We start from the raw sequence: 108,586 nt of genomic DNA, 5'->3' as shown, positions 1-108,586 counted from the left end.
CCTCCTTCTGGGCTTCTCTATACTTCTTCATCAGCACAAAAATCACATCTGTGCTATTGTTTCTTGGCATGAACCCATACTGCTGCTCACTTCAATAACTCCTTCCCATATTTTCATTGTGTGGCTGATCAACTTTATACCTCTGTAATTACTACAGTTCTGCACATCACAAATTATGATGCATCGCTTCCATTTATGATGACCAAACAGCGGCAGAATAATAACATCAACAACAACAACAACAACAACGACAACAAATCCCCAAAGGTTACGCACTGCAGCTTTAAGCTAAAACTGTAAAAGAGCATTTGATTACACTTGGTTTATGGTAATGATGTACATGAACTCACTGTGATAAATACATCCCATCAGTGCAGTCTTTAGTAGTGTAGCAGGACAGTTTCTTATTCACAAGCTCCAGCATGAACCCAAGGTGAGAAAATGAGACTACTTGGAACTGGCCCGTGACCTTTTCAGTCACAATGATGACCTTTTCAAGCTCAGCCATGCACAGTGAATAATGTAAGACAGCTTGTTACCCTGCTCCCTAGTGTGGTAGAGGAAGGTATTAAAGGTAGCGCTGAGGTCCTCACAGATTCTCTCCTGCAATGTAAAAATCATGACTGGATATGGGGTGAACATGCATCCCCATGGCAGTGATACTGCAGCTGAACTCACTGTTGCTCACTTGCGTGGAAACACAGCAGCATCATCTACAAACAGAGAGACGGAGCACAGAATCAGAAAATATCAAAAAGAATGAGCTGAAAAATGGAGCAGTCTTCAAAGCTTTAATGCCATTTTATTGAAATAAAAGCAGATACATACTGTCTGTAAAGTGTTTACATTACTCAACTCTTTTGGCAGGATGTGTTGTGTGCTTGCTGTGGAGCTGCTGCTATATTTTCGTGGAGTTTATTTAATATGCTCTGTATACAACTCGACAAATGGACTTCTAAATGTGAAGCCAAGCACCAAATATTTCACATTAATGGATTCAGGGAACTGAAATGCTAGAGTGTTTCACTTTGAAATATACAGCACATGTTTGTGACGTGTGACAGATATAGACAATGAAACTGTGGTTAAAGATGATTTCCATTGTCTGTTTTTGCTGTGAAACTAAGGCAGCTCATGGGAAAAAAAATAGGTTATGAGGTCTAATCCCAACTAGAGTAATGTGGCCCCCTAGCAGGATATGCATCGGCCTGTAAGTAGCGTTACAGCGCCACATACAGGCCTGGCATATGTACTAGGGTTTAGAGTCGTTTTGTGTGGCTGAAGACATTTCTTGAAACAAACACAGTGTTTACAGAAAACTTTATTAGAACATAAAAGAAAAAGATCATATAGGGAAAGCTCCCTTTTCAAAGTCAAGAAAGAATCCTTGAATGGATCAGCAACATCAACAGTTCACGCACATCATAGCTTCAGCGTCCACTTAAATCTTATACCAAACTGGTGTTTCAAGAACAGCAGGTTGTCAGTCAGTCAGTCAGTCAATAACACAGCGACACTTGCTGGCCTGTCCCATTTATGCATTCTCACTGTGCTAGGAAGGAGTCTTGCCATGTCCTTGAAGGACCCCACTCAGAGGGATCCTCTCTACTCAGGAGGGATTCTTGGATTCCATGACCCATCAGTCTGTCCATCCATCCATCCATCCATCTTCTCCAGCTTTATCTGCAGTTTATTGTCTTGACTGGTTACTGGAGTGTTGACCTGGAGGTCTTGCACTAAAGTGAGGACTTGCCCAAATTAGCCCTGAGGTAGTGCCCACTTTACCACTGTGGCATTCCTGCTGTAATTCCCTCGTCCTGCCAACAGAGTCAACCCAGAGACCCGTGCAGGGAAAAGCAAACACACATTCTCAAACATAGTGTACAGTATATCAATTATGACTCTGTAATCCTCTGCAGTCTTCCTGTGTTAAAGGTGTGACAAAGCGTGATAGGACGTGGTTTTATTGTGGCAGTGTGTGAGTTTGTCCCAGTCAGCGATGACAGCCATAATTCTTTCCCCAAACACTGCTCCTGCCATCCTGCCAAGAATAAAACACAATTATCACTCCGACTGCCTCCACTGTGGCAGTTAAACTCACCGCTGCCCTCTGGGATTTTTGTCTAACAGCTTCTTACAGGTGAGACAGATTGCAGGAGATAACATTCCAGTTATCCAAGGGATTAAGGAGAGGGGAATGTCATTTTGCCTTCACCTTGTAGCCTCAAGGACAGTTTGCTATAGTGTTCAGCATCTTTCAGGAGGATCTGTTCCCTGATCTGCATTTTCTCTCTCCACCTTGCAAGCAGGTCAATTGCATGTCTTTACGCTTTTATTGGTTCAGTCATAGCTTGAGGACAGAGATATTATTAACTATATTCTTATGAGCACTTCTTAACCTACTTCAAATCACCATGGTTTAATTTACGATTACATTAAGCTAAAACTAGAGTGTTCTAGTTTAAAGATATTGTCGGTTTCAACTATGTCAGCATGCTTGAAGTGTCGCCTGTTATAGACATAGTCGTGGTTTCCTGATAATGTCATTTTCCAGATTCTGTTATAAAAAACTACTGATAATGGGTGCAATTAAGTATTTTTTTTATGACCCTTATAACCTCCTTCTCTTGTTTGTGATGTTGTCCTCATTATACCTTATTATGCATATATACTGTATGTATAATACAACTTATTATGATGATATAATACCAAAAAAATTAATGTTGGGAAAATATTTCTAAACAGCCAAAAGCTTGTAAGTTTAGAGCACTAATAATGATGATTCCTCATCACAGCAGTGTGTGTTTCTTAATTGTTGTTATAGCTTACATGTAACTGACCCTTGTTTCCCACAATGACACTTGTGAAATAGTTTAACATATGGTGCCTTCACGTGCTGTCGGATAATTATTATTTATTTTTTAATTACACCTAATAATGCAGAATATTGATTTATATAATACCACCTGACTTAAATGATGTTCGCGCTTGAATCTTATTGTGTTATTACTCCTGTGCGGCTGATTCGGAACATGCAGGGACCACAAACCGTGTAGGGAGTGATTGTGACTGAGTTTGACGGGAGCTCGTGAAAGCAACAGCTGTGACGCACATAGTAGGGCGGGGCTTCTGCGCCTGCACTGTTTATAGTTCAGACTGGATTCATTTCAGAAGTTTGCCTTTGATCTGCGCATGGGTTGCCGTGGTTGAAGATACTATTTAGCATTGTTAGCTGCATTTTCTGTGGAAATACACATTTTCTAACCCACGACCAGTGACAAACATGTTTGCTGTGTGTGTTGCCATGAGCCGAAATGTTTCGGCTGCCAGGAATTCTGTCATGACTATGGTGGTAAGTACAAAATCATTCTTTTTATTAACAAAGTTTTACGCTGGTTAGTTTGTGTGTCAGCATAAAGGAGTGTGTAAATACTGAGACAAATGTTTGTATCCTTGTCATTTCCAATCAATTCTAACATATTTTTTTTCTAACCTATTCATTTACTATAAACGAGCTGAGTTTCTCCTTATGTAAGACTCACACTGCAAGTCTGGCAGTTTTAAAGTTGTTTTAAACACATGGTCATTTACTTAACACATTCATTATCTAACATATGTTGATCAAATTTCATTGTACAGTGAATGAGCAATGGCAGTAAACATGTACTATATACAAAGTTCAGGTTGAAGCTCAGGTTATTGTGTGTAAATTGTGTGTCTTTCAGTGTTTCGTAAAGTCAGTTAGGTAATCTCAGACTGCATAGTGATGTAACTGTCATCACAGTTTACCCAAGTCACCACTAGGGGGAGACTCCACACTATACTGTGGACAAAGGAGTCCACAGTACAATACTACATAACTGACCATTATTACATGGCAGCCTAAAAACAAAACACACAGATTATTATTGTCATAGTATGTCTCTAAGAAATCTAATAGTACTTTAAATATTTAGTTTGGTTTAATTCATGATATGGATCATTATTTGAGAGTTTTGACATCATGCTCCTCATTGTGTCTTATTCTTGTTGCCTGTAGAAGTTGAGGTAATAGCAAAGGCGTTTCATCGTCATCCTAATTAATGTGACTATGATCTACAGTGCAACCACTTTATAAAAGTAGCACTGTTTCTATCACACATCTGATGGCACAGTTTATAGGAGTTAGTTGACTTGCCATGGAGACTGAAGGAGCAGGGGATTGAACCCCTGACAGTTGGAAGACAACCTGCTCTACACACTGAACCACAGCTGTCAGTTTGATGTGTGTGTCTGGGTAAATGCAATAATTAAATGCTACAACTGTATGTTATATATATATGACCTTCGTCATTTTTCATATTTATTATCTGTGATTAGGTAGGGCGGTGTGTTCAGACAGCAGCTGCTCCAATTACTGAGCCCAGAATCAAGAAGTTCCAGATTTACCGCTGGGACCCCGACACTCCTGGAGACAAACCACGAATGCAGTCTTATGATATTGATCTAAACACGTAAGTATTTAAGTAATTATGTTGACAAGGCTGGTTATTACAACATTGCTGAGCTGTTTTTATGGTAATGGGGTACATGTCATAACCTACTGGCATCTTTCTTGTAAAATAGCTGCGGTCCAATGGTTCTGGATGCACTCATAAAGATCAAGAACGAGATTGACCCCACACTCACATTCAGACGCTCCTGTCGTGAGGGTAAGAAACAAAAATCACCTGGATTCGTCTTGCATTTGACTACTACCAATACTGTTCTGATTAAAACAAATCAAATCTAAACAAGTAAGTGAAGTATGAAAACTTGAATCTTTCTGTCTTTTTCTTCAGGTATTTGTGGCTCATGTGCGATGAACATCAATGGAGGAAACACACTGGCGTGCCTTAACAAAATTGATACAAATACAAGCAAAACAAGCAAAATTTACCCGCTCCCTCACATGTATGTGGTCAAAGATCTGGTGCCCGTAAGTACCTACAATTATAGAAAATGACCATATGGCCATATCACGATAGCATCATGGTTACATGCATGAATATAAAACATGTATAATAAATCATATTGTCTGATTGTCATGTTTGATTTTCTGCAGGATATGAGTAACTTCTATGCACAATACAAATCCATTGAGCCTTATCTGAAAAAGAAGGATGAAGCTCAGGAAGGGAAGGAGCAGTATTTTCAGTCAGTGGAGGATCGTCAAAAACTGGTAAATGCAGCAGGAGCTGAAACAAATGATTGGTTTCTTGCTATGTTGCTGGTTGCCATGACTTGGTCCTGGCAGCTAACAGATAAACAGGTTTTATAATTACATTTGTGGAGCCATAAAAAAACCATAGAGACCGTGAGAATAAGCTGTTTTCCTTGACTCAAAAGGACGGCCTGTACGAGTGTATCCTGTGTGCATGCTGCAGCACCAGCTGCCCCAGCTACTGGTGGAATGGAGACAAATACCTGGGACCTGCTGTTCTAATGCAGGTGAGTTAAGACGATTTGAGGACATGTCTTGCCTAGTTAGTGACGCACTCCTAATTAGGTAAATAGAGACTATGAAGAAGAAGTAGGTGACCATGGCACCTGCTTGAGATTATGTGAGCAGGTCCCCCTGTACTGAGATGAGATGTTCATTTCAGTAATAAAAAATAAAAATGCCTTAATGCTTAAGAAATATTGTTTGAGTTGGCCTCACTCATCTCAGAAGAACAAATGCAAATGTAACTTCAGTCTGAGTTGTAGAGTCATCATGTCAACATCATGTGGTGGATTTTAACTGACCGTAGTGTCTGCTGTAACTTCTAAGCAACAAAGTGAATCAAGATATTTATCTTTTTTGCGAGTGTGCTTCAAAATGTTCCAGATGGAATAAATAAAAAACTGTATGTTCCTACAGGCGTATCGATGGATGATTGATTCCCGTGATGAGTTCACTGAAGAACGTCTGTCTAAACTTCAGGACCCCTTCTCTCTGTACCGCTGCCACACTATTATGAACTGCACCAAGACTTGCCCCAAGGTACTATAAATAAAACACACCTCCACAAACACATGTCTTTCTATAGTTGTGAGGACACGCATACATAATTTATTCCCTACCCTTTTACGCTAACCATTACCATCTCAGCTAAGAGCCTAACCTCACCCCTAACTAACCTAATCCTAAACCCTTTAGGCTGAATAAAATGTCCTCACAAGTTTTAAACCAAAATGTGTCCTCACAACCATAGATAGAGATGCTTCAAACACACACAGAGTCTTACAGAGTTAATAGAAGTTTAGATTCTTATTGTCTGCTCAAAACACTTCTCCACAGGGACTTAACCCAGGAAAAGCAATTGCAGAGATCAAGAAAATGATGGCGACCTACAAAGAGAGGAAAGCAGCAGCTTCATGAACGTCAATAAATCCATGATCCTCAAAGAAGGAAGAGATCAGCACCTGATGTGTTTTGCATGAGTGTTTGGATGTGTGCGAGTGTGATTATGTAAGAAGAAAAAAGAAGCAGGAAAGTCTGCTTGGAAACTGAAGTAACAAACTCTCAAGCAAATCATTTTGACCAACAGAACATGTTGGACCACATCTCTGTATATGTGTGCATAGGATCTGTCATAATTATTCATTCATACTGTAAATATTGTTTTTTTTTGTTGTTGATTAAAGGTGTACGGTGCTCATTGTGAAAGGCAGTCATGTGGTTTTGGATGAGTAAATACAAAACACCTCCTTTTGTAGAATGCCTCTGCAACCAACCTTACAGTAAACAACACTGAAGGATCTAATGAGGTTCCAGTGAATTACCACTTCATCTGAAAACTGTAGTGTGTCATTTTTGATTGTAACAATGTATTTGTTGCATTTAAAGCATGTTCAAATTAGTTCACACAAAGCTGTTAAGGCCAGTCAGCTCCACATAACTATCTTCTCCTTACTTCTGCCTGTCACTGTATACACCCTAACAGCTTTTTTTCGCAGCAGACATTTTGACAAATTCCAGCAGGAAAAGCACAAGTGTTACTGATAACATTAAGCATGGCTCTGTCCAGGCCAAATCAAATCAGGACAGTATCACAGAGAATCAGCAAGTGCCTGAAACTAGGGAGACAAAAAGAACTGAACTGAAATTAGTATTTACACCTGTATTTTTCCTACTGTAAAACTATCACCTCAAAAAAAGGCAAAAAAGCTTTCAATTTAGCTAACAGTTAATGGTATAATTACAATTACTAACTACTTAACAGAAATCAGGTAAAATAACTGTAAAAAATAATTAAATAAATTCTTTATCAGAGAATAATTCAATAATGTAAATATACAGAGATCAGCTGAGCTGTAAAGAAAAACCAGTAAATACCACAGCTGTCAAAGATCTCAGCGCTCATCCCGCTCATATGCATGGATGTGACAGTTTTGGACTATGCGGCTTTCCGTAGACGAGTGTATTTGTAGCTGAAGCAGCTAACTGTCTCACTGAAACTCAACTCTGAGCTTCTTCGTTCAGACCAAAATGCTGTGAAGTAAGACGATGTGGAGGCTGCCGTCGTAACGAGACAATGGACAGACAGGGTAAGAGTGTTTAAATGCTGTGGTTTGCTCCAGAGAACTGAGATAAAGCCGCACAGTTGTGTTTTTGCTAACATTTAGATAAGAACAGTTGTTATCTGCTCTGTGCTGCTGACTGTGGAAAACAACATGTACCAGTTCCTCTTGTGTTCTAAACTTAACATTATCCACTGTGTCCTTATCAAAAGCGTGTTTATTTAACAGCTTAGCACAAAGTATAACAACAGCAGCACATATTATAACAAGTCAAGTCAACATTCTGAAATGAAGTTTAAGAAAATAATAGAACAAGCAATAGAGAAAATAAATATAACGTAAAGAAAGTAATCCTGTCTTATTGTCCATAATTGCACTTTTATCTGGACGAACTGAATGTTTTATTTTTGTGTATAAGGATGAAATGTTATATTGTCCTTGTATGAGGATGAATTTGATGTTTTATTGTCTGAATAAGTGATGTGGACTACAGATGGAAATTAGCTAAATTAGCTAGAATCTGGTGCCAGGATATTTGCTCTGCAGAGCCTAATGTTTTGTACACTGTCCCTGATAATGAAATAGTAGCTTTGTTTGAAACAAACAAAAAAGGCTGGTATTACAAGTGTAACAATGTGGTATTAAGTAGAATATGATTTAATAGAACAAGACACCAAAGAGTTGGCATTGTCTGTAGTTAAAGCTGAGGTTATGCTGTGTGTAAAATGTTTGTTCTCGTTTCCTTTTTTTAAGCTAAGCAGATGTGTTGCAGTCTGATTTAAGATGAAACTGAAAACTGGGGTTTTCTTTGGGTTGATCAGTTCATTGTTGGACAGAGCCAGAAACATAAATGTTAGTGTTAGGACAAAAAGTAATCTGTAAAATTACTGATTTATGCCTGGGACAAAGGTAACTTAGACAGTGATGGTTTCTCTAGGTGTAGTTAGGTGAGATATGAGAAGGAATTGATTACTTGAAACCAGCTGGAATGTATTACTTGAAACACTGGCAGCTATAGGTCACCTATTGTCTCACATGTTCATGAGTCTGCCACAGTAAACTTATGGTGAATAATGTTTATAAACCAAAAAACAATCAACAACAAAAACAATAGGGTGTGACTGATAATCTAGGAGAATGATGTGCATTTCAGTGATGTTGGAATCATTTGAAAAAAAGACAGATTTGTCAGATTTTTTTACAGAAACATGGAGCTCTAATGTTAATGTTAGACACTTTTGATTTATGGTGGAAATCCTTAGTTGCTGTCCTTATATAGTGTTTATGAGTGGTAACAACCAGCGTTTTACTGTAAATAAATACTCATGGTTGAGACACCATAAAGCATGTGAATGCTCACCATAGTTGGATGAGTGACATTCCACAGGAATTTTTAACAACTGACAAGCACATGAATTCAGCATTACTCATTCACAGTTCTCCACATGATTCAATTACAATTGTCACGTGCATAATCACAAGCAATGACACAGAGCATTTGTTACTTGTGCAGTGTGCAATGAACTACACTACAGCATGAGTACAGATCAGTTATGATCTTTTGGGTGGGGGGTCTATATTAAAAGGTATTAAATTACATATTAATACATGTTTTTATGTGTATATTAATACACATATACCACAACCTTAAATTACCTTAAATAAATGAATGTTTACCAACAACAGCATGAGGTTGTTACAGAACGACATTTAAATGTGTACATTAAGTACATAGATTCAGTAGGGAGCACAAAATGAAGGCACTGAAAGAGGGTTTTGTAATTTCGTGGTTTCGTGTGTTTTCTCTGACTCCACGTCGGTTCTTGGCCACGATTGGCTGTGGACGTTTGTGCTCCACAGTCGCTTAAGACGCCGGTGAGATGACTTGAGTTGAGATGGGTGGGTGTGAGGCGTTCACGGCTCAGGTACACGGGAGATAAATGCTGCCTGTTGCTGCTGCTGTAAACACGCAGGTGAGCTCGCAGCACTGAAACCTATTTCCTCTTTTATACATAATCTTGTCCGGAACATAGTCCGTCGTCGAGTTGACGGTAAGATCACAGTTTCTTCCTCAAAGTGTTTCGATTTCACCGAAGTTTTCTGTTGATGCGAGTTTCGTATTTTCCCATATTTTTTTTTGGAAGCGGAAGTGAGTAGTTTCCGGTTAGACACGTTAATAAGTGTTTTCTACTCCCTAAGATTATTTTGTACATGCATAAATGGCCATTTGCCGTGGTGATATGCATACAAATCTTTAAAGGCGAGTTTACTGCCTGTCTCCTGTAACTATAAAGATAATGTTTGTACAGGAGTTCACTTTTAACAGGTGGGTTTACTGACCTCACGTCAGTTTATGGCAATTCTTGAAGCATCTCACATTCTTCATCCTGTTTGTCTTCATATGGAACTGGAATTGGGGCCGGACGTTATCATGAGGGGGAAAAAAGTTTCAAATTACGCATTGTTAATGTAGCCCATGATAGTAAGACAACACAGTGGCAACAATCTCAACATCAGATGATCAAATGTCAAAATAAATAAAAGAATAAAACAAGAAGGCTAGTGAAAGATAATTAAACCAGTTAATTATGGTTTTTAATTGTATTTGCCACTCAACAACATTATGTCTACATATTGTTATATTAACACCGAGGTAAAATTATATTGTAATATTTTAAAGTAAATTGGTCAGTATCGGTCCGATACTGGTCAAAACCACTGGATCGGATATTGGACAGATAAAATGTGAATTAAAATCAGCAAAAGCATTTTAGCGGAGTCATGTTTAATCTGTTTCTTCTTTTTTGGGAGAACAACATTTGTTACACAATTGGAGAATTATGTCTTTGAAATGACTCAACAAAAATGTGTTAACAGCTTCATAGTTCATAAATAGTACAAAATTACTAAAACACACTAATATCTGTATCAGTAGATACTGTAGTTTGTGATATTGATATCGGACACGAAAAAGTAGTATCGTCCCATCCCTAATAAATAGTGTCATTCAATTGGAATTCTTTTTTTTGTCTCTGTATCTGCTTGTAAAACAGTCTGTGTAGAAATTGAACAGAAAATTATATAGAAGTCACCTAAAACAATTATGTCTATTGAAAAACATGTAAGAGGGATATACACTTATAGGTGAATAGGCTACTAGACTAAATGTAGTGACGTAGTGTCAGAACACACAAGGATGCTGCTGTGTGCCAACGTGGATGAAATTAAAAGAGTCAGAGCAAATATTGACATTTTTGTCAACATTGACAGTATATGTGTGCTGTGCTGCTGCCTGGGTCACACATATAATTGTATCTGAGGAACTGTTGTGTTAATGGATCCTCAACCTGCAGGTAGCACGGTGGTGCCACCAAGTGGGCTCCCATCACCCTGTCCTCAAGACCGTGTACCGAGTCCTGACTCGCAAATGGTAAGCAAATAATTTTTTACTATGGCATTGGAGAATTGGACAAACACAAGAAAAGCTAAACTATATGTAATAAAGCAGACATATTTGGGAGGAATACAGTTATTCCAAAAAATACACTTTTGGCCTTCTTCAGACTGCCACTGATTTTGGATGATCTAATTTGATGATCTCATAGCAAGTACGCCACTGTCACTATCTGGCTTTTTATCATGTGATGTCGTGCTGATTCTGACTCTTTTGCCTCGCCAGGATGTTCAAGGCTATAAGTGGGTGCGCTGGCGGGTGTGGTTGTGTCATCTGGCGACTGTGCTGTCCTTGGGTCTCCTCCTGATTGTGTTTCACTGGCGGCCACGGCTCGGTGTCCGTGCCCGCTGCTCCTCCTGTCCTCTGGCTGTGGCACATATTCTGCTAGTAAAAGTGAGGAAAACACAATAGATCCTGCTCAGATTTACAACCTGCGGAGCAACAGTCATGAATACTAAAACTATTTTGTTTCGTGTCAACAGTTGCACCTGAAATACGAGTAATGTTATCACACATTGTTTTGTTCTTCAGGAGAAATACGAGACAGTAGTCCAGTTCATAACAAATGAAGCTAGAGGCCTGGTCACACATTATTAGATTGAAAAGTCATATCCATTTTAAAACTTGTACTAAATTCTTTCTCTGTCCAATCTATGCATTAATTTACTGTTAAATGGCTGTTGAATATCATCTTAATTTTATGTTAATTGCGAGTTGACACTTCTATGTTTCAATCATGTTGGAAGTTTGTCTTCAAAATATTCTCTGATCATTCGGTAATTTAGTAAAAATATCTGTCACTGTATAACAGCTCAGCTCAAACGACATAATCTCACAATCTTGTAGTTGCATTCAACCTAAGGCAAAGTTAGAAAAGATATGTACTATATTCAAAAATGTCACTTAAAGTCACTACTTATTCAAGCCTCGTAACCACACATTTTCATGCTAAGTCAGTAATATACTTCAACCCCATTCGACCACAGCATTAAAATTCAATTCCATTTTATTTGTTTAGCACTGAATCACAACATCTATCTCACTGTACATAGACAACATCATTGAGAGCAGAGAAACCCATCGATTCACACAATGAGCAAGCACTAGGTGATCTTGTTTCACATGACCAATATTTATTATCCAGGCTGTCAATGTTCATTCAGTTGTCCTATTTGCAAATTGGCCATCCCCAAAGCTGATGAACCCATGTCCTTTATATGCTGTGCTTTAATGCTTTGCTTTAAATCTGTTTGCTCTCTCATGAAATATGATCACCCCACTTAAATGTTAGTCGAAGGAGACAGGAACCATGGCTGCGGCTTTAATTTGTCACATCAGTGTTTACACTGCATCAGCTGCTTCCTGTTTGGTCATTTTGTATTGTATCCTCCCCTTAAGGACATTTGTGGGCAGCATCATGTGGTGGAGGTCCTCACAGAGGAGATGGAGGATGACAGGTTAGCCCCATGTCTCTCTGTCCTTCGTTATGCATACATCATATCAGAGAATTGTTTAAAACTGTTGCTTACTCTAAAATCTTCCTTCCAGTTTAGAGTTGTTGGGAGATGTGGACGTGGCTGAGTGGAGAGATACAGTTCAGCTGTACAAGGAGGAGGTGATGTACAAGGGCGAATTTGGAAATTTGCAGAATAAGCTGCTGTGTGATCTTTTGTAGACTGACATTGAACTATGCTGTATTTCAGAAAACGCTGCTGCGCTACTACATTTTTGAAGGGCTCCGCTACATCTGGTTGGACAAGAAGGGAGCTTTCTGTCGTATTAGGTATTCAAACCAGAAACACGGGATTTCATTGACTATGGCTTGAACAGAGATTGCCTTGAAGCTCTACTAATTTGTCCCCACAGTCAATGGTCAAATATGTCTATTATTTTGTTGCTTCAGCTGTATAATTAAAGATGACTGTTTTTCAGTCATAACAGTGTTGAGTGTGTCCATCTCTGTCTACAGTGTCCTCAGTGAGGACTGGACCAGCAACGATCTGTATGGCTTCCAAAAGGGTCTGAGTCACCAGGAGCAGTGCCTCAGGTAATAAGCACCCACTAATGGAGAAATAAGCTTTTTAATCTCATTGCAAACTGCTGAGCAATGTCATGACTTGAATTCCTTCAGGAGACGCATTTATGGACCCAACATTATTGACGTGCCTGTGAAGCCTTATTTAAAGCTCCTGTTTGAGGAGGTGAGATGGATGGAAATCATTGTTTTACTGTATACAGACTTATTGTCTGTATACTGTGCTGCTTTTTGTTCAAATTAATGTCTCTGCTTTCTATCCATTTCTTCTTCTAGGTCCTCAACCCATTTTATGTGTTCCAACTCTTCAGTATCACCCTGTGGCTTATTGATGAATATTATTTCTACGCCATATGTATTTTAATTGTATCCGTTCTCTCTATCAGCATCTCTCTTTATGAGACCCGCAAGGTGAGCATACGTTGAGATGCTTATTCGTGTACAAGTGTGTGCATGTTGATGTTACTGATTTGACTGTATTTGAAACTTATTTTATTTTACACCACAGCAAAGCGTCATTCTTCACAACATGGCCCAGTTAGTCACGACTGTTACAGTACACAGAAGCTCTGGAGGTGAGTGTTAGCAAATTTCCCTTCTTCCTATGTGACATTTTGTAGCTCTGTATGAATTCTCAGTGTGGTTTTTATTATTATTTTATCTGATATTACATTCAGGGTACATTTGGGTGTGGTCAGACCTTTTATTTTACTAGTAAGTCGCATTGAGAAAAAAGTGAGACCGAGACCTACTTAACTCTGTCCTCATGTAATATGATCACTCAGGATGCACGTTAATAACAGGTTTGAATTGAGTCAATGACAGTGAGTAAATAAGTGCATCGCCTGACCAATTCTTCAGTTCCCAGGAATAAAAATCTCAATTATTTGATCAGAGTTGAGCTTCTATACCTAGTTTCCTTTTATTCTTAACTGTAAATAAAAAGATTATTTGAACCTAATTTTGTATGTTTTTTTTTCATAAACGCTTCTCTAAAACGTTTACCCAACTTGTGTCCAATAAAGTGACAGCTTTTTCTGTGCATTTTGTGCATTAAAACTGTAGTGCATTTGACTGGATAAACACTTCTTGACCCCGTCCGCCCTTGCGCTGGTGTATACATACAAACGCTCCCTCAGTCAGGTCTGATAGTTTTGCTTAACAGAGCCTATTCTCAGATGGACATGACATACAAATACTGTTGTATTATTGTTCACAAAGACCAAACACAGGCAGAATAATAACAACAACAACAACAGCAGCAGCAGCAAAAAAAATCACCAAACATTATGCACTGCAGCTTTAAACCCAGATCTCTGTACAAGGACATGAATTGTGAGTTGTGTGTCCCTCAGCGGAGGAGTATGTGAACTCGGCAGAGCTGGTCCCTGGCGACTGCATTATCATCCCTCTGGAAGGTCTGCTGCTGCCATGTGATGCCGCCCTGCTGTCAGGGGAGTGTCTGGTCAATGAGGGCATGCTCACAGGTGATCACCAAACCATAACACCTCTAGGTGGGATGTAACTGTTGATGAAATGCTTTGACCTCAAGGACCCTGAAATATTTCAGAAATCACAGGGTAACTGTTGGGGAGAAACTACAAATTATTTTAGTTTAAAGGTGACATAGACCGGAAGCTCCAATTAACGCTGCGTTTGTGTGTGTATCTGCGTCATTACCTCGTTTATGAAACCCTAAAGTTTCAGAACAAACAGTTCAGCCACTGCTGAGAAAATAGTGTTGTATTGTTTTCCTGGGCTCTGCGAAGCGGATCGACACTTCCTTAATTTGATGTCGTCATCAGAAATCCTCACCACCGTAGCGCCTCCCGGTGCGGGCACTAGTCCGGGCACATCCGGTTGCGTACATTCAACCGCAGAAGAAGAAGAAGAACTAGTCTCGTTGTAGCTGCTGAGATGCAGAGCATCCACCGTGCCAGAGGGGGAGCTGTGTATCTGAGAGCTGGCCTATCTATTACGTCACTTCCAGGTACCTGGCCAATCACAGGACAGTAGGAAAGCTCTCGTTGGCTGGCCAATCACAGCAACTGTTTGGTCTGAAACAGCGCGGCTGACGAGAGCGTCAGTGAGGAGATATTTTGATCGGCTCGTTTGCAGCGATTAGGAGGATTTTAATCATGAAAACAAGTTAATATATGTAAGTAGACCTCCATAACTAACATATATGTGTGATACAAGCATTCTATGTCGCCTTTAAGTGTTGCTAAGGTTTTCATTTAATGTGATCGTTAACAGCGAAATAAATATATGTATATGTTAATAACCTGTTGTATGATCCTGGGTCTATGTCCAGGGGAAAGCGTCCCAGTGCTGAAAACCCCACTGCCGGGTGGTGAGGAAAAGTATAATTCAGAGACTGAGCGCAGACACACGCTCTTCTGTGGAACCCAGCTCATTCAGGCCAAAGGTGGAGGGCCAGGAGGTGGAGGTGCTGTTGCTGTGGTGACAAGCACTGGTGAGTAGAGAAACTGATCTGATTATATAACATTTTTATTGCCTGGTCAGACCTGGTATAACCATCCATCCTGAGTGATCCAATCATGTCCACAAGTACCAGTCTGAATGTGTCCTTAGATCAGATCATAGAAATCACATTCAGCGATGGTTTGAGGACACAGGTGGCCACATTCTTTTATGCTTTCTTCACATTAGAAGACGTGCTCCTCATCTGACGTTGTCTGACCAGCGGTAGTTTATCATTTTCAGTCACTGTTACATTAATTATTACATTATTAATTAACACTGATCATAGTGTATTGATTTCTTTTTCTAATGGTTACAACTTCACATCACAGCATTTCTCTCTTTCTGTCACTCACATGCTCACAAGCTCACTGACAGAGGACACTCCTGTACTGTCAAACCTGTTAAAAACATAATTTTGTTCTCACAAACAGACATGACGTCATTGTGTATTTGAAGAAAGGACGGAGAAGCCTAGCTCTGATCATATGTGGTCACAGGAGACGCAGTTTAGTGCCAGGTCTGAACGGGGCTTTAGTGAGTTGTGAGGTAACGTTTGGGGAAAGTTGCATTAGTTCCATTAGTCAAATCAGTCACCTGGCTTTTTGTCATCATCAGGTTTTTTCACAGCCAAGGGAAACCTGGTCAGCTCCATTATGTATCCTCAGCCAATCAACTTCCGCTTCTACCAAGACACAATCAAATTCCTGCTCATCTTAGGATTTGTTGGTAAGAACTTCAGCAACAACATGTGGATGACAGAGCTTATGTTGGCTTTAATGAAATCCACCAGTGAAATCTCACTCCACAGCTTAATATGAACATTAACAATTTATTTTCCACTATCGTCTTCCTTTCTTTCAGCTTTTATTGGCATGATTTACAACTTTGTGATCCTCTTCAGAGCCAATGTAAATATGTGAATACAAAATACAAAGACGGTAAATTATTAAATTTTTATTGGACAAAACCAAAGTAGTGATATCACTGTCTTGTGACTGGATGTGTGTCTAGGTAACGTGGCTTCAGTTAGTGATCCGGAGCCTAGATGTTGTGACCATTGCAGTGCCTGCTGCGCTGCCTGCTGCTATCACCACTGGCACCATCTACGCTCAGCAGAGACTGAAAAAAGTGGGCGTCTTCTGCATCAGTCCCCCGCGCATCAATGTCTGTGGCAAGGTCTCACTTTTCTGCTTCGACAAGGTGAGGATTCATCCATTAACTGAAGTTTACAGTTTATGTGGAGAACAGTCGTGGCTACTTCAACATGCTGGAATCACCGTTCATTAGAGTTACTGTTGATTTTACTAGACAGGAACTCTCACGGAGGAGGGTCTGGATGTGTGGGGAGTGATGGAGGGGGGACCCACTGGTTTCTCAGAACTGGTCCCAGAGCCCAGATCTTTGGCCCCGGGGCCAATGCTCTCGGGCCTGGCCTGCTGTCACACTGTGACGCTACTGCGAGGGCAGCCCATCGGAGACCCACTGGAGCTCAAGATGTTTGAGTCCACTGGTTGGGTATGGGAGCATCAACATTATTTTACTTGCTTTACTTGCTTGGAAATATTCAGTAACACACATAAAGTTAGTGACCTCTGTCATATCGTGAAATAACGAGCACATGTTCACTCTCATCTCAGGAGTAACTGAGGTTGCCTAATGCTTGACTCTCAGTTCACAGTGTATGTAATTTTTTTTATATATATATATATATATGTGTGTGTGTGTGTGTGTGTGTGTGTGTGTGTGTGTGTGTGTGTGTGTGTATATATATATATGTATATGTATGTGTATGTATGTATATGTGTATATATATATATATATATATATATATATATATATATATATATATATATGCCAAAGTAATGTTTTAATGCAATCTCACATACATAAGTGATGTAATAACAAACTCACATGTTGGTCATGATCATCTGTCAGTGTGAACAGATATTGCCAATATTGTTACCAGGTTTTTCATTGTAACGTTAATTTAAATAAGTATTTTTTATATCATTTCATTTCCAGACCCACCATGAGCCAGAGGGAGATGGGGAGGTGCTGGATGCAGAGTTTGGAGGCCACAAAGTTTTGGCTGTTATGAGACCTCCTGCTCAAGACACTGTGAGTGTTTCTTGCATCATGCCCATGTAGACTGATCACATCAGGTTATTTTGCTATTTGATCAAAAAATGTCTTGGTCCGAGGACACTCCACCACAACGGTCAGTCAAGCGCAGAGAACGATGCTGCTTTGTTTGGCATGTGTTGGGGGACAATTATACACCTCGTATAAGTGTATATTTGCTTTAAAATGAAAGTTGTTTAGCTTTCATAGCTCAGAATGAGACATTTATATGTACTTAAGCAAAGGGCCTTGCTGTGAGATAGCCACCCTGTACTGCCATGTTTGTACAGCAGCCCAAATGGGTGTGTGGAACCTCATCACACGAACACACCTTCCTAAACCTGATGCAAAAACAAAGAAGGTGGAAACTGCAGAGAGTTAAAAGGATGTTAAAGAAGGCAAAGGCCACTGTAGTTCTCTGATTCTTACACACTGGATCTTTCAAAAACTGTTTTGTGCCCTTAGCTGTTATGGAAAAACAGAGTTTTCAGTTGCACACACTTACGCCTCTCTCTCATCTGTCAGTCCACAAGTGAGGCAGTGGCAATTGTTCGGAGGTTTCCCTTCTCCTCGGCCCTGCAGAGGATGAGTGTGGTCTCAGTGGCTCCTGGGGATGAACCAGCCCTTGCTTTCATCAAAGGATCTCCTGAGATGGTGGCTAGTCTTTGCCAAGAAGAAACAGGTCAGAAAATAAGGCTAAAATTACGAGTTGTTATGTTTAAATGAGCTATTAATTTATGGCTCAGTTTACGCACAATGGATGTTTACATTATTTCATTTATTCATTTTGTCTACAGTGCCGGCACAGTTCTCCAGCAAACTGCGCACCTTCTCCAGCGAAGGCCTTCGGGTTCTTGCACTTGCCTATAAACCTTTGAATGAAAACACTGACTTGAGGACCATTAAACGGTGAGAACCCAGTCTCTTACGTTCTCGTTTGTAACCAAAGTGGACTCCTTTTACTATTGAGAGAGTTTATGTAAGCCAAATGAAAATGATATCTCCGTGTGCTAATGCTGTCGTGTGTCTGTCCACAGAGAGGAAGTCGAGAAAGACATGCGGTTCATGGGTTTTCTAATGATGAAGAACTTGGTGAAGCCAGAGAGTGCAAGTGTTATTAACATGCTAAAACTGGCAAACCTGCGCAGTGTCATGGTCACAGGTGCGAGAAATTATTATTAAAATGCAATTACACCTTTTTTTCTTTAGTAGTCATGTTTGACTTTGCATTTACTTTGCATTCTGCATGCAGGTGACAACATCTTGACAGCAATAAATGTGGCAAGAACCTGCGGGATGGTGGGAATAAATGAGAACGTAATATTTGTCAATGCCACCCCCCACACCACCCGGTCCATGCCAACACTAAAGTTCAAGATGCAAGATGAAGTGGCAACAGCTGCTGAAGGCTCCACAGAGATCATCACTGCGGTTAGTTCTGCTCAGACAGCACACTGCAGTGCACTTCATCAAGCGGCATACAGCTGTTGTTGTATGAGGACTGTATAAGGCCCTGAGCTGGAGTCATGGTCCTCTCCTAAGTGGCCATGCTCTGGGTCCAGAGAGACTACAATGGTGTGATGTAAGGGTTGAGTTAGTTAAGATCAAAGATCCAGTGTGTTACAGTTAGTGACACCTTATACTGTGTAAGCTTCTGCTTCAGAATTGAAACGCACACTTTGTACCAACATGGCCACGCCCTTGCCAAAAGTACATATAAAAGGCTTATTTTAAGTCTAGAAAAAAACAGTTAAGTAAAGTGATTCCACAGTTGCAAACATACTTATGGGTAGTACATAAAATGTCAATACATCCTGTCTCACACTGGACCTTTTAAGGTAAAGAAATGGTAAAAGTTCCAATTATTATTATTATTTGGAACAATCATAATTATTTCAGTAGCATACATCCATGGCCTACATCTTCACACATTCTGGGTGAATTTTGGTGGCGATAAGTGATATTTTGTCCCTCTCTTCTCTTCTATCTTCTCAGGGCCACTTCCAGGGTGCTTGTGGTTATCACTTGGCTATTAATGGCAAATCCTTTGCTGCTCTTTGTGACCACTTTCCCGAGTATTTGCCAAAGGTAATGCAAACTCAGTGTACTATGAAACTCATGCAAGTATTGACCAGTACAATGATTAAACTACAGTATTTATTTTGGTTTAAACAAAGGCATTGGACTTATGTATTGATACAATGTGATTTAAGGTTTTGATGCGAGCCACAGTATTCGCACGCATGACCCCTGATCAGAAAACCCAGCTGGTGAAGGAGCTGCAGAAACTGAAGTTAGTACATACTGTGCATAATGAAGAATAATGTGAATATGCAGAGAACTTAAACACAATAAAACAGAATTTAGTATTATACACACAGGTTAGTGCTCCGGCTGCTTGACTTTAAATAGGACTAACCAGGTTTGCTCCTCCTCGATCGCTGCAGCTACCGTGTGGGCATGTGTGGGGATGGTGCCAATGACTGTGGGGCTCTGAGAGCTGCTGACGCTGGGGTCTCTTTGTCTGAAGCCGAGGCTTCAATCGCTTCACCTTTCACCTCCAAAACGGAAAACATCAGCTGTGTGCCGCTACTCATCAGGTGAGGAGGTTAAAAGAATGTGCTGTTAAAATGTAAACATCATCCTTGGAAACCAACAAAGCAGTGCAACGTGTTTTCCCTTCTTGGGTCTACAGAGAGGGCCGATGTTCTCTGGTCACCTCCTTCAGTCTGTTCAGGTTCATGGCCCTGTACAGCCTCATTCAGTTCTGCTCCGTCCTCATCCTCAACACGGTGAGTAGCAGTGGACGTCATCACACCCTCACTGTCAGAGCAGCCGTGTCTCTCCAGTTTAGTCAGCTTTCAGGATTTAGATGCCCGGTGTCCGTCCATCCATCCATCCATCCATCTTCTACCCCTTTATCCTCCACATGAAGTTCACCGGGAGCTGGAGCCAATTTCAGCTTGCATTGGGTGACACCCTGGATATTTTATCTTAAAATAAACCTTTGCAAAGGAGGGTTTCAGTGCCATCTGTTTGTCTGAACCCATTAAATTAGGAAGAGTTCGTTTATTTTAATTGTAACTCCTCCACTCACTCCTCCCTGTGTCCTTCACATACCAAAAAGTCATACAATGGTGGTCTCTATAAAGCCCTTGTCTGAAGAACTCATAAATTATACTAAATCTAAGGCTATGAAAAAATCTTAGGATTATAAAAACCTGTGTACACATAGGATATTCAATTTCTGCCAATCTTCTTCTTTCAGCCTCCTCCTTTACGGTTGTCTCAGCAGATTATCTGCCTCCTCCTTGTCCTGTGCCTCCTGTGCTACACTAACTGTCATCATGTTCTCCCTCAAAACATCCATGAACCTTCTCTGTGGTCGTCCTCTTTTCCTCCTGATCGGCAGCTTCACCTTCAACATCCTTTGTCTAATATAATCACTATCTCTCCTCTGCACGTGACCAAACCATCTCAGCCTTGACTCTCTTACTTTATCTAATTGTCCCTCAAATATGCTCATTTATGCCACATAACCTTCCTAAATGTTACTGAATGTTACTAAATGTTCATTGGAGCTCTTAAGGGCCCACATTTTGCTCAATAGTCCACAATAGTCAGTTTTCTTTGCTCTTCACAGAGTTTACTTTTTTTGAGCAACATCTGGTTGAGGTAAATCTATTAACATCAGCAGTTGAAAGGACATTGAAATGACAGGTTCTCCAGCTCTGTTCTCTATTATTCAAAACAACTTTATTCAACATAACTAACCTGTTAAATAAATGTTTTGTGTGTTTGGTGCAGCTTCTTTTCTTGTTTCTGCGGCTCAAATGTCTCACCGCGTAATGTGTCCCCTTGATGCGTTTGTCTAGATAAAGACAAGCTTGGGTGACCTGCAGTTCCTGTTCTTTGACATTTTCCTGGTGACTCTCCTGGCTGTCGTGATGGGAAAGGGAGGCCCCAGCGAGCAGCTGCATCCCCGCAGACCTGCAGCCAGCCTTCTGGCTCTGCCTGTCCTGGGCAGCCTCTTGATCCACACATGCCTGATCATCCTGGGCCAGCTGGCTGCACTCTTCATCACCACCTCACAGGACTGGTCAGTAGCAAAAACAAAGCATTTTTATTCCCCATTAAAATGTCAGAAAGAACTGTGTTATATTTGTGTTTTTTTAGTCACCAAAGAACATCATCATCGCAAATGTAATGCCTTGCATTATTTCAGGTACAGTCCACTTAATTCGACAGTTTTTGGAGTAGCCAATCTGCCCAACGCAGAGGACACCAGTGTGTTTGCCTTGTCTGGTTTCCAGTACATCTTCATGACTGTGGTGGTGACAAAGGGCTACCCTCACAAGAAACCTCTCTACTACAACAGTGAGTCATCAGTGATGTGCACAAAGGAGGTTCAGAAACATGATGATAAACTGGAGTATTTGTTATGGATTCAGGACTCCCCCCCCCCCCCCCCCCCTTGTATTTTCAGTGACTTTCCTCTGTCTGCTCATCCTCGTCTTTTCCCTGATGACGTGGCTGGTGTTGTATCCTGGGCCTATCGCATGTCGAATACTTAAGTTGTACAACATCTCTGATATGAACTACAAAATGTTGCTCGTCGCCGTGGCTGCTCTCAACTTCCTCGTTTGTTTTGTTGTCGAGGTGAGTGTGAATATGGAACTTAAATAGTCTGTTTGAAGACAAACCACAATCACAATCAATTTGCATGAAACAAATCCGGCTGAGAGTGAATTCTCCACAACGCTTTAACAATAAAGTTATACCATGGCTACTGGGGTGCTATTTAATATATGGAAGTGTGTGGAAAAATGTGCTTATGGCTGATTTCACACAGAATGCATTGGCAGTGTGTGACAACAGCAGCACTGATCTTTTGTTCACACCGTGCTTTTTAAATGTTTACATTTTTACATTTTTGCCTTTTGAAAATCATAAAACGTACTTTAAAATACTCTAAATACTCCTGTACTAACCAAATGCCAGGACTTGTTTGTGACATGCTACAGATAGACCAGTGTGAATCGGTCTCAGCGTGGGTAAATACTGACCCGACGAGTTAATGCCCTCAGCTGCTTGTTCATGCACACTCGCTGGCCACTTCATTAGGTACCCAGGACCTGCTGTGGTCTTTGACGCGCTGTGCGTTCAAAAATGGTTTTCTGAGTCCGTGGGTCATGACGCGGTATTAATCGAGTTCCTGTTGACGTTCTGTCATTTTCAACCAGTCTGACCTCGGGTCAAGACTTGTTACAAATAAGGGGGGTTTATTGTCCAAGCACCAGTGAGGTGTATTCCTCCCTAATAACAGTGCTTCTGTGTTGTTTTATTTTCATCCAGGTGCTGATAGACCTGGGAATACTGAACTGTTTCCGGTTGCTGCGCGGAAGACGTCAGTCCAAGAAAGAGTATAAACGCCTGCACGCCTCTCTGGCCGTCTCTCCATCATGGCCGCCCCTTGGTCAAACACTGCTCCCTTCAGATCACACAGTCATCCATTTGTCCTAGCAGAGACTCTCTCCTCCCTTTTCTACTGGACAACTATCCGTCAACAGAGCCAGTCAATACTGCGGATGTCTGAGCTGCATCCACAACTTGACCAATAATGCATAGTCATGTTTACCCGCTTTTATTAAATCTATTTTTATTTAAACTACTGTGTGTGCATCGTAAATTAATAAAGCTATAGTGTGAGTATAAGCACTCTCTTGGAGTAGCCAAATTAAGGGTCATGTTGCATAAATACCATATGTATTTACCCATGTTGCTTTGTGGTATCTGACCATGAGATCTTAACTTGATATCATTTAATACAGTTTGAAATTTCTTCCTCATTCCCAGGATAGTCTACATCAGATGTGTCAAACTGGTGGCCTGCAGGCCACATATGGCCCATCACTTAATATCATGTCATGAATATCATGAAAACGTGGCTCGTCTTCCTTCAAACACAGCATGTGTGGCCAAAGCAAGGCTGCCGGCGAGGTGAGAGAATATAAACAGAAAAATAAATATATTTGCTTGCAATGTTTTTATAATAGTATGACAAAGTGTTGAAGCCAAAAAAATGTTTTAAATCTTTGGAAAATAAAAGTAAAATCTCAAATTATCTACTGCAACCTGTGTCAAGACACGCAGAACATTTTGTGCAGTTACATTTTGATTGGGGCTTCACAAATAAAGAAATACTCAATATGTTTGTTACATCAGCACCATGTTATCTTTAGCATTAGGACTTTGAAAAGATTGTGCAAGAAACTGAGTCCGTTTGGAAGAAAGAATCACAGACTTGGAAAAAACATTTGTGGAGATGGAAAGGGCTGCAAGTCGACTGCAGACTTTATTCTCATAACATGACTCTATTCTCGTAATATTACGACTTTTATTTAGTAAAATGACTTCTGTAGAACCTGATAATGTAATAAATCCCTGATAATGTAATAACCCCGATAATGTAATAAAAATTTGCACTTGAGTCCATTGAAAATGTAATAAAACCTGATAATGTAATAACTTCCCGATAATGTAATAAAGTGCATTTCCCAATAATGTAATACACTTTTTACCAATAATGTAATAAAGTATTACATTAACGGGAGGTTATTACATTATCAGGTTAGCCTTCATTTCGCAGGTCCTGATAATGTTATAATTCCCCAATATTGTAATAATTTAACAGCAGACCACCCGTTACTTGGGTTCAAGTGGTGATACTGTGTAAGCAACGCAAGCTTGAGAGCTCTAGTGCCACCAACAGGACAAAGTTGGACATGCATGTATGTACATTAACTTTTGACTTGTTCATCCGTTTTTCACAAACAATGTATCACAGGAACCCTTGGGCCAAGCCGAGTTCAACGCATCCTTAATGTTTTTTTCGGCCATATTGGATTTTCTGCCATCTTTGATTTGATCCATAACCATTTAAAGGCTTGTCTTGTCACACATTTTGTGTAATCTTCTCAAAACATCGTTCAGATGATCTTCAGACCATGCCACACGAATGCATTCAACATCTTGAAATTCAAAGGCACTTGGCCGTGGCAGCCAATCAAACATGACGTTCAGGTCACCAAACAGGAAGTAAGCCAATTTCTCTGCAAAACTTTAACATATTTAACCAAACTTGGTACATAGATTCATGACATCATCCTGGGGATACCACAAAAAATGGTGACCTTTGACCTCTGGGGGCGCTGTGTTTAAACTGTTTACTTAAAGGAGACATATTATACCCTATTTCCCAGGTTAAAATAGTTCCCTGGTGTCCTAATGAACATGTCTGTGACATGCTTTGGTCAAAATACCATAAGGATGAAGCACCATAGCAGTTCAATAACCCTGCTAAACCTGCCCCTTTCAGAATGCTCTTTTTGTGCATGGTCCCTTTACATGCAAATGAGACACAGGCAAACACACGCCCACTTCTTCCAGGGGGTTTCTGATTTGTCCTTGTTACTGCACTCACTCACTCAGCTCCTGTTCCCTCTGCTCCATTCCTCTCTCCCTCCCTCCACTAGTTTTCTGACAATATCAACATGGCAGCATGCGCGGAAAACAGCGAGAGTGCCACTGTTCTTGCAAGCCAAACAGTGCTGAACTGTAAATCAGTTAAAAACACTTAGGGACAGCACCGCTGATCACCACCGCTGATCGCCAGTGGTGAGCGGCGAGCTGCATAAACTGCCGCTGTATGTGACTGTATCAGACTGAGTCTGTGCTCCGGTCATGGAGGACGTACTGAACAAATATTTTTAATTAGGACGTGTCAGAATGGTCAGTTATGAGCTCTATGTGACCTTTTCTTAACAATGTGTGTGTTTGTACGTCAGTGAAATACGGTCGCTGACTAAATACAGCGACCGCTGGCCGCAGTCTGATGTGAAGTGGTGCGAACACACAAACACACGTTTGCTGACTTTATCCGGCACATCAGCTTCATATATAAAATCCTCTGAGGCTGGAAGTTTGTGTAAAACACTTTGCTCTACTGTGCAGCCACCAACAGCACACTTGTTCCTCCGCATAGACATAATACCGCTCTTCCTCCCTCGCCTGCACTCTCGCATTTTATAGGGACAAGGTGGAGCTCTCGAAGTAAACTTACTGGTGGGGTGGTAACATTTGCGGTGAAATGCACATGCTGCCGTCATAAGTGCGGGGAATTCAACATCGCATGTTTTATCGCCTATACTTACACTAAGGGGGACCACGAAAAAAGGACTGAGTATTCTTTTTCCACACTTTGGCGACTGGTAGGGCCTCCAGAGTCCCAAATATAAGTATTGAAATGGTTAAAAAGTTAATTTTGCATAATATGTCCCCTTTAATTTCAACACACAACAGTACACACACAACACACAAGTAACTTATATCCAGAAAAGCAACCTCATTTTAAAGCCATCATTTTAGAACTTAGAACTCTATGGTTGATGTCTTCATCATGACTATTTTTAACATGGAATTGAGCTTTCTTTGGCACCCAGGCTCTCCAAGCACAAGCATTTGAACTGGATTGAACATGCTAACATCAGTTTCATAATTAATAAGTAATAGATCGACTGTGATATAATCACACTCACTGTGATTATAATGCTCTTACAGAGGTCAAAGGTCACCAAGTTATTCGTGCATCATCAGGATGGGGGTCATAAGACTATGGGCCAAGTTTGGTTTGGATAAATAAAAACCTTGCAGAGCTTTGAGCTAACTTCCTGTTTAACATCCCCCAGAGGTCAAAGGTCACCAAATGATGATGTCATGAATCTATGTACCAAGTGTGGTTAAAATATGTTAAAGGGTTGCAGAAAAAAACGGATGAACAAGTCAAAAGTTAATGTACATACATGCATGTCCAACTATGTCCTGTTGGTGGCACTAGAGCTCTCGAGCTTGCGTTGCTTACACAGTATCATCACTTGAACCCAAGTAACGGGTGGTCTGCTGTTAAATTATTACAATATTGGGGAATTATTACATTATCAGGACCTGCGAAATGAAGGCTAACCTGATAATGTAATAACCTCCTGTTAATGTAATACTTTATTACATTATTGGTAAAAAGTGTATTACATTATTGGGAAATGCACTTTATTACATTATCGGGAAGTTATTACATTATCAGGTTTTATTACATTTTCAATGGACTCAAGTGCAAATTTTTATTACATTATCGGGGTTATTACATTATCAGGGATTTATTACATTATCAGGTTCTACAACTTCTCATAAGGACTTTTAGTATGACATTATTCTCAAGAGATTCTCAGTTTGGCCCTAATAGTCCTTCGTATATATTCAGTTGTAATAATATTATTAAATGTATTACACTCAACATTGGAGTACATATATAAGCTTGTTTGGTGATTTAATTACAGTTGTCGGATTTACTTTGCATGTTTTCATTGTGACGTAACGTTCAATATCCAAACAAGCACTTTTACTTTGACATTGTGTGAAATACGAATGTCTTTGTGAAATCATGATGCAATATTGTGTTCTAATTTAAGCTCATATTGACCATTTTTTCTCTAGACCAGCTCCCTCTGGACCAGACACTCATTGGCTGAAATAAATGTAAGGACAACATTTTGGCAAATCATTTTTATTAAATCAGTATTTACAGGCAGTTTGTGTTCTCCCTCAGAGCTCAGCAAAACCCAATCTGTCTCATGCTAGATTTCCTGAACTAAAATCTCTTTACCAGTATAGTAAACTCTCCCACTTTAAGTAAACTGATAAAAATCAGCAACCGCAAAATGAACGATGTGACACAGGAGGCACAAGCTGAATTTATCTATTAATATAACTCTTCTAATGATGCGCCACTGAATATGGCTTCATTTGACATCTCTACTCCATTTAAACAAATAAATGTAAAAAAAAACATCTGTGGGACACAATGGGACAGCCAAGTTGCTACCTCTGTAGTTCACATCCAGCTGTGTCGACACACTCCATGTCAGGACCATCAGCCACTCAACACGTGACTGGTGTTACAGTTTCATACTGTGACCATGTGACATTTAAGACAAAAAACACCTCATTCATCAAAGGACATGACCATGGTTTCCATTAGAATTCATTGTACACTCTGCATACATGTAGCACTGCATCTTAACAAAGTGTCAACCCCAAACTTAAATATGGACATTTGCTTTTTAAGCTGGAAAAATACAATCTTAGTTCATTTCATTCATTCAGTCTGGTTTGCTTGCACCTGAGTTGCTGTACTGAACGTCAGTGAAGGACATGATCAGATGGGCACACCGCTGACGAGGCGGAGATGCGACAGAGCGACTTATGGAGCACAACAGTAAACTCATTCTCCCATTTCAGCCTTCAACACCTTTGAATGACATCTGATTTAACCAATATGTTTCCAGGTTGATTTAAAAATGGGCTTTCGGTGCATTATGATTAAAATACTGCTCTGATGTTGTTGCTGCCATGTCACACAAACAGGCAGAAAAGCTACTTAAAAATGGAACATCAATCCACAATCTCCTTGTCTTTTTTTTTTTTTACATTGAAGTAGTAAGAATGAAGTGACAGTAATAAACCGTAAACATAAATTTTGTTAGGTATATAATTTGACCCTTACCCTCCATTTCTTTTTAAAACAAACAACATTTTACATATTAGGGGTGCGCTGCTACTAGCTCAGTTGCTGAGCAATAATAATGACTATAATAATAATAATAATAATAATAATAATAATATTCTGATACTGCAGATGATATGTGGATTAAAAATCTTTAACATCAAATACTGTTGGGACCATCAGGTTTTTGGTGGTGTGGAGTTTTACTGTACAATGTTGATATCAGAGCATCCCTAAGAAATAAAACAAAACAAAAGAGCAAGCTATCAGCTGAAAAAATAAAAACATGAAAGATGTGATGTGTGGTATTATTGCTAGGACGAAGCTGCTGCACAAGTACCAGCTCATCTCATTTTGCTAAGGCCCATCACTTCTATCTCTCTGCCGTCCTTTACAAATGTCTTAACTTCTGCCTGTCGGAGGCGCTGGGTACTGCAGGAGGAGAGAGACGGGGGGGTGAGGGATGTGTCTTAAAGGGATCATCACAGTGAGTCCAGAAGATGTCCATAATCACAGTGTCAAACAGACTTGGACTAGGGAGAGAAAAGAGCACATTTGACTTCCTCCTGGAGTTCCTCGCTCCGTCAGTTCCACACAACTGCTGATGGGAGGAGCTGAGCAGCAGGTTTCACTGCCCTTCTTGAGAAAATGGAACTGAGGAACGTTTAAAAATACAGTGCTGTCTCTCCTCTCTCCTCGATGGCTGGGTGGCCCCGACGCCTACTTATCTGTGCTGTCGGAAGCCATGGGTGCCATCTGGACCGGCTGGCTGCCGGACAGTATGATTGGTTGATCGGGTGTCCTCTGACGGCAGTGTCGAGTTATTGCGCCCCGGCCTGTCACAATGAGAGGAAACAGAAATAAATTGGAGACAGCAGCCTTTTTTTCTTGTTCTAGATGCCAGAAAAGGACCTGCTCACGAGGACTGTTGTTCTATTTCAGCAGCTTTCTTCAGTCCCACACAAGCTTCCTCATATGAATCTGTGTCGTTTGAGCACCTCTTTAATGGCCTGATTTTGTTTGTTAGCAAGTGCTGCCATTATCTGTATTAATTACGGATTATATAATGTTTTTTGTACTTTTCCCCCCACTTGAAACACACAGTATGTAAATTCTAAAGATCTCGTTTTGGGTTTCCCTGTGCATCTGCACTGAACAGGCAGAGCACAGCAAATTGTCATTGTGATCCATCAGTGACAAACAAACAAAATAAAATGAAAATGTAAAAGACAACACACAAGCAGTACTGAATATGTCCTTCCTCACTCTGATGTTTTCAGATATTCAAAAAGACATAACTAGTGTATGACTAGTATTACTAGAGGGATCTTAAAACATTTCAGCTGAATATTACTTTAATAAAAAGGTAGTTCTTAACATATAAAATACCTTACAGAACCCGCTCAGTCGGCATATTAAGCTGAGCATAAAACTGACCAGTCAGTTTTTGTGTGTGTGTAATATTACTTGTCAGGGCTGGGCTTATCCTGAGGCGTCTCCTCTGGGCAGGCACTGCCCAGTATTCTCTTCCTGGCCTCAGCGTACTCTGCCTCACGCTGAGCCAGAGACTTGACCTGTGGTGTTGGCCTGTTCTGATTGGAGGGTGATCCCAGTGACCCGTTACTCGTAGGTCGCTTCAAAATGCGTATCTGAGGTGGAGGCGCTGCTGGCAGAGAGTCGTCCTGTATCACCATGGTTGTCTTTAGTGGAGATTGTGAAGAACTATTGCTGGATTCCCTGAACGAAAGAAATAAAGAAAACAAAACACAGCTGAATGATTTGGGGAAAATAACAAATTATAATCTTTAATTTTCTAGCTTCAGTTCAATATTTATTGTTTAACATGATGCAAAATTACAACTTCACATACCCTCACAATATTTACTGCTCTGTATTCTAATTCAAGGAGGGGAACTTCCATGGTATGAATTGCTTCTAACATGTATGAATCTTTTTTATTTAATAAAAAAAAAAACGCAGATTGTAGTCTTTGTTATTTGCTAATTGTGGGTTTCAAATTGCAATTTTAAAATAATGAATTACCCAGGCCTTGATAGTCCAAAAAATAAGTGAAAAGGCAAAGAGAAGGAGGCCAATACATACAAGATGGATAAGCAGCGCCAAGAATAGCATTGATGACACATACATGGCCAAAAGAACTTATGACATCAGGAAAAATGTGACACTTCCTGAATTATTAACATATGATTTCGTCTTGAATGCAAGTTCCTTTATACAAGGAATGAGTAAATTCAACAACATGAATCCGATCAACTGCAGAGTGAACTGGAGAGACTATTAAAATTTACAAATCAACAAGAAAAAAAACCCTGTAATTTTACCAGCAATGTGAAGAACTTATTTGTTTTGTGTTTGTGGAAAAAGCCTTACTTTTCTTTCTGGCTGATCCTTAGCTTCTCTTCTAACCGTTTTTCCATTTCCTGTTGAAAGTGGGGAAAAAACAGGTATGTCTTCATGTAAACAAACAACTTTGGTCACGGTGATGATGAATGGGAAGAAAAGTGTTGCAGGTATTAAGCAAGTAGGAGAGTGGATGGAAAAGCAGGATTCGGTTACAAGCTATTTATAAATTTGCAGGACAGCTGCCAAGTCATAGCAGACAGTGCTCAGCAAACCAACATTAGCTGGCAGATGTTGATACCAACAACTAAGGCTGCACCATTTCAAGAAAACATGTGATGTGCAAGAACAGTGTTGAATTTGGAAATCACAATGTGGGTGATAACTTGGAAAAGGGAAACACGTGAACTCTATTCCAATAGTAACGTTTTACTTAAAAAAAAAAAAATAAATGCATACAAATCGGAAAACAAGTTCACTTTTAAATCACTGTCAACATAATTTAAATCCAACTACAATGTCTCTGCAAATGTCCAACCAATTTTCTAATACTCTAATCACCAATTTTTCAGTTTCTGAGTATGTTACAGCATGAGAGGGATTTAAGTTAAGTGTGCAAGGCTGGCACATTGAGAGAAAATGATCACGTAACATAAAAAGAAACAAACAATAGCAATCACCCGCTCAACTTCAGTAACGAGTTATTGATCACTAATGGCCTGTCTCTCCTATCTACAATTTTAGATGGATAGATAGTACTTTATTGATCCCAGACTAGAGAATTGGTAAGTTATAGCAGCAATAGACATCCGGCTTAGAACATACTGTGCTCAAGGGTAGACAAGAATAAAAGGATAGAATAGAAATATGTCCAAAATTATAAATATAAAAAGATATGTATACAGTATAAATTCTGAATATAAATAAATGAAAATATAAACTGGATGCTGGTAAAAGGATATCTGAATGTATATAGAGTAGTACAAAAACAGTAGTAGAGACTGGTATGTAAACATGGTTAAAGTGCAGAGTGACCAGTTCTATATCAGAGTTGAGTTATTGTACAGTGTGATGGCTTGAGGCAGGAAAGACAATAATACTAATAGATTATAATAAAACACATGTAAGATGTCATCACTTAGCAACATTGATCAAGTTTCTGCAAACAAAAATCATAATTTGTAACAACGGACCGATTTATAAATAATTGGGGCACAATATCTGTATAGACAGATATTGGTTTATCGGCAAACACACCAGGATGTGCTGATATGACTAAGGACTACAACAGTAGCCTAAATCGGCTGCTACCTCCTGGACTTCAATCCCTGCCCTCTCTACAACAATTTTTTTTTTTACATTTATTCATTTTGCTCAATGAAGAAAGGTTATATCTACATCTGCTGCACATGAGTAGGCAAAATATTATGTTAGTTTCATTACAGAAGAGACTGAATGACCTCATGACTTGATGCAGTTGGGTGCAGAGTACTACACACAGTATTTATTAGTTATCGGCCCAATCACTCCGATATATCGGCAAAAAGTCCAATATCTTACATCCCTATAAATAATAACCTGTCAACAAGGTTAGCCTAGCATTAAAAGCAATATCCATAGTAAGATATTGAGAGTACATGTGGCTACTGGTTGAATGAGTGGTGACATCACGGCCAATGTATTTGTAGCATCATGTTCTTAACGTCATCAGCTACAGAGATCGTGACGATATTTGACTCAAATGTTATCATACCACGACTCGAACACATGGTCGAAAATAATGTCCAAATACTTGCCCGCGTAACCGAACAGGAAACAACCAATTAAGTCAAGCATGCATGTATTCAACAAACTAACCATTTGCCGATAATGTCACATAGACAGAAAATATCTCACAGTTACTCATCTTCACTTAACGAGAGCATTGTTTTAAGCGATTCGCGGAGCCGCCAGTCGTCGTCCATAGAAATGTCTAGTAAGAAACAAGTGCTTAAGTTAAAATTATAGTTATTACAGTCACACGTGGTCACAGTCAACCGACTGGGATGAGAGCAGAATGAGAAAGACACGGTCGCCTTGTGTGAGTAGGTGAGAAATTTCGTGTTTAATCGACACATTTTCCACGTTAGCCGTGTAATCGACTAGCCGTGGCGTTAGCTAACGTCAACCTTAGCATTTCGATTAGCTACAACAGTGAGCTCACTTTCAGTTCATGTCGTGTTTGTTTGTGAGCTAATGTGGGGTGAAATTAACGCACATTCGTGTGCTGTGTCTTTTTAAAAAAAAAAAAAACAACAACAAATACATCGTTTGGTTTGTTTCCTCAGTTCACATCAAACCAGTTTCGTTCACTAGCCACATAATGTTAGCCTGCCAAGTTTCTTACAGCTAGCGTTAGCATTAGCCACATTGTTGGCCCATGGGAGTAGTAAGGCGGAAAACCTTACGGGAACTTTTAAACCGACTATGTGGACATTAAAAAACACGCAAGCGGATTAAAAAACATAGAAGTGAGTGTAAAGTCGCGCCTGAAATGTTTACCCCACTGTCAGCAGCTTCCTCCCAACTTTCGGCGACCTCCTCATCCATGTTTCATTTTTGCTCAGACACGCTGTGGCGGAGGAAGAGAAGGAGGTGTCAGTCCTGGGCTGCTCCTACTCCAGACTCCTCTCTGCTGTCTGCGGTCCATGACGTCACACTGACGGATTCCCCCCATGGATGTATTATAAGAACTGAAGAGCGCACCGCCCCCTCTGCCTTGAAGACAATTTTGTCATGGTGGTCACTCGTGGAACTGCAACAAAAAATGCTCATGCGGCCCAAAAAGCTATTTTACACTAGTAAAAGAGACGCCTGTTAAATTATCCATAGGACATCTCAAGACAACATTTATGTTGTATTAGTTTTTTAGAGTATTTGTAAAACCTTCCTAAAGGCCATAAAACCCCCCCAGAACAATCCTATGTCCCAGAGTGACGTCACGGCTGTGTATGAGCACACCAAAGCGCGGTCATGTGGCGTCTCGGGAACGGCGCTACTGTCAGAGAACCGTATGATGTGAAAATTATGAAAAAATGTGAATAAATGAAGGCAATGAGGAGTTTTCTTTTAACATTTTTTTAAAATATTAAGTTATTAGTTATTTATTCGTCGCTCATTAGTAAAATGATGGGGAGCCTCCACATCTTCAGCCGCCGACCAAAAACACATTTCTTTCGACTCTAAAGACTTTATAGTTTCTAGCTCTTGTTTGTACCCAAATGTTTAAATGCACTTATTGTAAGTCGCTTTGGATAAAAACGTCTGCTAATAATTCATTCATTCATTAGTTATAAAAACTACTTTTAACACGTTGTTATTGTTCCTAATAATATGAGTCTGCAGGTTTTCTGGCCTTACTTATTATTATGATAACCATAACTTGTAATTATAACGATAAGTTAGCTTGTTAACCACCTATACAAAACAGTTGGAAATTTAAACCAAAATACAAAGCATAGCAATGACACCAAAAATCCTATTCATTGTTAATCATCATAAAAGTACTTAATGTTGTCATTATTTTCTAAATACTGTTCCTTAAAGTGTAGCTCTGGTGTTTCTGGGGCAATATGGGCTGAGATTTCAAAGAAATAAAACACAAGGTGCTCCCTGTAGTTGGAGACAAAGTAGTGGTTAATATTTAACAATCCAATGGCCCACTAAACTAAGTTTTATGATGAATACTGGGAACCTGAGAATAACTCTCCTTCAAGGTTGTTGTCAGAATCTCAGTATTGCTTCATAGAGCAGCGATTAGTGCGTTCACCAAAATCACAGACCAAGAGTTGCAGATATTAGAACCAGTCACTCATTAACTTTTAATAGGCTTAAAAATCAGCCAGCTGTGCACACGCTCTGGCGGCCCTGTAGGCCAAAAACATGCAGGCTTTATCCAAACCTAAGCAAACTAAGGCTGTCTCAGTTTGCTGCGACATTCATCCATCATCATCATCGTCATCAGTGGATCAGCAGGCTTTTCTGAGAGCAGGCATCATTACAAAGGCACATTGAAAATAAAGAATTTTATTCTTTATTGATATAATATGGGAATGCAGATCAGTCTACTAATTAAACATACAATAGTCAGAGCTGCTAACCCTAACCTATTATCCACTAAGGTAAAAGAAAATGCCCAGAATGATCTTCAAGCCAATGACAGCAGCATTTTTGATGGAAGTCAAGTTTAACGCTCCAGTCTCGGACTCTGTAAACTCCCACAGACTGGGTCAGGGCCCACAGATGGGTCACAGGTGATATTTTTGAATCTTTTCCAGTCTATTACTTCAGCTTTTTTAAATAGCACATGCATAAAATAACATGGTGATCCATCAATCAAACATACAGTATTACAGTACAGTCTTTCTTCAACACGTCTGATTTACCTACTCAAAATATTATTAGGTTTTTGGAAATTGCAGGGGGGAAAAAAGTCAGAAAAAGGTATAACTGTTCATCAAATACAAATTTGCTCTTGTTGTGATTCACACAGTATATTTAATTGGGTCAGAGTTTGTCATCTTTGGGAAACACCGCTGTGAACCACATATTAACTATCTGTTGATAGTTGCAACCTTGCATTTTAATTCCACAAATTACAAAAAATAAACATTTCCATTACTTTCAGATTTACTTACACAGTTGAACGTATTTTTTGAATGACATTGTCCTCCAACATAAAACTGCCTCATTGATAGCATGGTCTGTTCTAACGTGTGGTCAACCCAGAATGGCTGCACACTTCTGTTCCCTGGTTTGGCTCCTCCATCACTTCAGCACCTGTGAACATAGTATCCTGTCACGTATCCAATGATGTAGATGGAAACCAGTGCAGCCAGCGCACCTGCTGTCTTCACTGCTACTCCAGTGCTGCCAACACACACTCTGTTGTAGAGTCTGTGAATGTAATGAGTAGTTAAACTTTAGTTTGTCCATAAATTCTTCTCAACTTGTACTGTAATATAAAATCACTTTCATCCTGACATGTCCCAGTATCTGGGTTTATCTAACACACACCTGTTCATTTTACAACTGTGCCCCATATTATCTGTCTATAATAGCTTCATGTTCAGTTTTTTGGATTTTTTTGTGTCAGGCGTCACAATGTCTCACCTCATCGTGGCAGGCTGCGATGCCTCTACGTCCATGTTAATGTTCTCCTCATTCCAGCGATCGTACTGCACTCCGCTTGTGTTGCTGGAGTCCATGAGAGAAGTCCTTCCTCAGCGATTTATCTGTTCTCTCACTGCTTCACTGCTCAGCCTGGACTCACACACTCAGAGCTCTGACACTGTGACAACAAAGTTGTTAGTGTTCAACAAAGTGTCCACAACTCAGGTGATTATGAAATATTTATTTATGAGACTCTGTGACACAATCAATATTGAATATGGTGTCAAAATAGAAGTAGAGGTCACTTGCTGCTTATCTTTTTGTTGTACATATAGACAGTCATTAAAACGTGCGACTGAAAAGGACAAGAAGAATTCAGATGAAATGAGATTAATGTGTACTCACCTAATGTCTGAAACAGTCAACACTCTGTCCATAAAGCTCTGGGTTTCAACATATTTAAAGGCACGACTGACACTGAGAGAACCATTCCTCCTGCTTTGTATGAGACCTTGGGCATAGTTCATGTGTTCACTTAAGGGCTTCCTGTCATAAAGTCATTGGTTGTATTTCAACGGTTGTCTTTCACCTCCGTATATGACTCAGACTTGGTGATAAAAAGCAATTTAAAGTCTGAGTGCTGAGCGTACACTCCGGTTTCATCACATCCTGCGCAGAAAGTGGAATGTAATGTGAAAACAATGCTCAGTTTTATACACATTTCATCCATCTGACATAGAAAGGGTGATTTGCTCAAATGTAAATAAAATGGAACAATGTTGTTTGCATCCTAATTAAGAGAAATGGCTAGCGCAAGTGGAATTAAAAGCAAATGAGTAGGTATTGTGCAAAGACAAAGGTACAATAGATTTAACTGAAAATATTTTAATTTGGCAGAAATAGAAGATGAAATACTTTTACTTATTGTTTTATTATTATTTTATTGTATGAATTGCTTCATAGTGTATTTCAGGAGCCGGATCAGCTCTACCAAGTTTTTTGCAATAGCCCATGATGGACAAAGAAAATGTCTTTTGAGTTTTGATACTAATTGAAGGCTATATACATTATTTATCACACTTGGAATGGAAAGAAATTCAGCTGCAATATGCAACTTCACCGGTAATTTTGACTAATTTCTTAACTTTAAGTTATGCTGTGGTGTTTCTGGGGCAGTGTGAGCTGAGATTTCAAGGAAATTAAGCACAATTAGCCTCCTGTAGTTGGTGCAGTATCAGTGAAGATACTCAGTTCTTCAAAGAAATGGTCTGAAACAAAAATGTTCAACAATTAAACTGCAACCAAACTAAGTTATATGATGAATATTGGGAACCTGAGAGTAACTGTACCTCCACAGAGGCTCCAATGCTATTGTAACACAGTCCAACAATCTCAGCCTCTCACTCATCCTTTAAACTGTAAATATTCTTTTTACACCAGTGCTGGATGAAGAGCCTTCCAACTGCGGACAGAAACGTGTTCCTCCTGTAGAGTGCAGCGTTGCTCCTCTCACTGTACAGCCTGACGGAAATTATTATTAGAAGAAGAAGATTGGTGTCACCGCGTAAACACTTCCGGTGTGCCAAAATACCGCTCCGCGTATTTCAGGTTTGTTTAAGCGTTTCTCGTGTGCTGTGAATAACCTCATGTTTTACTCTAACTAAGCTTTCAATGTGAGTAACAAATACGTTTATGAATTGTATATTTCATATTACAGACAGTGATACTAATATCTAGTTTTAAAGCCATGTTGTTAGCCGCGGAAGTTATTTGGCGACCATACGTGTGTTAGCTAGCTACCTCTGGGTAGCTAATGTGCTAGCATCACGCTGTACTTACGACACTTTGCTTGCCTCGTTACATTCAAACCTTTTATTTTTGTATGTCTTGTTTATATTACTTATGTATTGTGTATTTCAGATTATCTATCTGTATACTTTATGTCTCATTTGTGGTTATGAAACTTGGACCACAGATATTTACTGTTTAATAAATTACATTATTAATATGCATGTTGTTCTTGGAAACATTTGTTTTTGCTGCAGACTCACTTTAGCATTTTAATGTTTTATTTTTGCTTTACACAATATTTTTATTTAAAATACAGCACTGCAATGCAGTCACAAAATGCGAGGATAGAGAAAGACATGTGTCATTTAATAATTCTGTTATTTTAGTCATTTGTTATTGTTAAACTGTTTCACTTTACTTAAACTTTTATCAGACCAAGAAAAAATCCTATTTTTGAATGTTGTCATTGGCATTAACCACAGAAAAAAACCCTGGTTGATCTGTCATCTACATGGACTATGTCATTGTGATTGAGATAAAATTGAGCTGAGACATTAGATAATAGACACTCTTTGTGTGTGTGTCTGTGTGTGTGTGTGGACCAGGCAGCGCAGAGTGGAAGCCGATGGGGGACGAAAAGGAGACCTGGAAAGTAAAAACTCTTGACGAAATCCTGCTTGAGAAGAAACGCAGACGAGAATTAGAAGAGCGATCAGATCCCAAGCGCCAGAAAGATGTAAAGTATTTCAAACTTAAATGTAGGATGCATCTTTATATTAAGACATACTCAAGACATATTTTGGTGTTTTGTTTTAGGCTGCAAATATCTTTTTACTTGTCAAGTGCCCTGGCAATTTGTGATGATTTCCCCAATCATCTTACAAGGCCATGTTAATGAATTCTCTCATTTTTGCTCTCTTTGTCTTGCACAGTTCACGCAGGGCCTTGTTCCACAGGCGGATGATCGGGAATCCAAACGAGACACTCCGGAGGAAGGAGAACTACGAGATCAAAAAATGGAAATAACAATTCGTAATTCCCCATACACACGGGAAGACTCAACAGAGGACAGGTACTTTTATTTTTTGGTGTATGCAACTATGTTTCTGTTGTCTTAACTTAAAAGTGTGTTTCACAATAGTTTAAAAATATATTTAACCCAGTGCCACTGGTTGTTAAGAGTGTTTTCTTTACATTTACACAGAGGTGAGGAGGATGAATCACTAGCAATCAAGCCTCCACAGCAGATGGCCAGGAAAGACAAATCTCACCACAGAAAGGAAGAGAAGAGAAAAGATAAAAGACGTCATCGCAGTCACTCTGGTGAAGGAGGTATGAAAGAAAAGTCTAATAAATCCAAATATGTGTTTCACAGCGGAATAAAACAAGCATGTAATACAGAAGTTTCTGCAAGTGTCGCTGTTCTTATGGTCTGTACTTTTACAGCAGTGAAAAATGTGCGACCCAAAGACAAAGAAAAAGAGCGAGAGAGTGAGCGCAGGAAACGTCAGTGGGAAGAAGACAAAGCCCGGCGAGACTGGGAAAGGCAGAAACGGAGGGAAGAGGCCAGAGCTCATTCACGAAGAGAGAGGTGAGCGTTTTCAACGAAGATGCAACTAAAAATACAACAAACCTTGACAAAACTGGAAATGAAGCTGTCTGAGCAGACCTCATGTTAATTCTCTTGTTTTTTTTTCTTTTTTTAAATAGTGTGTTTGTGGTTACCCCCCACAGAGAACGTCTGGAGCAGGCAGAGCGCCAGCGTGAGCGAGATCGAAAGCTGCGTGAACAGCAAAAAGAGCAACGTGAGCTCAAGGATCGGGAGAGGAGGGTCGAAGAGCGACGCAAAGAAAGGGGTGCTCGGCGAGAAGGTCAGTGGACACTTGCTGGCTATGGGTATATTTCTTTGTCAATGTTTGTTCTGAACATTAATGTCAAGGCTGCAGTATCAAACCACTTTTTAAAACAAACATGTACAGAAGCCTAGTTTTCACCATACTGTACACAAACACAGAGCTGGGTTAGCTACTTTCGTGCTCTCTCTCTTTCTATGAGCAGTGCCTGGAGCCTCACAGCAGGTCTGCTCTTCTTTTATACTTATAATGGCAGAGTTTTTCTGCTTGGTTTGAGCTTTTCTGCTTGATGAAGCTTGCTGTGGGTTTTTATATTGTTGGAGCATTTGAGATGGAGTTATGTTAACTATGGCTCTGGTGCCCCTTCAGACACGCCTAAAAATCCTGAACAGAAGATTGGAGATCAACTGTTTTCAGTCCATCCATCTGTCTTCTACCACTTTATCCTCCCCATGAGGGTTGCAGGGGGCGCTGTGCCAATCTCAGCTGACAGAGGGTGATGGGTGGGGTACATACTGAACAGTTCACTGTTTTCAGTCCTCACTCCATAATTCTTAACTCCACAGTTGTAATGTTTGCTTTTGGCTCGAAGTTTGGCTAAACACATCCAGAGCATCCAGGGTTGTTGTCCAATCACCAAACATAAGGGATGTGATAGGGAAGTGAAACATGAATATTAAGAGACCTTCCATTCCACAGTTCCATCTCACCACCGGATGCTACCAGACGAGTATGGTGGTAAGACGAAACAAAGTCACCACAGTCGCAGTCCTACTCGTGATCCCAGAGACCGATCTGAACACGGTGAACAGAGGAAAAGTGCAAGTGAGTTTAACATTTCTGTTTTTTTTTTTTACTGTATTTCAGTATCCTGTCATTGTTTAATGGTATGACTCCCTAAGAGATAATGCACATTTCAACATAGCTCACACTATATTTTGTCTACAGCTTTAAAGGAGGAGAAACCCGACCTCAAAGACCTGCTTGCGGATCTCCAGGACATCAGTGACAATGAAAGGAAGACCAGCACAGCAGAATCCTCCATGGGTAATAAGATAATCTAACCTACATTTTCAGCAACCTGCTGACAGCACTAACAACAAGCAACTAGCATTGCACACCTGTTGCATACTAGTACTAGATGTATAATTACTGTAGTGTTAATGGATTAACACCTTTGCATTGACTCTCATCTACCAAAACCAATAACAAGCAATCAATGTCAGTTTTGTCTTGTCTAAATTTTTTATTTAAAATTTCTATTCTTGTCTAGCATCAGGGTCAGGCTCTGAAGATGATGATGATGATGAAGATGAAGAGGAGTCCAGCAGCCAGAGTGAAGGTGGACAGGAGGAAGGAGAAGAGGGGGAAGAGGAGGAGGAGGAGGAGGAGGAGTCTGTCTCTGTCTCAGGCTCAGGAAGGTCTGAGCAAAGTGCAGGTAAAACTGTTTAAAACTACAAAACTATGTCACTGTGACAGGTTCAGCTTTACAGTAGAGCTGCAACTAGCGATTATTTTCATAATCGATTAATCTGTCGATTATTTTCTCCATTAATTGTTTGGTCCACAAAATCAGAAGTCAGAAAACCTTAAAAAATGTTGATTGGTGTTTGTCAAACCTGGAAATGATGATGTTCTCAAATGTCTTGTTTTGTCCACAAACCATTGTTTAACATTTAATGATTTCTTTGTTATCCAGAGCAAAGAAATGAAGAAAATATTCACATTTAAGAAGCTTAAACTATTGGAAATCTTGTTTTAATCATAATCATAATCATAATTATCAAAATAGTTGTCGATTAATTTAGTAATCGATTAATAATTGATTAATCAATTAATTGTTTCAGCTCTACTTTAGTGTCACAGGTTTAACACACTGGTTTCTTCCTTTTCAGAGGATGTAAGTGAAGATGAGCATTCAGATGAAGACTTTGAAGACGAGAGGGAAAATGGAAATCACATTCCAGCAGGTGGGTGTACCACTGATTAGAGAAGTAATCTTTCTGAGACTGAAACCAAAATTCTGTATCATGATCAGAGACTGTATATAAAACTGGACACAGTCTTCCAGTTTGAGAAGACTAGTGAAGCCCCTGAAGTTGGACAGAAGGAGCAGTTACCCACTAGGGGGCGACTCTTCTGGTTGCAAAAAGTAGTCTGTTTGACTGGAAGTCTATGAGAAAATTAGCCTACATCTGTGGCTTTAACGCTAGCACAAGATTTTGTAAATTATGTTCCTATTAAGAGGAGAATAGATTATACAAAACAATGAATAATGATATACTAACTTAGTTGTAGAAGTAGCCTGTTGATTTCTCATTACTGCTCCTGTAATTAATGTTTTTCTGTTTAAATTTATCACTGTAACACATGTAACACACATGCATATTGAAATTATTATTCTATTTGTATTTAGGCTGGGTTCTGTAAGTTCTACGTATTTCACTTAACTCTCACTTGTACAAGTGGATGTGTCTAGGCCAAAAAGTGATTGAAGGACCATGCCTGCGGTGAGGGCTGGACTTGTTGACTTAGCTCAAAATGGATAATTAATTAAATCAGTGTGATTTTATTTTTGGGGGCACATATTCAGAAATCACAACTGGCTTCATAGGGCTTAACAAAGTGGAACATTGCCAGTCTTTAAACAGTGTAAGGGGGAAACCTCAGGGTGAGTCACAAGTAAAGATCCCTCTCCTATGACGCATGTAACAGTAAACATTAGTGTATAAACATAGATATTCAGAGTTTCCATATATAATATTCAGAGATATTTTACAAACTGCATCATATCCATTTAAATGCCACTAAACAATCCATGTTAAGTTGTTGAGGCTCTGATGAGTTACATTTACCAGTGCCAAACTAACTTCCACCTTTTGCCCCTGCAGTGCCAGAGTCCCGCTTTGACCATGATTCAGAAGAGGATGGGGAAGATATGGAGGAAGAGGATGAGGATGAAGCAGGAGAAGCTGACCCCACTCCTCAGTCTCAGGCCCACACACCCTCCCCGACTCCTGAAGAGAACTACATCCCTGACTCCCCACCTATTTCACCTGTGGAGCTGAAGAAGGAGTTGCCCAAATATCTGCCAGCTTTACAGGTCAGTCCCATTTTTAAATTTGTATGAGAATTAAAAATCTTAAAAATGAAGTGAAGTAAAAGATTTTATGCTTATTAACTAATTAATGTGGTAGTTTGTGTTACATTCGTAGAACATACATATATACACAAGTCCTCCAGTTGCAAAACAAACTTAAACTAGCAACTGAGACCATTAACTCCTTAGGAAAATGTTTACAGACTCCTTTACCCATAAAGTTGTTTTGGCAACCAGGGGAGTCGCCCCCTGGTGGCTCCTTGCAAGTTCCATAATACTTTAATGGCTTCACTTTCCAAACTAGAAGACATCCATTTTTATATACAATCTGTGGTTCCATTGTTGATGCATTTCAGGGTTGTCGCAGTGTTGAAGAATTCCAGTGTCTGAACCGAATAGAAGAGGGAACGTATGGTGTTGTGTACAGAGCCAAAGACAAAAAGACTGGTAAGACATTAAACAAATAGATTTGGTTGATCAGAGTGATTACAGGTGTTTGGCTGATGAAACAATAAATGTGGTTGCATGTTTGCAGATGAGATTGTGGCATTGAAAAGGCTAAAGATGGAGAAGGAGAAGGAGGGCTTTCCCATCACCTCTTTAAGAGAAATCAATACGATTCTGAAAGCTCAACACCCAAACATCGTCACAGTAAGGGTGAGGAAACCTATTGATTACTAAGGTGTTCATCTGTGTTTTTCCAGCAAACATTCTCATCTCTTCTCTTCTTCCTTCTCTATATTAGGAAATTGTTGTTGGCAGCAATATGGACAAGATCTACATTGTGATGAACTATGTAGAACATGACCTGAAAAGCCTGATGGAAACCATGAAGCAGCCCTTCCTGCCAGGTGATTGATGTTGGACATCAGAGAAATGGACATTTGGACATCTTTTGATTTTATCTCTATTAAAGCCTGACGCTTCTCTTCCAGGTGAAGTAAAGACTCTGATGATTCAGCTGCTTCGTGGAGTCAGACATCTCCACGATAACTGGATCCTGCACCGGGATCTGAAGACGTCTAATCTGCTGCTGAGCCACAAGGGCATCCTCAAGGTATGCTAGGACTGTTTAGTTTGATTTTGTTTATTGTTACATCAGCAACAGCTTCTCGTCCTGGAAGAATCAAATTCTAGAATTTACTAGAAGTACTGTAAGTAGTTAACAGAGTAAAGTAGGTTCACTGCTTCTTTTTTTTTTCCAGTTCACTCGAGAGATGTAACCTTGAAAATATATATTGAAAAAAGGGGGGAGAAAAAAAGGATTTTCTTTCTTTAGTTTAGTGTAATAAACAAACTCAATGACTTTCATTTAATTCGTCTTTGGACGATGCACAAATTTCCCACAAGCTAGCAACACCACAGCACACTTGCACAAACAGTACATGATTACTAAAAGTCAATTAGACCGTGAACATCTGGCAGAATGTATGACAGACTCGGTCACTATGTAAATAAACTAGGTTTTGCACGTTTGCCACTGTATGTTTTTTTGGAAGATGATGACAGTAGCAAACACAAATCACACAAGAACAACTTTTAAAATTAGAGATGACATTACTGTGTGGTGCTGCAGCGGGGCTGTGTGAAAGTCTTAGTCCACCATTCGATCTGTTGTTTCACGATGATCTAATGACTATATTTTCAATCTCTTTATTAAAATACAGCCATACAATTCAGGAAATGTGTGTACAGTATTAAAGTAGAATTATTTCAGGAAAAACCTCTTCTTTAGGGTAAAGTGGCAAGTATTTATTGTGACCTGCCTTTTACACTTGAAGAATAGCAGGGCCTTGGCTCTCAAACCTGGAGTGGAACCCTAATTAACCTGTGTTTGTCCAACTATTTCATTGCCAAAATGGCAGCTGTTTAAAGGTCTATTACACTAAAGCCATTTTTCCACCTCTGATCCCAGCTCGCCTTGACACGGCACGGTTTAGGTTGGTACCTACTTGGTACGTGGGTGAAGTCATCACTGCACGGCTGCGTGAAACTGCCGTGACTTTGTTTTACACGCGACACACAAACGTGTAACGAGTAAAGCAGTTGTTTTCAGTGTACTGAATCATTAAAATTGGTTAATTGAAAATATTTGTTCAGTACTTCTTCCATGGCCGGAGCACAGACTCTGGCTAACACAGTCACTGGACTGAAATACAGTGGCAGGGTTTGCAATGCCAGTTGCGATCAGCAGTGCTGTTGCTAAATATCCTGTCTGTTAAATATTGAGATTTTAGGCATTTCAGTGGTAATAGTTGGAGATAAACCCACGTTTTTTTGGGTTGTTGTCTTATTAACTGATCTACAGTTCGGCATTGTTCAGCTTGATTCTTGAGTCTGGCGACGTCATGCATAGTGAAAAAAGTACCTGGTACCAGGTACTATGCTAGTGGAAACGCAACTTAAGCGTGCTGTGGTGAGGCGAGGCAAGCCGGTGAAAACACGCCATAAGTTCATTGTAGACATACTTGAGCATTACATATACATGTTGTACGAGTTTAACTCATTGCAAGCTTGTTGATATATATGACCAACTTTCAGGCACATCATTCCATTCAAAATGCCAAAGATAACAATATATGACTGACATAAAATGATACATTTGTGTCAGCCAGGCAAACAACAAAGTTAGTGGTGGCCCAAGACTTTATACACAGTACTATATATGAATATGGTCATTTGGTTTCCTATGAAAGATCAGAGCTTTACAAAATATACAATTGTTACCTTTGTGTAACCTACAGTATTGATATTTTTTCCTTTTGTTGTTTTAAAGGTTGTGTTTTTTTCTTTTGTGTTGCAGATTGGAGACTTTGGTTTGGCGCGGGAGTATGGTTCCCCACTGAAGCCCTACACTCCCATAGTGGTGACCCTGTGGTATCGCTCACCTGAGCTGCTGCTTGGGGCCAAGGTGAGAAGTCAACTTCACACTACCTTCCCACATCGCACAAGTGGATGAAATGCACCTAGTTGAATCTGTTACATAGAATGGATTAAACTAAGTGATATGCTTTAATAGATGTTGTTACATCATATTGTTTGACCTAAAGATATAAAATATTGTAAAACACAGTTTGAGTTTCATTTATATAACCAACCAGTAGCCTGTCACAAGACAAACTTAACTGAAGACCCTTGCCAGGAAGTATGACTACTTTGTTTCTGCGGACTGCCACTGTGTTTGTTCTTCTCTCCACAGGAGTACTCCACAGCTGTGGACATGTGGTCAGTTGGCTGCATATTTGGCGAGCTCCTAACCCAGAAACCACTTTTCCCTGGAAAGTCTGAAATTGACCAAATTAATAAGATTTTCAAGGTAAATGTTGTGCTTTTCCCTCATGCAATATAAAGTAAATTTTCAACATAAAGGATAAAGCTTTTTAGTTGACTGCATGTAATTGTTGTTTGTCAGCCTGCAGTTCTGCAGTATGCTGCAGTGTGGTGCTATTGTTCAATGTCAGCTCAGCTGATGAAGCTGTAGAGGCTGACTGAGAGGCTGTATTTATCTGAAAATAATCTGCATAAAGCATGCCAGCTATGTCTGGACTGATGTATCTTCGTCCTCCCATCCTCCTCCTCCTCCAGTCCCCACAGAGATAGTTAAAAGTACTAGAATACACTGGTCTATTGCCTTGTCTGTGGTCGATTAATATCTCAGATTCTCCTGTCCTTGCACTCATGTCCAACATTTGTCTGTGTCAACTTTAGGATCTGGGGTCACCCAGTGAGAAGATCTGGCCTGGCTACAACGAACTGCCAGCTTTGAAGAAGATGACTTTCACAGAATATCCATACAACAACCTGCGAAAGCGCTTTGGAGCGCTGCTCTCAGACCAGGGCTTTGACCTCATGAACAAGTAGGATTTCTAAAGGCTGTCTTTATTCCATGCAAAACTTTTCATGTCACATACTGCATTTTTGCGAGGAGACTCATCTAGGTGCTGCCACATTAAAAGGGCCAGTGTATATGAATTAAGCCTTGCCCACACTAAAATTACTAAAATTAGATTTTTTAACCAGGGTGAACCTGCTAAACAAAGGCAATTCACACCTTTGATCTGCTCTGTGGCTTTTTTCACTGTTCAGCAGGCAAAGAAGAAATTGGTTTGGTCACCTGGGTCTTGCATTTACACTAATGCCAATCAGAAATAAAGCCAATAAAATCCCACCTGCATTGCCCAGTCATTTGATGTAGAAGTGAGTGCCAATTCAACACATTGCCAATGGTCAAAAACCCATTTAAACTCCTCAGTTCATCTCGCCCTTTCCCAAGCGAGTCAGGGAACTACGGTGGCATTTACACACCTTAAAAACAGCATTGATATTTTTCATTTGTGACTTCTCTTGTACACATTCACTTCAAAACCTGAAACAGAAGCTCTGTTCAGTTTGTTATAGAAACATGGCAGCCTGTGTAAAGCAAGAATGTTTAAAGTAATAAAGCCAATAAACCGTCTTATATGCTACACACTGGACCTTTAAAGCTATCTATTTTAATAGAAGATAATAGGAAGGTTCATTTGAAGTCTCCCTCCTGTTTATGAAAGATCTCTAAGTGTTGAAAAGGTCCCATTTTGCCTGGTTTTCATGTATTTTGTTGTATCAACCTCAAATATCAGTACTTGTTTGGATCAATACAGTGCTGCTCTGTCAGAATCCGTTCCTCCTTTCAGAGCTTCATATTTAGTCAGTCCATTTCTGGGAAGCTGACTTAAAACATGACAAAGGCAGTGGACTGGTAATTCATCAGCATACCTCAGCAGCAGTCATGTTCCATCCTCCTGTTCTGTTTTCTCCCACACATGCATGCACACTCACCATGGTGATGCTCCACTCTACAAGAAAATGTTTTCGAAAAACACACCGTAAACACGGAAAATAATCTTCTATCACAGGCGGTGATAGGTTCATAATTCTTTCTTGCACATTCCCCAGATCAGCATTGTTTAGTTACTTCAAAGAGCAGAGATGCATTTTCTCCACTCTCCTCTCTCAAATCCTCAGCCACCCACAGAGACTTTTGCCTACACCTACAAATGAAAAAACCACACCACTGGCTCTCCTCACAGCTGCAGAGGATGGTAACAACATGTCCACTGTGTTACCAGAGGATCACAGTTCAGTGGAAGTTTGGCATCTTGCCACTGCTGCTGAAACCTTCCAGCTGCCAGGAGACTCACAAAGTATTTACTCAGGGGCAGATTCAGACTGCAGGAGGTCAACACCTTAGACTCACTGTATAAAGCTTCTGACAGAGCAGTATGCTCTGCAACAATTTCATTATGTCCTCATAATGACAATAAAAACTTCTTGAATCTTGTATGGTACAGGTTTGGAGATTTACATGCTCTGGCCACAGGACACCTTATAAATTGGCACCTGGTGAGGTCTTCTGCTGCTGTTGTGGGTTTAGTGATGGTCGTTCTGCATAGCTTGGTTATAATGAGTGATTATTTGAGTTACTGTAGCATTTGTATAAAAAAGTCTGAGCATTCTCCTCTGACCTGGCACCAAAAAGACATTTTTATTCACAGAACTGGATATTTTCTCTTTTTTGGACCATTCTCTGTGAACTCTAGAAAAGGCTGTAAATGAAAATCAATGCAAGTACATTTTCTGACTAGGAAGCTGTGAATCTACAACTTCAGGCTACAATACTAATTAACTAAAAAATATTTAGTTTATTTTACATGCATTTATTACGATGTGTACGTTTTCTCTGGAGGATGAGGAGGGAAATTGTCAGTAAATCAGTAAGTTGAAGACGTCGTAATGCTGCAGGTCTGGAATAATGTCCACTCGGTTTCCTTACTCGTGCAAAGCACCCAGGGGTATTGTAAGGATCTGATATATTTTGAATGTTCTGTGATATGTTGCTGAATCTCTGGATTTAAAGTGTGCAGTGATCTCTTCAAGCTTGAAAACAGCACTGGTGCCGTTATTTTTTCAGAAGCTTGACCAAACTGTTCAAAATTCAAAGTTGTATTTGTTACCCATGAGGGGAAAATTGAAGCACAGCAAGAGGCAACCAAAAATAAATAAAAATAGACAAGATGTCATGAGTCGCGTGACTTGCTTGACTATAAACTTGCTTGAGTTTTTGTGAGGTCTACTGGTACCCAAACATGTAAATGAGGGCAAGTTGAGACAAGAAATCGATTGAATTTATCTGGCCATGTACACGCAGGCAGTAATGCTTTGCACGGACACAGAAGGCGTACCTAATATAGTGGCCAGTCAGTGTAGGTTTGTAGGTAGATATAACAGCTGTTAAGGAATATCGCACCTGTCTGTGTCCAGTAGTGTTTGAATGTTGAGGCGCAAACTCACAGGCACAGGAAGCACATGCACATTCTTTGACTTTGAAAGCAAACAGTCATTTAGACACAAGTGGAGGATTATCTCCTTCAAATGCCTGCGTTGGTCCCCACTGGCACAGGAAGACGAGCCCTCCCACAATGAACAAACATTATGAGCCGCCTGTGTTTCTTGAATGAAATGTCTCTTAAGTGTGTTAGCATTTTCACATGAACTCTGCCACTGTTTTCCAGATTCCTTACTTACTGCCCCAGTAAGAGGATTGTGTCCGATGAGGCACTAAAGCACGAGTACTTCAGAGAGACGCCACTGCCCATCGACACGTCGGTGTTCCCCACCTGGCCGGCCAAGAGTGAGCAGCAGAGGGTGAAGAGAGGCACCAGTCCTCGTCCACCCGAGGGAGGCCTGGGCTATAGTCACCTGGTAAGAACATTAGGCTCCACTTTCTCCATTACATACAGCTACCAGGCTTTCAGCAAGCTGTCTGTGTTAAATAGATTACTGACCTACAGGCTTCTGCTTTGTGTCCGTGTATTTCCTCCTTGTGTTTTCCATGATGAGCACCTTTTAGATCTTAATGTTTTCAACAGTGGTCTAACCCCCCCAAAGTTTTTTTTTTTTTCTGCTGATGCTGATATTTTTTCAGTGAAAGCTTCAGGTGATATTTTAGGTTACCAAGAAATTAGACAATTTCATGCCACAGTGTTCATTCTTTATGTCCCTTTTTATTGTTGTCATGGTCGAGAGGCTTGTTCAACCGATTATGTGACGTCATCACTCCAGGCCAAGATTGGACAAATAAATAAATAAATAAATAAATAAATATATATTAAATAAACATGTTCATGTGTATGTGAAGTGTACATTCAAGTCTCCTTAGGGTCTGTTAAGGGTTTTCCAAGAATAACAATGTAGTATTTAGTATTTATCACCTGTACAATAAATATTTAAGCGATGACACTGGAGTCAAAAATGTGATAAAACTGAATATTGACTGCAGGTTAATTTTTTTTTTAACCCACTGTCTCTCCAGGGTGATGATGACCTAAAAGACACAGGCTTTCACCTGACAACCAGCAACCAGGGAGCATCTGCGGTTGGTCCAGGATTCAGCCTCAAATTCTGAGCATGAAACTGCAGGACAATTGGCTGTTGAACTGAGACAGAGGGAGCAAAGAGTTCTGGAACTTTTAAGTCGATGGAGTCACATCGACTGCAAACCAGATAAATATCTGAACTACTGCAACTGTTACCAAACAGTCAGGACTGTTTCACAGCAAGACTGGTGGCTCAAACATTGAATACTCAGATGTTTTATTCCCCCCTCAGATCTTTTGCTTGTGCTCTGTGCTTTTAGGTCATTTATTTTCAAAATTATGTTTTTTTTAGCTCTTGAAGAGGAGACAATAAATCTGTAGTTGTAGTTGTTATGTTTGACATGTTTTATTTCACCCTATATTTTTTTAGAGAGAAGACCAGATTTTATAAATGGACGGTATTTCCCTGCTACTGTATAATGATGCAGCATTGGCTGTGTTTTCCATCCTGCATATTGTTAGGGCTTAACTGGGGGCTGGTAGTTCTCTTGACAGGGGGATGGATGATGTTTTAGTTAGAAATAAAGTTTGAAACTTTGTTTTGTCTGCCATTTTCCCTGTATTTATAAACTCTACAAGCTATGTAAACACAACCACACACTGCCCCGGGAGAGAAAGAAAAAATCAAGGGAAGTTGAGAGAAAAAAAAAAATCTAGCCTTGAACCCAATTGGGTAGTCGCTGTCCAAAAGTGATGTCATTCTTTGCTCTGCACACTTTGTCTCAGTACTTTGTTCTTTCAGAGAAAGAGGCCCAGACATTGCTCTGCTGTCTTTGTTTTTAAATGGCTCTGCAGTTTCTCTATTAACCCAATAAATTCTTTGATTTTTCAGCTGAAGAAAAATAAACCAGTACAGTGTCGTCGCCTGCAAGACCTGCTGGCTGCTTTTAGTGGAATACGTGCATGAAAGTACCCCCCTCTCGGGACTTCTAGGGCCACTGTTGAATAGAAATGTTCACTAATCAGTTTTATTTTTCCCCTGACCCCACCGGAGCCCTTCTGCAGATTATTACACCTGATGTGTTGAATAAGCTTGGAAGGAGAGCTGCTGGTGGAGCTGACTGCTCAGTCTCTGGAGACAAACTGCTGGCTTCACTGTGAGGCTAGTAAAGTACGCTAGACGTCTGAGGTGTTCCATATGTGGTTTAAGTTCCAAATTGTTTCAAAGGCTGTAGACAACATTGCTTATTCTGGCTTTATTAGCTTAGTTTGGTCAGTGCGTAAATTTTTCAAACGGTATGCATCTAAGCAAGGGCTTCTGTAACTTTTTCTGACCTCAACAGAAACACATTAGGGACATGGGTAATTTCGCGTGACATTTCTTTCCATGGGACCTATTTGAAGAATTGAACTGAAAGCTCTCCAACTGTGCTAATACACTTTTAGTTCAAATATAGCACTGCCCAACTGCTGAATCGTCATCACTTTTTTTTTGCAGGGACACCCAAAATATGTCCCGGGTGGTTTTGGGCCCCCATTACTGCCTCAGCAGCAGAAGCTTTGAAGATGTCCAGGCCTGATGATTGCAGAGTGGACATAATTCCAAAATAGCTGACGAGGGATGCATGGATTTTTCATCACCAAATGAAGTACAAACTGCAATTACTGTGATTACTGCCACTTGCCTGTCAGGTAGTATTTTCACAAAAGTACTTCTTGTCACGGAACATTTATTATTTGCACACATGAAAATGCAGTTACTCAATGACACCCATGACAGACGTGTGCATGTAAGATACAGGAGAGACATTAAAAACAATACAGAAATATGTGCCCTAGTGAATGAGGTCTCCTGGTGACCACGTGTGTGAGAATACGTCCTGTTCAGTGTGCAGAGGAGTGGCGTGGCCTTCAGAAGCGCACACGTACCCTCCAAGAGTAGGTCGTGAGCACTTTATCCTTTTTCTTCACAATACAGGTGTACGTGCCTTCATTGATGGCGTTGGCCACTATGGTAATGTGGTCGTCTTTGAGTGAGATGTAGTTCGGGTGAGAGAATTCCAGCAGCTCCCCGTCTTTGTACCAGCTGGAATGGGAGTCAGGACGTTAGACGGTGCAGAGTGAAGTCATGCTGCAAGAGCAGTGCAGTTAGTGAGTACAAATAACTAAATGTGGCAGGATACTTACTATACTTTGCCTTTCTTTGACGCTATTTTCTTCCCACAGCGAAAAGTGAGCGTCTTTCCTTCGATGACCAGCTTGTGTTTGGTACGTGGAGGAGCGGGTGTGGGAGCCACAGTGGGAAAAGGGAATTCTGTAGATTAACAGGAAATATTCCACATTCAGAAGCACCAACATCACAGCTTTGATGATCTTCTGTACATACTGTCATCCTCTTAGGACCAGGTCATACGCTACGCAGAGGTACACTAAAGTGACGTACATTTGCCCACAGTGATTCACATGGACTCTCTACGGCAGTGAATGTGAGCATGCTCCCTGTAGCACAACACTCTCCAGTCCAGTTGGTGGCACGCTCTTGTTTAGGTCACAAGAGGCACCTAAACAAGACTGTAACCATGGAAAATTGCGGAGGTCCGTCAGTACCAAAACACGTACATTTCAACACTCCAAAAGAATACAAGGAAATACCAAAGAGGGGGAGTTCCAGGTAAGAAATTGCTGCCAGTGTCATGGAATATGAAACCAAGTATGGATGTGTTGAATGCTAGACTGAGTAATTTAGTATGAATGGAACCGCAAGCATGTAAACGCATGTGGATATGTGAAACCGCTCTCTGTGGAGATGTGATGCGGACAGAATAACTCGGCCATTAGTCCTATGTTATCGACATATTTTGTCACACTCCCAAAATAAATAGTGATCATACAAGCCTCTGATGCAAACCTCATCAGGTCAGTCAACCTCTGACCTGCTGGTGCCATGACTGCCTTATCAATACGATGAGTCCCATCTGGTTTCTGCCAAACACAACAGTCTGCATAGTGATCAACTCAAATTCTGCTTAAAACCAGTCACTCTCGTTAATGCCACAAAAATCCAAATTGACCTTGTGTGTCTCTAACCCTCAAGCCACAGTCTGAAATTCCAGCGGGTTTGGACTAACTCAGGAATTTTCCACAGCCGTACAACATCTCCCAATCAACAATGAGGAACAGATTACTGTGAGCCAGGAATCGTATCCTCTTGCTTCTCTCCATGCTGTCCCTTGTTGCTGACAAAAATCTCAGAAGGCCACAACAGTCTGTGAGCTAAGGTGGTTAAGAGGAGCCACTTCCTGTTTTGCAACAGAAGGCTTGGCACCAGCACATCCCACAATAAGCCTAAAGAGGCTTAAGCTGCTGATGCATTATCAATATATGGTGCAGATGAATGCATCAACAGGTAACTGTTATTCTGCAGAACTATATGCATTCCTCTTCAAATGAGATTCTTGAAAACCCCCATCACTGCTCTGCATGGCTGGACCTGTTGGCTCCCGTTGCCCCATTGGCAAACAGTTCACAGCAGCTCCTTGTGCTGCTCAATTGAGAGAAAACTCTGCTTTTTTTTCCCCTGGACTGCTGCTGTTTTCTGCTGCTCTGTCTTACCGTAACAGAAATCACAGCTGGAGGGGCAGTGCTTCTGCATCAGCCTGCGCTTGTTGTCGCAATAGCCTTTCCGAGCCCAAGCTGGACAGATAAATAACCGGTCCAAACATCCTGGAAGAAAGGAGGAGGAAACAACAGCTTTCAGTCAGCAGCAGAAGAATTTGGATCCTTGATCTACTTTAAGTTCCAATGAAAATGACTCACCATAATACACACTAATGGTGACTCATGAGGAGTTTAGCTACTATTCATTAATGCCACGTTGTCTTTTAGTGTCACTTGTCAAAGACTAGTCTTCCCCGTTTTTTTCTGAACAAAAATGCACTGCAGGTTTTGTATCTCTGGGTCTTTATTACTGGATCGACATGGATATCCCAGTGTTGGAATCGGACTACATAACATTTTTGACTTGCAAGATGGACACTGTGTCAGATTGATCACTTGATTTACTTCATTTAATTCTTCCCCTGACTTGGCTGAGACATGGAAGACTACATGACGGTCCAATCATAACTTCCAATCTTTCAAAACTTCAAAACAACTTTTATGACCTAAGAAATGGAGTCCAAGGCGTCGTGAATTGTATTCAAGACGTTTCAGTGCTTCACCTTGACCATGAATTGCATAATATCTTCCATTTACTACGTCTAGATTATTGTCTTGCGTGATTGGCTACGTCAGTACAAGATGTTTTTAGTGTCAAAACTAAAAAGTGAAACTTGAAATGTCATCGGGGCAGCCCATAGCTCATCTTGCATGTTACAGTGTCGTGACGTGAAATGCGTTTTAACCGTTAGAAAAAGTACCTCATATGGCAATCAGTGTGGCAGTTGCTGCAAATAAATTAGTACATCAGAGCCGATTAATAAAAAGAAATAGCCGCGGATCAGAAGGATCATGATCTGATATGTCCTGAGGATGGATTGCTTTCATACATGTTTAGGAATGTGACCACATGAATCCTCAGACTGCCTCCAAATGTGGATTCTGTGGTTGCATCTGAAGACACATTCAGGACTGATTGGACGTGATGTAGACGCGATCAGATCACAAAGAACAGATGTCAATGTGTGTGAACATACCATAAAGACGCTGTATACCCCACACGTCGTCCTGTGTGATTAGCTTGCGCCCCGTCAAAGTTGAATTGAGGTGCATTATAGCTTTCGAGTTCAAGGAGTGCATGAGTCCCAGGACGTGGCCAATTTCGTGAGTCGCCACGTGGACGAGATCCGTGAGCCAAACCCCTGTAACGAAGACACCGTGATTATTTTCGATTTTTTGCGACTTCAAAAACCTTCTTAAATATTATTGGTCTCAACAAACATGATTGAGACACATGCCTTTCTTCCAACTGAAGCGCATGTTTCCAAGAATCCAGTATTCATGGTCGTCAAAGTGGATCTCGCCTGTTGGCGGGAAGAATGCATGAGCCAGTTCTCCGGTGATGCCGTCGAAACAATGGTGCAAATAGGACTGCAGACAGTCTGTGTGGTTGACGGGGTAGAATCCTGCCAAAACAGAGAGAGAGAGACGCTTACTTCAGAGCTGAGGAGGGAAACCCTGACTCCATTATTTCTGCTCTGTGTAGACTACAGTGGGGAGGAGGGGTTGATGGATTACAAAAGACAGAGTTTTTTTTTTTCCTCCAGCCTTCAACGTGCAGGATGACAAACATTCCTCTTACTGTCACTCAGGATTTATGATGCAGGACCATGGCGTTTGCACCCAAAGGGACAGATAAAGCATGATTTAGACGGCATCGCCATTAGCTGACATGTATGGAGGTTGTTGAGCGTTTCATTTTTTTTCATTTAGAAATATGAATCACCCTGAATATAAGCTTGGTAATATAGTTGCAATGGTGTGATTTAATGATTTTGGAGCCGCACACAGAGAAAACCAGTAACGACAAAGCAGAAGTCTGGAACTCGGAGCCAAGGAACATCTGTTGAGGACTGATATAGCTTCATGCAGCGTACCCACCAATCTTAATGTCTGCTTCTTGGTCAGCTGGCACTTCTCTGAAGCTGAACGGCGAGACGTCGCTCCACATGCCAAAAGCCTTGGCGATGCCTCGGCGCGTGTCGCTGGCATTTATCAGGTTCGTTGGGAAGGAGAGCAACCTGCTCAGAAACAACAGCATTGTGTAGTTAATACAGGGCCCAACACACACATTGTTAATAGGTCTCTAAACACATCTCTCCGCAGCAGAGGGATCTGCCAAAACACAATGGCTACTGTTCAGACGGATCAGAATTCCCACAAGCCTTGGAAGTACAGCTCATTTCTGTGACTTTCTTATGCTGTATATCAGCTAATAGTTGTACTCATGTTGATTCTTTCACTAAAGATCAAGTATGAATTTCTTAGTATCAGGTGCTATCAATACCACAACTTTATCAAGTCAGGACTCATTATCCACGTTTTTGTCGACTGTCCTGTCAGTTGACGGGACATTCTAGCACGAACCGAAAACAGTTTGAACCTCTGTAGGTTTGTCTAATTATCTTCTGAAGGACTCAGATTTATGGGATTATCATTAAATAGCTCCAAAGAGAATAAAATATCACTGGGACTACTCCAAATAGTTTGTCCAAATGTTTTATAACCAAGCAATTGCAGGGCATTCCAGTGTATGCGTCCTAATCTACAACAAATGCAAGCAGATGTGTTCTTCTTCCGTTCTTCTGCCTCTCTTTTCTACAACAAAGCTTCTGCTGCATTAACTAGAAGAGGAATTTTTCAAATCAATTACTTGTATGTTAGTTTAAGCTTATCCCATTTCAGCTGCTCCGGGGTCAGGGTGTAACGCTTGTTCCTGGACAGGTGAAGCACTTGTGACCGGGCCTCTTTGCGGATCCCGATGAGCAACACAGTGGTGTAAGCTTCTTCCTTGGACAAAGAAAAACCTTTAATTAATCACCTCACAGTGAGAAGCGTAGTTAAAATAAAAAAATGGAATCTTGAGACATCTGTAACTGGTACTGCGCTCTAATTGAAAGAGGATGCAGTCATTAAGCTTTTGAAGGAATTCAATGAGGGACGTTAAATGCTTTGCTTATTACAAGTCTTTGACTTTTGTGGCTGCAGGCAATAAACCACATTTGTTATCCTGACAGTTTAGACTCTGCTCAACAGTTGTAATTTCTGCATTTTGCGTGTGAAAGGTGTGTTAGATTGTTATGCAGGGATATTCCATCTCATCACAGGAAAGTGATGAGCAGTAAAAGTGCTTTTTAAACTTTGAAGCTAGGTCGTATGAGACGACTCTTTGGGGATGGGCATCGTCTCCAAATAATCAAACCCGGATTTTCTTCCTTTGAAAGACTGTTGATGGGAGCTCTACATTTTACTGCTTTCATAAATATTCTGCAACTGAAGTCAAGTTGTGGTTTGTCTTGGCTGCAATGCTCCGTAATAGAACTTGCACCAGTTGATAAAATCTGTAACTTTTTATGAAGATGGGTTTAAGTGATAAATCCACTTTCCAGTGCTTGAAGTCAGGCTTCGTTCCTGACCCGAGGAGGATGTTCTGTGCAAAAGAACATGAAGACCTTCAATCTATTGATGAATTTATTGCAGATTGAAAGCCTGAAATATGGTGATAATTATTCACTATTTTATCCCTAACCCTCTGCCCTTACGTAAGTATGACTGATGCACATAAACAGTTAAGGTCTCAGACTAAGTCTTTGAATTGTCTGTCAAAGTTGGAAAATTTCTAAGAGGCTTCAGGCTGCATCAGACCACACAGAAACATCTGAAATGTCAAGCTTTTACGAACAAAACTATTACTTTTATTTAATAGTACATTGCAATGAAAATCACTGTGATGGCCCATTTCAAACCTACATTGAAAAAAGGTTACATTCATTCACACAAAAGTAATTGAGTTGCCTCCATACATCTTGATTAATTTGGATGTTACCAATTTAACAATTTTCAACCATTTTGCTTTTTTTTTTTTTTTTTTTTAACTTGCTCAATACTTTTCTGAAAACACAGGGGGAAAGCTGTAGGTTTTCAGAGTAAATATATTAACTCCCTCCCCTTTGTATTCTACACCATATCCAGTGAGGACAAGCAGTACTTCCTTCATTTCCTTACCAAAATAGTGAAACAGACGCAGGCAGTCTGGCAGACTGTCTGACACTGCTGCTGGACCGGAACAATGTCTGGCCAAAATTATTTTTCTATACTGCATTTTAATGTTGAGGTAACTAATTGATGCAGCAGTTGTTTTCAACACACTGGAGCCTTGTGTTCAGTGACCCTTGAGGTGTTTATTAATATTCACTGCAAATCTAATCTCAAACACTGGTAGAAAAAACTATAAACCATAGGCACTGAAGGCCCAAAAACCTCTGAGCGAGTGCTGACTCTGGGGAGTAAGGATTTATTCTCAAATACGAGGAAGGAGACTCGTCAAAAAGGCTGTATTTGGACACATCATTATTCAGCCATTATACAAAAAACTTTTGTAAATAAGTTATGTAATCCTCCACATCAGGCTGCAAGTGACTGACATTAATAGGAGTGTGTGGTGGTTGGCAATAATAAGTTGCTGAGTTGCAATTCAGTGAAGGTATTACAGTTCAGGGATCTATTGCTTTCTAGGCAAATGACATGAATTCATCCAACATATAAATAAGACCAAACACTGATTGAATGTAATGAACATTTAAGGGAACAGAGAGGAGTGAAGTTGCATGGACAGTAGACGTCCCTTTTAAAGGTGTTTAAAAGCTGCGAGGACTTCCACTGAATCAAGTGAAATGACATTATGAATGAATGAAATAGACCATTGTTTGTCATGACATCGTCTTTACACCTCCCGAAGACCATTCTTAGTCTTCACTTAATGTCATTTTACTGGCACAACCTGTTCAGAAAATGTATTTAATTGTCTTTATCTAGGCTTCTTAACTAAATATTTGCATGTTGCTATAATTGTGATTTTATAATTGTAATTTGTATTATGCGTTATGAGTTGATTTTGAAACTATAGGACTAAGAATTATAGAATTATATCATTATATCTGGTAATGATGTTGAAGTTTATGGCAAAAAGGAATCTTGCATTAGAGCTTAAAACGAATACAATAGTAGTAGAGGACAATGGACAAGACTAATCAATTTAAACATTTTTTTATTACAGTGTTAAATACGTGTATAATGTCAATAGTGTTAATGCCGAATTTCAAAGTAAACCTTTAATGATAAAAAAACATTAACCCTGAATCACTCCTCTGATGCAACTTCACAGAAAATGATATTAAATGTTAAACAGTAGACATTTTGACTGTAGTTTGGTGTGGGTTTTTTTTTTGCCCCTGAATTGTTGCACAACTTAACGTTTTTAAACCAGACGCCTATCACAGTGTGAGTGACAGATATTTAACTTGTGATGAAGTGATGAAGTGGTCACAGCATACCTCTAACCTCCAGGAGGGAAACGCTGTGGTTTGTTGCATCCCGGCGAACAGCAGAGTGAGCAGCGCGGCAGCCAGCAGAGGAGCGAAGCCCCACTCTCCTCTCCGTAAACTTGTGGGAGTCTGACAGTTCACCATGGCTGCGATATCACACCTCCAGCAAAAAATATATAATTATGATAGAAAAAAAAATCCCTTCGCGAAGATTAACACAGATTAATGATGAGTGCCTGCGAGTGCTATTTCCTTTCCATTGCACATCTGCAGTTATATTAGCCCTTTGTTTACCTATAGTGGTGGCGTGTGCAGCGGCAGCAGCAGCAGCAGCGCAGTCCAGCCTGCGGACCGGGTAGTGAGAGTTGTGCAGACTGCATCAACTCGGCTCGACTTGGCTCGCCTTGGCTCGGCTCCGTGCGCCTGCCAGTGGCTGGTTTCACATTACTGCCGCTGGGGCAGGGGGTCAGCGTCGAGACAATCTAATGAAAACCAAACGTCCCTGTCCATCAAACAGCTGGAGTTTAAGCAGAATCAGATGCTTGATTAAGAACACGACGTTTAGAGGTTTATGTGTGGAGGGAATTAAAGGGATAGTTCAGAGTGTGGCTGCATAGATAGTATTTAAAAAATGGACGTAGGCGTTTGGCTTTAAAGTGAAGCTCAGGAAGTAGGACGAAAGTAGGAGCTTCCCACAAGGGGGCGACTCTGCTCGCTGCATATTATTTTTCGTTTGGAAGTCTAGCGTAAAATGAGGCCACTTGTAAGATCAGGAAACATTTTCTTGAGGATTCAATCATTAGTTTAGATTTTGAAAAAAGTTTTGTTCTCATTTAGAGGAAATAAGATGATAAAGCACGGCACATGTAGGTGTCTGGTTGCAGTTGACATTCCAAATTTCTGGTTGCAAAGACTGACATGGTGCTGATCAAATCACTAAGCTTCAGAATGGGAGTTTGTTTTGAAACTGGAAGCTTACGTCCATGTTTATACGAAGTCTATTAGCTGACTGTTGACATACAGTATAATAGGCGATTCTGCAGAGAAAAGAGCTTGGGACTGAAGACATGGCTGCCAGCAGGGACGGTGGTTAAAAAAAGGCTAGTGTGTAAGAATTTATGACACCTAAGATTGCAGATTGTAATAAACAAAGGCCTCCTCTGTTCATCTAGTGACAGACCACCTCCCTGAACTTCTTTTTTCCATGTTTGGGAACTTCAAACAACATTTAACGGATCATTACCATGATCCCTGACACCTTAACCAGCAGTAAAGATTTAACCAAGTCATCTTTCTTTGAGGATTTGCTTGTTTTTGTTGTCATTATGTCATTTTCATCGTTAAAAAGCAGGTATGTGAGACTCTTGGCCTGTGATATATTTAATATTCTACAATATTATGAATGAAATACGCTTTATTTGTTTGAAATTTGTGTTGCAATTGACTTTTAAGGCCCCCTTGGTGTGGTTCATCCACTTCATGTGAGCAGTTAGGTCGCCGGCATCCCGCCTATAGAGGGCGCCCATTTGCCACACAACATGATGACCTGAGCATAGGTCATTAATATGATTTCACCCTCAAGAGAATGCTGCCCTATGCAGTTGCCCTTGTGGCTCATTTCACGTTCACCCCTCGATCTCCCAAGGGAACTGGGAACAATGGTGGCTTTTGCATGAAAAGCAAAAGACGGCGGCCTCCATAAAGCAATGTCCTTGGCTAAAAGGCTTATTGTATATTGTATGCATGCTAGTATTTTCAATGTCGACTAATAAAACCTCCTAACATACACATTAGACCTTTAACAAAAGGCTCAAAATCTAAACCATATCTTAAAGAATATGTTCACCAACAGCGTTGTGTAATTTTATATGTATGAAAAGTGCTATATATAGTACTATTTGGTGGGCCACTATTTGAGTAATGTGTCAATTCCTCATACAACCACACTTCAAAAAACAAGAACTATACCTTTAAGTGGTGAAGTTTTATCCTTGTCACACTGTGACATTCACAGTTTGAGGTGGCAGAAAACAAACTATGTTTTTGGAATGAGGGAGAATTTTATAATTTATCAACCACGGCCTCAACTTCACACGACCCAAGACTCTTTACAAAATCCAGTGTTTTCCTTTACTTGGATGTTGCCACAAAATATTCCAGGTTTTCAACTAAATGTGCATGTAGCTTTAATTTCTTTTTTTTCTTCCTTCATAAATTTTTTTAAAGCACTTTTCTTGTTTAGTTCTATGAAACGTCAAAATATTTAAACAATGTCTGTCCTGTCTGTGATTTGTATTTGTTTTGTCCAGAAAGGACATTTTGACATAAACATTGCAGATTAATTTACAGATTACTTGCACGGACATGGAAAAGTTGAGTTTGTTTGAACTACCTTTTTTTTTTTTAGAAATAGAAATGACACTGGGGCCCATGTGTAGGTGATGGGTTAACCTTGTTTATGTCCTTACAGGCACATTATTATGTTTTTTTAGTTTTTCCCTTTACTCTAGTGTGTTAGATCATTTTCTTTCCAGAGGTGGGGGCAAACCTCTATTTTCCCATGATGCTCTGCAGCTCCTCTCCTCTCTCAATGCTTAGTAAAACCTACTGCTCTACATTTAGTCCTGAGATTTAATTCATTTTGCTTTAAATTAAATCTGTATAGCACAACATGAAATGACCCCATTTTCCCACAATATGAAAGAGTAATGTGTTTGAAAATATACATTAGCCATAACATGAACAGCAGGTTATTTCAATGTTGTGGCTGATAATGTTGTAGTACATGCTACCTGTCTCAAGACCAAATTGAAGTTCGAGACCACAAATTATTATTGTGATTTCATGGATAACTTTTATCTTCATCTAGTATGTTGAATGTTTTGATAACAGCTGATACTGCTCCCTGTTCTGTTATACACAAAGTAAAGTTAGGTTCATGGAGATGAGGAGAAGCTGTGTGTTCATATGGGTGGAATGAAAATGTCACCAAATTGCCTATTGTAAAGTTAAAGTTAATTTGCTCAAAAACATTGTAAAGTTGTTCTGCGGTAAACAGACCAACTTTCTGCTCCCTCACTTTGGTCACTCTGTGACAGCAGAGTGGAGATACCTTACAGATATTTCAACAGGTAAAATGGGCTGAGTGTGCTATAATGTATAAAAAATATTACCCCCAAATGAAACTAAGTGATTTCAAAGCAAAAATATCTCCTCAGCTCCAAGCTAGGAGCCAAAGTCAGTTTTTGGCAACTGGAATACTACATTATTGTGTCCATTAACCCTTTACAGGTATTTGAATGTGTAAAAGGGGCTGAGTGAGCTATAATGTTTAAAATATGTCTGTTCCTCAGTGAAGCTTAGTGATTTTGAAGCACTCGAGTTCCCTCAGCTTCAAGGTAGGAGCCCAAATCACATTTGCAAACTGCATGTTATTGTGTGCATTTGCCCTTTACAAGTATTTCAATATGGGAATTGGCTGAGTGTTCTATAATGTGTGGAATATGTCATACGCCAATAAAAACATCTGAAAATAGTTGTAATTACAGTAGTTCCAAGCATAGACAAGTATATCAGACATACCAAGCAAATACGGATATTTACCAAAATATACCTTTTTTGGCACGACACCGGAACCATATGCAGGGGACGCTGTTCCTTCGACCGCTGTGTACTGTTGCACTTCGAGCGGAGGAAATAGAGGAAATGGCGTCCGACAGGTACAGTAGAGAGCAGCAGTATAAACAGTGAGCAGTCAGACAAGTGTCCTCCAAGTTGTGACGTTTACTGTTAACGCTCCGTCCACTCACCGTGCCGGGCGCTGCAGACACACAAATATGTTTATAAGCGGAGAAAAGCCCTGGTTGATTTGGATCCTGACGACATAGGTGGTAAGAGCTGCTGCTTTTGACCCAGTGTGGAGAACATTAGCTCGGGTGCTAGCCAGTTAGCTTTAATCCCATAATCTTAGTCGCCAATCTGTGGTCGTTTGCTCCTTTGATATAAATGGGTCTATGTTTTGCCTCTCCAATTATCCGGTTTTACCCCAGGAGTAGTTTCCTTAGCGTTTGAGAGACGCTTGTATTTAGGAAATGTCAACGTGTTAATACGTTAAACAAGTAGCTGCTGTCCAACTGTGAAACCACTCAGTTCACTTTGAGACTGAAGTGTCAAAATCGCTTTTGTCTCTTTAATGTTCAGGTTACTGATCCCGGGAAGCACCAGCTTCTGGCTCTGGCCTGTCGGGGGACTATTTATTGAAAGATTCTCACTTTTCACAACTGTCTTGCAATTAACTCTCAGATTGAATAGGAAGTGTGCTTTCAGTTTTAGGTACATTGGGAAAGTGCATCAGAAAATCACGTCTTAATAGGGCTAACACGCATTGTAACGTCAGTAAGAGATCATTGTAAGTTAAATTTTCCTCAAATTTCCCCATAACTGCCGACTAGGAAGCTAACTTAAGCGTCATGAGTGGAGGGATATTTTATTTTTTAAATGTTGGTGCTTACACATGTCAAGGCTGTTGTGATATACGTTTGATATATTGGAACTGTTACCCATGGTATATCTTGCTTTGTCACTCATTGTAATTTTCCTGATTTGTTTTTATTCCTACAGCAACATCAAACTTTGATATTTGGGAAGATTTTAGGTACTCAAGAGACATTGCTGAGGAAATGGCCAATGAGCAGAAGCAAAGCATGGCCGAAGCATTTGCTCTGTCTGGATCAAATGGTCACAATGGCCAGCAATGGCAGACTAGTGTGAATCACTTAAATCACCCTCAAGGCGCCGACCACAGGTCGAGGATGTCCCGCGTTGCCTCAGATGTCAGGCATAAGGGTGCAGCATATGTGCTGGCACTAAGACCGTGGAGTTTCAGTGCCTCGCTTACGCCAGTGGCCCTCGGCAGCGCCTTGGCGTATAAACTGGAAGGCTCTGTGGACTTGGTTATCCTGATGGTGTGTGCGGTGGCTGTCCTTGTTGTCCATGGGGCAGGCAACCTTGTTAACACCTACTATGACTTCTCCAAAGGGATTGACCACAAGAAAAGCGATGACAGGACTCTTGTGGATGAAATACTAGCACCGCAGGATGTTGTTAAGTTTGGAGCATTGCTATACTCTTTAGGATGTCTGTGTGCGACTCTGCTCTACTTCTTGTCTACACTTCGACTCGAACACCTTGCCCTTATTTACTTTGGGGGCCTCTCAAGCTCTTTTTTATACACTGGAGGTGAGTATATTATTAACTGTAATCTCTTGGATTGTTGCCTCATTGTTTGGAAACCACCTCAGTCACTAAAAAGCACTCACATTGTCTCACACACAGACCAGGGCATCTTGTGTAACATTACATTTAGTGGCTAAAGGTGCCTGCAAAAGGTGTGAAAAATAAGGAGCTCCCTTAGAACGGTACACAACATCATCATGAATAACTGTTTGGCCATGTTTTATTACCAAAGGGCAAAAAACAAACTGATTTAAAAGTGGACAGATCATTGGCTAATTTCACAGGCTCACTAAAGCCTGCACAGGTAAAACTGAAACTGTCTGCCTGACTTGATATTAAATAATCAATCGACCTTCCACTCTATCAACATCATGAAGTAGTGCATGTTTGGAAGTGGTTAAAGTGTGCGATCATCACTGCCTATGACTGGAGGGGTGTACACAACTTCCACCACAGTCAGAATTGTATTTGTTACAACAGAAATGCAGCTGGTTTTGATGATGGGTTGCTACAGAGTTTCAGTAAACTCATAAAAGGTCTTTATAGTTATTTACTACGCAAAGTGTGGAAAAAGGAGGGAAAAAATTACCCCAATGATGTCATTATAATCAGGGTTACATTCTTGGGGCATTATGAGATGCATAGAGTCCATTTCTTTTTTTTAATTAAAAAAAGATTATCTCAGTATCTGCAGTATTGATTTAACTGTTTTTTTTTTAAATTGTAATGTCTAGAGTTGTTCAAGTGCCTGCATTTTAAGAGAATCTAACACTAAATTCCTGAAGTATTTCTTTAAATATTACCACAACAGGTGGTCAAACCTATCAGAAGAACTGTAACATAGAACCTGTGAGTGTTTGAGTAAACACCACAGTTGACCTGGATTTGCATGTTTGTAGCCTGAGGGATGAAAGAAACAGATGAAGTAGCCGTTTACTTTGGACTTTGATGACAAGATGTTGACATCCACTCATCCAAAGCTTAAACACGTGACTTATGTTTACTCTCTTCACCTAGGTATTGGCCTCAAGTATGTGGCGTTGGGAGACGTGGTGATCCTCATCACCTTTGGTCCTCTGGCTGTCATGTTTGCCCACGCGGTACAGGTTGGCTACCTATCAGTGCTGCCACTCGTGTACGCCGTCCCACTTGCCCTCAACACAGAAGCCATCCTCCACAGCAACAACACCAGAGACATGGACTCTGACAAGCAGGCCGGCATCGTCACCCTGGCCATCCTCATAGGTCCCACACTCTCCTATATCCTATACAACCTCCTGCTCTTCATCCCTTACGTGCTTTTTTGCATCCTTGCCACCCGTTACACCATCAGCATGGCGCTGCCTCTGCTCACACTGCCCATGGCCTTCACTTTGGAGAGGCACTTCCGCAGCCGATGCTACGCCAAGATCCCTCAGAAGACAGCCAAGCTCAACCTCCTCATGGGACTTTTCTACGTGTTCGGGATCATTCTGGCGCCTCCTAGCAGCTTGCCGCTTCTCTGATTCATTACCTCTAATAATTAAAACGTTGTTGTTTTAACACAGAATTGATGACGTACCTCCCTGTATATTTACAAAGTTATGTGAGAAGACATTCACTGGCTTTAATTTATTGTTTTATATGTTGAACAGATATTTAGTTTAGGTCCTCCTCAGTGAGAACATAATCAATTTAAAAAACATTTTTTTGTTTTAAGCCTGCTTTAATGTGTTTGTAAAAGTGAGAAATTTATTTTGTAGAGGTGGGCAACATTTTCATTTTTTACAGACCATAGACCTACAGCTGCCATGACACAATGATACAACCAATAAACATGTTCTTTTCACCACTGTACTCACAGTATGGAACAAATAGTAATTTTTTTGTTTAATGTATTTTTTCTTCTGAGGAGCTAAGTAATATTTTATCAGATTGTAATAAAACTCACTGCTGCAGATGTCCTATGTCTCTATTTTAATCATTATTTAATCTATATTTATGATAGTCTAATCAGAGACATGTAGAGTCTTACTAGTTTAAAGGCCCGTTGTATAAAATGTTGGTGAAATTATTTTCATATGGCAGAAATTGAAGCCAAAATGGTTATACTTGTAAGTAACTCAGGAGCTGGGTCAGCTCTACAAAAGCCACCATTTTGGACCACCACGTTTTTATAGTAGCCCACAAAGGACCTACTAAACATCATTTGAGTTATGACACTGACTGAAGGAAGGTGAGGTGTGGGATATTCAGCTGCAACATGCAACTTCACTAATAAATGTTGCTAAATATTACACACTGTACCTTTAAAGCTTTGCATTAAGCTGACTCAGTCTATCAGCTCCTCAAGTGGTGTGTTTGGGATGATACTGAGTGATATGTTTTACATCACGTGGAGGTAGACATCAGCAAACTTCAGGAATTATTCCCAGTTCTCTGCATAATTAACCTAAAGTCCTGAAATATAAGTGAAGTAGTGAGTTACGGAAACACAGAAGTCGCACACTGGAGCTTTAATGCCAGTTATGCACAGTCTGAATTATGTTTTCATTAAAAATGAACAATATATGTAGTGTAACATAATATGACAGCACTTTTATCACCAAATAAATCAAATTCTGCTGGACCACATAAATGAGAACAGAACTGTTTGAACTGCATGGTGTTCTTAAAGTGAAGGCCCTTGTTTCAGTCAACAAGCTGCCATGTGCAGGTGTTGATCCTGTATCAGAGAGGAGGCACTGGCTTGTGACACAGTAAATAAATAAAAATCCCCACAGGCTCAGTTGTTTTCATTGAGTATTTGCTTTGTATTGTTAGTTAAAATTTGCAATAAGAAGGAACTAACATGTGTAGCGGTGTGTTTGTCAACAGGAGGCGGTATTAGTAGAATGTTAGGCCTCCACAGCTTTTATAAACTTTATGTAATTCACCTTAAAAAATACAGTATGTTACTCATTCCATGAAGAAAATCCCTGAGATAAGAAGGCAGAAAGCAAACATAGTTTACAGTATCTTGTTTAGTTTTTATGTTGCTATGTGCATGCAGGTTCATGACAATAAAAACCAGCTCTTTCACATGAGTGACAGTGTTTGACTGTAATTATACTGAAGTTGTATTTCCCTCAGGTCTCATAATAAGCTGACTTCCCTCTACACCTGAATATGGTTTCCACACATAGCCTTAACACACCTGTGACACATGACTTGACTTTATAACAGTTAAAAAAAGGTAAACATTTACAAGAAAATAAAAGGAACTTGAATATGTGTAGTGGTATATTTGTCAGCAGGGGGCAGTGTTTGAGAAATGTTAGACCTGCACTACTGTTAACAGTATTGTGTAATAATGTAATGCACGTTTTGAAAATACAGCACATACACAGTGTGACACAACAATTATTTCGCTAAGGCTGGATTTCCTTACAGTAGCGCACCATTCAAATGACCATATAATTTGTTGTATGATTTTATTGTGTCCCTCTAACAAAATGTACTGAAATAAGATGGCAAGAGGCACAGAGTGTGATGCAATATAACACAGTAGTGACAGTGTATGATTGCATTTATACTTTAATAGAATTTCAGTGAGATGTTTATCCCGAAGCCTCGTTTGTTGGTTGTGTGCAATATTGTGGTTTCCACCCATTGCCTTAAAGACATGGGCGACACATGACCTGGTAAATGAAAATGTCTCTCCTACTTCATGTATTTGATTAGTGCTGACACTGGTTGTTTTCAAGTATGTCTTGTACCTTGAAACTAAACCTTTATTTAATTTATTTATTTTGAACAATATACAAATCAACAGCAATAGCAGTAATTGCAAACAATAATAATTGATCGTCACAGAATAAAGGTGTAAAAAATTATCAAATATGAAAATAAAACAATATAATACAGAAGATAAAAAAGATCAAAGAGTTTTTTTATTTGCTATTAGGAATTTGTATGCAGGCCCTTAGGGTCAATGGTAACAAAGAGTGACAAGGAACACTTAAATATAATAGGACAAAGAAAGCTGTACAATACAAACATTATCATGAAATAAAATAGAACACTAACTGAACACAATGTTCCTTTCATATACGAATATTGCAGTTCTAATGCACTTTGTTCCTGTCTGATAGTGTGAATAGGAGGACTGAGGTAAACAGTCTCTGTATGACATATATACAGCACACCTATAACCCTTAACATGAAATTAAACCTATTTGTTTTTAACAATATACAAAATAACAGCACATATGAAATAAAATAATTGATCATCGTCGGATAAAAATTAATATATAATGAAAGTATGAAAAAACAATGGTTAAAATTAAATGAGTAAAATAAATAGGTATAAAGAAAAAGACTGACCCTGTACATCCAATGTGCTTTTCCACAGCAGCCATTTAATTAATGATGGTTGTGTTGCATTTATTTTCTTCAGTTTCACTGGAGTTTCCCTTCATTGTCACAATACCCTAGCGTACATTATTGGGACACAATCATTGTTAATAAGAGTAGTAGCATCTGTGCTTTTCCTACTAAAACATGTTAAAATGGCTGCTGGGCAAAGGACACATTCTCTACTAGTTTAATACATTATTATGTTGTTGTTTATTAGGTTTATTTACTTAATTACAGCATTTATTACAACAAGAAACCCGAACCAGATTGAGTTCAGAAAGTGTAGTGGTTATTCCGAGGGACACGTGAAGGCAGCGTCGGCTGTGACGTGATGCATGGGCGTGTTGTGATGGCTGTCTGCTGCAGAGCCGCTCGGTGTTTTAAATACTTACTGCTCCTAAAACAAGTAATGTCAGTGCCGGTGGTGGACGACGACACGGGATTTCAGTTGACCACAAAGTAAACAACCGTGACAAAGGCCCGGTGAGTAGCTACAGCGGCACAGAAGCTGTGTTTTATGCCATTAAAGGGTGGACAGACGTGAGTTAGCTAGCTAGCGTGAATGTAACGTAAGACAGGGCTACTTGTCCGCACAGTCCCACACACAGACCCACACACACAGTCCTACACACAGACCCACACACAGACCCACTATCAGCTCGCTGAATATGGTTCACACGTTTGTGCTAGAGCCATGATTTACATGTGAAGCAGCCACAGAGTAGAGGTGTATGGTTGGTGGTGACAGGAAGCAGTTGATAGCAATGAGGTTTACGTAGGTCAGCTGTCACTGGGCGTAATAAGACATACAGTATACGTTCATTAAACCCATGAAATGAGCCTCAGTGTCAGTCACCTGTGTGTCCTTTTCATACCGTGTATGCAGCTGCCGGGAACACAAGTGACTACAGGGCTACGTTTTCAACGGGGTAAAATTCACATGACACCATCAAACCATTTAAGTACCATTGTGTTGGATTTAGTGGCATCTAGACGTGAGGTTGCATATTGCAACCATTGACATTCATTAGTTGTTAATTGATGTAATGATTAGGGCTTCAACAATGAATCGTTTAATCAGTGATGATGCCGATCATGGGATGTTTTGCTCCCCTATGACAGTATTTTCTACATTTAGGTTAATCAAGAAAATAATAGACTGAATGACTGGAGCAACATTTGTCCACAGTTTTTTTTCCTGAGCTCACCTTTGACCTGACATGTGTTCAGATCATGTTGATGATGTTGACGACATTCAACCCTTCACACCTGTCATCCCCGCAGCTCTGTGGTTGTGGTAGTGGTGAAGCAGAGCCCAGCTGTGGGTGGACACAGTCAGGGTTACTCTCAGCCACTCTTACTTGGGGAGCAAAGTTTCAGTCATTTGCTGTTTCTTGTTGTCTTGTCCTGTTGTCCCATTTGGGCATGTCTAACATCACTGTAATCAGGCTTCAAATGCTTTCTGGCTTACATCACAGAAATGACTTGTGGTTCTGAGGAACAGCCGGTCAGCTGATTTAATCCGAGGAGAAATGGGGGAAATATTATGTGGAAATTCCCAAGGTAAGATGTTTAAACATTCGGTGGGATTTTTTGGACATGGGTTCATATATCATACAAATGCAAAAGAGGCATGTGGCTGTGAATCATCTTTTTAATAGCACTAGTTTAATGGGGGCTGTTTTTGTTTGTATTTTGAATAAACTTTGAATAGCCCTCTTCCTGTAAATTCTCAGTCCCAAGCTACAGCATTCCCATATTTCAATAGTTACCCCAGTCTGATGACTGCCATGTTCACACAGTGTTTTTGTGTGTATGTTTTTAGAGGAGGAGCTGTGTGAATGAAAACTTCTTTTTATATAATCTAGACCAACTAGTCTATTACATGGACAGTAGCAGCTTTATTTGCAAGATAGGAGAGTGGTGTGATAAACGTCATTATAAGCCTGTGTCTCAGCCGCTTCCTAAACCCTTGTCTTTTCATTCACTATTCATTCACTGGCAGTGGCAATTGTACATTAATGCATGTGTGCCAACATCAACAGAATGCTATAGATATTGTTAATATCTCCCACAATGAAGAGCGTTGTTCCAGGCTAGAAAAAGCATTGTAAACTGTAACTACTGCTTACCAAACCAGTGTTTGTATCTAAACTTATACTTAAACATATCTCAGCTTCATCATGTGCTGAGTGTTGACGTAGTGTGATAAGGCCAGGTTGCAAGTGATCATAACATCACTTATTATAATATAGGTCACATATAGGCAGGCCACAGTCCGGGTCCGGACCCAGACTCTGTCCTGTCCAGACCCAGAGCCGCAACCGACATTGAGTTTTAATCAGGTTTGGCGGAGACTACATTTTACACAATACACCAGACTTCTTCACAGAGAAGTCTGGTGTATTTAGCAACAGCACTGCTGCAGAAAGCCTCGATAAATCTTAGAAATCATAAATCTTATAGCTTATAAATCACACCCACCAATTTGCAGCGATAGCTTCCATTTCTATTCTATCCTATGCTTCATTGTATTCAAATATTAGGTTTTATGTTGTTGTTGATGATGCATGCTAAATTGTTTCAATGCAATCATGATCTCGTCATAGTAAGATGCTGTCAATCGTGATCTGCAAAGTATCAGAACTGAATGGGATTAGAACATTATGGCCAGTAAACAGGACATAGCTTATGTTGTTGTGTGAACAGATTTAGGTCCCCACCCATAACATAAGGTATACTGGAAAAGAAACACATGCATACATGCACGCAAACTCTGCCTCTACCATAGTGTGTGAGCCTGGAAAACACTCTGGGTTGGTATTGCCAGCTCACCAGCAGCAGCAGTGGCACAAACCAGTTTGCAACAGAAAATAAGTGAAAACTATCAGTTACCCATTCATCATATTCTCCTCCAACCCCACCTCTTTTTTTTTGTTGATTTCTCACCCCCCAAAAACCCCCCAAAAATCACCCAACTACATCCAGATCCTCCCCCTGACACACATGTGCCCCTCCCCCCTCCCCTATGTCCTCTGCTTGTCTTCTCAGTGGCAGTAGGCATGTTGTCCCCGCGGGCAATGAAGGAGACGGCTGTACATCCTTCCATAGCGCTTGATGCACATGTTTTCATATACACCGCCTCATCAAAAAAGGGTCAGCTTCACGCCTAGTACTGGAATATAGCATCAGAGGTGTCCTATGCACAACAAAGCCCATTGGCCTGTTTTTAATGCGAGAGCAAGAGAACGTCGACCTGAATGCAGAGCTCGTTGAGCAGCCACTCTTCCTGGCCATCCTCCTCCCTCTCCTCTCCTCTCCTCTCCTTTCCTCTCTCCTCCTCCTACACGCTGATAATCCTTGCTGACACAACACACAAAGGACTAAATGCTGGCTGCATCTTCCAGCAGCGGGGCTCTATCCTCTTCCTCCTCCAGCTTTGATCCTCTACAGCTACGCTATACGCATGTACGGCAGGACATTGCATGCAGCTGTATATCACATCTCAGGAATACCGGCCTGACCGCCCTCCTCCCCCTCCTCTGCCCCCTGCATCCCCTCCTCCTGCTCAGCCGGCTCGTTAAGACAGTGTATGAGAACACGGCTCGAGCCCCGAGGAGGGTTTTTTGTTGTTTTACTGGGAGCCGGTGTTGCCACACTGGTAGTGAATTTCTTTCTCATCTTCTGATGCATTTGTGTAGCAAGAGGTACAGGAGCCGCTTCCGTTCTTTTTCTATTTTTGTCGGTGTCTTTATTCACCCTGCTGCACATCACTATACCAACAGGTAAACCAGATAAATAGGATATGCTTTATTTATCAAGTCATTCATGTCAGTCTTGTCCGTTTGGGTATTCACTTCATTTTTCTGGAAGACCATGAAAAACATGTTGATGCTGTTGATGGCAGAAAATGTATTCTTCATTATAGCTTTTTAATATTTGAAATATTTGAAAATAAGATGGCGTTTTGAAAATACTCATCAGCAATGCAATGTTCTAATTCCTTTAATGAAACATGGCTGCTTCTGACATGTGAAGTGAACCAGTATGCTGATCTCACTGTTTACTATCACAGAAACGTGTTGACCATGTGCAAAGACATCAGGCATGAACCTTTATGTGTCCATGCCAAATGTTATTACCATCTGTACTAAAGGCAGCTGAACTTGTAATGTCATACTTGTCCTACTTGTGATCTGCCAGTAATCTGCCACTGCAAGTGATTTGGGGTTTCAGTAGGTTGATTTTTGATTGCAGAGAGTGCAGTTACAGCACAGTCATACAGCATATAGTATGGCCACAGTGCAGTGAGAATCAATATCAAATAGATCTTAATCACATAGTGTACTTGTAGGATTCGTTTAAGAAGGATAATTGTGTTGCTGATAAAAGTGTATTTAGTTTCATTTCCCAAGACCTCTCTGACCTGAATGAATTACTCTATCAGGTTTAGCCTAAAGGATGAAAGCTTTTAATGTTTGCCTCAAATGAAGTGCGAACCTAATGTGCAAGTACCAACATTATGCTTCTTTATTGACATTTGACATGCTGTTTGACTTGAGGTCAGTTTGCAGTTTGCACTTAAAGTTGTGTGAATCAGGCTCAGCTGGAGAAAAACACCTAAGATAACACTTGATAATCTTTGTCTCCCCTCACAACTGATTATGTGACACAACAATGCCTCATGTTTATACAAAGTGAAGTATTTACCGAAAACACAGTCCTCTTGTGTAGACTCACAACATTTCTTTTGTGTGTGATTTCTTTACCTTACTCAGCCAACCTTCTTCCATGTATGAAGTGTTTTTCAGATAATGTAGTTCCGCCTGTTGTCCTTGAATAACAAAAAAAGATTAACCAGGCAAAGCAGAAAAGAGTTGCATGTTCCAAATCAAAGAGCAAAGTTCAAGTCAATCCCAATACTAAGAATCTGCCAAAAAAGGGTTCATTCCCCTCTTAGCAGGATGAGTGCTCCATAGGATTTCAGATGTCCCTGTGGGTAGACCTGGGATAACAGCAGCCCAAGGCTGGTGGTGACACAACAAACTGGGAATCATATAGCAGCCAACATGTTCAAAAGTAGGCTGAAGATCATGGAGAGTGAGTACAATAATTCTCAATAATATATAGGTTGATAAATTCTGCATGGTGTCAAATGTAGAGTTAGTGTATGTTTTGTAGTACATTTTTTTTTATAGGTTTTAGGGATAAACGTTTGTTGTCAGGAGCAGTTCTGCTGCTATCAAGAAGTTTTATTTCTGAGTATTATGTTGTGGCTTTCATGTGTTCTAAGGACGGCGTTGGAAAAGAGAAAAAAATACTTGATTTGAAAATGGCAATGTAGCTCACAATCTGTTTGTTTTAATAGCGGAGTGCTTGATTAAATGTGATCATGATGAATTATTTTCCACACTCAAGGGTTGCTTTTCACAGTTGTATTTTCTTATAAAATTATATTTGGATTGGGATTTGAGAAAGGCTAGCTTGGCGAGCGGAGGAAATCATTGTAAATGTGTTATTTACTCAGAGTCCATATTGATTTTCACCAAAGTCCTCTGGTCACCAGATGGGTCTGACATGAACCAGTTACAGCAGGCTGATAGGAGGCTGGTGAGGCTAAAGTCATAGAGCCTGTGTTTAGATTACACTTAGCATTTACTGTAGGCCTCATGGACACAGCACACAAAAGAACCCCAAATACAGGGACACAGTCATTTCTTATTAGATATTGGAGCGAGGATATAAGCCAGTCAGACCACATGTCACAGGACACACAGCCTTAGAAAGCCCCAGGCAGTAGCACATGTTTGCTGGCACTAGTTCTGCTTGTAATAATAATACTACTGACTCATTTTCCATTTAGAAACTGCTTGGTGACAATTATGAAAGTGCTGAAATGGATCTGCCTGTTGAACAGTCGATGTATGTGTCCTCCCACCAAAGTGAAATCACGTTGTTCCTTCGTCATGTTCCATGAGTCTTATGTAACACTGGCTTACAGGTTCATGTGTTCCATTTTTACATTGATTCTTAAACATTTTGTGTGATCACTTCAAGCCAACCAGTGTGGCTGGTATCTCGAATCAATTGGTCCTGGTTCTATTTGATATTGATTAATTTAGAGATATTTCATTGGTTTGCAATATTTATGCAGATGATACAGAAAAGTATATATATGTTAAAAGACTGGTTTAAGTATTTTATAAATTGATATTGGATCTTTCAAATGAACTGGCAAATCAATTTGTTTTTTAACCTAGACCTACTTTGTCAGTGCAGTCACTTATACCTCATTCCCACTGGTAATAAAAAACCCCTGTTAAATCCTAATATTAAACGGGATTTTTGTCAGTGCAAATATGTTTAATCGGCATTCACGCCCAGGTCAAATCAGCCTGGGTGAATGCACTCATTTCTTCTTCATTTGCTCCATTTTGCCAGTGAGCTGCCATTTCTAGTGTAACATTACAATACGCACTAATGTTTGTAGCAAAAATGTTTTTTTAAGTTTTGGACAACAGGAACATTTATTTCATCAGTCACAACATTTTCTCTTATATTGTTTTTTCATTGTTTCTGGCACAGCTGTGACATTACACTTCACACACAGGTGATGCAGGGGTGACAGAATACACGTCACAAGGCAGAACAACCTGAGGCAATGGTTTCACCTGGGTGTTCCCGCTAATTTTATTGAAAAATAAAAATGCAGATCCACTGTCTCACTGGTCAGAGATTGTGATCACATTAGACATGTTGGTTTCCAAGTTGTGCTGCTCTGGTCACATATAGTGGAGGAATTGTGCACATACTGTATGTGCTTTACAGCCCAGCACAGGTGTGTGGTACATCCCTACTGGAAAGATGATTAAATCCTAAGTAGCCACTTGCTGAGACTACAGATTTGCAGTTTTATTTGATTCTTCACTCATATTCAGTACAAGAAATATTACAATTCTTACAATAGCCTATAAAGAATTGTTGAATAATACTAATGGGATGTTTGTATATTGATTTTATTATATAGAAGTTAAGATGTAAAAAGACAAGGAGATCAGAATATATTCCAGAGCAATTTTGTGAGTGTGCACATTTATTGTTTTGGTGTGTGAGTGGATTAGTGTTGTGGCCATATGCTTGATTGTTTGTGTAAAGGAGTTTGACATACCCCCCCCCCCCCCCAGACTGGCCCTCAGCTGTGTGTATGACAAAATCCAGCCCATCTGTTAGTACAAGCACGGAGCTGTAATCCTGCCACTCTTAGCCCTCAGTCGCATATTGGCAACGACATTTCAGCAACACAGGTGGCATGGTCATGGCTGCCCACACACACACACACACACACACACACACACACACACACACACACACACACAAACGCTCATGCGCAGCTGCATGTGTTGTATATTTGCCTGCATTGTTCAAATAAGGTGACCTTTCCCAATCAGGTACCTGGAAGGCTGCTGATGAGATTGTAAAATTCACTGCCAAAATGTTTGTAACATTTTGTTAATATTGGATATTTTGAAATGTTAAAATCTCCAGAATCAAAAATGTATTGCTGCTGCTGATTTCAGTATAGCATTTATACCAATTGTCACTGATGGGAATATCCTCATCTGATAGTATCACTATCTCTTAGTAATCTGTGAATGTTTCACTACTGCCATGCTGCAGTAATCACGTCAGCTATGTGGACTAATTCTATCCTCAAAGAAGCATTTTAACTAAGTCATCTGGGCGAGTCAGTTCTTCCTGTATGGGAGCAGAACATTTGTTACACAGTTGTAACATTATGTTTTTAAAAATGCATCAACACACATCTATGTTATGAGCAGCTCAGTTGTTCAAAAGGGGTTAGCAGCCTTTATCATGTAAGGTGTTGTGGTATTGAACCACCCCAGTTGCTGAACTATAAAACAATCAGAACAAACTCATCAGTCATCAGGTCCACAGAAACAGTTCTGGAATTTGTCCTGATTGTTGCTGGAGATAAGCGTTACACACATGATATGCAAATGCCTAAGTGAACGTAGCAGAGAACACTACACAAACATAAACAGTATTTTATGTTTGTGAGCACAAGTTGCTGATAAAACTTGCATGTTGGCAATTTTAGTACAGAGGCAAAAAGATGAAGCTGACAGTCAGAAATTGTGTCTTTGTAGATGTATGATAGAAGCTTGATGTATGGCTACAGTTAACCCCTGAATGCCCTATGTTGTGTCTGCGTGTCAGTTGTGTGTGTGTTCAGCCTGAATTTGAATGTAGATGATAGGTGAAGTGTTTTGGGTTGCAGCCCCCCCAAGTTTCTGAGCTGGCTCGATGGCAAATACTAATTGGACACAATATTCTTGCCTTTTTTCTTTTGGTTGAGATCAACTTGGCATTTCCTGCTTCCATCCACACCCAGCATGCTGGGATCTATGTGCCTGTCACAGCGTCTCTGTTTGCATGTTGGAATGTTCAATGAAATTATTTTTCATTTCTTCTACTACTACTAATAAAAATGAGTCTTCAACACACTTCAAAGCCCTACGTCACAGTTGAAGTCCTTTTCAGGCTGTTATTTTGGGCAGAAAATGGAGTACAATCCTATTCTTCCTTCCTTTGATCCCCTGTATTCTATTAGCATATGCCTTTAATACCTACACACTAAATAAGCATGCAAATGCAATCTTGCCACATTAAATACATTTGTCCACTGTATTATGGCACAATTTAGTAAGTATATTTGACTGAACTGTATTAAAGAGTACTGGGTGAAAACAACCTGATGAAGTGAGGTTCATTTGCATTTCCTAAGGATATTTTCTATGCAAATGTGGATATATTTCAAAACCACGTTGAATAATGTGGAATGTTTCCTTTCGACATGAACATTTATAGATCATTTACTGGAATTTCTTTTTCCACAGAAAAGCCTCCATTCTCCTTTGTCCTTCTAATTTAGATCTGTGGTTCTTGTAAACAGGGACATGATGGATTACCACCACCATCTGCTAGGGAATGTGGTCGTTTGTGTGACCCTTTAAAGACGGTTCAGACACATTGTTACCTGACATGTTCTCATTGCTGAGTATTTTTTTTACCTTTTCAGATTGTCTCACAAGTGAAGGGTTATGTTTTAAAATACCTCCTGTTAGGGTGGTAATGGCATTGAATGCAGCCATTAGGCTGCCCTGTTATGGATGTGATGTGCATGTATATTTGTCAGGTCAGGGCTTGATAAGCTTGCTAGGGCATAGCAGTTGAGTCCAGCTGCTCTCTCCAGAAATGTGCCATGACACGTACCAAGGTCTCCAGCGAAATATTCAGCAGCAACCCTGCTCAGAAAACTGAGACATATGGCATGTTGCTTCATGAGTCCCTCAACAGCCACTGACAGACGACACACATGTTGTTTGACTACTGTGATTAAAGGCAGTGGCATGGTCCCACTGAAGCTACTTTAAGGCTGTGGCATGAAGGCTGGACAAGTTAGTAAGGACCAGTTCAGTTACCTCCATCTGTCTGAGTATAAGTAGCATAACTCAAAAAGTAAAGGATCTATTTTGTTTTTGGAGATTAGTTTATTGACCAGGAAAGAAATGATTAGACTTTAATGATCTGGACACAGATTTTTTATTTTTTTTATTTATCTTGCGATAAGGTTGTCCTGACACTAGGAAACTGAGTGTTAAAGTTAAAACATGTAAATCCATTTTTTTTAGCACATTTTAACTTTGCTAACTTTAAACTTGTATTCCAATATCCCTTTTCTTTGCTGCCGTCTTTTTCTACATTTTCATTGAATTTTCTTCTTCTTTCTCTAGTTTCCCCTGATCTGTTCCTGGAAACCCCCCTGGTGCCCTCTCTACCTGCAATACCATCAGCGAGAGTTGGCCCCACCTCTCAGAAGTCCCAGAGGCGCAGCAGCAGAAGTGACAGCGCTGCCAGGCCCCGTCCGTCGTGCTCAGCCCTCAGGCCAGGCCCCAGCAGAGGCAGCATGGAGGTTGGCATGCGCGTGGTGCGTGGCCTGGACTGGAAATGGGGAAACCAGGATGACGGCGAAGGCCACATGGGCACTGTAGTGGAGATCGGTAGGCAGGGAAGCACAACCACACCAGACAAGACAGTGGTGGTACAGTGGGACAGTGGCACACGGACCAACTACCGCACTGGTTACCAGGGTGCCTTCGACCTGCTGCTTTACGATAATGCTCAAATCGGTAAGAACTCCAGACATCAGTTGTACATACACTGTGTGTTGTCTGGCCGTTTTCCATTTATAGCTTTTTGTCAGCAGTTAAAAGCTAACATGTGATATATTCACTATATTTACAACATAAATAAGTGTTGCCAGCAATGCTATGACCTGCTGGCAACTAGCAGTCTCATGAATTGTCAAACTGAAGAATGTTTGAAGAACTTCATGAAACCTCCTGCCAGCCTGGAATAAACAGTATGATGACAATTTTCCACAAACAGCCTTGTCTTTTAAAAGGACTTAATGAAGAACCTTGTTGAATTTTCCATCAAACACAGATGTGTTTGCTTACAGATTCTCAGGCACTCCAATGCTGTCTATTCTTTAGGTTTCTTCCTCCCTATTTTGTTTTTATGATACAGTTATAAATTTAGTTTGCTGTTGACACCTGTACAGTTTTGAGATGGTGTAATGTTTTTATCAGGTCTTGATGTAGAACTATATTATGTATTAGAATACTTGTCTTTGTAAGTGCACAATTTAAAGCCAGACTTGAATAAATCTATAAAATAGTTGTTATTCAAGTCATACTGGAGCGTCATCAAAAAAGATTTTTTTAAAGTTTTCACAGGCACCGGATGCATTGTATGCTGAGCTTGTCTGTCAGCTGAGATGGTCACAACTATGTGACTGTTTTGTTATTGTGGTTCTGCAGACTTCACAATTCCCAATTTAAATAAGCAATCCCCATTTCTCATTGTCAGCCATCTGGCTGTTTTTTTGGACTTGAATGACACGGGCATTAATACAGGGTTTTAGCATTTTAGTCACATTTTTCTGCCTCAGTAGCTGATTCTTGAATTAATGGAGCAAAAGAAGTGGAGAAAAAATTAGGAAATGAGGGCATGGGAGTATTTTTTTATGCTGTTTGTGCCTCATTACTTCCAATTCTCATGGGACATCACATGTCAACATAGACGAGATATGCTGTATCGTACTTAGTTAAGTTATTTGCATAAAGGAGAGACACAGTTGTATAGGACGTGATTTGTTTCTTCAAAAGAGAAATTTAATAAAAAGAATAAAAATGGGAACCGTAGGCTTAATAAAAGTATGAACCCACTCACTTGTATTCAACCACCTTTCCTTTCCTTCCCTTCTAGGTGTACGGCACTCTAACATCATCTGTGACAGCTGCAAGAAGCATGGCATCATGGGAATGCGTTGGAAGTGCAAGGTGTGCTTCGACTACGACCTGTGCACCCAGTGCTACATGAACAACAAGCATGACCTGGGCCACGCATTTGAGCGATACGAGACGGCGCACTCCCAGCCGTGAGTACAAACTGCACCCTAGCTTCTCTGCCACAATTGATCCTTGTTTAAATTATTCATTTGAGCATCATCGTTTACAACAGCTCTGCTCTAGTAGCTTGGTTTGTTCACATTCAGTTGGTCTCATTGGAGGTGTTCTTTTGTTATTGCCTCAATTTAAGCTTCCTTAGTTTTGGATGTGACTTTCACATTGTCGGCTTCACCTCTGTTGGTAAACCATCAACTTGCTGTTCTGTTTTCAATCTCTTCTCACTTAATTAGTCACAAACAGTATTTCTATTTGAATTTTTGATAGGCCATGGTTTTAAGTTAATGGACTACCTACAGCTTCCTACCCCTACATTAGCATACAGTGTGAACATCGATCATTGTTGAACAAACAGTGATTTGATTGAGATATCTTTACTTCAGCATTGTTTTCGTTTTTTTATACAGCTTCAAACCAGAAGCCAATGTGTTATCTGTTACAGATTCACTGTATCAGTTACAGTCCATTCTAGCAGACAGATACATGAGAGTCAACGCCATTCATAGCTTTAGTAAATGAGATGATGTTTGATACTGTACAAGTGACTCTTAACTCACTGATCTAAATGCAGACGACATCAACTCAGCTCGCTTGGAACCTCGTCTGAGCAGGTACTAAAAAAAAGTACCAGGTACTATCACTAATGGAAAAGCAAAATAACCATACCGTGCCGAGACAAGTTGTGCTGGACCCATGTAGTGGAAAAGTGGCAACCAGCAACATATTTCTTTCATTTATTTCACATGCAGCTCTCTAAAATTACTTTTCATTACACTGAGCAGGTGTAAAGAGTGATGTTGTTTTAGTTAGCTTGGTTAAAACCATGCTTGGGTTGCTGTGGGTAAATGTTTAGTGAGCTGATTCCAAGTGTCCTTCATATGCAGATTTACTGGAATGAGTTCTTCTCCTCAGAATTCACTCTTCTGCATCAGTTCACAGTAAAGCACCAAAATGCTTCAGGCTCTGTTTGAATGTCAGCTGGATGGCCTGTTCTCATTTTAACGAGATGATATGTATGACCCAGATTTCGTCGATAGTTTTTTGGGTCCAGCTAATTTTCCTGCACTTTCTTTACAGTGAATCCTTCAAGTAAAACTGTTGTTTTGTTGTGGTGTTTTTTTTTTCTCTACCGACTTAAAAAGCCCGTTTGAATTGAAGGGTATGAAGCAAAAGTTCATATTCATTGAAATAATCACACTACTGTCACAGAGAGAACAATAAATTCACAGTTTTAGCGCGTTTTTAAAATATATCACTTCATGCAGCAACAGTGCAACAAATCAGTTATCACATGCATAGCTCCAAATCTCTGGCCATGACTTGAACCTTGTATCTTTGCCATCTCTGTGTTGTTTCTGTCTTCACCTCCTGCTATCACGTTCTGTGATCACATTTTCCATAAACAGAAAAATGTCTCGCTTTGGACTCGGGCCATGTCCACATTTGATTGCATACCATGTGGAAATGGAGCAGCGAATTTGGACTTTTTTCTCAATCCTGGACTGAGACTAAATAGCAGAGTGATCATTTAGCACTCTGACAGGAATTTCATTTCATTCTCATCCTGAGTATTGATTGATCATTGAGGCCCAAATGTTGTTTGGCTCAGCATTGACCTTCATGACGGTGATGTTTTATTGGCAGAGCAAACACATTTATGTGACCCCTCAAATAGGTCATTGCTTTCCATCTGTCGACACTGCACAAATACTGTCTCAGTTTCACTGACAATCGTCATTTTATAGAAGTGTTATGTTTTTAATATTTACAATGATTATTAAGACTATATAAAATAAACGTTTAAGGATCAGTTCATTGAAACTGATGAAAAAGCTAATCTAGAATGTCTGAAATTAGAATTTCTTACTTTGGACTGAAGCATGTGAATATCAGTACTACACTTTAAATGTGTAAGAGTGTCTTCATATTTTCATCTTTTTAATTTTAAGTACCCCATAGGAAAGCAAATTATGAGTGAAATTGCAGTTGTGTAAGACGATGTTATGTTTTGTGGTTAGCACACAATTAATTTATAAAATAATCAAGACTGAGTATCAGTATAATCTGAAAGATATAAAAAAATGAGCATCATTCATCATTCTCTGAAGAACTTGTGAATGAATTGACGTCACTGACCTCTCTTCACTATGACTCTGACTGAGACGGTTTCCATGGAGTCTGTAACATGAATAGTATACTGATGGCTGTAAGTCGCACAAAAGACAGTGATTCAGCTGAAGTCATTTGGCAGCCATGATGTGACTACTGTGTGTCATTGTGTGACCTTTTGGACAGAGTGTGTAGGATGTTGTTTTGGTGTTCATCTCTGACCACGCTGTAAATGTACAAGTTCTATATTTTGCAGTGACATAAACTCATTGACATTGGGATTTTCAACCACTTGGCTACAGCATTGCTTATTCTACTCCTCTCAATATTACTATTATACCTTTATTTCTCTGCTCCACTACCTGTTTGCAATCATACTCCTGCTGGAAGTAAACTCCAGCTTTTATAAAACACATGTGTATCATCTATTACACAAAATAAACTGTGTTTCACAGTGCAGTGTGAAATTAAACCCACAGGGTGAAGCTTTCTTGAAACTGCAAGTTGGGGATAAAATTAAATTCTCGGTGCAAATAGGTTTGATGTTTTTTTTTTTTTAAATGGCTTGTTTAATTATATTACCTGATTTTATAGCTATGTGTCTGCATCCAATAATGCAGTCAAATCTCATTAGTGCTAAGTCTTACAGATTTACCAGCACAACAAAGATACATCAATCCTACAAATGGTTTTCTAGCCATATAATGAATTATATTCTGTTCTCTCTTCATCATTTTATCAAATACATTCAGAAATTGTTTTGATTGTTGCCTGGCCCTGGGATCGCATCACATGAAAGTAATTTCCTTTCTCATCAGATGAATGAAAGGGAGGAGCACTGTACAGTGTGTGGTATCAAACACAGAGCACATCTTTATTTCCAGACCAGTCTGACCCATATTTCAGTGGCAGAATTTCTAAAGCTGATTTATTATCTGGCAGTCATGAGACACACTGATATTTGCCTGGAAAGGCAAATTAAGCCTGGTTCCATAATGAGTGGGAGTTCTTGTTTTGCCAGCAGTGATTTATGTGAAGAGAATGGTTTGGGCTTTGCATAGTTAAAAGTGACTCCTTTTATGTGGACTACACATGTGTGAGGGTTTAATGGCAACTCAGGCATTCCACTCTATTTGTAGTTTATAGCCATTCTGTAGGCAGAAACTTTATTAGTGTCCTGAGGGACTGAGCATTGAGAAGTTGTCATCAAAATAAACTGCTGCAGAAAGCTGATGCTAAAGCAGTGTCATCACAGACATGGTGTGAAATATGACGTAGATTTACCTTGTGTTGTAATTACAACAGATTTAATTGGATTAACGTACAAACCTCTCAGCCTTGATAATAACATTGTTGGATGTGCAGATAAGTATTTATTTTCTAGAATGCAGGTATTAGATATGTCAAACAGACAGTAAATCAAGGTTCTATGTTTATGTGCTGTTCACCAATCACTAAGCTTTGTGTTGTGTGACTTTTTGTTTCTTACGCAGTCAGGATGTGACCGTGTTTATGATGTTTAGTGATATGGAAGGCTCACAGTCTCGTAGCACATGTGTGCTGACAGTGCTCAGGGTGGCATATGTGTGTACCATATGTTTTTACGAGGAGATGGTTGGTATGCAGTTGGTTAATCGGCTCTTCATCTCACTAACAACACACATGCACTCACTAGCTCAGGAACCTATTAGGTCAACGCCAGGCCTAATCCTTCCTTTGTATATCAAGCTTCACTCGCCCACCTGACCTTGTCGATGCCCCTTTCCATAGTAACTGTTCAAGCCACTTCAAACCTGTCCCCACTACCGCTTTGATGAGTCCACCAAACTGCTGTCTTCATAAATTTGAAAAGGGTTTTTGGGACTTGACATGTAAGATGTGTGCTAAGTTTGCAATATGTGCAAAGGTTTTACAGAGGATGAGTCAAAGTTGATGTATGTTTCTGTCCAGGGACTCGATGTCTGGTCCAGTCAGTGGTGTTTATGAGGGACTTTGGAAGCCACATGCAAAAGAGGCCTTGGGGCCTCATATCAAGCCACCCACCCACCCACCAATGGTTGTTGGTGCTTTAGATTCTTATAAAGAAACAGTTGGCCTCTATCTCACTGCCTTTGTTTCTAAAAGTCAGGCTAACCCTTGGCTGACTGTTGACTTGGCCAGGAGGTGTTGGCCTCTTGTGCTGATCCTGTCTGGGAGCAGAGGTGACATTTGGTCAAGAAGGATTTGGAATCTTGATCCTTTGAAAGGGCTGTTGTGTTTATCAGAGTAGCTTCAGTGCAAAACATCAGCAACTCAAACACTGGGGTTTTGTTTCTTTAATGTGAAATAGGGATATTTTTCTGTTTACGTCCTCTACTTCTGTTTACGTCCTTTACTTCATATATATGTATAGCTATATATACACGCGTGTGTGTTCTGTTTGACTTGGAGACTTGCAGACAGGTATTGATATCTACCTAACATGTGATACCTACATGTACAGAATTTTCACCCTCTTAGTTACATACACCTAGACACAATTTATTTTCACACATATGTGTGTAAGGATTACATTACATATGTGGCTTTTACTTTGCCCTGAGGTGGCCTGCTTTCTGATAGCTCTGCTCTTCAGGGATTAGGCTCAAAGCTCTGAAATCTTCTCAGAAAAGACCTCAGTCCTACACTGAGATTTACAGTGTGTTGGCTCTGGTATCGGATGTACTCCTGTTGCATAAAGGAACCTGAAAAATCTGGCCAGTGACGAGAGATGAAGCTAGCCAATGGTAACTTAAAGCAAAATCTCCGTGTTTTGAGAGACGTGGAGACAGCAAAGCCAGCAAAGCCTCTAAGAAGCTCCTTGAGGACTACAGCTCTCGCAAGGCTCTTTTGATCCCAATGGATTTTAAATGGTTTTGAATTTATCTAAAAAAGTGTTCTGTGTGAAATGCACACTGGAGTTTGATTTTAACAAAAAGTATGGGAATAGGAAGCTCATTTGCATCAAGATCTGATCAAATCTTTACCATAAGGTATGACACATTTTCATAAAATATTTTATAAATGTATGATTTGAGTTGAGACTGTTGAGTGTTAGAAAAGCAGGTGATGAAACTAGCATTTATTTATTTATAGAATATTTTCTTAATGTGTTTTTAAGTTCATCTCTTGACAACTTAACCACACACTAGACAACATCTAGCAAACTAATCAGAAGTCAGAGTGTGTCAATTAGGTTATGATTACAATATTCAGCATGTGGTTGTTAGAGGCTGTATTTTTAACAACGGAGATAAAGAGACCAGCATCAGGTGTCATGATCTTTCGGCATATGTAGTATGGTGCACCAACTCAAGCATTGTGCTAAGAAGCCTTATGGAAGCAATTCTTCAAATATTTTTTTGAAATGTTGAATGTGAAGAAAAACTTGGCTTGTGTAAAGTATATGCAGCTCTTCTAAATGACTCTAAAGCTGCTTCACATACTGAAGTGTGAAGGAAAATATGAACTGTCTGGATCCAAAACACCTGACTACCTCCAATAGAGTTCATGTCTGAAAACAGCTTTAGTGGTTTATGTTTTTCAGGAATCCGGGAGGTTACACTGTTTTTATCTGTTGAATTTTTCTCTGTCTTTCTGTTTCTGGGTTTTTTCCTTAACTTAAGTAACTAATTATGATTTACCAAATGAAATTATCAATACTCTTTATATAAAAATTGTATGATTTATTTGGCTTGGTTTGTGTCAGACTTATTACTGTGTTTATAGTGAATACATACAATGTTTATTATGGTCATGTTATCTGTACTTATGCATTGTGTTCTATTAAAGACTTAATTGTCTTAACTCTGTCTCATGGTGTGCAGAGTGTTTTGTTCAGCTGTGTCTTCATGCTCCTATCACAGAGTAAGCTTGGCACCGAGGCAGAACCTCCCACGGATCATCCTCAAAGGAATCTTCCAGGGGGTTAAAGTGGTTCGTGGACCTGACTGGGACTGGGGCAACCAAGACGGTGAGTGGTGTGTGTGTGTGTGTGTGTGTGTGTGTGTGCGCGTGTGTGTCTAGGAGACTGTTTATATCACTAACCTGGCACGGTCAACTCAACAGGTCTCCTGTCCGCCTGAGTATGGAGCTATTCCTCTTCAAAGTGTTCCTCTATCCACAACCCATAACAACACTCTAACCTCACATCTCATTAACCCATGAAATGTCCAATTAGCATGTGTCTGTGTGCACTTACATTGCCAGTGAGTCATTTGAGTCTGCTCCACAGATGTGCCTGTCTTGTTTTTATTTGTCCAGCCTTGTTTAGTGGCAAAACTGAGTAACCACGCTCATTAAAACAAAGTCTTTGGTGTAAGTAATAAGGAAGGAGAGATTGAATTGTGTTCGTCCACAGTGTTTTGTGTCTATGATGTTTCTGTCTGTCAAATACAAATGGTACAGACTGGGTGCTCTTAATAATTTAAATAGTAAATGAAAACAATCGTCCGCATCAGTGGACTAAATTAAAACCCTTGAATTTTCCCTTTGGGGTAAGAGGGAATGTTAATAGTTCTTTATGTTTCCTGGTCTGGGGTCATTGTTATCTCTGAGAATAGCAGAATGGTAGAGCGAATGAGTCAAAATGTCCTTTTGGTGTCTTTGAAATTAACACCCCGGGGTTTGGTTAAGTCACTCATCAGGCTTAGATGGTGTACACAATAAGTGCATAAGGGATGTTCGGAGCATGCTCACACACCCCAAGCCCACCATGTAGTCTTATGGGTCACTGGATTATTTGGTGTGCTTACTGAGGCAGCTTGAGGACATAAATCATTTCAGGCATCTTCTCATCAACCTGATGTACGGATCTAAAACCACTGTGTGACACGACAAGGACATGAAACATGGACATAACTTGGAAATATTAAATAGTTTTAATGTTGACTTTTCTTTTGCACTTTTGATGTTTTTGTGAGAGAAACTGCTTTGTTAGATGTTTGATGTATGTACAAAACATTCATACCAAGCTTATTTTTAGAAAATGACACTTGGTATCTCTATGTCTCCAGAGAAAGTTTCTTTGTCTCTGTTACATCTCAATTGTCTTATATGCTACAGTCTGTATCTTCCCCTCTTCTTACCAGATGTTTAAACGTTGTGGTTGTCGCCACTTTTTTTTCTTAAAACTGTTGTGTTATTATTTCTTGCATATTTTAATGTGCTTGTGTGCGTTCGTGTGTGTATAGGTGGGGAGGGTAAGGTTGGGAAGGTAGTGGATATTCGCGGCTGGGACACAGAGTCTGGTCGCAGTGTGGCTAGTGTCACATGGTCTAATGGCACCACCAATGTCTATCGTATGGGCCACAAGGGGAAGGTAGACCTGAAATATGTGTCTGACGGCCAAGGAGGCTTCTATTACAAAGATCACCTACCAAAGCTTGGTAAGAAAGAGTCCTGTTTTTTTATTATTGCAATGTTTGGAGGTAATTGTGCATAACATTTAAGACTGCAATGTGCATAAGAATGCTATCAGATAATAGTGAAACTGAGTTTAACCTAGTGTCTTAATTGTTGATGCCTGTCCATCCAGGAGAGCATGCAGAGCTGCAGCGGCAGGAAAGTGCTGACGGCCACTCCTTCGTGCAGGGCGACAAGGTCAAATGTCTTCTGGAGGAGGAGATCCTGCGACAGATGCAGGAGGGCCACGGAGGATGGAATCCCAAAATGGCAGATGTACTTAAACTTTTATTCTTTAGTCTATAGAAAACTCCTTGTTGAGATTTTCTAAAATGCAGAAGTATTTAGACCCCTCACAAAAAAGTAAAACATGGATTTGGATGACATTAACTGGGGTTGTAGGTTAAGGCACAGTGAAGAAATCATAAGACTTGGGATTTTACGTTAAATAGTTCAAACTTGGGTTTGGGGTAATGAGCAAAGTGTGTTAAGAATTTGAAAACCTCTAAATTATTCAAGTATTATTACACAAGTATTCAGAACATAAATGAAATACTAGTAGGCTAACATATGGAGTTGAGTCTTCCTGTATGATCCTCTCAAGCTCCATAAGATTTGATGGAAGGCATTTATGAACTGTCATCCTAAACTCTCTCTTCATTGTGTTCAGTCATTGCTAAACTGAATCAGTTTCACCTAGGCTCCTGTCTCATGCAGTGTGGGGCAGGACCTCTCTGGATTTGGCTGCATTCAGCCTTATCTAAACTTTAACCAGTCTTCTCCTCTTCCTCTCCCTGCTGCTGAGAGGTCCATCCCATAGCATGATGCTGCCACCACCATGCTTCACCACAGCAATGGTAGTTGTCATGTGGGTGATGAGGAGTGACTGGTGTTCACAAGACTAACACGGTCTGCTGAAAATGAAGGGGTCTCAATACCTCATGAAGTGACTCAGTGATCTAATTGCACACTTTGTTCGTATTTTTTGTAACAGTTGAAACTAACTCATCTATTAACCCTGGCATATAGGATATTTACCTTAAAAGGTTTTTGGCCACACCTGTTAAGTATTGAATTCAGGCGTTTCAATCAGGCTGTGGGCTCTAGGCCTATTAAAGTACTGTGTATGTATTACATCATTACAGTCCCTGTTGGCGTAATGGTCAGGCGTCCAAATACTTTTGTCCATATAGTGTATATTAGATGGACATTAATGTGCAACAAGGTGAAAAGAAACAGAACAACCAATTCTCACACCACAGCTGCTAAATGGGTCACTTTGCAGACTTGCAGATGGACACCCAGGGTGAAACGGTCTATTTGTGTTTGCAGTACATTTGTCGGATCGGGACAGTTCATAGAATCACTGACCGAGGAGATGTCAGAGTCCAGTACAGCAACAACATCCGCTGGACCTTCCATCCTGGGGCTCTTACTAAGGTACTGAGTTATAGATGAGTTTCTGTTAAATGGCAGCGATAAACTGTCATTGGTTTATTAGTGTATCTTAAGTTAAGTGTAGTTGCTCTCCAACTTTGTTCATACTGTGTCCATCCAACCTTCCCCTAGGTGAACACTTTTGGAGTTGGTGAACTCGTACGAGTGTTGGAGGATATGGACAGTGTGAAGAGACTGCAGGCTGGCCATGGAGAGTGGACAGACAGCATGGCTCCTGTATGCTCATTAAGCCTGATAATACTAGCTCTTCTTTGTATTAGAGCTTGAATGCTCACTTTATGTCACATTCTGGCAAAGGTGTGGACTTGAGTCTTGATTTTGGGCTTAAGAGTAAGACTTAACTGGTGACTTTAAGTCAACAAAATGTACACAAAAAGACCAGGCTTTGGCTGTAAAACCTGGCTAAATTGGGGTTTCACTTGAACTCACACATCCACCTTTATTTTACAGAATTATGATGCTTTAAATTCACTTTGGTACTGATAGAAAAAAAAACCAGATGATAACTATTCTTTTTTTTTTTTTTTAAACTAATGTTTAAAAACAAAATGTAGTGCGTTATTTAGAACATGGTCATGATGTGGAGTATGTAAATACTTATCATTTCAAAACAATAATAACTCGGTACTCTGATATCTTCTCAAGTTGCTTACTTGCTGTCGGTGTGCATGATGTTACTTGTGTCACTTGCCAAAGTAAGGCCCTTAGTCAGACTTAGCCACTTCACAAAAATTGGCTGTACATCTGGAAATAATCAGGTTTAAAACTGTTTCCTGAATGCAGCCTGGTTGTTTACCTACAATTTAAGAGCCATAGTGACATGTCCTGTAAAACCGCGAATAGTTGCTGGTTAATTAGTTTTTCCACTCTTATTTTTGTCCCTGTAAACCTTTTGATCCCCACCCATGCCACAACCACCTAAATGACTGTTCTGTTTTTTTGTCCTAGGTGCTTGGCCAGGTTGGGAAGGTGTTGAAAGTTTATGCAGATGGTGACCTACGGGTGGCGTTTGGAGCTCAGACGTGGACGTTTAATCCAGCTTGCCTTTCGGCACAGCCCGTGGAGGTGGATGCCAACCTCATGACAGCCGAGAACCACAGCGAATCTGGAAGTAAGGCCTCTACAGGGAGGAGGGGACTCATCTCTAAACCTCCAGCCCTAGCTTTACCCTCTGCATGCGTTCATTCATCCTATCTTGTCCTCGTTTGAGCTCTGTCCTCTGCCTTGCATGCTCTCACAATAAGACTGCTGCTGTGCCGTGATTGGCCACAGTCATGGCCATTTCCTGTCTGTCTTTTTCAGCAACCTGTGGGCAGGGTGTTTGTTTTTTGAAACGTTTGTGTCTGTAACATTTCATGATCCTGCATGTTGACAGCAAGAGGCTTTGGCAGCACAGCAGACATTTGGCATCATGTCAGAAATTCTCTGCAGTCTCTTATTTGTGACTAAACCTTTTCTTTGCATGTTTTCACATCAGTGGATTGAAGTTTGTCACAAAGTGATGTGTGTTCTTCTGTGTGTGTGTGCGTGTGTGTTTGTGTCCGGTCAGATTGCACTGCATGCAGGGACATTTTGACTCATTCCTGGGGTTTTTGCATTGAGCTCATTCCTGATAATTATATTAACCAGCATGACTTTGTGGTGCCATTTTAGCCTCCTGCAGGTCTTTCCTAATCATCGTGCCACATCAGACAAATTAAGCCAAATGAGCTAAATGAATTCCCTTGTCTCTCCCCTTTTTACCTCATCTGTGTGCAGGTACTGTCATCTCAGTTTTGGAGAAGCTACTGTCTCAGTCCACAGAGCAGGACAACCCCAGCCGGTTGGTCATTGAGGCAGCGCACGGCAGTGCCAACAAAGTGCGGGAATTGGTGCAGAAATACCCTGACAAGGTTAGTGCAGCACTCCTCTGTGCTGCAGTCCACTGTTTATTCCAAGAGCTCCTTCCACCATGCCACCAAGGCTGTGGGGTGGGTAAATCAGGAGCTGGAGTAACTTGGGGAGCTAGATAAGGAGAGGGACATTGTGGAATTTGCCAGGTTTGTCGAAAGAGGTTGAAGACCCCCTAACGAGTGTTAAAATTTTCACACTGCACAATTCTCTGCTGTTGTTTTTTATTGAATTTGCATCTATAAGAAAAACATAGACACACAACACACTTCTTCTGCCATCCCATTGTCCGGGGTCACACAGAAGCATATGTTACCAAAAAATAATAATGAAGTTTAAATTTTAAAATTAAAAAAAATAATACTTAGAATAGTAAATCTAAATAAGTGAATCAGAAATTAAGTTAAGTTAATAATATTTAAGCTTAATACATAAAATCAATTCTATCCCAACCAGATAAAGGGTTGGGGCCTGCTCGCTTTCCAGAATAATTTATCGCGGTGTAGCAGGGTGGAAAATGCTAGTGCACACTTTGAATGGTCTGAATGCTCTCCACTATTTTTAGAAAATCTAATTTCAGTGCTGTTATCTCACAAAGCAGCATCAAAACGTAGAGTGTAGACTCCTCTTCCCACTCTTGTGAATATAGCTTATCACCCTCCTCATTCTCAGAAAATTCAGGGACTCCTATATTGGCACACACGAGTCAACAACTTCTCTCATGTATTTGGTCATTAATGTGGGATATTCGAACATAAACGTGGATATTGAACAGTATACTGGATGTGAGAAGGACAACAGTCTATTTATTTATTAAACTGTTTCTCATAATGGTATGGTCCTGTTTATTCAGTAGTAATTATTAATGATCAAAGGTGGGAGACTAAGGGAAAAACAATGTTTTCTATCAGGTTTTCTAAGACTTATGGCAGATTTAACCTTTGAATCTCTGTTACTTAGTGGGAAATGTTAATAAGTACGCTAATTAATAGTCATTTTATTATGACAATGTTTGATCAGCATCTCAAGCTAAGATATCACCACCTCTGTATTGTTGATAATTAATTCAGTAAAGATAAGAAAAGGCACAAGCAGTCACAGTTAAGTCCCCACATCATCCTCTGAGCATGATGAGAGTTTGTGTGTGGATTACACATAATATAGTAATAAAGGTCATTACATATGTGACAATTGTAATTGTTTTTCAACATTTAAACAAAAAAGTAAAAAAAAACAAAGAAGTGGTAGACATACTTTGGTATGTCTACCACCACATACTGTAGTATGTAGTACTGGGGGATAAACCTCTAATGTTTCAAAATCTATATCGTTATTCAGCCCACAAAATGTAAATGGGAGTTGAGTAAAAACCACCCGAGAATGAATAGATAGAGTATATTAGGCCCACATGTGATTTTGATGGCTTACATTTTTGGTTGTAAATCAGCCTACTCTTAATTCTAATTACTTATCATATTAAATTATTGTACAACATGTGGATTTTCTAATATAATATATTGCTTAAAATGATAGTGAATTGAATTGAATAATATTGAAACTGTTATATAAAGCAAAATATATTCTGAGATATGTTTCTATTTTTGAATTTAAATCAAAAGGAACTTTCCATTTACTTATCCACTGATGCTAATGGTTACATAACATCCTAGGATTATGATGTATCAGGTGAATGACATTAGTGGCTGTTAATGCTCAGATTATTTCTATCCAGTTCAGTTCAGGTGTGTCCGTGTCGCAGCCTCCGTAATCTGTAATGAATGTGTGCCCATGTGTGTGTTCCTGGCAGGTGGATATAAAGAACCAGGGTAAGACTGCACTGCAGGTTGCTGCTCATCAAGGCCACATGGAGGTGGTGAAGGCCCTGCTGCAGGCCAACGGTTCCATCGAGGTCAAGGATGAAGATGGAGACACGGCATTGCATTACACTGCCTTTGGGTGAGGCCACACACACACACACACACACACACACACGTTTCAGAATACATAGGTATGTGGTAGTACACATTCACACAGTGTTTGAGTTCACAACTAGACGCAGCTCTGCACCTTGTGGCTTTTAGAAAACCCTCGTCTGACACGTGCAGCTCCAGCCTGTCGTTTCCCATGTAATGTGATAATCCATTCACAGAAGTGACAGCATTAATCAGCCTGTTGTATCTCCTTCCTACCCTTGCAAGATTAACACATGGTCAGAAAGTCGGTGTTTGCTGATATCTCAGGGCACTAGTAAACCATGTGAACAAAATAACAGGGTCTAAAACGCAGCCCAGGAGCTTTTTGTATCTCCAGCATCTCAGAACAAACATTGCTGAATCACTCGGTGTAAATGAAGGACTGTGAGGATTCATTTGTGCATTTATCTTTTTTTGTATGGGGTCTTCTACATTAGTAATCAGGCAGAGATCGCACGGCTGCTGTTGAGCAAGGGGGCAAATGTCAACCTCCGGAACAACTCCATGTGCACAGCGCTCCACATTGCTGTCAACAAGGGCTTCACTGACGTGGTGCGGGTGCTGACTGAACATTCAGCTGATGTCAATCTCCAGGTGAGAGAACCAAATCTGCTCAACACTGCACAATGTCTACAGATGAATTTGACACCCCATAAACTCAAAGTTTTCGTTACTTTTTTGTTTTGATTTCCTCGAAGTCTGTTTTCAGTCCATTGCTTTTGATGAATTCCACACTGTGGCATTAAAAAAACGAGTGCTAACCTGTTATCTTATAGTGTAATATGCACTCTACAGAATACTATTGGCTTTGTGAATGATATGATAAGCCAGTTGCTTACATTGGATTTGAGGGTTAGTGTCCAGAGGTGTGATGCAGTCATGTTATGGTCTTGCATATATCAATGTTTTTGATAGTGTATAGTGTAGTGTAGATATGTAGTGGTTAATGATACTGTTATGTAAACAATAATGCATCCTGCTCCCCTCTTTGAAGTTACTGTGATTTATGTAACTGGCTCTGTTTAAGACTGTGTTTGACTGTGTTTGACCAGAAAAGCTGCAGCACCATTTTTAATGTATGAGACATTTTTCTCCCTAATCAGGATTCATATGGGGACACACCTCTACATGATGCCATCGCTAAAGATTTCCGCAATATCATTGAGATCCTGGTTTTGGTGCCCAACATTGACTTCACTCAGCAGAACCACAGAGGCTTCAACCTTCTGCACCATGCTGCCCTCAAAGGAAACAAACTGTGAGTAGTCATAAACTGAATAAAGAAATATCCAGAGTTCTGCTTTGGAACTTGGAAACTGACCCACATAGTAGCAGAGGAAGTTCACCAAATAAATCCAATGGCTTGACAACATTACAACTCAAACAACAAAACAAACAAACAAAACCTGTCCCTGTAATGTGCGTCTATTTTGTACTGTCAGCTCAGCTGTGTTTGATGTTTGAGTGGTGGATCTGATGTAGAGGTGATATCCATGTGCAAATGGCGCTTATAGGCGTGTGTGGGAAAATTTCCCACATGTTTAACTGAGAACTCAATGGTTAACTCACAGCACTATCCATTACAAATAGAGAGCTCATCTCCCACACGGCTTCTCTTGGTGTCAGCAGGCTGACGGTCAATATCAGACAAAAATGCAACAGCATTTGCTTTTGTATCCTGTTTCCCTACACACTCAGTTGTCCTCCAAATCTTCCCCCCAAACCTATTTATAGTCGTGTGGATTTGGGATTCATGAATGGACATCCAGACAAGTGTGCTTGATATTCTTTGTAAGGAAACACCTACAACACTTGGCCATAGGACATGTTAATGCTTATTCATGGAACTTATCAGGAGTCATGGGTAAAACATAAATATTTTTATGAAAATTGCAACTATAACCTGTAGTAATAACATTTTAAGGCCGTGGAAAGACCAGCTCAGCTCAGCTCAGCTCATTTTATTCCACACCAATGTGCTTGAGGCCAAATAGCAAGGCTACCTTCCTGACACCTGTCATAAAAGCTCCATTGTCTTTTGACTTGCTGGTTTTATGCTGGTTGACAATGAAGATGCTCAATCGTAAGGCAGTCCTAGACAAGGCACCAACCTGTCTGGGCAGAAACGCAGTAGATAACTGAATGTTCTCACAGTGATAAGGTTTGATTCCCCCAACATGACTGTTATGTCTGGCTCCTTCTGTGTGTGCAGTGTGTGTGCCCCTGTACATTTTGCATCACATCAGCTCCCACACCATGAAAAGCCTGGAAATGTCAATAGAACACACTGAGGACTGGATGATCTGTGGACCTTAGTGGTGAAACAGAATTGTTTTTAATGCAGGCAAGGACAAGTTAAAGTGAGGTCCATCACTATGCTCGGATTAAATAATCTATTTTCCACCTGTTAAAAAACTATTTAAATGTCTGAGGGATTTAGAGGGATTTAGAATTATTTTTTACAGTATACTGATTGAGTTTGCCTGCCCCTGGTGAGGTATTCCTGTTTCTCAGCTTCAGGTCTTATACAACTGCATGTGAACTTTCCATCTCAAATTATGACAAGATTCCTGAGTCTTTTTAAAGAAATGCCATGAAGGAAAGGAAGCAAGAATGAAAAACACCAGCTTCACCATACATTTCCTCCCTGAAAAGATGACACTTAACTCAAGGACTTGCTTGACGTGATGGATAATATACAGGAAATTTACAGTGGGATGACTGTTCTTGTCGTCAGTAAAGATTCTCCAACTGTGACGTAGATTGACATGGTCTGTGCTGTGGTTACTTGCTTACAGACACATCACTATCTACCTTTGCTCAAATTGTAAACTTAACATTTTTTCTCACTGAAGGAAAGCTTTGAATAGCTGACCTCCCGATTTCACCTTCCACTGACCTGCATGTCCTCATCACTCTTACAATCAGCCCCTCCTTGAAATTAGCTTACACAACATAATCTCATGGCAGCTCTGTATGCACGAGTGTAATACGTCGACTGACTGAGGGACACATTTCAGCAAGCCTACCTGTGAGAGAGGGAAAACTGAACTGAGGCTGCAGTAGACAATCATTTATTATATGTCCAGTCTGTTCTGGCAAGTGTCATATGTGCAGTGTAGGGAGTTGAGACTATGTCCACCAGCATTCATTTAACCTGACATCAACTGCTGTGCCAAAAGTGGAGACACAGGATTTACAACATTCAGGACCAGTTCATTCATATATCATCCAGCAGGCCTTACATTACACTGATATAGTCCAGGTCAGTGGGTTTTCTGTACATTTTCCATGTTTGTTTTGGCTTAAATACAAATTGTAATAAACTCTTGAATATATCCAGACATTAGCTTTAGGTTGACTTTAAATTTTGCAAAGTATGGAAGATCAAGAGCCTTTATTTAAGGGATTTAAGTAAGATTTGTACCTCCGCCTTGGATATTTCTGTGTTGAGGTAAATCGATGATCACTTTAGTGTCCTCAGCATTAATGCTGCTCTGGAGCTCCTGCTAGCAGCTGTGCCCGTCTGTTGTTTTTTTGTGACAGAAAGATGAGAACAGTTTGTTATTAGTCTATTTATTTATTGTGGGGAAATGGAAAAAAGGGCCAGAGGCCAAGTTCACAAACAGTCCTGGGAAAGACATTAAGGAAGGCAAGAAGCCAGATTTTTTCCAGTATATTTTAGCTCGACAGAAGAAGCAAATAGATGTAGAGGATGGTTTTACTCTACCTACTTGAGAAGAGAGTACACTTGGCTGGATTCCTCTTTCTTCTTTCTTTCTGTTATCTCACCTCTTTGAGGCTTCTTTGTTTTTTCTTTCACCAGACCCATTTAATTCCCTAACAATTTCTCCCAACTCTCTCTTCAGATTTTACAGCATGGATTTTACATGGAATGAAAATACTTTATTATTTTGTCATTTACAAAGGCATATAATTAGTCCTTTCTTTGCGATTGTAGTAGGTTTTATGAAGAAGCCAGTTTCAAACAAGAATGCTGTAAAATCTCCAAAATAACCAAATGATGACGTGAGTCATTAGCGGTGTGCACAAGATGTCCTCTGGCTGTGAAGACAGGGTTTGTACAAAACAGACTTAAAATATCAGCTTAAGTCTGAATATTCATGAACACACCAGAGTAATGATTATGGAAATGAGGCAGATGAGTGAGGCATTGTGGGTCCTGAGGTGGCACAACTGAGATGACTGTTATCTTAGCTGAGTGGCTGCTTCAGAACTGTGAGTAAATTAACAAGCTCTGTCTGGAGATGACACACACACACACAGCAAGTCCCAATGACCTCATCGCAGTTTCTCCAAACAATCATTCTTGATAAACTGTGTATGTCTATACATGTAGCACACCAGTCCACTTCGCAGTACTGCATCATGTGGTGTGGATCAGGTGGTAGGGCGAGTAATTTAAACGTTCTTGGTTTGATCCCAGGCTCCTTCAGAGTGTGTAACATTTGCCAATGCATATTTATTCTTTACATAATCTCTTTGGTCAACGATACACATATACATACTGATTTAATACTGAGTTTAACTGTATATATGCTATATCAGCTAGTTTCAGATGAATGAAAAGTAAATTAATACAAAAATAAGAAATGGTATTGTTTGAAGAAGGCATTATTTATTTCCCAAAATGAGGTAATAATATTATTACTTTTGTTATTTGTAATAATATTATATTTGTCTACTTACAGATATAATAATATTACAAATTCCAGCTCTTGAGTATACTTAAGTATTTCATTATATAGTAATATGCTTTTTACTATATACTATAATTTATATATACTATATTTTACTTTTATTACATAGCTTTGGTTGTACTTTTGGATAAATGCCAAATGTATTGTTTTTTCTGTATTTTGAAGACTGCAAAGGTTACTTACATCCTCTTGTTTTTTCTATATTAGAAGTAGTGCTGGTTAGTGATGAAAGTCAATACATGTTAACAGAAAGCATCCTTTGTGTTCTTCATTTTGTTATGCTTTATGGGCTCCATTTTATTACAGGCTACTGCTGCTGTCACCAGCAGTGGCCTGTGCAACACCAGTGTAAACAAACGGTTAACTCAAGCAAAGCTAACTTTAAAAAATCATCCACAGAAAGTTTAGGTCACATCACACTGAAGCCTCCATGGTGGTAAGCCCACTAAGGCTGTCGGCTTCAATTTCACACGTCATAAAGCAAACTCAGCTACAAAACAGAGGACAGCTCAACAGTGCAGCCCAGCTTGGCACTGCAGCATCAGCCCACTGCATAAATCAGTAAAAAAAAAAAAAAAAAAGTTCTTCTCACTTTACTGGATGTGGCTTCATAATGCCCTGCAGCTGACATTTGTTCCTTTGTTAAGGCTCACATTAAAGCTAACAGGACACAGTTAGGACAATTCAAAATTCTAACCTTGAGAAACAAGAATGTATAATGTCTGCAGTTGTGCCACAAACTGTGCTGTAATGTGTAAATGGGCTGTTTAATAGCCATGATAGTGATTTACTGGTGTTTAAGGTTCAAAACCAACAGTTTATGTTGAACACTCTGGCTATAGGAGTGTAGTACAGAAAGGACCAGTCCTCTTCAGTGTGGTTACTTGTTCATCAGGAGGACAGTTGACTATATTTAGTCAGAACTGGCGGCCTGTTGTGCCTCAGTGTTTTCTTGTTAGATCGGCTTGTTAACAGTTGTACAACAGCTGCGTCTCTGTCCAAGCTCATGTCAAGTACACTGTGACACAGAATAAGCTACACATTCTGAGAAGTTTATGTTTTCTTCCAGTTGTTGTGAGTATGTACGCCTAGACCTAAATTGGGATATAAGTACAGAAATAATCCTATAAATATTTAACCTCCATTCAGTAATTGGCATGAAAACATTCACATTCAATCAAGATATAATATGTATATCTCCGGTAACCTCCATTAGTCTGCAATTTTTTGGAGCTGGTTAAGGCATTCGGGCAGCTATTAACAGCGAAAATACAAGATAAGATAATCCTTTATTCGTCCCGCATGGGGAAATTTCTAGTGTTACAGCAGCATCCAATCACAACAATGTAGAAAAGTAGAAGTAACATAAGGAAAATAAAGACTATTAAATACTATTAAATATGTGAAAGGCAACAAATGAAATCAAGGTAAACAATAACATAGTATTTACAAGTAAATAGTGCAATAAGCAGTATTGCACAGGGAATGAGGCTGTTTTGGTGTGATTTTGGTGTGGGTGTGGTCTACTGACTGTACTGGTTGTACAGTCCGGCTGCAGCAGGGAGGAAAGACCTGTGATACCTGAAAACTGTTCTTCCCTTAGGTAGGACCACAAGGACTGTTTCGGACACAGGTTAATTAAGTGGTGTGTCTTTTGTCCCGGTGGCAGGGCCGTAGAGAAGATCCTGGCCCGAGCGCGGCAGCTAGTGGACGTTAAGAAGGAGGATGGCTTCTCGGCGCTGCATCTGGCAGCACTCAACAACCACAGAGATGTCGCAGAAATGCTCATCAAGGAGGTGAGCTGAGGATAGGAGCAAATTAGTCCTTAATCATCAGTTTCATGTGTGTCATATGACCTGTTGTAACGTTCCACCTGTTCTGGTCAACGATCCACCTGTTGAAATGGTCGGGTTTTAAATGTCACACACTCTCACACACATGCTTCAGGTAGTGATCAAAGACGCAATCAAACGTTTACCAAATGTTACTGAAAGTTGTTTATATAGCTATTTTACTTTTAAGCCAAAATATGCTTGGATGTGATTTTCAGCCCTAATTGTGTTCTTTAAAAACTAACTTGTGAAGCCAAAGACACATTTCCACATTTGTGGATAATAAAGATTATTAGACTTTGTCTTTTTAATACATTCAATGCAACCTATAATGTTGTGGTACATATGTGGTTGGGAATCAAAACCTTTTCCCGTATCTCTTCTGACACAGGGACGCTGTGACATCAACATCCGCAACAACCGTAATCAGACGCCACTGCAGCTGGCAGTGACTCAGGGCCACACCGAGCTGGTTCAGCTTCTGGTGGCCGAGAGCGCTGACGTCAACATGGAGGACGAGGATGGTGACACGGCCATGCACGTGGCCCTTCTTCGTCCGCAGCTGGCCAACATTATGCTTAACCCTACTGTGGGAACCAGCAGCACTGAGGAGAGCAGTGAGGGCTGTTCTTCCACATCGCTCTACTGCAGGGTGAGAACTATCAGGGAGGGAAGGGGGCAAGTAGCATGTCAAACTGTTAATGTTATGTGTTCCCATGCCTTCCAAAATAAATGGGTTGTGACGTGTTTAATGTAATTTAAGGAAAAACTAAAAAAGAAACCAAACTCTGTTACCAGTCTTGTATAAAGTACCTAAAAGTGATACTTGAGTAAAAGTATCTTACCAGAAAATGACTCTGGTAGAAGTTGAAGTCACTTTTTATGAAATGACTTAAGTAAAAGTCTCAAAGTATATGACATTAACTGTACTTAAGTATCAAAAGCCATTTTCTGGTATCAAAAGCCATTTTCTGATATAAAATGTACTTAAGTTTTAAAAGTAAAAGTGAGGAGATAGGATTGAGCCATGGTAGCTCAGTGGTAGGGCGCAGTTTGTGGCTCTACTAGTCTATATGCGTCCTTGAGCAAGACACATAACCCCATGTTGAAGCATGTGAAGGGCTGAATGGCAAAACTGTAGCTCTGTATAAATACAGACCATTACCAACTCGTCTTCTGATTTTATTTGGTAGTAATGAGTAACAAAGTTAGTTAGAGGAAATGTAGTGGAGTAAAAGTACAAGTTCCGAGAAATACAAATAACAAAGTAATGTACAGATACGTGAATTAAGTACAGTAACAAAGTATTTGTACTTCATTTCATTACAACACTGTCTATTACGATGTATAATTTTCAATCTGGCAGAGGATGTGACTTCATACAAACTGTCAACTGATGTTAACAGCCATTCATTCTTCTGTTATTACTGACATTACTGCAACAGTTGTGATGATGCAACCAAATCTGTGTTATTGCTGCATCACTGGGACTGACCGATCTCCACAGAGACACAACAAAACTGAAAAAAGACGAGTCAGGATGAAGTAGTGGCTAAATCCAGACAGGCGAGAGAGTAAATAAAGACAGAGGAGAGCAGCAAACATTCAGAGAGGTGTAAAAATAGAAGAAGAGAGTAAGTAGACTACATGTGGTTGGAGGGATTAATACAGACTTCGGAAGGTAATTACAGACTGGGAGTGTAGTAAATAACCAAATACAGCAGAGAGAATGTTAAACAAAAACTCAGGGAATGAATGTTGGGGCATCAGCTTGTAGTCTGGGTTGGTTGATCCAGGATAAAGAAGGGAGGTGCCAGGTACATAATGTTATGAAAGGAAAGAGAAAGATAAAGGAATGAGTCAGGCTTTAAGAGGGTTAACTTTAGTTTATTGTGTAATCATTGCAACAGAGATGGAGAGAGAGAGAGAGAGAGAGAGAGAGAGACCGGGGGTATAAGTTTATAAGTTAAAATCATTGCTAGAGCTCGATATTGTAATTTGTCTGGAAACAAAAGTTCAAACTTAGAGCTTTATAACCACATGGATTACAACCAGTAATAGTTTTTAAAGGAAATACTAATTGATGAAGAGGGAAAGAGGAAATAGTGAAAAAGGCCTACTTAGTGTGTCAAGATAAATGTGCTTTAGTTAAGATGTCTAATAAACACACATATTTGTGACATATTTCCTCAGAAGATGTCTTGAGTTTGGACAAGACAACACTGTCTTTTGTTGTTACTATTTTACAGTCTAGTTTGATATGTTGGTTATTGTTTTGTTTGCACACTGTGCTTCTCTATAAAATATTTTTTTGGAAGTAAGGTTCCACACATCACTGCCGCAGCCAACAGAAAACAACGTATGACAATTCAGTGTTGATATTTGATGTGTTTTTAATGATGCGCATGTAGTCTGCGTTACTATTCACAGGAGTTGTGTAACATTAAACTGGCATTATTGGTTTTCCTTTGCTGGCTAGAGACAGAGCAAGCTGTAAACACATCACTGACAGTTTGTCACCTTGTAAAGTCGTTACAGTCAAAGTGTTTACACACGGTTTACACAGAAGCAGCATTATGATAACATTCATTTGGAGTTGTTTGTTAAGTGACCTAGTTAATGCAAGTCTAATATTCACTTTAAGCCCTAATATGTTTTCATCTACTCCTGGGGGAAATATTTCTGCTGGGGTGATGGCGTACACCTGATTTACACTTCAGGTTGATCCCAGTGTCTTTGCTGGAAAGTGCTGCTCGATGCTGCTGTGGATCACCTGAACTGAATTTAAATAGTGAACGAGCTGAGAGATGAGAAAACGCTCCAGAGCTGTTTGATCATTTTCTATGGATTCATCACTGTGAGCGTACAGTACTTTCTCTCATTATTACACACTGTCATCTCATCTGCTGTTAATACAAAGATATTGATTAGTGCAGCAGCTTTAAACGCCCACTTAAGGATTTATTCACAATATGTTGTGATTGTAATTGAGCCCATCTGTAAATGAATCTCCTTCATGCTTTTGAGACTCGCGAATACTTGTTTAATGTTCCTCATTGAAAGACCTCAACTCTCGGCTCAGTGCAGCACTTTATATTTGTGCACTTTGAATACTTAAACATCAGTTGTTAAATCATTGTTATATCGTCCATATCGTTGTACCAATGAGGAATGTCCTTTCCGTTCTACATGACCGCGAACACTGCAGCGCTGCTCAACACCCTGGAAACCTGCCAAAACCTCACGCACACACACATATACGCATGCACGCACTCACAGCCTTGAAGGTGGTGGTCAGAGCTGTTTCTGCCACTGTCAGCAGATGAGTTATTGTGTTTTTCAGTGCTGATAAGATTTGGGATCATGTATCTAATTGCTCTGGTTTTACTTGTATTACCTCTCTGTTGCTCATCATCAGCCTTGAGCTTCCCCTAAGTTTGCACAAATTCAAACATGATTGAGATTTTTTTTTAACTTGCAACTTCTCTCTTTCCATGCACAGCTGAGTGCTTCAGGTCTTCTGGTGAATACTGAGCTGAGTGTCGGAGCGGCGATGGCCTGTTTTCTAGCACAGGAAGGGGCTGACATCAACTATGCCAACCACAAGGGCAAGAGTCCACTGGACCTTGTTTCAGACACTGCAATGCTGCAGGTCATCAAGAGCTTTTCTGAGAAGCACAGGTGAGTTATCAGCAAAAAAAATAAAAATGGGCTGAACAATTATGATTTAACACATTTTCTATGTTCCATCAATGAACCATTGATCAATGAATTGTTGTTTTGCCCTTGTTTAAAACATTTAGTTCATTTTTAAATGTAACGTGGCTATGGGGAAAGTATAGGTTAGGAATGAGCTGGTTACATATTTGGTATCAATCTGATACTGGTCAATTAATATCAATCAGGTTATCGATAAGAAAATTCAAATCCTATCCTTTCCCAAAACTCATCTAAATGTTTCATGAAGCACAGTCTGTAAAAAGTGCTTATTTCTTCTTTACGGGAGCAGAATATTTGTAACAACATCACATTTCTGAAATGGTTGGTGGAAAATGCATCTGCACAAATGTGTTATTACTACTAGAGCTTAGTAGTTTAAAAGATGTAAAAATAATGCCAGACTGATTTATGTAGATACTGGACATTGGTATTGGTATCAACAAAAATAAATGGTATCAAGCCATCCATGGCATAGGTGTAAAAGTTACTTTTATAAAGACACTTGAAACTAGATTTAACTGTCAATAATACTGTTATTTATCTATTATTTATTGTAATTCCTATTTTTTTTTTGTATAGTTTGTTTGATTTATTTGATTGGTTTACTGTTTTAAGTTATCTTTTTGATATTATTTGACTGTGTAAAGCACCTTGGGTTACATGACATTTGCTATATAAATGAAGATTATTGATTATCTGACCACTGCGTTTTAGGTTGCAGCGTCTGCAGGCCATCACATCTGGACAGGGCCTGAGCAGTGCAAGCATGCGGCGGGTTCACACTACACCCAACACCATGACCAACCTGGTTCTCCCTACACCGCCGGGGCCCAGTGAATGCCTCATCTGCTCTGAGCTGGCTCTGCTGGTTCTCTTCTGCCCCTGCCAGCACAGCGTGGCCTGTGAAGGTGCGATTAGATAACAATAATAATTCAGTCATATACCATTTATATAGACATTATCAATGTAAAACCTCTTGTTCCTGGCTTAATATTTACTGTGTGTGTCTTTACTGACTTGGTCCTTGTTGAAACAGAATGTGCCCATCGAATGAAGAAATGCATCAAATGCCAAGTCACAATCACGAAGAAAATTAGACAAGGTAAGACTAAGCACACTTCTGTTATACTGTATTTTGTATTTAATGCCGACATTAGCTGGATTTTTTAAAAATACGATAAAATAACATTCATGTCTTTTATTCTACTGCTGTTTAGCAAATGTTGATTGATTTGTCATTCATGTTGTTGGTTTCCTCCCCGTCAGACCAAACGGAGGTGGACTGCAGCCCTGGAAATGAGAACTCTGAGCAGCACAACCTGCTGGAGCAGCTGCAGTCCCGTTACCGCCAGATGGAGGAGCGCATCACCTGCCCCATCTGCATCGACAACCACATCAAGCTGGTCTTCCAGTGCGGACATGCCTCCTGCATCGACTGCAGTGCTGCGCTCAAGACCTGCCCGATCTGCCGGCAGACCATCCGGGAGCGGATCCAGTTGTTCGTCTGAGCTTCTCTGTTTCCTCAGCTCTTAACGGCCAGAACTGGGATGTCCGAGGAGGCTGGAAAGGAGTGAGGGTGAGGATGTGAGGGGGTGCGCAGCCGTTTCCTTTTGAAGACCCAGAAACCTGTGTCTGCCTGTCACACCCTCCTGCTCATCCTCACCACACACAGTCAATTACTCACTCTGTCCGCGTTGCTTTACTATAAGACGCTGTGTTACATCGTCCTCTGTTTGTTACATTTTGAGTAGTTTCCCTCTCTCGAGCAGCGCAGGCAGGAAAGCGTTGATTATGTTAACTGTTTTGTTGCCGTCAGTTCTGGTTCTCCCGTCGAGCTCAACAGGAAGTGGACGAGGAGAAGTTACCTCGTTGATAACACTGGTAAGCGGGGAGAAGGAGGTCCTCAACATCCTCATCTCCGCCTCCTCTAATCTGTCCAATCTTTGCTGCTTTAAGGGGATGTCTGTTACCCATCATCCTCTCTGGCTGTCTGCCCTCCTCTGTTTACAAGGCTGCACAGAATCAGTCCCCATGTTCTCGCCCCCTTGGCCTGTCCTGTGAATTCTGTTTGCTCTCATTTGTAATAATCTCTTAATAATCAGTGTTAGTCTCTGCAGAGGGAGTTGCTATAACTAAAGGCTCTCTTCATGTTCCCCAGCCACTCGCTGTATGCAAGGGGAAATACACACTATATATGCATGAGTATATGCATATTGTAAAGCTGAAAATGACTGTGTCGTCATGGGTGATTTGTTGTTGTTGTTGTTTTATTTCTCTCTCGTTACATTTGTGGTTTTTAATGTACGGATAAGTACAGAGTTTTATTTATGTGTGAAAGGTGGTGTTACTTAGTAATGTCCTTTTCTCTGTTGGTGTTTGCTTGGCAAATGTGTTATTGTTTCTACTGAAATTCACCCCAAGCCTATGTCCTCTACTCAGGGTATCAAACTATTGAAAGCACTTGTGATATCCATAAAAAGGTTGAAGAGCCCCCACATATGCTGACACACACCTCCATACACACACACGAACACAGAGCTAGTTTGTCAGGTAATTTTAGTGGAGGGTTGTGGAAAGAAAAGGTCATTTAAAAACAACAAAAACACATTTTATGAACCCTAAAGTGTTGTTTTTTTTATTACTTTTATTGGTGAAATGAATGTTTGCAGTTAAGTTTCTGCAACATAACTGTCATTCTACTGCATTTTATTGCAAAACAAAAGCATCCCAGAATCACCACTCTGCTGCATTTCGGTTTAACTTCAGACAGAGAGCATTGTCTTAGACTGACCTCAGTCATGTGACGGGTGTAGGGATCCCAAATGAATACCAGGTTATTGTAAAAAAGAAAAGAATCAAAAGGGCAAAAAAAGTCTTGATGTTGGATCTGTAGTTCCTTGTCTGCCCTCTAAGTTGAGTCAGTTCAGAGAAAAAAAAACCCTCTCTTTCATCTGGAGGTCAGGATTGTACACCATCATCTTCATCATCATCATCGTCATCATCCTTTCTAATGTCTTGGTGTGTTTTCTTGAAGGGCTTATGCATATGAGAAAAAAAAAAGTTTCTATTTTAAATCTTTATTTAATTTTTATTTTCTACACTTAACTTCCAGAAACAGGAGTTTTGTTTTTTTTCGTCTTCATTAGATCCCAAATTTTGGGAGAGCCAATGTTAAAGATGTACATTTGAATGTCGGGGTGGGTGGGTTGGGGGGATGTATCCTGTCTTACTCTGCCTTTTTATGTGTACAGAAAACGATGTAAGAGAAGGAACTGGAGAGAGTGAGATGCGTTTTCCATGAGGAAAGAAAGTTTTACATCAGTGCCAAATCGCATGAGGATGTGCATGGGCATGAACGCCCGAATTTATCTAAAAAAAAAAAAAATTTGCAGCGTGAAGTTCAACTAAAAACTGTTAAGCTGTTAACGTCGTCGTTTGGTTTTAGTTCAAAAGCAGACAGTTCTCTTCGGCCCACTTGGTTACATTACTGGCATTAGCATTTGAGCTAATGGCGTTAGCCTCCTAACGCTAGCTTATAGTGTCCTCAGTGACAGGTGATACTTCTCTCATTTTCAAAACATCATCAGTCCCATATTGTTTGGAGCTTTTTACGAGTATATATATTTATATTCTGTGAGACATTATCAGTCGAGCACCACGTTTCTTAAAAAAAGAAAAACAACAATTGCACCATTTTGAGGATTGTCCATTGGTGTTCTAAGTTGATGGATCCACAGGTGAAGGCAATAACCTTTTAGAAAATGGAAAATATTTGAGTCCCCCCCCCCTTCCTCTAATGGAGTTTGCTGCGAAGGTGGGAAACAATTTATGTATAAACACACTATTAAAGCAGCAAATGTTACTATTGGTGTTTGTACAGTTCAGCTCTTGGAGTTCTGATGTTGGCCTTACTGTCCATTCCTCCTCTGTTGATGTTTTTTTCAGTTGTATTCTGTACAAAAATATTTTGCAATAAATATGGAACTGTTTTCTAAGGACTTGGGTGTAGACCTTTGATTTATTCATATTTCGTTTCCCGTAAATATTCTGAAGTCTTTTGGAAACTGATTCAGACATTCATCAAACGTCGCATGAAATGAAGAGTTCTTGAACCGTAGTTGTAACAGTGTTACCGTGTTACTGTGTTACTGTGCAAACCTGCAGGAAAACTGTCGATCACATACATTGTATCGCTCACCACCACAGCTTTGCTCAATTTGATGACAACTGAATATTGTAGTGATTTATTAAGAGACTTGTTTTCAGTAAAAACTAGTCTTATTAAAATGAGATTCTGCCTCTTTAGGACCAGGTCTTGGTCTCAATATGGACTACTGGTCCTGGCAAGGTCAGTGTTTATACCAGAAAATGTCCCAAGCAAGAACACACACACACACACACATGATTTGGTCATGTTTTTGTCACCTGCACCTACTTTTTACTTTTCATTTGATAACGATTGTTGGTATTAAACTTAACACCATTGTACCTGGTGATTCAAATGCCAAACTCATTCTGATGTCCCAATATAGATTATATGAAGATAATATTGAATATTGGAAAACAAATGTTTAAAAAAATTTTTTTTCAGAGTGTAATATTATTATTATTATTATTGTTATTATTTGATGACCTACATCATGCTCTCTCTCTTCTCATGTGTTTCCACTCAGTTCAGGTGCAACGGCAGACGTGCTGTTTTCTTTTACCCGTTTGATCTGACTGGTGTCTATGCAGCCACTCTGCTGCTGCTGCTGTGTGCCACTTCTTAGTCCTAATTGTCTTATAGCTCAGATGGCTTTGGCATATGACTCAGCGCTTTACCAGTGAAGTCTTCTCTGAGGACAGGATGTGAGTCTGGAACACGAGCACAAACACACGGCCCTTATGTCACACAAATGATTTCCTGGGGATTCACTAAACCAAAATAAATGACAACACAAAGGTTGTAAATGCAGGTGTAGCTTGTGCTTAAACAGTGTTATCGTATACAGTCAACACCGTTTGTTGTTTGTGATTATTCAGCATAAAAACTCAGAATGTCTGCACACAAAATATCTTACACATACATTTTGACTTGATGAAATCAGGAGATGTTAATATCCATATGTTATACATAATATGTCTTGGATTATAATGTACAGTATTTAACGTAAAGGTATGGTGTGTAAAATATAGCAACATTTATTTGAGTTGTAGTAAATACCACGAACCATCTGACTAAACGCTAGTCTTTCCCAAACTTATTTATATGTCATTTTTCAAGTATGACAAACTATTGTAACCCAATTTACAGCTTTTACTGTCATATCACACTTCATATTATTTTTAATAGATGAGTCAGCTGTTCCCAAGTGATTCACATTCGATAAATCAGTCATTAACTCCACTTAAATAAAGAACTGTT

The 108,586-nt window shown here is 40.0% G+C and overlaps 7 protein-coding genes across 16 annotated transcripts; 5 read left to right on the top strand and 2 right to left on the bottom strand.

Moving 5' to 3' along the window:
* The first annotated feature begins 3,157 nt into the window (after positions 1–3,157).
* Positions 3,158–6,674, top strand: LOC131468164 (succinate dehydrogenase [ubiquinone] iron-sulfur subunit, mitochondrial-like). The gene is made up of 8 exons (XM_058642141.1): positions 3,158–3,352; positions 4,360–4,493; positions 4,606–4,691; positions 4,821–4,957; positions 5,084–5,200; positions 5,368–5,469; positions 5,882–6,004; positions 6,302–6,674. The coding sequence occupies exons 1-8, from the start codon at positions 3,284–3,286 to the stop codon at positions 6,380–6,382; spliced, it is 849 nt and encodes a 282-aa protein (XP_058498124.1). The 5' UTR covers positions 3,158–3,283; the 3' UTR covers positions 6,383–6,674.
* A 720-nt stretch (positions 6,675–7,394) lies between these two features.
* On the top strand, positions 7,395–27,524 carry atp13a2 (ATPase cation transporting 13A2). Of its 3 annotated transcripts, none has more exons than XM_058642138.1 (30): positions 7,395–7,551; positions 10,878–10,954; positions 11,204–11,371; positions 12,377–12,435; positions 12,527–12,593; positions 12,682–12,761; positions 12,948–13,025; positions 13,110–13,179; positions 13,290–13,424; positions 13,522–13,588; positions 14,369–14,500; positions 15,328–15,489; positions 16,116–16,226; positions 16,362–16,408; positions 16,512–16,700; positions 16,809–17,015; positions 17,523–17,618; positions 18,147–18,303; positions 18,419–18,530; positions 18,659–18,783; positions 18,874–19,052; positions 19,617–19,709; positions 19,835–19,914; positions 20,069–20,221; positions 20,317–20,413; positions 21,497–21,720; positions 21,847–21,998; positions 22,108–22,280; positions 22,977–23,621; positions 27,171–27,524. In XM_058642138.1, the coding sequence occupies exons 1-29, from the start codon at positions 7,539–7,541 to the stop codon at positions 23,142–23,144; spliced, it is 3,471 nt and encodes a 1,156-aa protein (XP_058498121.1). In that variant the 5' UTR covers positions 7,395–7,538; the 3' UTR covers positions 23,145–23,621; positions 27,171–27,524. The 3 variants fall into 3 exon arrangements, with proteins under 3 accessions (XP_058498121.1, XP_058498123.1, XP_058498122.1); XM_058642140.1 differs by lacking the exon at positions 7,395–7,551 and adding an exon at positions 9,203–9,497; XM_058642139.1 differs by lacking the exon at positions 7,395–7,551 and adding an exon at positions 9,489–9,575.
* szrd1 (SUZ RNA binding domain containing 1) lies at positions 27,225–33,305 on the bottom strand. The gene is made up of 4 exons (XM_058642142.1): positions 33,142–33,305; positions 30,631–30,680; positions 29,707–29,976; positions 27,225–29,075 (listed from the first exon to the last, which is right to left on the bottom strand). Exons 1-4 carry the CDS (start codon positions 33,187–33,189, stop codon positions 28,964–28,966), a joined length of 480 nt encoding a protein of 159 aa, XP_058498125.1. The 5' UTR covers positions 33,190–33,305; the 3' UTR covers positions 27,225–28,963.
* A 3,964-nt stretch (positions 33,306–37,269) lies between these two features.
* Positions 37,270–50,449, top strand: cdk11b (cyclin dependent kinase 11B). 4 transcript variants are annotated; one of them, XM_058642432.1, is made up of 20 exons: positions 37,270–37,359; positions 38,148–38,278; positions 38,475–38,614; positions 38,747–38,874; positions 38,989–39,133; positions 39,253–39,413; positions 40,095–40,220; positions 40,344–40,442; positions 40,669–40,833; positions 41,291–41,365; positions 42,287–42,498; positions 42,852–42,942; positions 43,031–43,152; positions 43,241–43,346; positions 43,431–43,552; positions 45,299–45,406; positions 45,695–45,811; positions 46,204–46,352; positions 49,047–49,236; positions 49,847–50,449. In XM_058642432.1, the coding sequence occupies exons 2-20, from the start codon at positions 38,168–38,170 to the stop codon at positions 49,937–49,939; spliced, it is 2,460 nt and encodes an 819-aa protein (XP_058498415.1). In that variant the 5' UTR covers positions 37,270–37,359; positions 38,148–38,167; the 3' UTR covers positions 49,940–50,449. The 4 variants fall into 4 exon arrangements, with proteins under 4 accessions (XP_058498415.1, XP_058498416.1, XP_058498417.1 ...); XM_058642433.1 differs by having other exon boundaries at positions 37,310–37,424; positions 38,747–38,865; XM_058642434.1 differs by having other exon boundaries at positions 37,310–37,424; positions 39,277–39,413.
* Positions 50,450–50,771: 322 nt separating this feature from the next.
* mmp23ba (matrix metallopeptidase 23ba) lies at positions 50,772–62,613 on the bottom strand. The gene is made up of 10 exons (XM_058642435.1): positions 62,495–62,613; positions 59,186–59,373; positions 58,901–59,051; positions 56,221–56,357; positions 55,449–55,588; positions 54,806–54,973; positions 54,545–54,709; positions 53,463–53,573; positions 52,038–52,164; positions 50,772–51,936 (listed from the first exon to the last, which is right to left on the bottom strand). Exons 1-10 carry the CDS (start codon positions 62,528–62,530, stop codon positions 51,762–51,764), a joined length of 1,398 nt encoding a protein of 465 aa, XP_058498418.1. The 5' UTR covers positions 62,531–62,613; the 3' UTR covers positions 50,772–51,761.
* A 51-nt stretch (positions 62,614–62,664) lies between these two features.
* Positions 62,665–66,065, top strand: ubiad1 (UbiA prenyltransferase domain containing 1). Its single transcript, XM_058642436.1, has 3 exons — positions 62,665–62,781; positions 63,512–64,129; positions 65,144–66,065. Exons 2-3 carry the CDS (start codon positions 63,571–63,573, stop codon positions 65,629–65,631), a joined length of 1,047 nt encoding a protein of 348 aa, XP_058498419.1. The 5' UTR covers positions 62,665–62,781; positions 63,512–63,570; the 3' UTR covers positions 65,632–66,065.
* Positions 66,066–68,836: 2,771 nt separating this feature from the next.
* On the top strand, positions 68,837–107,177 carry mib2 (MIB E3 ubiquitin protein ligase 2). 5 transcript variants are annotated; one of them, XM_058642372.1, is made up of 20 exons: positions 68,837–68,986; positions 69,982–70,066; positions 78,319–78,714; positions 79,856–80,027; positions 86,049–86,155; positions 87,375–87,569; positions 87,719–87,861; positions 88,918–89,025; positions 89,155–89,259; positions 89,992–90,154; positions 90,802–90,935; positions 92,741–92,889; positions 93,344–93,500; positions 94,010–94,164; positions 99,297–99,423; positions 99,851–100,111; positions 102,962–103,140; positions 103,894–104,087; positions 104,216–104,281; positions 104,446–107,177. In XM_058642372.1, exons 2-20 carry the CDS (start codon positions 70,036–70,038, stop codon positions 104,685–104,687), a joined length of 3,084 nt encoding a protein of 1,027 aa, XP_058498355.1. In that variant the 5' UTR covers positions 68,837–68,986; positions 69,982–70,035; the 3' UTR covers positions 104,688–107,177. The 5 variants fall into 5 exon arrangements, with proteins under 5 accessions (XP_058498355.1, XP_058498358.1, XP_058498357.1 ...); XM_058642375.1 differs by lacking the exon at positions 69,982–70,066; XM_058642374.1 differs by lacking the exon at positions 89,155–89,259.
* The last annotated feature ends 1,409 nt before the right edge of the window (positions 107,178–108,586 follow it).

Source organism: Solea solea, chromosome 11 (genome assembly GCF_958295425.1).
Source record: "Solea solea chromosome 11, fSolSol10.1, whole genome shotgun sequence".
In the NCBI taxonomy this organism is placed as follows: Eukaryota; Metazoa; Chordata; class Actinopteri; order Pleuronectiformes; family Soleidae; genus Solea; species Solea solea.
This window is presented reverse-complemented; position numbering and strand designations above follow the sequence as displayed.

What these genes read in the sequence shown, in the direction of transcription:
- ubiad1 (XM_058642436.1), top strand. Translation starts at nt 63,571, where the DNA reads ATGGCCAATGAGCAGAAGCAAAGCATGGCCGAAGCATTTGCTCTGTCT. An exon ending in CTCTTTTTTATACACTGGAG is followed by an intron (nt 64,130 to 65,143) that starts GTGAGTATATTA and finishes CTCTTCACCTAG; the next exon opens with GTATTGGCCTCAAGTATGTG.
- mmp23ba (XM_058642435.1), bottom strand. Translation starts at nt 62,530, where the DNA reads ATGGTTCCGGTGTCGTGCCAAAAAAGGTATATTTTG. An exon ending in AAGCTTAAACTAACATACAA is followed by an intron (nt 55,589 to 56,220) that starts GTAATTGATTTG and finishes GTTTCTGAGCAG; the next exon opens with GTTGCTCTCCTTCCCAACGA. An exon ending in GCGCTTCAGTTGGAAGAAAG is followed by an intron (nt 54,710 to 54,805) that starts GCATGTGTCTCA and finishes TCTTCGTTACAG; the next exon opens with GGGTTTGGCTCACGGATCTC.
- mib2 (XM_058642372.1), top strand. Translation starts at nt 70,036, where the DNA reads ATGGGGGAAATATTATGTGGAAATTCCCAAG. An exon ending in GGACTGGGGCAACCAAGACG is followed by an intron (nt 86,156 to 87,374) that starts GTGAGTGGTGTG and finishes GTGTGTGTATAG; the next exon opens with GTGGGGAGGGTAAGGTTGGG. An exon ending in GAACCACAGCGAATCTGGAA is followed by an intron (nt 90,155 to 90,801) that starts GTAAGGCCTCTA and finishes ATCTGTGTGCAG; the next exon opens with GTACTGTCATCTCAGTTTTG.
- cdk11b (XM_058642432.1), top strand. Translation starts at nt 38,168, where the DNA reads ATGGGGGACGAAAAGGAGACCTGGAAAGTAAAAACTCTTGACGAAATC. An exon ending in AAGGTCTGAGCAAAGTGCAG is followed by an intron (nt 40,834 to 41,290) that starts GTAAAACTGTTT and finishes CTTCCTTTTCAG; the next exon opens with AGGATGTAAGTGAAGATGAG. An exon ending in AGCCAAAGACAAAAAGACTG is followed by an intron (nt 42,943 to 43,030) that starts GTAAGACATTAA and finishes GCATGTTTGCAG; the next exon opens with ATGAGATTGTGGCATTGAAA.
- atp13a2 (XM_058642138.1), top strand. An exon ending in GACTTGAGGACCATTAAACG is followed by an intron (nt 18,531 to 18,658) that starts GTGAGAACCCAG and finishes GTCTGTCCACAG; the next exon opens with AGAGGAAGTCGAGAAAGACA. An exon ending in AAGGAGCTGCAGAAACTGAA is followed by an intron (nt 19,915 to 20,068) that starts GTTAGTACATAC and finishes CGATCGCTGCAG; the next exon opens with CTACCGTGTGGGCATGTGTG.
- LOC131468164 (XM_058642141.1), top strand. Translation starts at nt 3,284, where the DNA reads ATGTTTGCTGTGTGTGTTGCCATGAGCCGAAATGTTTCGGCTGCCAGG. An exon ending in GACCTGCTGTTCTAATGCAG is followed by an intron (nt 5,470 to 5,881) that starts GTGAGTTAAGAC and finishes ATGTTCCTACAG; the next exon opens with GCGTATCGATGGATGATTGA. An exon ending in GCACCAAGACTTGCCCCAAG is followed by an intron (nt 6,005 to 6,301) that starts GTACTATAAATA and finishes ACTTCTCCACAG; the next exon opens with GGACTTAACCCAGGAAAAGC.
- szrd1 (XM_058642142.1), bottom strand. Translation starts at nt 33,189, where the DNA reads ATGGATGAGGAGGTCGCCGAAAGTTGGGAGGAAGCTGCTGACAGTGGG. An exon ending in AGGATCAGCCAGAAAGAAAA is followed by an intron (nt 29,977 to 30,630) that starts GTAAGGCTTTTT and finishes TCTTTCGTTCAG; the next exon opens with GGAATCCAGCAATAGTTCTT. An exon ending in GATAAGCCCAGCCCTGACAA is followed by an intron (nt 29,076 to 29,706) that starts GTAATATTACAC and finishes TCATTGTGACAG; the next exon opens with GCCGGGGCGCAATAACTCGA.